At 47.0% G+C, this 140,886-nt stretch overlaps 5 protein-coding genes and 1 long non-coding RNA gene across 8 annotated transcripts in view; 3 read left to right on the top strand and 3 right to left on the bottom strand.

Moving 5' to 3' along the window:
* FOXI3 (forkhead box I3) overlaps window positions 1-1,075 on the bottom strand; it is a 4,265-nt gene extending 3,190 nt beyond the window's left edge. Inside the window, exon 1 of the mRNA XM_066995549.1 lies at window positions 1-1,075. This exon is cut by the window's left edge and continues 3 nt beyond it. Within this exon, the coding sequence (XP_066851650.1) occupies window positions 1-964 (964 nt within the window). The 5' untranslated portion in view covers window positions 965-1,075.
* Window positions 1,076-19,153: 18,078 nt separating this feature from the next.
* Window positions 19,154-27,643, top strand: LOC106033904 (uncharacterized). Of its 2 annotated transcripts, XM_048048408.2 has the most exons (8): window positions 19,154-19,343; window positions 19,542-19,591; window positions 20,865-20,957; window positions 23,285-23,663; window positions 24,634-24,771; window positions 25,961-26,090; window positions 26,877-27,036; window positions 27,407-27,643. In XM_048048408.2, exons 1-7 carry the CDS (start codon window positions 19,157-19,159, stop codon window positions 27,028-27,030), a joined length of 1,131 nt encoding a protein of 376 aa, XP_047904365.2. In that variant the 5' UTR covers window positions 19,154-19,156; the 3' UTR covers window positions 27,031-27,036; window positions 27,407-27,643. The 2 variants fall into 2 exon arrangements, with proteins under 2 accessions (XP_047904365.2, XP_066851649.1); XM_066995548.1 differs by having other exon boundaries at window positions 19,156-19,591.
* Window positions 27,644-49,262: 21,619 nt separating this feature from the next.
* Window positions 49,263-60,856, top strand: LOC106033900 (histamine H2 receptor-like). 2 transcript variants are annotated; one of them, XM_048048115.2, is made up of 6 exons: window positions 49,263-50,314; window positions 50,979-51,144; window positions 54,615-54,745; window positions 54,842-55,130; window positions 58,249-58,425; window positions 59,060-60,856. In XM_048048115.2, exons 3-6 carry the CDS (start codon window positions 54,727-54,729, stop codon window positions 59,736-59,738), a joined length of 1,164 nt encoding a protein of 387 aa, XP_047904072.1. In that variant the 5' UTR covers window positions 49,263-50,314; window positions 50,979-51,144; window positions 54,615-54,726; the 3' UTR covers window positions 59,739-60,856. The 2 variants fall into 2 exon arrangements, with proteins under 2 accessions (XP_047904072.1, XP_066851648.1); XM_066995547.1 differs by lacking the exon at window positions 49,263-50,314 and having other exon boundaries at window positions 50,640-51,144.
* Window positions 60,857-61,499: 643 nt separating this feature from the next.
* EIF2AK3 (eukaryotic translation initiation factor 2 alpha kinase 3) lies at window positions 61,500-105,495 on the bottom strand. Its single transcript, XM_066995546.1, has 17 exons — window positions 105,245-105,495; window positions 99,758-99,887; window positions 85,263-85,457; window positions 83,190-83,320; window positions 80,927-81,161; window positions 80,504-80,666; window positions 79,125-79,262; window positions 78,481-78,603; window positions 78,110-78,330; window positions 77,655-77,767; window positions 76,556-76,678; window positions 75,191-75,340; window positions 73,087-73,876; window positions 68,268-68,435; window positions 67,572-67,673; window positions 65,238-65,300; window positions 61,500-64,147 (listed from the first exon to the last, which is right to left on the bottom strand). The coding sequence occupies exons 1-17, from the start codon at window positions 105,415-105,417 to the stop codon at window positions 63,971-63,973; spliced, it is 3,195 nt and encodes a 1,064-aa protein (XP_066851647.1). The 5' UTR covers window positions 105,418-105,495; the 3' UTR covers window positions 61,500-63,970.
* A 3,552-nt stretch (window positions 105,496-109,047) lies between these two features.
* On the bottom strand, window positions 109,048-113,919 carry LOC136790626 (uncharacterized). Its single transcript, XR_010830917.1, has 2 exons — window positions 112,992-113,919; window positions 109,048-111,624 (listed from the first exon to the last, which is right to left on the bottom strand). It is a non-coding gene; the product is annotated as an uncharacterized lncRNA (long non-coding RNA).
* RPIA (ribose 5-phosphate isomerase A) lies at window positions 112,281-127,270 on the top strand. Its single transcript, XM_048046145.2, has 9 exons — window positions 112,281-112,615; window positions 116,414-116,474; window positions 118,127-118,182; window positions 121,151-121,210; window positions 121,640-121,704; window positions 121,815-121,883; window positions 122,390-122,531; window positions 123,860-123,959; window positions 126,028-127,270. The coding sequence occupies exons 1-9, from the start codon at window positions 112,364-112,366 to the stop codon at window positions 126,123-126,125; spliced, it is 903 nt and encodes a 300-aa protein (XP_047902102.2). The 5' UTR covers window positions 112,281-112,363; the 3' UTR covers window positions 126,126-127,270.
* Window positions 127,271-140,886: the final 13,616 nt, after the last annotated feature.

Below are 140,886 nucleotides of genomic sequence, written 5' to 3'. Positions count from 1 at the left end.
GGTCGTCCTCGTCGCGGGGCACCTTGCGGAAGCAGTCGTTGAGGCTGAGGTTGTGGCGGATGCTGTTCTGCCAGCCCGCCTTGCTGCGCTTGTAGAAGGGGAAGTTCTCGGCCACGTACTGGTAGATGTGGCTGAGGGTGAGCTTCCTCTCGGGGGCGCTCTGGATGGCCATGGCGATGAGCGCCGAGTAGGAATACGGCGGCCGCACCAGCTTCAGCAGCTCCTCCTGGCTGGCCAGGCTCAGCCAGCTCAGCTCCGCGCCGCCCGCCGACGGCGAGCCGGGGGCCGGGGGGGAGCCCACCAGCTGCCCGCCCCGCGAGCAGCCGTACGAGCCCGGCGGCAAGAAGGGGGCCGCGGCGGCTGCTGCTGCCGCCGCGGAGCCCGGCGGGCCCTGCAGGTAGGGCGCGGGGCTGTTCATGCCCCACAGGTAGCCGGCGTTGGCGGGCGCCCCGTAGTCCCCCAGCCCGTAGCCGCCCGCCCGCTGCCCCGACGAGGCGGCGGCGGCGGCGGCGGCGGCCGCGGCGGCGGCGGCGGCGGCGGCGGCGCCGGGCGGGTGGAGGCTGGGCTGGGGGTAGACGCTGAAGTTCTCGCCGCAGTACACCGCCATCTCGGGGGCTTCCTGAGCGCTGCGGGGCTGAGGGGGCACCGGGGCGGCTGCCGGCGCCGAGGGTCTGGGCTGCGCCTGCTGCAACTCACCGGCGCTCATAATCCCTGGCCATGCAGGGCCGGCCGGAGCTTCCCCCCGGCTCCCCTTCTTCTGGCCCAGACCCACCCACCTCGACAAAAAATAAAATAAAATAAAATTAAAAAAATAAAAAATAAAAATCCCAAGGGGGGTTGCGGAGCGGCTTGCCTTATAGGCGCTGCCCGTGTGCCCGGCCTCCCCGCCCGCGGCCGCGGGGCGCAGCCAGTAGCGCGGCTCCGGAGGCGGAGGGGGGCAAGGCCGGGCCCCAAAAGCGGCCATGGGGGAGGGACCCGGCTGGGCTGGGAGGCCGGCAGGGGTGGGGGGAGCTCCGGGGTTTGGCCCCCGGAGGGATCCCTCCCCTCCCAGCCCCGCCGCCCCCTCCCCGGGGTCTCCGCGCCGAGCCCCCGCACCCCCCCGGCTGCGATCGTCCTCGGTCCCTCCGGCCCCAAAACGGGGGGGGGGGGGGGGGGTTCGGGGGAGATCGGCACCGCTGGGGGTGCCCCGACGGGTGTGGGAAGGGTGAAATTCGCTTAAAATCCTAATTTAGCCGGCGCTGAGATCGCGCCTAATGAGCTTTGGAGAAGGAATTGCCCGAAATTAAGCAAACAAACAAACAAACAGCATCCATCCCTCGTACCGCGGGAGGAAAGGGCTAATAAAAGTTGATCTTCGCCTTCTGCATGCGGGGGGATTTTTAGGGAAAGCGGGTCCTTTTGAAGAGAGAAGCCCTCGGGATTCACGGGGTCCGGCACCGCGGGGTTTATAGGGGAACCTGCGGGGATGCAAAACCCCCCTCGTCCGGGACAAACACCAGAAGCACACGGAGAGGTGGAAAAATACGGCTGGTGGTGCAGGAGAATGTACAGAGTCTTTGTCGGTCCCTTTGGAGATGTAAATCCCCGGGTCTTAAATATGATTGTTATTCAGTTCCGTTTTCTGCTGATAGAAATGGGTAAAAATCCCCTTCCCAGGTACAACTGCGAAGCCCCCCGGCTGCCAGCACCGGGTGCCTTGATGTGGCATCGGGGCTTGGGGGAGAGAAGACCGTTTGGAGAAAGTCTCCTCTTTATTTCTTTGATAAAATAGTTTAAAAAACACATGTAAAGCCCTGAAGCTGGACCGGGGCAGCTTTCCCGGTCTCGCTCAAATCACGAATATTCATTCCTTGAGTGATCTAAGCAGGGATGTAACGTTTGGAGGGTTTTTGTCATTATATTTCGTTTTAAAACAAGTGGACAAGTTTGGGGATGGAGAAACATTTAGTTTCACTTAGAAAGCGAGCGTGACAAAAAAGTATGATTTTGGTTTTCCTCCTTTAATCACAAAGGGAGGGTTTTTGTTGTTGTTTTTTCTCTTGTTACTTAGTTTCTTTCTGTCTTCAACCATTACTGACAATTTTATTTTGTATCTGTTTAGGAAAGACGTTGCCATCCGTATGTGTGTGCGTGTATCTGGATAGTGAGAGCAGCAGGAGAAAATGTCACATTGTGTTTTGCAAGGTGTCTTTTCCCTTCTCTGCTTCCTTGCCTGTAAACATGTATTATTTCCAACAGCTCCGCAGCGTGTTGGAGAAGGGTCGTGCTGGAAAATGCTCATTTGCAGTTTGACCGGACAGCGGGCATCCAAAGCAAGAAGTTTGTTGGCAACTCAGAGCTAGAAAGGGCATCTGAAGGACAAGAAGCAGGTAGATCTTTAAACACGACTTTCCTCTCAGAGGAAAGAAGTGCGAAGCTGAAAACATTGTTCTCTAAAATTACAAAAAAATCAGTGTTTATCAGTTCACTTAAAAAGCCTGCGATCGGTGAAGGAGGGAGAGGAGCCGGAGCAGTATCGCTGTATCACTCGAAATTGGGGTTTTTGCTTCAGGGATTTGATGGATTTGGGCAAAGGCAGAGCCATCTAGAGGAGCAGCCTGGCTATTGCGAGGCGGGGAGGCAGTTTCCCTCAGAGGCATGGTATGCTGCCTTCGAGTTTTCTTTAGTTGATTCCTCTGCTTCCAACAAAGGAAATGGGTGAGAAAATAATGCTGAATTAGCTCTAATAAAAATGCGTGTCCTCAGAAAACTCCAGCATGCTTTCCCAAACACTAGGGAATATGAAACAAAAATAGCTTTAGAGAGGTTATTACATAGCCAGGATGGCATGGATATGCAAACCAACACTTAATTTTAACAAGTGGAGCTTTGATGGTGTGATGGTTTTGAAAATGTTTAATTTTCTTAATGCGTTTATCCTGTGAGTAGCACACAGCCTTGCCTCAATACATTGCCGGCTCTCAGTACAAACCTGTTGCTGTTCCCTTTTGCCAAGGCACGAGGAGAGCAATGTTAGGAGAGTTCTGCCTCTGTGCTTTCCAAACAGTGCTTTTTTCCAGAGAGGTCTGCCTTTTAGAGACACACGGAGAAGCCAGCAAGTGAGGTGCCGAAACACAAAACTGAAATCATTTTCAAGGTAAGAGTCTGAGGCTACTGTCCATCACTGCGAGCAGACTCGGAGCCGGGCTTGAGCAATGCTGTGAAATTCCTCTGTTATTACTGACTCACTGGGACATTTGTTAGCGTCGGCATTACGAGCATGGCAGCAAGGTCCGCCGGGCCGAGGAGCCCATGGCATGTGGGAGTCGGGGCTGGAGCATATCCCCAGCCAGCTGCGATTACGTGCGAACCTCCCCAGCGAGCTGCCTTTGAAAGCGTTTCAAGACTTCCTGAGGAAAAGTGCTGCAGGAGAGCGAGGTCCTGCCCGTCCTGGCGTTGTGCTGGTGTCACCGCCAGCTCTGGTGGTGTGCTGGTCCTTTTCGTTCATGCGGCTAACGCTTTTCTCCCTGGTGTAAGACATTGTCTTTGCCTCTAAGGCCCTATCCTCTGAACCTGTCCTCTGAACATGTAGGTACAGGCTTAGCAGTACTGCCGTGAATCTCAGGTGCGTACAGCTGAACGCGGAAACCTGAAAATGCTTCAGACCTGAGCACCCAGCCTCGCAGCAGGAACGGATACCTGCACCCACCGGGGTTTCTCTCCATTTTTCAAGGATGCTGAGGTCTAGCCACAGTGATGGTGTTAGAGGATTGAGACCCAACAGCCCATATTGGTGCTGTTGGCTTTTGTTGGATTTTCTTGTAGGAGAGACCAGAATCTCTTCAATGGCTCCGAATTGCTGCAGTGAAGCAGGAACCACAGGTTTGGTTTGTTTTGGCTGCATTTGCAATATAAGTCTCACTTTCTCCCTAGGGCTGACAAGAGGCAAGGCAGTAGCTCTGTGGCCCACATATAAAAGAATCCTTGATGTGCAGATTGTATCTCTCTCCAGAGACACCAGCAAAATTGGGAATATGGGAACAACATGGGAGAATTATCTTTTCTCTTGCAGTGATCCAGGACCATGGCTCCACTCTCTTTCTTCAAGAATATCAGCAAGGGGTTGACTGAGTACAACTCAAATTAAATTTAAGGCCACGAATAGTACCACTCCCTTATTTACAGCTAAGCCTGTCCCTTCCCGGGCTTTGTACTTTACATCCATTAATCTGCTCTATGAAAATCTCTTTTTTTCACTCACCCTCTGATTTGTTCCATAAATGGGGAAGAGAGAGAGAATATGTGATGGTGGGCAATAGATGTTTCGCTGCAATGATTCTGGGAAGGGTGTTCTGTGTACGTGTATACAGGCTGGAGTAATTTTTATCCCTTACCTAAGGAGAATAATGCATATTCCTCCCTCCCTGTATCTAGTCATCTATTGGACTGAAGTTCTGGCGATCAAATTTTGCCAACTTACCTTACGATAAGATCAGAGGCTTTCAACCTTTCTTGATTTTTCAGACCCTACAACATTTCCCGGGGAGGTGTCCTCATTCCATGATTTTCAGGCTACCGACAACAGGCTCGGTTGGGTTTTGTTTCTGGTTGCTGCTCACGGTCTCCTTAAAAGCAGTGCAGGCTGCAGACTGAGAACCGGTGAGATGGTTGGCATTTCGGAACAGCGAATATTTTCCCGGTGTGTTTATATGGCCCTGAGTGTGATGGAGCCCGCGGAGTCTGCCATAAAGCAAGGGATAAATCGTAATTTATTGCAAGCTGCAGTTACTCAAGCTCTTTAGGCTGTCTTGGGTGAACCCCATCGCTGAAAGAAGCAGTTCTGCTCTGCGTCCACTCCCGGCTGCTGCTTCTGCCTGCTGAGCGCGCAGAAGTGTTTCTGTGAGGAACAGAAACTGATCCAGGTCGAAAAGGAACACCTTTTCCCAGATTTCTTTTCCCTTTTTCACCCCTCCCATGTTCGTTTTAGCCGGGGCCAGTGCCCTGATGCAGTTCACTGCTTGGCCAGAGAAATTCAGCACAAGGAGAAGTGGAATTGCATCCCCTGGCACTGGGGTTGCTTCAACCCATTCGTGGCACCAAAGCCTGGGGGTGAGCCCTCCCGACCCTAAAAGCCAGGCAGAAACCTGGCTTTCTGCCTCCCCTGTGACTTTCTTCCCTCTCTGCAGTCAGTGGGTGACTTTCAGATTCAAATCAACCTAGCCCCTTTCTGAATAGGAGCTTGTTAGCGACTGATTAGCCAAAGTTTTGATAAAAGCTTCTTTGTTTGTAACCTCTGTAAGCTAGTGGTAGCTGTACTCATAATAAAAGTGGGATTAAATAGACACCTTGGGAGCGAGGCAAGCGGGAATCGCAGGGTTTGGGGGAACAAGGGGACGGGGTCAGGTTTCAGTAGCTCTGTGTGTCACAAGCCAGGCTGGGAGCAAAGCCTGACTTTTTGGGCTTGGGTTTGTGAGAGGAGAAGGAGAGGAGGTGGGAGACAGCGGGAAGTCAGCTGCTTGCAGCTGGACCAAGCACACGCTTCAGGTATTAGGAACATGTCTGCAGAAGCTCTCAGCACTCCGAATTCCTCCTGCCGGCTCGAAGAGCAGCCTCTTTTCGGGCTGAAGAGTCATAAAAAGTATTTAAAGATCCCCACTCCGATCCCACAAACAATCCCTCCTCGTTTTATTTTTGCAACAATGAAAGATCTTCCTGACAGCGAGGTGTGACTAACTTGGCAGTATCAGATAGTGTCTCTTCTGGGAGCAGTGGATCCTGTTTAAAGCTGGAACCTGACCTGGACTGAAATAAAGCAATGTATTTGTATTTTCTATTTTCTTGTTCTTAATAATATGGGATATCGTAATGGGATATTTGAAATGGAGCGTGGTGCTCTGTGCCGGTTGCTCTGTACTGATGACTCTTGTACAGTAAGGTGAAGGCCAACGTTTTTCGTCCTAATCCATCTGAACAGGCCACCTCTGCCCTGGAATGAGTAATGGAAGCAGAAGAAAGTAAAGATAAATTTATGGTCAGCTAAGGTAAAAATAATCGAAACTGTTAGTAGATAAAGGCAGTAGCCACCACCACCAGCACCACAAGGAAATGGAGGAGTATTAAATTAATATTTCTTTTCCATGTTTGTTTGGGGGAGAAAATCAGATAGTGTATTAGTATCAGGTTCTGGTGAAAGAACATTTTGGGCTCCATTAATAACTAGAGATGATGTTAAAAAGCAACCGCAGAAGTGAAATATTTTATAATTAGCCAGTCCAGGTAATTTATAGCCCAGAGTTTCATAACTCTTGGAACCAGGAACATGTTTGGACATAAATGCTGATTTTTCATTATGTGACAGTGGAAAGATTTTAGAGGACTAAGAAGACTGGTATCTGCTTGTTATTTAAAAGGACTGGGAAAATGATGTGGGTAGTACTAAGACTGTTAGCTTGTCACAGGCAAGAAATAGTGGACACATCACTTGGTGAATGATTTATTAAAAGGAAGGCGTAAAATTGATGCAAATGAGTGTGCATATATAAAAAACAAGCCTTGTCAAATCAAATTGCTGTTGTTCTCCAGTAAGAGTAAGCAACTCTTGATGTCACTGATTTTCGGAAGTGTTTGGTTGATACTACATTGGAGGTGGATTAGAAAAAAAAAAATAATTAAGTGCAAATTAAGTGGCGCTAACTGGTTAAAGAGGTATCTCAGAACGTCACTGTGAAAAATGAATCCTTGAGTCTCTCTGAAGGGAAATCCTGTGGAAAATGGGTTTGGGGGGGAAAGTAAAGAATCATTGTCAACTGAATGTGTAGGAATCTAAAACTGGGACTATGTGTATACGTGCAAATGATGAAGAGGACACAAGTCTACCACCGTCTCCACATGGGAACTGGGAGCAGATGGGTAGGATGTATTTTGATATGGAAAAGCAAAAGGGTGGAACGAAGAACAAAATCTGAGACTGATGAAGTGATGGAGACTATCCTGGAAATTAATTATTTTTCTTAAAGTAGTTGTGGTTCTCGTGAAAAATCAGCTGCTCCTTGTTGTGGCCTTGGGGTGAATGCAGCATAGGAATAAGGAAACAATTTGATATTGGTGCTGTGTTGAATTATGATAATGCCTTTAAAAACATGAGTAGCAGGGGAAAGGGATAGGGATGAAATTCTTTACAATTTAGTCAAATACAGAGGCAGGAAACTTTCGAATGTGTCAGACATTGCAGATGTCTCAGATACCCTAGGGAACCTCAGTTCTAAACACCCTCACATGTGACCAGCTTAAGTCCAAGGCATCCATTTTTACTATGGTGCATAATTGTTAGAACAAGTCAGTAGGGATTATTGTGAATTCTCCACCACTTTTAAAATCAAGGCGGGACATTTTTTTCTAATACATACTTGAAAAAAGTCGGCTTCTAAGAGAAAACTTAGCCTGAGTCCTTCATGCATGTGAACTCTCCACAGTGATCTCCAAGCTTCCCATTTTCCCAGCGTCAGTTGTACGTTGAACATTGCACCATACTTGGTCACTTTGCTGTTTCCAGCCCCAGACTCAGAGCTTCCCTCGGATGGTTTGCTGTCTTTGCACTGTGCTTAATTTTGCCTGGTGCAGACACATTCAGTGATATTTCTGTCTGGGTTTTAGTGCCCAGCGAGGCAGGTGATTTTGGTAATCTGGATACGGCTATGATGCCTGAACAGGAATTGTCCTCTCTTGAAAGTGTGGCTCTTAGGAGAAGGGCTGAGCACCATGTTATCACCTAAGCCAAAAACTCACTCGTGAGGAGTGTTCAAAAGATGCACACAACATGTGCTGAGACCTGCAGGCCATGTCTGCCATGAAGGCTACTGACAAAAAACACTCTGAGCTCTGTCCAGTCTTCTTGGCCATGTAGATGCTATCTGACATCTGTAATAGGTTGGTGTTGGATCACACAATCATGGAATGATAGAATATCCTGAGTTGTTAGGGACCCACTAAGATCACGGTGTCCAACTTGTGACTCCGCACAGGACAACTCAAAACCAAACCATCTGTCTGAGAGTGTTGTCCAAATGCTCTTTGAACTCCGGCAGCTCGGTGCCATGACCACTTCCCTGGGCAGCCTGTCCCAGTGCCCGACCACCCTCTGGGTGCAGAACCTTTCCCTCACACCCAGCCTGACCCTCCCCTGTCCCAGCTCCATGCCGTTCCCTCGGGTCCTGTCGCTGTCCCCAGAGAGCAGAGCTCAGCGCCTGCCCCTCCGCTCCCCTCGTGAGGGAGCTGCAGGCCGCCATGAGGCCTCCCCTCGGCCTGCTCTGCTCTGGGCTGAACAAAACAAGGCACCTCAGCTGCTCCTCATACATTAGAGATATACCAGGATAATACTGTGTGCCTTTTGAAAATCAGATGGACAGTCAAGGCAGTAATGTCACATAGGAGAACTTTGTTTTAAGGCAATGACGCAAAACACAAAAGAAGCATTAGCAGGAGTCACAACAGTCAAGATTAAATGATCCTGGTCAACTCAAGGTTTGTAACCTTTCAGAAACCAGCCCTTTGGTTTCACCGGGATATAGGGCTGTGGAACAGGTGCTGTAATACTTATAGACATTTGGGCTCCTATGACAAACGCCAAGGAAGAATTTCCTTGATTTCTTCAAATAATTTCAGGCAATTTTCCACCAGTCAAGGCATGCCTAAACCATACCTCGGAGTGAACCATTCATGTACTCAGTGAGGTACGTGACTGATTGGCACATGCCAAAGATTGGCAATGAAAGTACTAACCAAGAGCAAATAAGGCAAAGCCTGCAGGCTTTCGTGAAGCTCTACAGACTCTACATATGCAAAAGGGGGTGTAAGTGCAAACTATACAGGAAGCAGAGCTGGAAAATGACTGGCATTTAGGAGACCAAAACTGGCAAGTAAAGGAAGAGCATCTACTGGATATCCCCTAGAGCAGAGGGCTTTTGCGGTCGTACCTTCATCTATTTAACATGGCTTGGTTAGAAATGTGAATTGATAAGGCTGGTCAGCATATGGTTGGTAGAATCAGCTACAAAATGGTTGAGCTAGAAGGACCAAACATACAAAGGAGTAAGGGAGATTCACTCAGCCAAGAGCTCAACTCAGAAGCTGCCACTGAGAACCAGCTACAGAAAATTCATCAAGCCTTGATGTTGATCGCCTTAAAGCCAAGAAGGTAGGCAGCCACTGAGTCTGTAGGAGGACATTCTCCATCTGGCCAGTGATAAGCAGAATGGATAGGTGAAAACAAATATATCTTCAGCAAGCATACCCAGAGCTGGGTAAAAGTCAAAAAGTAAGGGCAGTGAAAGAAAATAGGTTTAAAAAGTAAGCAGCATTAAAACGTTCTTGTGAAAGTCCAGATCAAGATAGCCTTTTTTAATAAATGTAAAGGAAGAAGAACCAGTGTGTTCTCCACAACATTAAGGATAAGGCCAGCCCCCCACATTCAAAAAAGGAGAGGCTGAGGAGATGGGTGAAATATTACCAGACTCTACACAGATGACCGATCAAGAGATGAAGAGATTTGCAGTGTTTGGGAGATTATAACGCTTCAGGAGCTGGGTGACAAGACGTATTTTGCTGGCAGACGTTGCAAAGAAGGGTCAGGAGGCTGAAGAAATCTGAGGGGCTGAGAATGGATTGGTGGAGCTGGGTCATTGACCCAGCGAGGCAACTGTATGTTATCAAGAAGGAGAAGATCCCCTAAACAGGGAAAAGTGGATCTTAGTAAGCAAATTCCCACAGTGGTGACCTTCCAAATTCTGTGCATTTCCTGATGCCTGAGAAAACTCCTCAACGTGTTCCTTGCTGAGGATTCAGAAGGTGGATTCAGGGACAGTACAGCAAAACCAGTGCAAGAGGCTGATCACTGGCAAGTTCAGAGATATCAAGAACATGAACCTCAGTTGCACAATTTCAAGAAGTCATTTGACCCAGTGTGTTGCAATAGCTGCGTGGAGTGTCCTAGGGCTATATGATATGTGTAAGAAGCTGCTGAAAAACATTATGAAGAGGTGAGGTCAGCAGTCCTGGTCAAGAGCAAGCTGAACAACTGGTTCAACACAATGACTGGTAGCAGACAGGGTGACCAGATAATTCACAGCAACTTCTGGAGCTGCCTGTAGAAAGTGAAGGATGGAGTTACAGTCACCAAAGATTTTGGGCAAAGTCAGACAAGAAGATCAAGAGCCTCAGGATAACCACATCTTCAGTGGTGGTGCCAGTTCATCAGATGTGCCAAGTCAGGTTGCTGTGTCCCACGATGAGCGATGTAGATCAAACATTGGCGTGGGCCAGACAAGGACCAGGAGGAAAGGCAGAAAGGATGAGAACTACACAAGCAGGTAGCAGCAGGGTGGACAAGATGGACAGCCCCATTTATCTGAGAAATTTCGCCACACGGGACAGCAACAGATCCCTCTACAGAGATCGGAAGGAGGATGTAGCTGGTGCGTGTGGGTGTAGAGCACCTGAAACAGTCACGAAAAGACAAGAGTCATGGATACATAAATCATACTACCTGGTAGGATCCTTTCCTTGCTCTGTGTGCAGAGAAATGGACTTTCAGGAAGGCAAAGCAAAACAAACAAAAAAAAAAGACAGCTGGTCTTTGCAACAAAATATTACAGGCTGTGACACCATGTCAGAAATAGGACAGCAATAGGATTTACAAAAGTGGCAGTCATCTGTGAGAGGAAGCTCCCACGATCTGGCTGCTGGCTGGCTGGATAATCACTTTCTAGGTACACTGTTGTGCTAAGGGGAAGAGAATTAAGATGATGATGGTAGGAGAAACAAGAGTGTTATTATTATTTTTTTTTCTTTACAACTTTCTCAACAGAGGTGGGGACCACTGCGCACTGAATTTATACCTTCCTCTGTGAGCTGCTGCTTCTCACTCATCCTTCACAGACCCTCTGGGTCTGCAGTCTGTGGACCTGAAGGAGAATAGACAACATAAGAAAATGAGTCCATATTTGCTGGACGTGGTGGAGCACTTGAGAATGACTTATAACTGTATTCTTTGGCCATTAGTCTGTGTGACAAAAAGTAAAATGAAATAAATGGAAGATCTCTCTAAAAATATAGATGGCACAGACAGGGGAACCAAGAGGGAAACACAAGATTTTTGTATGCAGGAGTTTCAAGTTCATCCTTGAGCAATGAAGCCACCTTTGGTTTCCAAACCGTGGACGTATGACGCCAGACCACCCTGATGGGCCAGATGGAAAGAGCTCTGCCAGACAGGAACCAGCACAAAGCAAAGAAGAGGCAAAACCAAACTCGAATTTCCACCCTCTCCTCTTGACGAACCGGGGGTAATTGGGTTCTTTGCAAGTCAGGAGGTCTCTGCTGAGCAGTGAATTCACATTACATAGTCCCAAAGTTTTGGATGGGATCCCTACAAAACAAATCAAATGTGCAGGACAGAGAGAACCAGATGATTTAATCTGGGTTGTAGGAAGGGTGAGTGAGATAGAGGTGATTGAGCAGCATCAAAGGGTGACAATCAATTTGAATTTCCTTAGAAGTGATGTTGATGCCCGTGTTGCTTCTCCCTGTGCTTTTTCTTTAATTAAATACCGAATGTTCCGTTAGTAGTTGGAATAACACACTGTTCTTGGGGAAAAGAAAATGCAAGTAATCCCTTTATCTGCTAAAATAGATGATTTCTAGTAGATTAAACAATGGCCTTTCAGCTACCAGAGCATAGTTCAGGCCATAATTGAAGTCCTCTCCTTGGCCTCTCCTCGGTCCCTCGCAGCCAGTAGCCCGTAGAGCCCCATCATCAGAGATAACCTCAGTGACTCTTGTCTGCAGTGAGTGTTTCTCCAGATGAGGAGATTAGGCAGAGATAAAGCATATTACCTGAAAATAATAAGTGATTACGGTCCCGGACTGTCTCTCCACATTCATTTCATGCTGGTTAACCCTTGCAAAACTGGCTGCTGCCAGGGTTGTAGGTCTTGAAAGAAGTGGGGGAGGTGAGGGAGGGCTTCTCATGTCTGAGCAGAAATAAAAAGGAGATTTTTTTCCCTTTGTTTCCTTTTTTTTTTTTTTCTCTGGGTGGGAGTTCCTGGGCATGGCAGGAGGCACTCGCTGTGCCATGCAGTGTGTGTGTGTGGTGCCATCGTCCTCTGCCTCCCCGTGCTGCTCAGCTTCAAGCCGTGAGGTCTTAAAACTCCCCTGCAAGCCAGCTGCCATTTCCTTGGTAGCAGAGTAGAAAAATACTTTTTTGGATACCCGCACACGAGGACTGTATTTACTCTGCTGCATCAAACAGGAGCAGGCCGTGGGCTCCGCCAGTGACCTGCAGTAGTCCATGCTGTTAAATTATTAGCGTGGGCCAGGCTTGTTTTGGGGTTAGCAGTACTCTCCCCTGCCCTGGCAGGGCTCACAGGCTGTTATTTTCTCGGTGGGCAGTTTCCACGGGACCAGTCTGCCATGGGCAGTGCTGGCTGGGGTGTGTGGATGTGAGCTCAGGGCCCTTCAGTTGGGTTCAGGCCAAAGAACAGCCCCTGATGATTTTTCTACCATAGATGTTGTCATGACTTGACAGTGTGAAACCATTTATGATTTCTGTATTCATTCATCAACAGGAGATCCAGAGAAATAGAAAAAAAAAAAAAAATAAAAACAAACAAACAAACAAAAAGGTTTTAATAGCAAATTGGCTTAATGTCTAGGAGGGAAATAAAAAAAAAAGAGAATATTGTGGTTTTCTAGAAATTCAGGTTGCTTGCCCAGGCAGTGGAGAGAAGAAATGTAAAAGGAAACTCAGATTGCAGAAATGCCTTGAAATCTGCCTATGGGGCATTGCTATTGTTGTCACTGCTGGGAGTAAGCCCCTGCGCTGCGGAAAATAAACATCCTGATGGGAAGATCTTTTCCTTGGTCCCCTTGCAAATATTAGAGGTGAAGTCCTGGCCTTGTTCAAGTCACTGGGAATATTATTAATGCCTTCACGAGGGCCACCGCCGCCTCCTGTGTTTCTTTCACAAGAGGCGCCTTCCCAGCTCGCGTGCCATTACAGCATCCTCCGTCTGTCATCGGGCTGGACCCTGTGAGTGAGGGACGAGCGGCTTCATCCTTCTTCCTCGAAACGCTTCATCAGCCGCTCCCTTGAAAACTGTAAATAAAGGCCGCTGGGGATAGCTTTTCTGCTTGACCCCTCACCTGAAATGAAAATAAAGGTGGCTGGATTTCATCCTGACGCGCAGCTCCTTCCCAGGCTGGCTCTTTCCCGTCGCTGTTGACAGTTCCCTGCCAAGCCCCACGGTTACCTTTGATTTTGCCGTAATGACATCTCGGTACTTAGGATGGCTCTGGGCTCGTAATCCTCTCTGCAGCCTTAACCAATTTATGGGGTAACCTGAGCCCAGGCTCTCGCTTCCTCATGATTTCGCCCCTTGTTAACAATCACCGAAGGTATCAACAAACTAGAGCCCGTTGCAGTAACGTGGAAACTCCCTCCCAAATGCAAGGGGTTTGCTTTTTTTCAATGCCCAGAACGGGCAAATATTCACATGCACATCTGCTGTTAACTCTACTCTTAAGCTGCGTGTGCTTGCCACATTAAAACTGCACTACCTTTTATTTTCCCAGCATGTGACACTAAAACAAATGCTGGGTTAGCCATCAGCAGGCAGCTCTCCGAGGAGAGCATAGAGCAGAAGTGAGGATTGAACCAAGCAGGAATTATCTGCAGTTTTGCCACAGATTTGCTTTGTCTCTGAGTGCTTTGTCTTTAAAATCCTTCAAGTCAAAGTCCTTTATCTGCCTGGTGTGTTTAGTGTTAAGGTCTGCTGGGCCATTTTTTTTTTGTTTGTTTGCATAACACCCTTTATAAAAACTCTCTATCTGATTTCTGGAGCACCTACCTGTGCGTGTATAATACAGTTATAAAAGAGCAGCCTCAGCTTCATTGCTGTGAACAACCCTGGAATTAGAGGAGGACACGAGCCCCGGTTCCCCAGCATGTATTAATTGGCTTTTCTAAAGGAAATCTTTGGGGAGATGGTTTACACCGGGGCGGAAGTAGGAGGAGGATCCCCGAGGAAAGCAAACACTTGAGACTTCAAGGTGGGGTGAGTTTGGTGGCACACTTCTCTAATGACCGCCTGATCCAGGAGGTGCCCGCTTCCTAAGCGCAGATCAAAGGCAAAAGGTGACTTCTGAAATGACATGCAACCACCTCTCGCATTGCTTAAATTCTCTCCTCCTGCTAGCGTTTGATCTCACTTTACTTCTCCTGTCACTGGAAGCAGGTGGTTGCTTTATTCTCCCCGACAAGCTTGGCTCAGCTGAACGGCTAATGGACGCAGTGGGAAAGTCTCTGGTTGTGGACCTGGCCCAAACCTTGGTGCACTCAGTGGAAAGGCTCCTCTCAATGTTCTTACTTTTGGACGAGGTCTGGGTTTGGAGGGGTTGTTTTGCCAAACATTAAGAAGTAGATGTGCTTGTACTGCAAGGTGAGACTTGAGAAAAGTCCAGCCAGCTGAAAACCTTCAGCTCCTCCATGCACACGGGCTTACAGGTCGAGAATTTTCCACGACACGCTATGAATGCACAACCCCCTCGTATTTCCTGCTGGCAAGGGCCGGTGCTCGCTATGCTGGGCTCTCTCTGGTGGCTCCACTGCTTGCTGGTGAAAACGTCAGAGCCTTGGCCACAGCGAGGTGACGAACGCGACTGCAGGTGATGGGTGTAAGTCAAGCCAATGTCATATTGTTGGGTTAGATCAGGAGCCTTCCCCAGACTCTGACTTGGCCAGCTATTCCTACGGGCCCGTAACACTCATGTGAGCCTATCTCTAATTTTAACCTTCTCCTTCCAAGGAGAATGAGTAGCAGAATTTACCTAACAGGCAAGCTCTTAACAAAGCCTCGGATATCTGATACACATAATGGTCCCAGAGGCATGTTTACTTTGGACTGAGTGAGTGAGTGAAAACCATTTTGGAAGGGCTTTTTCACCTCCAGCGACTTAACCTAACGAGGAGAAAAGTGATGTGGTTAAAGGGCTATTTAAACAACGGCATTAGCGAGCAGATTTAGGTGCTCCGACAATACATGCGTGTATTTGCCTTACACAGGTGCATAAATATGCATTGATTTCTATCACAGGACACAGAATGCTCCCACATAGCCAGGGAGGAGATTTTAGCAGTCCTCTGCTGATGGATGCTTTTTTTGGGGGGGACCGTGAGCAAGAGGCCGATTGTTTTAGGAAGCTCCAGCAGAATGGCCCCAAGATTTGGGACATCATCAGCGAGTTCACCAGCTGCCCTCGCCTGCTGGGGAGGGGAGCATCTGTGCAATGAGGAATTTGACATTCAGGGCTCATCCTGTAAGAGATTTATGTGATTTCAGTGGCTGGAAGACAGCTACAGGTGCCTTACATTTAGGCAGAAGGGCACTGTTTGTTTCTGGTCACTTGGTGCCATAAATACCTCCAACAATTTATCCGGAAAACCGGAGAGAAGCATGAAATAAACTCCCTGGGAACCCCTCCTGTGCTGGGCTTGCTGCACCGTGACAAAAGTTCATGTTTTCAGACCCAAATGCATGACTGCCCTCATGCTGACAGAACGGGCTGTCAGCACTCATCCCTTGAAGAAGAGTCTCCCCTTTGCACTTTATCTCCTCGCGGTGATAACGCGAATGGAGATGCGCAGATTACGCCCTGCCTCTTTCACGCGATGGGGGTCCTTGCTTGCTGATCGCTTCCCGCTTTCAACATCCTCACGGGGGCAATGAATCTTCTTCCCAGCCCAAAGGGCACCTGTCAAGAGCCGGGCTGACAGGAGGTACGTCCTCCTTGCCACGTCGTCGTCTCGCAGTAAGTTGTCAATAGCTGAGGTGGTTGACCTGAACCTTGCTGGTACCCAGCTCAGCACCTTGCACAACAGCGACACGGGCTTAGCTAGCACTCTTGCCATCTCACGGGTGGAAAAAGACAGCGGGTGGGGGAAGTTAGGGCCGAACTGAGGTGAAATGCATCTCTCTGCTGAGTCCTAGATGTACCTACAGTCCTACCAGGGCCATGAGGCTGAATTTCTGGGGGTACGTAGGTACCTCTGAGCACAGGGAAATGTCCAGCAAGATGCTGGGAAGGAGCTGCATGGATCAGGTACACAAATCTTGCTGCTTTATATTCCAGCTAAGGTCCTTGACTCTAATTTAAACTCCTCTCAGCGAAATTTAAAGGACCTGAGCTCAGCTATCACACACTTGGGCCCTCTGGAGAGCTCACCCAAGGTGCTGTTGGAACATATAATTGCTGCCTTTGACAATCTGGTCCTGGCTGGTGCATTGGCCTTGCTGCAATTTCTTAATATCCACACACATAGCATGATGTGGAGGGGTCAAAAGCACCAACACCCTCTGGAAACCTCCCTGGATTTTTGGGGTGATGAGCGCCTTGAGAAACAGGGGCGCTTCCAGTCAGTTGCCTCCTTTTGGTATCTAGTCCTGGAAATCTCAGATGTCACCTTTATGGAGTACGGTGAAAATAAATCCCTTATTTAACAGCAGTTTTCTCCTGCAGGTGTTTATAAGGCAGTGCTGGTCCTCTGCTGAGCTGGGCAGCCAGATGTACAGCCAGCACCCATGCAGGGTCCAACAAACCCTCCTCAATGGGCTGCTCTTAGGGCAGGGAAGCTTTCGAAAGCATATCGAAAATGTTCATCTGGGGAAAGGTGGGGAGGAAAAGGCAAAAGCTGCCTGCTCAAACAGCTGCTGGCCAAGCGCCCCCATGGCAGTGATCCCCACTGCTTCGTGTGTGCATGAGCTCGTGGTGGTTAATGCAGCAGGGAAGGCACAACTCCAGCGTGTGTGAAGCCAGCACGATATTCCCAAGTCCTGCGGTCGGACCTGTCCCTCCTGGTGCATCTTGTGTGCTGAGATGTGTGTGGGGGGTGCCGGGGGAAGGATGCGATGTGGGAGCATCCTTCTGCCAAGTGCCTTTGTACTGGGGTCATGGAGACATCTGGGGCCACTTCAGGGAACTGGTATTGTGGGAGGAGTAATGGCACTACAGCCCACAGGCATCTGTGAAAGAAGTTAAAAAAGAAGTCTGTTATGTGTAAAAACACTTTAAAAAAAATGCATATGGCTGGTTTACTTTTTCTCCATATCTGAATTAGCAACCAGGAGGCAGATAAGCTCGCTCAGAGGTAGGGGAAGATGAGAGCTGGGAGTTTGGTTCCCACCCACTTCTAATTGGGATCCTGTTGGTAATTATCAGCCCCATCGTTTGGTATTAGGGAAGAAGAAATGGGAAGCTGAACAGCAATAGCGGGCTGCTCCTGCATGACCTATGCTGGCAAAATGCCTTTTAATTTCATGTGAACTGTGCCTGCGAGAAGGCGGAAGGATCAAGCCATCATCAAGGAAGATTAGGGTTTGGAGCCAGCTTTTGGAAATTGTCTCCTATCTCAGTAATGAATCAGACACCTTAGGTGAAATTTGGATCCTACTGAATAAGCATTTTGGGTTTTTGAGTTTAGCAGGGCCAGGATTTTGCTAATGACTTCAAATATATCCAAACACCGGCGTGCCTGGAGCTTGGAGCTGGTTGCTAATGTTATATCCTAAAATTGTATCTCATTTATATGAGTCAGGTTGGACCTGACTCCGCTCCCCCTGTAACCCATGGGAGTTCGGCTGCTGAGTTAAAGATGATGGGGCTGCCCCTCCTTTACCATCAGACTTTGCAGAATGCTGAAATTTTAAAAGTGACTCATTTAATTTATGTCGTTCCTGATAATTTAGAGTGCAGATTTGGTTTTATTTACATCAGAAACAGGATTCGTTTTCCCTGCCTTGGAAGGAAGACACTCTCGAGAGCTTACTGATAGTTGTGTGTTTGACTTTAAGGCAGAAGTTTGTTCCTAATTAATTGAATAAGTGCTTTAATCCCTGGCCTGAGGGCTTCCCATAGAGCATTAGCTGTATTAAGAAGGAAATGGAGTGTAATCCCTTTAATATAAGCACAGGAGCATACGAGAGTTTCACATTTCTAGAAATAAATTATTTCCTTGTCGTGTTGTTTATTCTAATATTAATTAGCATAAAATACAGTGGGGACAGGGGACAAAGAGCTTCTCCTTCTGACACCAGCGCCGAGGGGCTGGCAGCGCATGACCCTTGCCAGCGCGTTAGCATCCCTCGGCTCCAGTTACGCACTGGTGCATAACAGGTTGCAAAAAGAAACAGCTCTGGAATTCAGCTCATTCCGATGCTGCCTGCAAACCCAGGTCCGTGACCGGCTTTCCTCTGTAGCCAGTGCAGCACAAGCACAGAACAAAAAGGGAATTTCTCTCCCAGTTTCGAGACTTGGGAACCCCTCGGAAATAAGCTCCTGTAGAGCAGGTCCCTCTCTACATCCTTCAGAAGAAATTGTCAGCCAAGGAGCTTTGTTCTCTTTGCTCTCAGCAAATTCAGCCCGGGATCCCGGGGCCGAGATGTCATATTTCTGACTCATGCATCATTGCTGGCACTTACCACTATTTGCATTACTGTGGTGCCAGAGAATCTTGTTCCTGATCTGATAGCCGGGCTCGTGTGTGGCTACAGAAATTGGACTCTTGGATGAGATTCAGCCGAGCAAACCCAGGCTTTCCGAGAAAGCAGCTCATTTCTTCCAAAAGTACACATCCCCACTGGTCACACAAATCAGGCTACAGGAGCCAGGAGGCCAGGAAGGCTCGGCTCAGAGGGAGACATCCTCTTTGTAGACGTCTAAAATTAGTTGAGATTAGTCTTGGATGAGATGGATCAAAGCCTGGTTAATGTTTGACATTTTTAAGAGAGTAATTGGTGCTTTGTGGATGTGGTCTGGTGTTCCTGTCCATCTACAGGATCTCCTGGCCACAAAGTGGGTCCCTTTCTCCCTCCTTTCATCATCTTTACCTCCCACCTGTGCCTTTAGCAGACATGGAGGCCTCAAGGGCTTGCGAAGGGCTTTGCCCCTCTCCTGGCCATGTGTCCCCAGCAGCTGGCTGCAGCTGTAGGAGCAGCTTCCCAGCTTCGACTGTGGGGTGGCTTCTCCTCCAAGGAGCCCTCGCCCCACACGTCATGGGGAACCCAGTCCCACCAAGACCTCCAGAGTTCTGGAGTGTGGGTGCCTCACAAAAGACAGGTTTCCCTTGTCCATGGAAACACTGCAGCCACCAAACGCTGGGGTATCCCATCGTGCATGTACCAAGGCTCCTGTCCTGGGAGGGGACAACCAGCTCCCATCTGGCTGTTGGCTGCTGGTGGTGGGCTGTCGTCATCTCCAGCCTGCATGGTCCCACCAAGCTGAGGGGTCTGGCTCTGTCCCTACTCGTTGCTGGATGGGTACACTTGGCACTGCTGAAGCTGGATGAAGTCAATCGTAGTCTAACTGCCAGTTTGGGGTGTCCTAGAGCCCCAACTGGATCCCCTTGCTCCTGCCAGACCCCACGCCAGGCCCCCAGATATATCCCTCACCCCTTGGGGCGGTGTGGGGGAGAAGATCTGGGACGCTGGTTGTTAACTGAGTGAATTCTGGTCCAGGTGCCTGGGTCACCATGGCGGACGCGATGAGGAAACCCGTGCACTCGAAGGTGAAAAAAGAAAGGGGGTCCCTCCCTCCCTCCCTGCGGTTTGAGTAATGGATTTGCAGTCGGCCAGGCTGGGAGGATAAGAGGAGCTGGTGACAACAGGCTTCTGGGTCCTGGCCCCTGGCAGCCACTTGTCTGGGAAGCCCGGAGAGGGAAACGAGTGAAATGTTGAAAAGAGTAATGAGGATATAAAATAGATTCTTGTACATAATGGATGGCATTGCTGGCAAGGCACGAGGAACCTTCTCTAAGAAGCTGCGTGCTGGTGCAGTTATCGATTCCTTTTTATCGCAGGAGGTGCCTTAAGTATTTCAAGGTTGTCCGAAAACTTCGAAGTTGTACATTTTCCTTTGAAAGCATTTGGCCAGGAAGAGCTGAGGCTCTGGCAGCGTGAGCTGCGGCGCCTGGCTGGTTTTCAGGCAGCTGTGCCCTGCTGCCCCGCAGAGCTCCCCGGTCACAGCCCCAACACGAGGCATGGGAGTGCGGGCCCCGTGGCCAAGCCGCCCCTGCGTGGTGGACGTGCTGGTGTGGCAGTGGGGCTGGCAGTGACCCTTCAGTTACTCCTTTCAATTAGGGCTCATCTCCCCCAGCCCTCTGCCGTGCATTTGTAAATTAGCCCGTTTAATCCTTTAACATAAAAGCAGCTCTGTTGGATCAGCCCGAAGGCCTGTCTCCCCCGCTGCCCTGTCTCCAGCCCATGGTGGATGCCAAGAGAGGAGCACGGGAAGCAGGACGAGCACAGGGTCCTTCTTCCCTAAAACCCTCTCTGTGGTGATTTCTGGTCTTGGGGCTGGTGTTTTCCTCCATAATTTCTCCAATTGCTTCGCAAAATATGTATTGACGTTAGCCAGAGCTTGACTTTAAATCTGTGACGAGCACATGGGAAATGTTACTGAAACATGAGACGGAAACACGTGCTTACTTAACCTGAGTGCCACTGGGGCCCCAGCACTGATCAAAGTATTTCAGCAGCTTTGTATTAGTGCTCTGCCCAGGGGTGAGCGTCCGAGCAGTCAGAGGAGGCTTGAGAAAGGCAGGGGGAAGGTGTTCACTGTGAGGGACCCCCTGGGGCTAGAAGAACCCCAAAGCTCATTGCCAAAAGAGCACAGGGCCTTCCTGGCCACCCTGCTCAGGGCTTGACCAAGCAAGGGGACAGAGGTTGCGCCTAGAAGATCAGCTCCTGAGCTACCAGGAGGCATTTTATGTTTGCGTCACTGCCTTCGAAGACATCCCCCAAATCCTAGCAGCTCCTTGTGTTTGCCTCCTCTCCTTTCAGCCTCCGGTGTCGCTGGGCATGTACAGGAGTTCGTACAAGAGGGACTACAGGTGGTGCGAGGAGAACCAGCCGACCTCCGAGGTGTACACGCAGGTACCGTGGGCTTCTCCTTGCTTCACTCTTCGGCCCCTGGTGCCAGGGACAGCCAGGGGGGCACTGGGTGCCTTCTGCACCAGCAGGGTGCTGGGGCCACATCGGTCCCCACCACCGCGACCCACCGGGTCCCATCAGGCCCCAAAGCCCTTGGCTCCTGTCCCCAGCCCTTCTGTGGGAAATCCCCCTCCAGTAAAAGCATTTGGGGCGGGCTGTGCTAATTACACTCATTAAGTCAGGGCACTAACGACTGCTCGCTGAACCGCACCTAAGCCTTGGACTCCTATTGCTCCCTGTGGGGCTGGTGGAGTGAGTCAGGATCAGACCCATCCCGGTACCGCCCTGAGGAGGGGGGCCTGCATTCGGGACGGAGATGTCTCCGTGCCCTGACACAGGCCTGAGAAGGCTTCTTGGGGGGAAGCTTACGTTGTTCTCCGTCTAACCTCTGCGCGGTGCGAGCGACCCCCTGAGCCATTTAATCTGATTTTCCGCGCTTCGCCTGCCCCGGCCTAATTGCTTGTGGCAGCCCTGTGGGGACAGCTGCGCCTCGCGCCGCGCCGCTGCCGGGAAGTGGCGGGGGGCATGCTCGCCTGCGAACGCGCTTTGGGCTCCTACGCTCGCAGGAGAGGAAGGAAAAGTTCAGGCTGGGGAGGGAGAGTGGGCAACAACAGAGAAATCATTGTGCGAGGGAGCCCTCCAGGGCCGTCTGTGCAGGAGGGTGGTGGTGGTAGGCCTCATCCCGCACGGCAGGACCCAGGCTCCCGGCCACCGCTGCTGTCCTCGTCCCCGCACGGGGGACAGCCTGGGCAGCCCTCTCCTCTCCTCCTTTCTTCCCTGGCTGCCAGCTCCCCTCCTCCTGCCCTCGGGGAGCGCTCTGGCTGCCAGCAGCCTTCATTAGCGGTGTTCTGCTCTTCTCGGGGCTGGCGAGCGCTTCCCAGGGAGCCCAAGCCCCTGGTGGCCCCCAGGAGCTGGGTTAATCCCTGGGGGGGCTGGAGCATGGCGAGAGGTGGTCATGGTTCCCAGTCCATGCACCTCAACTTCTTTACTTTCCCATTTTTTTTATTTTATTACCTTTTGCTTTCTGTGGAGGTCCTGTCAGAGTTGAAAGGAGGAAGCACCTGAGATGTGACCATTTTCATTGGGTTACAGCTCCTTTTGACTCTTCATTGCCCCTCTATTAACTCCCCAGGCCCCCAGAGGAAAGCTGTCCCATGGGGCCATGTGCTGGTGAGGTCCCCGGGAGGCCCAGGTTTCCCTCTTGGACCTGCTCATTAAGTGGATAAAACAATTCTGGATTTTTTTTTTTTTTTTTGTGTATCTGTGAAATTTTGGACGGTTCCCAAGAGAAAGCTGGGGTCCTCCTTGGGTTAAGGCAGAGCACTATCTGGGGTGCCATCTCCACCATGGGCCCCTGGAGGCTCTTATCCCTCTGGAGATGCCTCAGAAGGAGCTTTTGCCGTCTTTGGAGGAGGAAGCCCCCAAATTCAGATGGTTCCCATGGCTCAGCAATCCCCTGCTGCCCTGCTGTCTGCATGATGAAGTCACCATGGGGTGAGTGGTGACAGGGAGAGCCCAAGGGACATTTGGGGCTGAGGGCCAAACAGAACCCTATGGAGGTCCAAAACAAGGGGTCACAGAGGAGCTGGCGGACAAAGGATGGTCCTAGCAGGCCCCAGCAGCCTGGCAGAGCTCACAGCAGGAGTGCCTTTTGCTGAGCCCTTAGGAAGGAGCAGTTGGCTCTGGACAGAGCTGCAGCATGCGGCTGCAAAGACACTGAAGCCAGCAGATCCCCCTGAGCAGCCTCAGCAGCCTTTCCCCACCACGAATCCCCGAGCCATTCCCTCTGCCAGGCCTGGCTCTGTCCCTTCTGCTGGCGAGATCAGTAGGCTTGTAGCCTTCAGCCTCCCCTTCACGGGTCAGGTTCTCCTTGCCAGTGGTTGAGGTGCCGAGACCCCGCAGTCAAGTCATGGGAGCTTCTCCACGATGGGAGGACATGGAGATGTAAAAAAATGGACTACGCTGGTGCCACGAGCCAGAAAATCCTGGTGTGGGATCAGCTGTGGGCTAAGAGCACAACCAGCGAGCTGTGGGCTTGCTGCTGGGCTGTTGCAGGTGATCTCGATGTCCACTTGGGGCCCAGCAAGTCCCAAGCCATAAAAAGGGCAGAAGGAGGCAGCCTGATGTCCTGTGCATTTTTAATGACAGTTGTGGAGCTACTTTGTGTCTGTGCTGTCCCCCAAAGCTGGGGGCAGGTAGCGCTGTTTGACGATGCTTTAGAAATCGTCCCGCTCGCTGGGTCTCCGCTCACATGCCACTTTTCCCTGCAGAAGCTGAAGTTTGCCGATTCCCAGCTGAAAGCCAAGGAGTTCTCTGTGCCTGAGGAACCACGGGTGATGACATACTGCGACAACGTCGGCGGGGAAGGAAGAGGAGTCACCCCTGGGCCTGTGGCTGTGCGAGCGGGGAAGCAAGAAGGCAGTGCCTCCAGTCCCCGAGCATTTCAGCAGGCTCAAGAAGAGCAGCGAAAGCGCTTCGGTTCAGCCCTTCCCCTTGCAGAAAGCTACCTCCCGAGGCCCTACCCCGCCGCCGAGCTGACAGCAACCCGGGCGGAGAGATTGGAGAGGCTGCAGGCTCTCAGCGAGCTGGAAAACGAGCTGCCTTCTTCCCAGCACCTTCTGGCTGCTGCTCGAGCCCCCGGAGCAGCAGGTAATCCCCGCTCGGCTGGCGCCAGCTCTGGCAAGCAGCTGACCGGCCGGATCCAGGCACCCGAGGGGCTGTCTGCGTGCTGCTCTGCCAGCTCAGCTCCCCCTGCCCCTGGGCTGCGCTGGCTGGCCGTGAGGCTTGCAGGCTCCCGAGGAAGCAGGGTTGGGTTAGCAGGGTACCCGAGGCATCAGCACCGCAAAGTCTTCAGGGGTTTTGTCTTTTCTCTCCTTTGGGAGGGAGGGGGATGCGGTTAACCCTGCGATGCAGGTGGTGAGCAAAAGGATTTGGTGAGGCAAAAGGACTTCACGATGAGCAGGGTTCAGGTGGTTCTGCTCCAGGTGCCTGTCTGGCAGCAGACGCAGCAAAGGGGCTGATGATAGCCAGTCCTCGGCACCCCAGTTCATGGCTTGCTTGCGTGGCTTAAAATGCTGATGGAAATCAGTGCTAAGACATCAGGAAAAGAGAATCAGTGCCCACCATCCCTGCCCAACCTTCCCAAAGCAGCAGAGATTTCCTCTGAGCTCCTAGGGCAGCACTGCTTGGTGATGCTCCAGCACCAGACAGAAGCAGGGAAGTCCTTGCTGCACCCTGAGCTCTCCTCCCCCACTGTGGGATCTCTCTGGATCAGCCCAGTGGTGCAGTATTCCCTGCAAAGTCCTTCCCTTTCGTGCCCTGACCTTCTGCAAAGGGTCTCAGCTCCTTTTAGCACTCCAGAGCGCCGTGGAGACAGCACGGCTCCTTCCACTTGCTTCACGTCACCATAAATCTTTTCCCCACTGGCATTATGAACCAAATCAATTCCAAACTGATGCAACGCAGCAAAGCCCTGCTGAAGCGAACGAGTCTCCCCTGATTTATGCCAGCTGAGGCTCCAACTTGCCGTTGTTTGTTTGCCTGCTCCCACCCAAGGGTAGGGTTTGGGTAATTGATGCTGCTTCCATCTAATGCACCGTCTTCTTCTCCCGTCTCTCAGGGATGTTGCGGCGCAGGCAGAAGCTGGATCCGGGCTGGGGCACCTACCAGCACTTCATGCTGGAAACGGGCCGGGCAAAGCAACTCGAGGCTCAGCAGAACAAGAACATGCTCCTGGGCTCCTCTGTTTTGGTGGAAGGTCAGCTGGGGCAGCTGCTCCTCGTGGGTGTCTTGTGGCCTCCAGCCTGGTTTTGGGTTCTTTTAATTTCATGCAGAAAGAGACTGAGGAAGGTGAAGGGAAGGTGAATAAGATGGGAAGTGCCTGCAGAGTTCCCATAACCATCCACCTGTTGGTGGGGAGAGGCAGGGCAAGGAAAAACAGTTTTCTTCCAGAAAAGGCTGGGGCATTGGAAACATCACCTCTCTCATCCCCCTCTCCATATGGGCCACGCCAGAAATGTCTGGGGTCGGTAGCAATTTGTGCATCCTCCCTGCCTAGCTGTGAGAGGTGGGCAGTGGATTTTCTGCAGGTGGATCTGCTTGGTCAGAAAGACACATACAGCAGATAGGAGATGACACCCTTCAAACCAGCTCCTGCATGGATATTGGGGGTGAGAGCAGAGCAGATGTGATGGTCCTCACTTGGGGGCTGCCCTCCCTGGCTACCTCCCCTCTGCCTGCTGTGCTCTGGCAAGGGGCTGAGCTGCTGCCCCTTTTCCAAGTTCCTGTGGTTTCTGCACAAATGGTGACCCTCCAGCAGCAGGCCTGCAGCCCGGGAGCACAGGATTTCCACAAACCTCTTTTATTTGGGGTCACTCACACATGTATTTCCACGCACACAACCAAAGACACAAGTGAGGGAACAGAGCCCTGCGTGACTGCCCAGAGTTCAGCCTAAAATCAGTGTCTGTGCATCCTCTTGTGGTAATGCTGCACAGGAGGGGCTGTGCATTTATTTATTCTGCAGAGGTTAAGCAGACCTCTTCCTTGGTTTAATCCTGATTAAATAAAACAGGGATGCATTGCTCTGGCTTGATAAAAGAGGAAAATCTAGACAGTAGGAGAAAATATATAGATGCTGACCAGTCGGTGTCCAGATGAAAGCAGGATATCATTTCTAGATCTGCCTTGCATACTCTCCATTGTGCTCAAGAGGCCATAGGAAATGAGGGCTTGATAATCTCATGGGCCCTTGGCTTCTCAGGGAGGCAATTCTTGTGTTTCCCCTTGACTAACCCTTGTTCCTCATCAGTCGTGGGAGCCCTAGGGGGAGCACCAAGAGCATGAAGTGACGATGAAGCTGAGAAGGAAGGGGAACAGGCAGGCTGCAGGGTACAAAGAGATAGAGATCCCCAAATCTTTCAATTATTTGGACTCTCCTTCACTAGAGTGCTTTGACCTTGACCGGAGAAGTACCTACACCACGGACTTCCAGCGCTGGCCTGCAGCCCGCGATGGATGTTGCAAAGCAAATAAGAATCTGTCGCACGTTTTCCCTGAAGACGAGCACTTCCAGCAGTAAGGGGCACCCGGGTGGGAGCAGCGGGTGACCAGGGGGACTGGGGACAGGGTAAGAGTAGGGAAGGGAGATTCTGGAGCCGGACGGGGTTGGAAGGTGTTTCTCAAGCGTATTTCTCCGTGTCCACGTTATGCAATGAGTTCAAATTAATTCCCTCGGGGCCGAAGCCTTCCCCAAGGCTCAGCATTTTCTTGAAAAGTTTTGTAAGTACGAGCTGGGAAACTCCTCCAGGGACAACCTCAGACACGTCCCCTTGGGAAGAAGGAGCCGAGACCCCTGTGGGACAGGGGCAGGGAGGCACAAATCAACATTTCAGCACCTGGGCTTCCCCTGGGAAAGCGCGCTCTCAAATCAGACAGGGCAGGAGCTGTTTGCGACGTGACTCATCTGCGCACTATGAACAAACAGGCAGAAACTGCTCCTGAGCTCTCATTTCTCACCAGAACGGCAATTCCTCCCCGCTGCCTCATCCCCCCGCCTCCCCCTAGCAAACACGTTTCAGCTTCGTGTTGAAGCCTCGATTTTGATCTGCGGTCCTGGTGTTAGGTGTGGGCTGGAGCCCGAGCTTGTGCAACGGTTGATCGAGGTGGGCGACTGGTCCCAACGACAGCCGGTCCCGATGGACACAGGCTGTTCTTCTCCCCGTGCCATCGGCACGTGCTTTCTGGTGCTCCAAATGGTTTTAACGCTGGGTGGCCAAGCAGAAAGGGAGGCAGGACCCTGTCTGGGTGCACAAGGCAAAGGACGGAAACCCACTTCTCACCCTTTCTCCATCTTCTCCGCAGGAACCACTGGGTATCCGAGTACAAGGACAACTACAGCATTTTCTTGCATAGGCTGAACCGGGCGGCTCAAGAGCCCACCACGGGGCTGTGCTCTGCCTTGAAGCCCCGCAGGCTGTCCTCCCAGACTGGAATTGCACTGGGCACAGCCCCGTAAGCCACAGTGAGTGCCAGGATTACCACGTTTGCAGGGAAAGCTGGGAGTAATTGTGGGATTTCGGGGGCTGAGGCAGTGGGAAAAAGCATCAACAGTCGTAAAGCCTGAGACAAAATGGTAAGTGCTTTACTGCTGGAATGTTCTTCTGAGCAGCAGCTTTTTCTGGGCTCCTGAAAAGCGATTTTCAAACCAGTCGCCTTAATAGGATCTTACTAGGAGACTTTTTTACACGAGGGTGGTCAGACACTGGAGATGATAACGCAAGGCCTCATCTAGCTGGCCCTGCTCTCAGCAGGCTGGACCAGGACACGTACGTTATTTTATGATTTTCTGAATGATTTTAGGATGTGTCACCTATGCTATTCTGTGATTGCAGCTCCTTGGCTCTCCAAACTCTGTGATACTGTCCACCGGAGACCCTGGAAGCCTGGAAACCTCTCTTCCAAAACCCCCATTACTGCATACTTTTTAAGGGTTCAGCAGAAACTTTTTTACACAAATATCTTCACTGAAATCTCACAAGAAACCTGAGCTTTTATTGTTGTCAGAAAAAGGGATTTTTTGAACGATGCAGGTTACAGAGCTAAAGCCACCCAGCCAGTTTCCATTCATATACTCTAAATAAAAATTGCCAGTAAACTTTGCCTTACTGCAAGAAGTTATTTTAAAACCACTGTGTTATTATAGTCTTAAAAGTCTTGTGTATATTATCCAGGGCAGCCAGTGCTGATTTTTACCGTGCTTTTTTTGGGTTTAGGGAGATTTCTAGGGTTTCTGGACGGAGCAGGGCTGCTGCCAGCCTGAAGGTGGCATTGCAGAGCTGCGGATCCCCTGGAAGCTGCAGGAAAGGGCAGGTGGCCCTGGACAGGACCGATCCTGCCCATCAGTGTCACCTTGGTGCTCTGCCTTGGGGTCTTCTGCACTGCCACCAAAACTGGCCTGCAGTGGATGGTGTAGAGACCTCCCTCCCCAGTACCTAAAACGTGCTGCTTTTAATGAGACATCCTTATGGTGCTCAGGGATAAGCAAGTCATTCCTAACGGATGCTGCCAAAATATCAAAAGAGAGCGATAATGCCAGCCAAAAACCTCTCTTACGGTAATATTGAGCATACCTGGACCAGGAGCTGGTGGTGATGGACTATGCAGACACAGCAGCACGCTGCTCCCTGCCCCAAGGGGTTTATCAGCATAGGGAATCACCTCTCCTGGATACCTTACATCGCCTTATCAGCATAAGGAATCACATTTTCCTCGTACTCCGCAGGTGTTTCACCCCATCACCACTCCCTGGCGACAAATTTTGCCATTACCTTGCCGCAGGACCCTAGGAGAGCCACGTGCATGGCTGCAGGAGGAGAAGCTTTGGGGGATGCTCAGCCGTGGGATGTTCCTGACCCTGTCAGTGCAGCGCTGGGTATCGTAGGGCTTTCCACAGCAGCTGTGTATGGTGGGCGGAATTTGGAGGGCAGAAGCAATGAAACTGCCTTTAAAAGGGGGAGAAATAATATTTGCCTACATCAGGCTGCAGAGGAGACAGCTGTCCAGCTTCCCTGGGGAACGGGACCCTGCGAATAGAAGTGCTCTTAGTGGGCCGTGCACTTTTGCACCAGTTAAAACAAATCCCACAGTCTCACTGATTTGTTTCTCTTATGAAAGAAATGCCATTTTCCTGCCCCCCCAAGCTGGAGTCAGGCTCCTCAGACCCGCTGACATTGCTCCACTGCGACGCTCTGTTAGGCGGAGGGGCTGTGGTGCGGCGAATGATGTATATAAGGTAATTTCAAGTCATCTTCATGAGGAACAAATATGCTGCTAATTGCTGATCAGCATGGGCAGCCACGGTGGAAACAAATGGCCGAGACGTAAGATATGTTTGCAGTACGGCCATCCGAGCACTAACGGAGATGTTCCATCAGGCAGAGGGATGCCGGATTTGCTGATGTGGTCCTTAACGGTGTGCTTGTCTGCAGCAAAGGTGAGAAAGGGCACCAGCCCGCACCAGGGCATCCTGCAAGGTCTTCTTCTGGGTCTTCTGGTGCGTGGCACCTTCCCTCCGCAGGTTATTCCTCCTCTCCTGGGAGCTGGGGGACAGGCAGGCAAATCACTCCTCGGGAGAGAAATACAGAACCGCTGCTCCGGCCACGAAGGATCCTGCCCATTTGTCTCCCTAGAACCACATTTATTTCCTTTCCTACCTTTGTTTCTCATCACCCCTTCCCAATATTGTCCCGTCTGATGTTGGCAGCTGTTCCTCTTAATGATTTATTTATTTTTCTCCCACTCCCTGCTATGGAAACAGATGGCTCCGAGCCAGCGCCAGCACACGAGTAGGTAGGCAGCAGTCAGCACAGTGCAAAGCATGGCTCCAGCAAACCCTCGCACTGCTCTGGGAGGTCACGGCTGCTTTGTGGCGGTGACAATCGGGCTGCATGCAAATATATTCAAAGTACAGAAGGGAGCAGCCACAGGGACTGCTTCCCTGTCTCCCTGGTGCCCCAGTGATGATGCTTCCATCAGCCTTGTGGATGGAGCCACTTCATGTGAGTGACACAGGCTTAAAATGGAAGAGTGCTGGGGCTGAAAAGAGGTGAGCAGCTGCAGTGAATGCCGGAATTACCTCAGCACCAGCCCTTTTCAGTCCTTTTCTGCACAGCCCTGAATTAGCTGCAGAGAACAGCACCAGATAACACTGGCCGTGAGCTCCACGGGATTCAAAGAGGGATGAAGTGTTTGTATGGGAAGTGTTCCCTCTTAGGACGCTTCGTTGATCCTACCACAGGCTGCACAACCCAGTGAGTGCAATTTGCAGGTTTTCTCCCCGGTGCATGCCTAACTTCAGAGAAAATAAGTTTCCAGGAGGGCTGCGGTGATGCTTTTTGCACGAGTGCCTTAGTGCCATCTCCTGGGTGGAAGGGGAAATTCTCCCTTAGGAGGTGCGACCCGTGCCCCAAACACCTGCTGGGGCCGGGCTGTGCAGGTTGTAGGTAGTGGGGTGTGAGAGCGTGGCATCGGGGTGCCACACGGCGCCCCATCCCCTTAAATGCTCGGTACGTTTCTTCCCTAAGCTGCGTAACGGGGATGGCTGCGCAGGGAAAAGGATGCCCTGGGTCCTTCCCTTCTCATCACCACGAACTGCCACGTAGCGTTTTTAATTTTGTCTTTTATGTTTCCAAGCATACAAGAACAAACCGAAGGTTGAACTTTGTTCATCCTTTATGAGAGAATCCATTCAAAATGATCAGAGGGTAGCCCGGTAATTACTGTTTCCCTACTTGTAATCTTTCTAGACCTCACTGCAGATTCCCTCCCTGGTCATTAGAGGTGTAAAATGTGCTCGTTGAACAGTTCAATGAATTACACAGTGCTGAAAGCCTGCCTAAAATCTGTCTGTGGCCGTGCTGGTCCCTACTACAGAACATCTCCTTCACCATGGGGTGATCAAATCCCCCGGTGCATTCGGTGGTGTCTGAAGCTTACAGGGGAGCAGCAGGAATCCCACTGCAGCAGCCTCACCAAAGCTTCCTGGGAAGAGCGTGGTTAGGAAGAGCTAATGGTCGGTGACAGAACAGGCATAAAATTTCAGAGGTGTTTGTACAAACAGAATTAGGAGCAGAAGCGAACCCAGCAGAGCTAAACCAGTGTTCGGGATCTCGCACGGCTTTGGTGGTCGTGCCCTGGATCGCCGAGCAGAAGTGCGTCCCCGAAGGGGACTCCTCCAACACAGCATCTCTTCATTGCAAGATTAAGGCTTGCTGTGTGCTTATAGCTAATGGGTGTTTGAGAGTGGTGTTGGAACAGGTTCTTCACGTCTTGTTTTACAACGTAGTGGTCACGGAGCAGCTGGGAAATGCCCTCCTGCAGCGGGGGCTGAAATGCTGCAACCAGGTCTGCACCTGTCCGGGGCTCGGCCACCAACCCCAGGAGCTATGGGCAAAGGGAAGGAGCCAACGTGCCCAGTAACACATTTCAGCAAAGCAGGACTTCCATCAAAGCTTTGGGAGTAGCGCAGTTTTAATAAATCTTTCTTGAGCCAATGATGGAGCTTGAAAGAGATGGAGAGATGAGAAAGAAGAGAGAAAGGCTTGTTGTGAAGATACCAATGACATGGCAGCTGAGAACAAAAGCCGCTCCTCCCAGTTTTCTCAAAATCAAGTCTTTTCCCTTCCAACCAGCCTCAGCTGGCCTCCTGCCTGTTTTCATGCTGCTTCTCCATGTGGCAGCCCGGTGGTGTCTGCTGGGCCTGGATGCGGGACTCAACTCACAGAAAATCACAAGCACCTGAGTTGTCTTCACTGCCTTTATTTGAGCTCGCCTAAATGAAGAGAGGTTCTTTTAAATGAAGAGAGGTTCTTCACTTGGGTTAAAAACCAAATGAATCATCCAGCAGAAACCGAAAGAGAATGCGTTATCGAGCAGGAGTGACGCCGTTTATTGTGTACACATCGCCCTGACGCAGCCACAAGGTAAAATAAAAATGAGTTTACGGTTATAAATAGCTACGTGATGATCACCGGCACTGCAAACGCAACTGCTTGGCCTGTGCTTGGCTCAGGGGCAGGGACCAAACCCTTTGCCTCGTTTTTGTGTTCTCTCTCCTTTGGAAGACCACGCACACGGCTGCGTTGGGCTTGGCACCGTGGCGTTGCGGTCGGGTTGGGCGCTGCTCGCTGGATTTGCTGACCGTGCCTCCATCAGATATCAGCTCCCGGAATTTTCCATTGATTTTTTTTTTTTAAATTGGAAACTGCATTTTCTGTGATATTAAAGTTTTGATTTTTCCAGTATTTTTTTTTTCAATTCTCCTTTGATGACATCAAAATTAAGCATTTCACCCCAGATCGTGCAGCCTTTGTAAGACATAAGCCATGCTCCCAGTGAGCAGTGGTGCCATCCAGCCGGGTCTATCAGACCTAATCTTATATTCCAATTTTATATCGACTTAGTCTTATATTCCGATTTTATATCAAACCAAGCCTATATGCACCATTTCCTTTTTTTTTTCTTCTTCTTTTTTTTTTTTTTTTTCTTTTAAACAGTGTCAAATTGAAACACACTATCATAGTTCCTAATTCGGTTTTCATCCTTCCACGTCCAGCTGGGGACACACAGCTCAACAGTCAAAATGAGATGCCAAAGCCATAGGAAAAAAGAAATAGATTTTATTTCTCAGTAAGCTGCATATCTGAGGAAAATATTCCAGCAGATGAGACACGGCTCCTGGCCAGGTTGCTTATAATGAGGCAATTAATTGAATAGGTCAGCGGGGCAAATGGTCACGTCAGAAAGCTCCTGATCTATCCAACATTTGAGAGTCTTTGAGCCTGGCTGTGCTAACTGCTCGTGCTTTCAGCCTCGGTGCATGGTATGAGATTTCCCCGTGTTTACCCAAGGAGCGCACGTATAAAAGATGTGAACAAATACAAAAAGAGAAAACAAGTGCTTAAGAATTTTAATCGAGCCGTCTTGAGTGTCGCGTAGAAGAGCAGACGGGCTGAGATTTGCTGCTGTGTATAATCACCTACATCCTCTCGAATTCAGCTGTGACACCTTCTGGTGCGAAACTAATTTACCTGGAAGGGCAGATTGCACCGTACGTGCCAGAGAGTCTCCCAAAATCATGGCATTTCTCACTACGGCATGACCGCCGTTGTGTATCCCTGCAGGGACAGGTGGGCTCACAGACCCTGAAAGCTCCATCCAAAGGCAAGTGAATTCCCAGGAAAGATTTCTTCTTGTTTTGAGAGGATCAGGCTTTAGAGCACTTGAAAAAATAAAATAAAATGAGGTTTTAAGTTAACTGTGCCTTATGATAGCTTTGCAAGACCTGTGCTGAGTTAGGCTCCTTTACAGGATCATGCTGAATGGACTGGTGCTGGGAACCAGGTATGATGAGGTGTTACAGATGGGATAAGAGCAGAGCCCTTAAAAATAGGGACGCTGGCTGAAATCAGCCCCTGAGAGACAAGCAACCCCCGAGGACACAGGAGAAGTATAGCCGTGAGAACTGGGAAAAGTTGCTTCGAGCCTAGAAAGAAAAAAAAAAAGAAAAAAAGGAAAAAAAAGAAAAAGAAAGAATGGGTGAAATAAAGGATAAACAGCTGAGCAGCAACTGATGTGCCTGGGGAATATGATGACCATGCAGCACGTAGGGATGGGGCAGAGGTCGATGGCTGGAGGCTGCATCTTATAAAAGCCCAGACCTTGGTGTTAGGAGATGAAGACCTCATAGCAGGGGATGAAGGGCCCCGTGGGGTCCCTGGAGCAGCAAGCATGCTGCCAGCCCCAATGCCCCTGGGGTTTCAAGGACCTTACGACGTGCAGGAGGAGGATGGAGGGCTCTGTGCAACAATACGTGTGCCTGAGCCAGATGCTGGGGATGAAACTTTGTTGTATCGGCGTATGTGTGCCTGCTCGGTGCTGTCTTGAACCCCAGCCAGCGAGCATGCGAGGAATGATAGGTATTTAGCAGTCGTGTTGTTTGCATCACTTTTCTCTTTGCCTAATAGGAAGTAAGTGGGTTTTGTTCCAAGTGGGGCTGTGCAGCCAGCTTGAGAAATGCCAGCTCTTAGCTCTGGTGCTCTGGCTTTACATACAGCTGTTTCTCAAGCAGGCTGTGGGCACAGCGCTGTGTTTGCAGGAAAACATCGAAGCGGCACTTCTGCTGTGGTTTAGAAGAAGTTTGGGACTGGTTTTCGAACTGGAATCACGCCTCCTTTCCTTGACACAGTTCTAGCTTTCCAGGGGGAGGGCAGGAAAGCAGAAAGACTTGAGAAAAGACAATACTTGGTCTTTTAGAAAATTATCATGGTCTTTTGCCATTTCTTTTTGACCTAATCTAACCACCCACCTATCTCAGGGCAGAGTCAGCCATCCCTGCAGTTAGCAGCATCCCAACAATGCAAGCACAGGGTAAAATCCGATTGAGTTTGTAAATAGCTTTGTGGCCAAAAAAGAGTTTGTTTGTTTTCCGAATGAGCTCTGCATTGAGGGAACCCCTCTTTCCCCCAGCTCCATCCCTGGGGATGAAGGAGGGGGAAAGTGCCTGAATGTGAGCTCCAGGCTCCCAGCCCTGCTGGGGAAGGAAGGGCTGGGCGGACTGGGGGTGCTCCTGGGGACAGGGCTTGCACTTCAGGACAGAAACCAGAGGCTGGGGATGCCAATCCTGCCCTGAGTCACTTCAGCTCTGCAATGCAGGTGCCTTCCGCGGCTGCTCCGACCACCCTTGTGGGATGACCGATGCCTGAGTCACTGCCTCACAAAGCTGCTCCTGGATTCATGTTTTCCACAGTAACTGCTCATCCTGTAATGGATGCTTTCCCATTCAAGCACTGTTGTTTTTTTTTTTTTCCCTTGGAAATGGCAGGGACTCTCTCCTTTTAAGCTGGCCCCTATGAATAACTGATGATCTGATCTGGGGGTGGCAGTGAAAAATGACCTTTATTTTGGTTCCAATATTTAAACAAATCATGGAGAATGGGGTAGAAAGTAATCCTGAGGGCACACCTATAATGGTAAATCAAAGGGCCAGGCAGTCACCTGAAGCACAGGACCACCGTGGTCCACCTAACCGAGCGGCAGCTTGCTCCGTGGCTCCCCAAGACAACCTGCTAACGAGGGTCAGCCTTAATTAGTGCGGATGAAAGCCAGCTCAGGATGCTCAGCCTTGTGGCCGGGGCTTCTTCTTGACCATTTTCCATTTAGTGTGTGTATATATGTGTATGGACGAGTATTTCTGTGTGTGTGTCTCAACCCAATGACTGGCACAACACTAGATTTGCAGGAAAACAGTGTGCACCCTGCACCCAGGTGCCCAGGACCTGAAATGCCCACATTGCAGCTCCTCTTAATCCATCCCGTGTGCATCACAGCGTGCTGCCTGCTCCCCGTCACCACCTGCCACTTCTCTACCACAACCCTTTCATGAGCAGAAGTCTTTCATCCGCTTGCTAAGCACCCGGGCGAGCTCCAGTAATTAGCAGCTTTGCAAACTCAATTCACAAAACAGAGCTTTAAACCTGGCTGCACACCCTCCTCCGTGCAGCACCACGTCCGTGGCTCAAACTTTGCTCATCCCGTGGTACCCTACAGGCATTTATTAAGGGCTACACGACGACGTCCAACTTTCCTCTCTTCTTGCCTGCATCAAGTTTAGCTTTTCTGGCTGCAAAGATTGCGGAGATGTGAAAATGGATGACTAAATAGCTGATGTGGCATGGGAAGGAAGTGTATTTAACAGCCAGATCCCAACCAGTTAGTGGTGATATCCTGAAATGCCAGCAGCATCGCAGTGGTCCCTGCGTGCCCTTCACCCCCAGGTTAGCACTGATTGCATTGCCGGGCTTGGCCCCGCAGCACCACACGCAGCGACAACTGAAATCCCTTTTCTTGTGACAAAAGCTCAGAGACATTAATCAGCCGAATTTAAACCTCCACTGGCAACTCATGAAATCTGCATTTTCCCTCCCATTCTGTGACACACACATTGCTGAAGCCTATTATGGTTCAGCAGGCATTTTGCAATTATAAAGTAGGGTTATTAATTATAAAGCACCTGTTTCAGGCAATTTATTGTGCCAAGGACAAGGCGAAACCTCAGTCTTTCACGTTGAGAACACAACATTAAGCTCGCCGGGTTTCAGTTTGTTTCAGGAGGACGCCACGTGGCAGTGGGTAACAAAAGAATCGATTTGGTCTAACGCTTAGCTGGGAGCTTCAGCTAAGACAATATCACCACAGCTCTCACTGGGGCCTTCAGCTTATTTCAGGAATCCCAGGAGCATCTTCAGGACAAGCAGTAGCACTGTAAGTAAGTTTAGGTCCTTCGTGTGTTCCTGTTGAGACCCATGACTTGTTTTCCTCCAGGTTTTTCTAAGCTGTAGTGAGCGCCTTGGCCATGGCTTGTAGGGCTGAGGACAGGATGTTACGTAGGACACTAAAAAGTTAAAACTATGTTGAAAATGTGCTTTCCAATGTGGGTCGTTTCTCAAAGCGTCCACATGACTTAGGGGTCAATGGCTGTGCCATGGAATCACAGAATCCAGCCCCCTGCCATGGGCAGGGACACCTCCCACCAGCCCAGGCTGCCCAAAGCCCCAACCAACCTGGCCTTGGGCACCTCCAGGGCTGGGGCAGCCACAGCTCCTCTGGGCAGCCTGTGCCAGTTTCTAAAACATGAAGAATTTCTTCCTTTTATGTAATCTAAATCTGACCTCTTCTGGTTTAAAGCCATTACCCTTCATCCTATCACTACACGCCCTGGAAAGAAAAGAGATTAAAGGGTTGGTAAAGAAAAGCCATGCAGGGATTTAGGTACACAAGTCCAAATGGTGGCTTTGAAAGCAGTACCCAGTCAGTACTGGAAGTCCATGCATTCCCAGGGCTTGGGTGGCAAGGGTCTTGAGGGAGTTGTCCGCATGCCAAAACAAGCAAACAAAACCCCATCACCACTAAGCATTTGTTTCTCAGTTCAGAAATACAAATTCTCTGGGTTTCCCTTTTCCTGGTGTTTTTTTTTTTTTTGTGAACTCAAAAAAACTACTGATGAGTCCCACTTAAAGGGATAAAAACGATGAATAACGGGATGTTAAATCTTTAAAAATCAAACGGGCTTTTCCTCAAGCACAGATTGGGAAGGGTAGAGTCAGAACACTGGGTTAAAGCCAGCTATTTTTCATGTGTCAATGTTTTAAGGGAAAAAATATAGATTGGACCCAGTCCCAGTTTTTCATACCGCGTTTATCACTGGTGGGGATGAGGGTGAAACACGGGAGAAGGATGTGGCTTCAGAAGGAACAGCGAGTGTGACAGTACCGCCGGTAGCCTGTAAATTACACACGGACAACTGCAGCCCCTTTAATCTTATACTCAAAGCCAATTGATAGATTTTCTGGTCTGCGCTGGTGGAAAGCCACAGGCTCTCCCGGGTACCTCGGGAGCACGTTTCGGGGGAGCGTTGCCTCCGCTGCTAATCCCTGCCTCCAATGACCCACTTCTACCTCCGCGATGAATTTCTGCATCGTCGTGATAATGTATTTTCAGTATTTTCTGTTGCACTGTGAGCCAACGGAGGGGGACTGCTGGGTAGATCTCTACCGGGGAGTTCAGCACATCTTCACAGACTGCTATTTTTCTTCTTCAAAAAGATGCGAGCACTGGGTTTTCCCCTTATTACTTTCCCATGGATTCATTCTTACAGAAAAGCAATTTCACCTGAGATTAACTTATCCTTATAAAATGCCTGCATTTTTGCTTTCGAGCTAGTTATTTTTCATCATAGATTATATAGTTTTCAACCAAACTAAAAGGATTTTTGCATTCTAATGGGATTTTTCATTTTATAACTAGCTTATAATGTTCTGCACGTTCAATTTCTGGCATCAGCAGCCTTCCTGCGAACAACTTGATGAAGGCTCAGAAATACTTTTTTCCCCTTTCCCTGTTAAAGCACGAAAGGTTGGGTTTCATACTCATCCTGCTGCCAGCAAGGCTTTTGGCAACCCGCTGTCCCATTGGTATGGGATTTTCGTGCAATAATTAGAGGCAACAAGCCATTTTTTTGCAATCAGCCTCATCAACAACCTCCATGGACACCAAATATCTAAACACCCTCTCAAGAAGATGCACAGAGGAGCCTCTGTAACACAGCCTTTTAACACGTCTTTCTGTTTCGGAGCACTTCAGGCATTTTTGGTGGGGGTCATCCTAGTTTTCCAGCCCAATCTTTTAAGTATATCTATTAACATTCAAGTGGAGGAGGATGCCGGTGCAGATCAATTACTCAACACGCTCTTGCTTTAACAGCCGAGCTGGCGAATTGCATATATTGGCTTGGCGAGCCACAGAAGCACAGTGCCCACGAATGAAATGCTGCTTACTTTTTAAATGACAGCCTTGCTATCAGAGGAACCTGGGGAATACGATCAATACATCAAGCAACATCCTGGGGAAAAAAAAAAAAAGAAATAGAGTTGCGGGTTTCTGCTCCGAGATCTTCAATTTTGTGACTCATGCAATTTACAAGCGAACGTTAAAAGAGTTCTCGGGCTTTAACTTATTGCAGTGCAGGGACTGCCAAACTTTACTGATTGCTACGCCTGTTAAAAAAAGATATGAAGAAATTTCATATGCAAGGTTCCCCTCCTAATGCATGTTTAATTAAAAACTTAATTGGCTTGAGCTAAATAATTCTGAACCCTGCTAAAGCAAATGAACATTTAAAGCTCCCTCGAGGCCATTATAACAAGCGCTAGCCAGAAAAATAGGATTTAGTTTCACCAAGAAATAAAGGCTTTACCACAACACAAAGGAAAACCGAGACCTGTCCAACAGCCAAGAGGGCAGCGGGCAGGAAAGCTTGGTCTGAGTGGTGGGGACCCTGCCCTAAGTCACGATTTTCTTCTGTTGCCAGAAACTCTTCTGGCTTCTGTTCCCCAAGAGATTTTTCTTGTCTATATTTCTGTAATGTCTTTTCTTCTTTTTAATGGAGTAGCATTTCCCAAGCAGTCATCTCGCTGCAAAGAGCTTGAACCGCTCTAATTAGTGCAGCCTTTGAGGACATCTTGTGTTTGCACTAAAGAGGAGCAGCACACAGTGCTTCCCATTAATGTCCTGTGCAACATGAACTTTATAAAGAAAGAAGAAAAAAAAAAACAACAATGATCGGAAATGCCATTTTGATATCCGTCTCATTTTTTTCTAGATTATTTCAGATTACCTGGTAGGCTGACATCTGACGACGCTTCGAAGGGACCCGTTCCCCAGAATGCAGCTCTGGGACTTGCAGCATTCTGTATCTGGGGACCTGACTTCCAGCTAAATCTCTGCTGACCCTCCCCGCTGGGGACAGACAGAAGCCAGCAGGGACCAGGCACAAGTGCTTTCAATTCAACCTCTTGAACGAGAACCATTCAGCTCCTCCCTGTGCTGTTTCATGGACCTGTGGATCTCTTAGAGCTGATGCTGGCAGCCTCCTACCTCTGCTGGTACACTTGTGGAGGTCTTGGCTGTCCCAGCGATGGCTTCAGCTGAGGTTATTTCCCTCCTTTTGCTCTTGGTGCAACGTGGGATTCCCACTTCAGCACCAAAGCACTCTTCTTCAGCCACGGTCTGAGTTTTAAGGGATGAGCACTAATTATTGACCACAAGTTTCTGCACAAGACAGCCAGTTCCAACCAGTTCATGTCAGATTGCCCCAAATTGCTCTCGGTTGATAGAGGACAGGGAAGGTCCCCCCACACCTGCCCAGCCACCCAGCCCTCACCTCCTGCTCCTCAGACACTTTCCCAGGTAGTTTAGCTCCTGTTAGCTGCTGATGTCGAAAAGATGCTTAGCAGAACATCTAGAAAAATACACTCCTACTCTGGATGAACTCTCATCTTGCTGCTGACAGAGATACTACGGATCTCTGATCTGAATCTGTATCTCTGCATTAGCACGTGTCCCCGCCTGTGTGCACAGATGTCCCTGCTGAGCAGACCATGCAGAAGGAAATCTGAGAAGAGCACGCATTTCTGTTTTTGTCTGGCTTCTATTTCTCCACAAAAAGATTGTTTTTCTATTGATTTGGAGAGAGAACCAAGTCGGAGACCAAAACCCCATCAGGACAGCTGGCTGCATGCTCTCCATTTAGATAGGTTCTTGGTGTGAGGTGGTAATAAGTGAAAAGAACATCAGGCCTGTTGTGAAGATACAGGTAATAAAAGTCATGTTTCACTCCTCAGATAGAAAAGAAAGTCTTCCTCAAACTGCCTAATGCTGGGCTGCATCCTGCCCATGGGTTTGCTGTGGCAAGGGCAGAGGTGCCCGCCTGGTCCCCTGCAAGAGGATGCAGATGGACGATGCAAATGTACAATAACTAAAAGTTGTATTGTGCAAGTACAAAATGTGCAAAGTACAAAATCAACCCAGCTTGGCTTGTCTTTAAGAAGGAATACTGCCCCTGTCTTGCACTGCCCAACTGGATAAAAGGCCTTGAGGGTGCAGAGAGAGATGAACTCTGCACCCACCTTTGTAAACAGAAGAGGGCTATTACTTTTGTGTAATAATCTAATGTAAAAGACGTTTTACAGGGAGAAGCGGGTTTGTGGTGGAAGTAATACCTCTCTCAGCCCCAGGAAGGTGCCCCTCTTCACTCGCCAGACTCATGGGACTCCTTGGGCTCCTCTTGACCTGGACTGTGCGGCAGCCAAAAAGGCAAATTTCAAAGGCCTAGAAAGAAACGAAGCAAGCAGCTTTGTAGCTAGGTAGCTAGGTGCCTAGGGAACTCAGTTATTAAATGGGGAAAGCCTTAGAGACTGGTATTTTAGTACTGATGAATTTTCCAATAGATAATCACTGAATAGAGCCCAGAAAGACTGCGAAAGTCTTGGAGCTGGACTCTCCTTCTGTCCAGAAGCTGCTCTGGTCACTACAGAGAAAAGTCTTTCCAAAGGTGCTGCACTGTGAGAACTGCTCCTGAAGCTGGGTGCCTTCTTTTTCGGTACTGAGAATTAGGCGTTTATGAGAATTTCAGCCCTTGCCCCCTGTGTTTGTAGCTGGTGGGAAGCTTTCTGTTGAGTGCAGACAACGGGAGTTGAGTGCAGTGCAACCATAGACCCAACACAGACTCTAAATCATACAGGTTTTTACTCCATCCCTGCTCTCCCAAGGATGGGAGTAAAATTCATGGAAGAAAGCAGAGGAGGAAGAATATTGCTCCATTTATCATAGAAACTGTAGCTTTGGCTCTGTAATGGTGAAGCCTGATTTCCCCTGAAAGCAGTCTTTTGACTGAAAAATATAAGGTAGCCACCCTACTGTTATTAAATACGTGTGATTTTTTGGCACATACATAAATATATATTTATAAGTATATATATATATCATATCTCAGTATGCTCCTTCTCTGATATGTCTGTGATAGAAGCTCAAACACCAAAAGCATGTAAAATGGAAGAAAAATGTGTATTCTCTCATTGAGATGACCAAGGCATTCAGCAGAATTAAAGGTTTCCAAACTCCGTTGAGATCAGATTGCTGGAGCCAGGGCCAGCCATGAAAACAGAATAACTAAAAAGAAGGTAAGTTTATGTTTTAATATTCCAGATCAGGCAGTGGAAAGCAGGGAGACGGTGTGAAAGGAGGACTTTTGGGATCCTTTGGGCACAGCCTGACACAGAAGTCAACAGCAAACCATTTCTGGTCTTTGTTCATAAGTTATGAGAAAGTAACAGAGAAAGAAATTCAGGCTATGGTTTTTCATTCCCTTCCCCACTTGCTTTGCATTTGCTTCTGGAAAGGATGACAAGATGGATTTTTGTACTGTTCCTAAAAAGCCATGAATTCCTGCTCATGGTAGTTCATCGCCCTCCATTCAGCCTCTTCCAAGGAACAACCTACAAACCCAGGCTTTCCTCCCTCCTGCTCCTTCTGAGGCCCAGCAGCCGTGACAATCTCTTCATCTCTTAGCTTTCTTCACTGACTTCGCATTTATATGCCATTCCTTCTCTCACCACCCAGGTTTTATGACCTAGTAAGATTCACACATGGAACAATAAAAAAAAAAAAAGTCCTTGGAGTATAACATCTAATTTCCAACACATGCTCCTTCCATCTCCCCAAGGCTTGCCTGCCTCTGGAGCAACATACCACGGCCAGAGTTTGATTTCCCATCAAAGTGAAGCAGCATGTTTCTCATTCTGCTAGTTTAAACACATCCCCGTTTTCGACAAACGCTTTCATAGATATTCAGATCAGGTGTGTATTCTCAGCACAACGCTGGGCAATTATCCCACACTTTCCGGTGAAACAGCAATGCTGGGACTGCTCCGCTCAGCCTTCCACCCATGGAGCTGCGAGGCATGGTATGGCATTAGTTAAGCTTAAGACAAGTGATGTTGGTTTTCGTATGTGAATACTCTACGGATTTAGCATCACAAAGTTACCAAAGTTAGTGAATTTTTTTTTTTCCTATGTTGGCAAGGGAATTAAGTTATAAAGCTCTAAAATATTTTGTAACTGTGCTTGTGATTTTATGGAGAGGTACTGGGGGGAAAAAAAAATCATGTTCTCAATAAAATAAGGTTATTTGCTTCAAAGGAAGTGTGTGTAGGTCAGGCTTTATGATTTGTAAACATTTTGAGATCCTCAGGTGAAAATACATATTCAGATGTGAAATATCAGCCTTGCCAGACAACTTTTTATTCTTCAGCTATGAATCACATCAGTAAACAAGTCCCTGGTCTCTCCTGGATTTGGGATGAAATGCCTTGGAAAAAAGAAATATCGATTTGCTGTTGCTGTGTTCTTCAGCATGATGTAGCCCGCTACGCTTGTATTTATGTCTAATTCGCTTGATCTGGGTGGGCAGTGATAAGATTTGAAGGGAGATATTTGATTAAAGCTAAAAATAAACCACATTTATATTTGCTGAATGACAAAAACGTAATGCAGTTTTTTGCAGAGAAGAGCATGATATATCAACGTAGCACAGGCAGCTCTGAGATTTTATAGTCTAATGCCACAAAAGCCTACTTCTTTTACTTCCCCCAATTTCCCTGTCCACCTGAGTACCTTTTCTTGATCAGTAATTTTCTACCGTGAGTCCTTACTGAAGATCAGGCACCACCGTCCTGACGTCACCAAGAGATAAAACCCTTGCTCCAGGCACATCGGAAGGAGCCGGCGGAGCGAAAAGGCACATTTCACAGCTCAGCAGCCGGTCTTGGCTCGAGCCGCGCTGGAAATGCTGTGCATGTGAATGAGGCTGGGCTCCGCCGATGGGAAATTACACAGCGAGAGGGTGCATTGGCAAATAGGACTGTAAAATGGAAATGGTGATGGTTATTCTTGGAGCAGACGGGTCCTGGCCCCAGAGTTGTCAGGAAATGTGTGCCATGTCGGTTTAGGAAAAGCATTTTAGGAAAAATTGTGTTTCAGAAATACTCTGCCCACCCCACCCCACTCTGGAGACACTTCAAAGTCTTCCAGGTTTTCAGAGGTACCTTTGATTTTTGGGGGGTGAAGCTTGTCTGTAGGAAATTCATAGAATGATAGCATCATTCAGGTTGGAAAAGACCCCTACAATCATCTAGTCCAGCCTTTAACCTAGTACTGAATCCACCACTAAACCATGCTACTAAATTCTACATCTACTCATTTCGTGAAGACCTCCAGGGATGGAGACTCAACCACTTCCCTGGGCAGCCTATTTCAATGCCTCACAACCCCTTCAGTAAAGAAATTTCTCCTAATATCCAATTTATTGGATATTATATATTTATATTCGTTGGATCTGAGACTTAATCTTTTGGCTCCATCTTCTGCTCAGCCCAACGTGCTTCGCTTTGGCACTGGGCTGCCCTGACACGTGTGGTCCCAGGACAGAGAAGAAGCTGCGCTGTGCTTCTTGCAAGACGCTGCTCTTCCAGTGGGGGCTGTGAGGACTTAAAATTTGCCTTTGCTGCACCATCTGCAGCTGTGTGAGGAGCTGAGGCCTGGTGAGGACATCGGGGTCTTGCTGTAAGCACACTTGAAGCCCTCCTCCCCACCCGCTTGGTCCAGAGCAGGGCTTCCAGGCATCAGCCTCACTCCTGCACAGGAGGTGCCTGTGAAGATGTAATCCAGAGAGGGCTCCACTTTTGATTTGAAAGCAGGAGGCCTAACGTATGGTTTCACTGTCCTTTATTTTGGCTGCAAAGGCAGGAGGCCAGAGGTATGGTTTGACCATCCTTTATTTCGGATGCAAAGCTAAATTTGACATCCTGTGTTAGAACTGCACAGCCTGGTTAAGGCAGGGCAGCCCCAGAGGAGTGCTCGGCTTGTATTTGTGATACAAGTAGAGCTCGTGGTCCCATTCAACTTGCTTCCCAAGGTCCATTCAGGGCAAGAAGTTCAAATTATGATAGCAGAGGCTTGGCAGGAGCAGGCCTGGGGTTTGGTCTCAGCGGCTGCTGCAGCTATAGGATGTGCAATGGTATAGGAGAAGAAAACCATGCCCATGGAATGGTTGTGTTCAAGACATCGTTGCTCTTAGCTGTTGCCAATGTGGGTGTCTCCTCTTCCACTTGGACAATGCTTTGTTTCCTCATGTCTTCTGGGTTGCAGAAACCATAACACCCTGCTATGGGTGTTGCCATTGAATGCATTGGCCCGTCTTTTAGTGGCTTCTCTTCTGCAATGTTTACAGCACACAACAATCCCCGATGTCCAGTGAAATCTTCCTCCCATCTCCTCTCAATTACTCAGCCTAATCCTTGTCAGCCTGTAATCAAGCCAAGCAGCCTTGTGAGACACTAATGTGTTTCGTGGTTGTAGTTTGCTTGCCAGCACTGATGACATTTGGAAAGACAGTGGTGAGTCATGCGAGACAAATGGTTAGTGCCTTCTATTTTTTTATGTATGTATATAATTAGATTTTTCAGCACAAGAGAAAACAGCCCTTGTCCAGCTTGTCAGCAAAATAATAAAAAGGGAAAAGAAAATCTTCTTTGGCAACCTATTTCAGCCCAAGAAGTGGTTTTCATGATAAGTGTCTTTAGATGACTTTTTTTCCCAAAGATTTATAAAATAATTTCACTGTTGTTGCTAGAAATGAATAATAGAGCCACGAAACAGAATTGTTGGAAGCAGGTAAAAATCCTGCAGCTATTTAAATAGGTACTGCACGGGTCTAAGTTACACAGCTCTGCTGCAAACCCAGCCTAGGTATCCCAGTCCGGGCGCTTAGGATCAGAGGGCACTTTGGGGAACGTCGGTCTTACTCACCGGGTCCTGGTTTATTGCTCATTAACGTACGGGTAAAAACACCAAGCCTCCTTCTTGACAATGGGCTTTTGTTTGCAAAACATGGTGACCCGCAGGTGAAAGCGCAGTGGTGTAACCAAGGGAAAGGAGCGTGCCCACGTTGAAAAGCTGACCATCTGATAACTGGGACGTGCCCTTTTACAGGCAGGAACGTTTTGCTCAGAAGTACCATCAAATTTCTGGAGAAGTCTCCCGCATGAATACAAGGCAGCAGCTACACAGAGATAAACAAGCCACTTCAGAGATGTGAGTGAGCAGTTTGGTGAGAGTACACGGCAGCTGCACGCACGCTTCGTTGCAGGCTAACCAAAGTTCCCAGAAAGCCTCCTGACAGGTAACAGCTGGTCCTACTGCACGAATCGCGATTGCTTTCATGTAAAATCAGGGATATTTTCCTACCAGCCTTAGATACCTCTACTTGAATCACAGGATATCTCAGGAATAACTATGTGCAAGGACAGTCAATGTGCAAGGACCGTAATCTGACAGCATTAGATCTTTGCAGGATATTATTAGATCTCTACAGGACACAACATCCAGGGTCGCCTCAAGGTGTCAGAAGAAGACTCAGCTGGTGCTGCTCACTTCCATGCAGAGTGATGTGTGTGGCTGAGCTGAAACGAAGCTACAACAAACAATTCAAACACTAAGAGAAGAGAGTTCAGGAACCGTCACTGTTACAAGTCACAGGCAGTGCTATGCCTTTTCTGTTTCCAGATAAGCTTCTGCAGCTTACAAGCCTCAAAATCTTCCATAGCTCAAGGGAGAATCCATAATAGAGCAAGATTTAGATATATAACCCCATATATTAATTAATTTGTACCTACAGCCCTGCAGTTGAGAGGTTGTGAGCAGAGGTGTGGGGAGAACAAGTACAGGTCCACCTGGAGAACACACTTTGCTTGTTCGTACCAATGAGAAACCCACAGGTAGAATACCAGAATAAGGGTATTAAAACTCATTTTCATGAACAACAAGCTACCAAGGATACCCTGTCCTTTGAACATGAGTCACACAGACTGTGCTTCAGGAGTTCCCCCACCAAATCGCCCTCATCTTTGCAGCTGTCCACTCCTGCTCTTTGTCAAAGAGTAGTTTGCATCCCCAACACCACCAAAGACTGGGGTGGAACAGCACTTGGATGGGAGACACCTACTATATTTTCAGATTTGGGTTTGGAAGTTTTGAAATGAAAAGTGGCCTTTCTCCTCTCCAAGTGGGATTCTTCCAATGACCCAAAATTGCCCTATAGGTTGAAAAATGTTGGGCACTTCCATAAAAATATCCTGATGCTTATAAACGCTTGCTGTTACTAGTTTTTTTTTTTTTTCTGGGTATAATTCCTTAACTCTATTTTCTTCTTCCTGACTTGAAATAATGGGTGCTGAGATAATAAATGTAATCTGTCCTAGGTTCCAGTAATTCCCATGGGTTTCACTGGGAATGTTTAGGGAATTTCCAATTTCCTCGAAAACCAGGAGGATCTTGATTTTTCAGTAGAACGACATGGGCTACATGTCATTCCACGCTATTTACTTCAAGAACATAAATTAGATACAACTGAGACTGCAAAAATTAGGAGTGTGTATCCCCTACACAGCCTTTGGAGAAGAGTGGGTGACTTCTGGGAGCAGAGAAGCAGAACAGAGCAGCTGAGCTGAACGCCTGCAGTGTGGATGAGTGGCAACAGGAGTCGTCCCTCGGTGTTCATCTTAGGGGTGAATGTGTCCAACTAAAAGGTTTACCAATCCCACCTGAAAGAGAAAACATAAATATACAGGGAGGGGATGATGAGGGAAAGAAGGAAAGGAAACTGTCAGGGAGAATTCTTCGAGAGCAAGAAATGTCTCAGCCACAACAGCACATAAGGTCTTAAAAAGCGCAGCCAGGGAGCACAGCAGGCATCGTGTGCCAAAGGAACTCGTGCTGGAGCCGACGGGTAGCACCACTTCCACAGAAATCAAGCCCAGCACACCAACGCGAGCTGGCAGAGAGCACACCCCAGAGGCAGCTGCCTCTGGCCTGGAGTGCTGCTAGGAAAACAGTGCTTAGCAAGAGTCTTCGGTGGCTTCTGCTCAGAAGCGCTGTCAATCAGCCAAGTTATTAAAGAGTTAGTCTATAATGGAGAGGAACTGTTTGCACAGCTTTACACCTGGCTATATCAAGACAGACAGGAAAGCAAATGCTCGTTTCTTCCTTCTGTAGCTGCCCCAAGAACGATGCTGATCAAGGGGCTGCACCATCATGCCAGGCTCGCCCTGAAAAGACAAAGGAAGAGAAAACACACAAAAAAAATCTGACATTCCTCCGGGCCTATTTATCCAGTCTGATGTGATTTAGCTTTTTTTTTTTTAATATTATTATTTGTTACTTTCTATACTTTTGGCAGATCTCCTTGCGTGATAGGCTTATCATATGCCATAGCAATATCCTCACCACCAAAACCTTGATGTCTAAAACCCACCCAGCAAAGCATTTCCTTGCATCCTGCCGCTTGGCAACTTAACATATTCATCAGAGATCCTTCTTCAGAACAGCTTGCTTTTTGCAGGGACTCCACTTTCCAGGTTGGTATTAAGGGCAAATAAAGCCTCTAATTATTCCTGGGTCTTCCACACCCAGTACCTCTTATTTGGCAATTTAAGGCGATTTGTTGCGTTCTACCTTCAGTTTTACCTCGGTGTCTGCATGAACACTGCTCTACCACTGTTAAGATTTTCTGAGGTCAGGCTGCTTTTGATATGCAAAAGACTGTGGGGTGTACGCTTCCTATTTCTCTTCTTATTGCCAAGATGAGAAAGTCAATTAAATTCTATTTTTCCTGACTCCTCCCTTTCCAGATAGCTTGGCATATAAAGTAAAAACAAAACCCCCAACAACCCGTATGAGCATTTTCCTGCTTTACAGTATTCTAGAAATTACAATATATGCTAAATTGTGCCGTGTTTTTTGATGGCTTGTGACTTGCCAGCAGGTGGTATCGATCGCAAATGACATTACTCCAGGCTGTTGACACAGCATCTGCAGCACGTTGCCCAAACCGCTTTCCTCACCTTCTCACCGTTATCTATCTTTTTTGTCAGTTTTTGGGATCAGTGCTATTACGCTTGAAGAACTGCAAGCCTTTATTACTACTCTCTACTCCTTCAAAACTCTATTATTTGAGTCTGACAGTCTTCCTAGATTACACGAAGATAAAGCCACTGTGAGAGGAAAATGATGATAGCTGGCTGAAGTGAGCCAGAACCCAGATGAGTTGCAGACCTCTGGGTACCGCAGACAGTAACGGGAGCTGCCGTGAGCCCAAGTCACAGGCGTTTACTGCTCCCATCCAACCAAGCACACTTAAATATAACCCATGATAATGATCAATAAACTGTAATTTACTGACAGAGGCAGGTTCTTTCAGGTTTTCGGAACTGCTTTCGCACTATAAATTCAAGTGACATTGAGAAGAAGAAAAAGCAAGCTTTAGGAAGGGGCTGTCAAAAAGATAAAGTAGCTGTTACTTTTAAAAACCAATTTTTTTCTTATTTATTTATTACATATACCCATGGCAGGAGGGTTGGAATTAGATGATTCTTAAGGTCCCTTCCAACCCAAACTATTCTATGATGCTATGATGCATATAATATCATTCTATGTGTTGATGTTTGGTTGTCAGCACCAGCTAAATAACAGGATTTGGTATATGCTTTTTTAAATAAAACCCTCAATCCTTACATTATTTTTATTACAACTCCTTCCCCTTTGCCTGTCTTCCCCAGCTTGGCTCAGTGGCACTGATGGCAGGAGGTGGGAAGACAGAATGTAGCTTCAAGAGCTCGCTGGCAAACCGTACCCTACAACTTTCCTCCAGGTTTGAAAATTGTTATATTGACCTGAAACAAAATATTTTGCTTGGATTTCAAGCTTTCTAAAAGCCCTTTTTAAATACAAGGAAAACTGAAAGATAACTTTAAACACAATGGCATTATTTTCCATAGATGTCAAAACGGATTTTTTTTTTTAGAAACGCACATAAATTTTTGTTGATTAAAGCAATGAAATTAATCCAGAAATCAATCATGAAATATTCTGATCCATGCACGTCTTATTTCCCCACTTTTATACAAAGTATTTTGTCCAGTCTTATTAAAGGAAAATACAGAGATTAGATGGGTTTTAGGTGTGATACAACTTGTTTTGCATTTCTTTCTTTTCCTATTTTATTTCATTGCTGCACTGGAAAAGCATCATTTAAAGTAGACTTTATTACTTTTACAGGGTAATCTCCTATTTCTGAAGGAATAAATACGATGGAAAATGTTCCAAACTTGCTCATCCATCCCAGTTTGATTACTAACGTCAAGCAGAAGCTTGAAACGTGAAAGGTCAGTGTCCAGCCCAAGAGCTGAGCTATGCTAGGGAGAGGACAGTGCATGTGGGTTTCTTCAGTTTTCACCAACCCTGCTGAAGACGTTTCCTCTCCGGACTCTTTGAGAAAATTCTCCAAGGATGTTCTCTGTGATAGGTGAAGCCATGGTCTTAATAATCAAATTGGTGGGAGAGGTGAGCCAGCTTTTGGTGATGGTCAACCAGCGTGAAGGTGAGCTGGTGTGCCTGGCTGTGAGACCTGGGGCTTGGCTCAGGACAGGAGCGCACACACCAGCCTTGTGTTCCTGACACCCAGGCTCTCCAAGAACCACGTTTTTTAACCTTTCCTTGCCAAGTTCGTTTTCTACCGGAGCATGGAGCTGAAATCGGGAACTGAGAGGTGCCAGCCACTGCTCCACGCCCAGACGTGAGCTGGGAGGAGGAGACCTGCCTTCAGAGCCCATTGAGGAGCATCTCCCCTGAGGACATGGCACCTCCACAGGCTGCTGTCGGCTTCCAGGCACCTCGCGGGAGGTGAGGGAAGCGAGTGGGCTCACCTCACAACGCTCCCGATTCTCCCCCTAAAACCTGGTATTTTTACACAACGGTGACAAAAAAAAAAAGACTCCACAGCAGGGGCAAAACCCTACTGTTTTTACATATAAGGGGCCCAAACCCACTTTTTTACACAGTAGGATGCAAAAAAAGACAAACCAACCAACCAACCAAACAAAAAACCAACCCAAAACCCTGCTGTTTTTCCAAAACAGGGGCCAAAACTGCTGTTATATCACAGCTAGGGTCAAAACCCCCTCTTCTTTTTTACACAACAGGGGCCAAAACCCCGCTCTTTCCACGCAGCGCAGGCAGAAACCCGCTATTTTTACCCAACGCGGCCCCCCAAAATACACTTTTTTTTACACATCGAAAGCAAAAAAAAACCACAAAAAACCCCAAACCCGCCGTATTTTCACACAGCAGGTGCCACAGCGAGGCGGTGCGGCCCTGCAGGCCGCGGGGCCCGGAGGGGGAGCCCCGGCCCCTGAGCCCGGCCCGCGGGGCGGCGGCTGAGGGAGGCGGGGAGAGGCGGGGCGGCTGCCCCGGCCCCGGGCTCCGGAGCCGGGCTGAGGCTCCAGCTGCTGCCGGTAAGAACCGCCGACGGTCCCCCGGGCTGGGGCATGGCGATTTGACCGCCCCCGGCACCGTCCATGGAGGGCTGGCCGTGCCCCGGGGCGCCGCCCGGAGCGCTCGGTGCTGGGGGCTTTTCACGGGGGTTGGGGTTTTGCACCTCGGGGGTTGGGGTTTTGCACCTCAGGGTTGGGGTTTTGCACCCTGGAATTGGGGTTTTGCATGCTGAGGGTTGGGGATTTGCACCCCAGGGGCTGGCGGTTCGCCCCCATGGCATGGGGTTCGCACCCCAGGGCTTGGGGATTCACCCCCCTGTTGCATGGGATTCGCAACAAGGGGGCTTGGGGTTTTACATCCCAGGGACCGGGGATTTGCGTCCTGGGGCTTGGAGGTTTGCAGCCCCCTGGGTTGGGGTTTTGCACCCCCACGGGTTGTGGATTTGCATCCCCGGAGGCTGCTGCTTGCACCCCAGGGTTTGGGGTTTCGCAGCCCGGCTCATCGGCTCCCTGCGTTCGCATCGCGGGTTTAACTTTGCCTTGAGTTGTAGTGTACGATCGTGCTCCTGCCTGTGCCTGCTCCTCGGAGAAGTGCTACAGACTCGCTTTTACCGCAGAAAAAGTGCATGCTGCTTCTGTAGGGGAGATGTCGAATGGGAAAGGGCTGCGCTGTTTAATGATGCAGGTTCGACGCGCGGCCGTGGAGCGGGGACGATGCTCGCACGCAGCCTGGCTGGGAGCGCCTGGTGGGAAGGGACCGGGGCATCCTGAAAGCTGCACCCCGCTGCTGCTCCGAGATGCTGCTGGGATGCTTCGAGCCAGCCGGCTGCCCGTAATGGCCAGGCTTGAAGGTAAGGATTACACTTGCTTCTGGTGGGCTTCCAGACGCAGGTCTGGTTAGGTGTTGGAGAGGTAGCTGGCGTTCCCCTGTGCTGATTTGGGGATGGAAATAAACCGCCTGTGCCTGAGAAATGCTGTTCTTCAGATGGAACAGGGAGAGAGAGAAGGAAAGTCAAGGCAGAGGCACATTTGCGTGGCCTCTTCGAATGCATGTTTTACAGGTGGGAGCACCCACAGGGACTTTCCTCCTCCTTTATCGCCAGCCTTGCACAGTAACTCGCTGTTCAACACGCTGCTGTCCTGCTGTGGTCTCAGCTCCCACAGAGGTCCTGGGGCAACTGTGTGTTGCCCTATGCCGACTCGTACTCAGTTTAGCAGAGGTGCAGAGTGGCAGCAAATGTATTTCCAGTTTTCACGATTCCTGTAAGATTTTGGAGTGCAGTCAGCTTTGAGATTGCAGGGTGTTTTTCCTCCCTTTCCATCAAAATATACGTGTTAGTGATGAAATTAACCTTTTACCTGGGATTTGTTTGATGAATAAATTAGGTCAGACTTTCTGTATATTCAAGGAAAGCTGCTGAAATGATGGAGTTGCTTCTAGACTTCTCTCGGGCGGACTGAGAACAGAATCCATCCAATGAATTTTTGGAGGGAAGCATAACTGTTACATCCAAATAGGAGCAACACAAACCCCGAGGAACCTGAGGTCCCCATTCTTCCTGGGCTGATCTCATAGCATTGTTTGATGGGACATTTATCCCACTGATTTCAGGGGGCTCCTTACAGGAAAGCTTGAAAGAGTGATGTTAAAGACACTGTGCTACGTCAGCAGCATAGCCACATGAGCTGCTGCAGCTCATACAAGAATTTAAGTACCTATTATTCCAATACTTTGTGAAAGTACATCCCTTGGGAGGGTGGCGCATCCTGTTTTGTCCCAAAGATTTCCACAGAGATTTCAAGATTGTATCATCCCCTGCTTTCCTGTATTAACAAGGCTCCAGGTGGTTCAGGAGTAAGTAGCACTTCCTAGTAAGAAAGAAATAAGTTGCTGGTTGCCCAGCCAGAGGCAAATTAAAAAAAAACCAAGCAAACAAATAAACAAAAGGATGCTTGGCTGTAACATAAAGAGCAGATGCGCTGCGGATGCACTTCCAGGAGCTTTATATGGGGATGCTTGAAATGGAGCCCGCAGCAGCAGGACCCTGTCGTCTGCACCTTGAATCCAAACCTGAAGTTTCAAGCATCCATCATCCCTTCTTTTTTTTGCTGAATATTTGTTGTCGCAGAAGTGGCGTAGGTGGTCAAATAAGTGTGATTTCCAGCTGCTCGGTCTGTCCTTGCGTCACGACCGAAAATAATACGAGAGTGTTTCTTTGATGTTTTGTGAGCGTGGACACATTTGTCACTTGTGAGGATCGTGTTGTGCTCCAGGAGATATCCTGCATTAAGCAGCTCGCTGTTGGTTTCCCACTTGGAAAGACCTAACCCGGGCTGTACTGGTGGCCAAGGTGGTACTCGGGTATCACAGAGAGCTTGCAAAAATGAACTCTAAGAGCTGTGTTCCTCTTCTGCTTGAAGATCGAGAGCAGCGTGTGCTCGCGGATCAGTACCAGAGCAGCTGTGTGTAGGTGACGATCTGCTTTAATTGTTCGTAGGAACACTTGCACGTCCTGAACCATGGGCACAGCCCGCAGGAGAAGGAAGATGTAACTTCTAAGCTCTTTTGTTTCGGCGTTACATCTGAAAACCTCAGACAACAAACCCAGCATTCTCATCAAGAGTTATTCAAAGCCAGAGGAAAAAAAGGAGAACGTTTTGAAATGAAGTAAAGCTGATTTGCCCTCTTAATGTCTTAAGAGCCCATCTTAACGCTGCTTGCTCTGTAGGGCTGGCTGTGGGGTGGCTGTGTGCTTAGTCTGGTTAGGAACCAACTTCAGGCGGGCGCCAGAGGACTGCTTCCAGACCCCCAGCATCCCTGGAGGTGTGGGGACACCAGCACCTCCCAGGAGGTGTGGGAGATGGGGGCAGACCCCCAGATGAGCTGGAGGGCAGATGGTGACCCTGTAAGCCCTGGGGATTTGTCAGCCAGCCGTCACCGTGCTGGCTGCGTGGAGGTGTCAGGAGGAGAGCACGCTGAGCAGCTTTTCTGCCAAAAAATGGGGCTGCATCGAAATCAAACTGTTCTCGGCAGCCCATCCATTTCGATGACCTCCTCAAAGGGACTGTCAGGGTGAACGTCCTAGGCTCTCCTCTCCTGTTAACAATGGGAGAGCTGGAGGTAGGATTTTTGTATTTTTTATTTGTATGTGGTGCTATCAGGGTGTGAAATGTTGCCCAAGGCGCGTTTTCCTTGTGACTGCTTTACTTCAGGCACCCCGCAGCCTTTTAGCTGCACCTGCCTGGGGCTCGATGCCCAGCAAAGCCGCTTGTTCTCAGCGCTGGTGGGGCAGGAGAGCTTCAGGTCCCGGGCAGTAAGTCCCAGCTCGGGAGAGTTGGAGCTTTCCTTCCCTTATGTGTGGCAGACAGATCAGCAACGCTCTTGACAAGGATGCGGAGTGCAACAAATCCCTAACAAACTGGATAAATTGCTGACTAGTGATGTGGTGATACTCGCGGGTGAAACCAAGTTTAATCAGGGTACAGAGGACAAGGCCTGACCTAAAGACCTGCAGAAAAGCTTTTATGAGGCTCAGTGTCTGAGTGTTAAAATGGAAGAAGAAATTCAGCTGTGAAGTGACGGACTTCGAGGATGATGAAAAGGGGGGGAACCTAATTTCCTGATTTCATCCTACCTTTGTATCCGCAGCAGTGGGCTCTGAGCTGACCATTACCGTTCAGGAAGGAGATCTTTGGATTGTGGAAAGGTCAGCTCGGTGCTAAGTGCCAATCAAAAGCAGCAAACAACATTAGGAATTGCAGTGAAAAGGAGTCAGGGACAAAACAGAGAACATCGTTACACTGTTATATAAATCCACGGAGCTTTTACTTCTTGGAAATTGTTTGCAGTTTTGGTCCCTCACAGACTTAGAAGAGCTGCAGAGGTGTCCAGGAGCCTCAGATTGCTTCCGTGCGAGCAAGTTGCTGAAGGCTCTTCATCCTGACCGAGAGATGACGAGGGTGCTGGGGAACGTGACAGACATTAAAGAGCCCATCGGAGGCACGCTGAACTGTGGGGACATTTGTCCTGACCCACGGAAGAGCGGGGAGCATCCTCTCCCACCGAGACCTGCCGTGGCCAGGCCACTGAACTGTGGGTTATGACGGCAACCAGGCGGGGCAAGCAGCCTCAGCTGGTCTGTGAACAGCAAAAATGTTAATGAGAATATATTTTGGGGGGATGGTGTGCTGCTAAGCGGGGTTTAGCAGAGCTGCTTTCAGTTTGGATTTCAACTCCTTGCTTGTCTTCGCTCTCAGAGCTTTAGTTTGATTTTTTTTCCCTTGTATCTGCTTCCCCTGATAACACACTTGTCATCCACAGGGGAGCTTTTAGGTGCCGTGAAGCACTTCAGCCAGCACCGCGCGTTTACCCTGCCACGTATCAGACACTTCGGGACTGATAACCACGATGGCCTGATAACCATGGGGCAGTGATGGCACAGACGCAGCAGGGTGTGTGGAGTTTTCAACGGAGCATAACTATGCTTGCTGTACTCCCTTTCATCGCGTGTGGAAGTTTTAATTTGTTTCCCCTTCTCTGTCATCCAGATTTTAACAGTGGGAGGATGCTGATGGACAAAAACGAGTCCTGGCTCTCTAATTTCTCCTCTGCTGCATCATCCCTTGTGAAAGGAGGTGGCAGCCGGGCGGGGGTCGGCCTCCAGGAGGTGGTCATCGGGTTAATACTCACCCTCATCGACTTGGTCACGCTCCTGGGAAATACAGTAGTCTTTATCTGCCCGGTGGTGGAAAAGAGGCTGCGGACCGTCACCTACATGTTCATCATGTCCTTGGCCACGGCAGACTTCCTCGTAGCATGCCTGGTCATGCCGTTCAGGTGAGAAGTGCTCCCCTGAGCTTTGAACTCGGGGTCAGTGATGACACAGGCTTCCGTGCCTCAGTTTCCCAACAGAAACCTGTTGGCGAGGTTCCCTGTGCAACAGGCTGCCAGCTTTCCAGACGGCTCCAGGACGACGGAGCTTGTCTTCGTCCAGCACATGCAAAGATGTTATTCTTCACGCACGTGGTGAAACACGGGACTGTGATTGTTCCTTCTGGCTCGGAAGGCGACACGCCAGTGGAATCTGTGGGGAAGGCTGGCAGCCTCGCAAAATAGATCATTTGCCTGCACGAACAGAAACGTTGCAGCCTGCAGTAGGGTATCAAACGTGATTCACCGCATGTGGGGGAATTGTTTTGCCCCTATTACCATTGCAGATTAGTGACTGTCATGTTGGCATGGGGACGAAGGCCATCTCCCCTCTCCCTGCGTAAAAGTAAGGATTTTAATCATATATTATTTTTATTTTAGGATTTTATTTCTAGGGTAGTTTACGTTCTCTCTATATTTAAGTGCCTCTTCAGGCCCTCAGAGGATGATTCTCCCTGCACGAGGTGTATATTATCAGGGCCTTCACCACCTGGCTACAACTGTGGTCTAGATGATTCTATGGAAACAAATCCCCAGACGTGCTGGGTCTGTCTGTCTCGTGCTGCAAAGCGGCCGTAAGTTGGTGTAAGGTGGGTGGCTGAGCTGCCTTTAGTGCTCTTGGAGCACCACAAAGGAGCTGAAGGCTATTTTCCCATTTCGAGCCGCAGCTCTCATGGGGCTGCCTACGCTTTCGAGTTTGGCACCGAAAGGTATTTTCCCAAAACAAAATGACAACCTGAGTTAGTGGTTTCTACTGTCAGGTGGGAATAAAGCACTTAATGGTGCCCTATAAACAGCACTACTGCCAGCTTCAATTCTGAACTGAGTAAATTTTAAAATTCCGTTTCTCGAGTCATCCGTCTGTGCTCACCTGTCCTCCCCACTGCAAATATCTGTGCCGGGGGCTTTTAGTGCAGCTTGGTTGGAACCTGCTCCTACCCTACTGAAGTTGGTGGGAATGGGGGTCTTCACGGGGAGGTTTGCACTGTTGGTGGGGGGGGTTTCTCCCTGGGGTCGGAGGAAGCTGGGGCGGTGGAAGTGCCACAAGAGGATGGTGGAGGAACGCGACTGCTGCTGGAGCAGGACAGCCAGCAGCTCTGCTTCTGGTCTGCGCCCCTCAAATGTTGCAGGTTTCCTGATGCGAGGTCTGGCAGGCTCTCGGGCAGGGCTGGTGGGTCACATCTTACCCAGCTTCTCAGCTTCGTGCCCGTGCTGCTCTTCTGAAGCACAGTTTGCTCCTCGGTGTGCGTGGTAGGTAGCACATGGCAAAGAGGAGGCAAAGAAATGACCCTAGGAGGCAGTTTGGCTCAGCACAAAGAGGTTTTGTGATAGAAAGAAAGGAAAAATGTGGTTGCCACCTGATGCATTAATGTCGTAGGAGCAAGACTTCTGCTTTGTTCGTGGTTTGGCTCGCTGGAAGGAGCAGCTCGGCTGTGCTCAGCTCGTTGTCTGGATCCTCCAACCAGCCCATCTGTTTCCAGGCTGAGCGTTTCGAGCTGTACAAGCAAAAATGAAACACCGAGGTGACTTCATTTCTGCTCGTGGGGTGCGCTTCTTTGGGCTTTTATCAGTCCTTTTTAACCTGCTGCATTCCTGGGCCTTCAGAGGGAATGCACCAGAGAAAGTGGAGTGGGTGTCCCCTGCCTTGCACTCTGAGAACATCGCTAGGTCAGGGGGGGTCCCAGGAGAAGCGTGGTGGTGGCCGTTCGGTGCGGGATCTGTGTGCAGGGACGTTCAGGACAGCGGCATGGTCAGCCTCCGGACGGCCAAGGTGCTCACACCCCAGCCTTCACCGCATCTCTGGGGGTAAGGAGGACTTCCGAGGAGTGCCACCAAGCCACCCGAGACCTGTAGTTTGACTTCTGTCTTCTCATTTCTCCATCTAAAAAAGAGCCACAAAACCTTTCCGCGCTGTACAACGGGACCCTCCGCTCGGCCCAAGCGAAGGCCACCAGGTCGTAGGGACAGATTCTGCTGGGGACTTTTGAGCAGCAGCCCACATCAAACGCTGCCCGCAGCTGGAGCCCTTCAACAACACTTCCAGCAATGCACTTACCGTGCTCGTTGTGCTCTAAAACAACCTTTACAAGTGGTTTTAATGAATGGTTGCTAATTAAATGCGGAGCAGGTGTTGGCTTCTAGCTCCTGATAGCAAGTTGGCTCTTTCTGCCCCTGCCAGACAGCCGAGCCCACCTAAGGGCCCCGCTGCAGCTCTGCTTTCCCCGTGCTCGGCCATAAAGCTGAAGCTACAGGATAATTAAAGCTTTGCAGCATTAGGTGGGTACTCAGCCTTCCACACCAAATTCACACACAATGGTTGTTTCAGCAGCACCCCAGGAGTTACAGAGAGCTGGTGAAAGAAAGGGGAAGCAAATTGCAGCTGATGGAGTGCTGTAGGAACATGCATCAGCCTTCCTACAGCTGCCATATGTTCCTTCCTTCGCTGCTCACTTCTTACAGCCCCCCTGACTTTGTTGGGAATAATTTTGGCATAACGTCTGCTTTTTGCTGTTGTGCTTCCCTCGCTGAGGCATTTGTGAGCTATGTACAAGCCACTCAGGCTTCCTCTGAGAATATATATATATATATATTCCTTTTTTTAACCAAAGAGTTGAAATCCTTCAGTTTTGAAGCATGAGACCAGATGAAAAGTGAGCTTCTTGGCAGAGGCAGCATCTTCCACACCTTAGAAACTGGGGAGGATTCGTAAAACACTGTGCTTCATATGGCATGGGAAAAAGCTGGGATAAACAAGGCTGCACAGATGTGTATTTTGGGAGCTTTTGGAGCAAAGCACCTCGATCAAAGCACCTGCAGGCAAGAAGCTTGGGTTTGGTCTTCTTCAGCCATGCCCCACCGGTGGGTTAATGCCTTGGATTGCACTTTGAGGGTGAATCTCTGGTGTCCAAGCTTCACTATGCTGTATGCTCATCTCCATGTTAAAATACGATGTTTCTTCAGTGGAATCTCGAAATACATTAAATCAGCCTCTCTAGCTTTGGTCTCTACCCGTTTTCTCTCGCAGCATCATTTACGAGGTGACGGGGATGTGGCTGTTCGGGAAACTGTTCTGCAAAGTCTGGATCTCCTTCGACGTCATGTTCTGCACCGCGTCCATCGTCACTCTGTGCTTCATCAGCCTGGACAGATACTGCTCCGTGGTGACGCCCTACCACTACTCGAGAAGGATGTCCCGTGGCAGGTGAGTGTAGTTGCTTCTCATTCCAGGTCCCTCCAAATTTTCGTTTCGCCGTGGCCTATAATGAAAAGGGACCAAGTGAGCCATTGGCTTTTTCTGCCCCAAATCAGAACAGAAGGAGCTTTGCACCATTTAAAAGTTTTGCAGAACTTTGCTCCTGCCAAGGCTTCACGTGAAACATTGAAATGAGGACTGCAGGGTGGGGAAGGTTGTCTGAGGGGGGGCAGAGAGGACGCTGCAGGCAGGATCCTCGGGCAGGTAAAATAATGGCTGGATATTAACGCTGAAACCATTTGGAAAGATCTACCTGCTGTTGCTTTAAATATTAACAAAAATCCTCTATAAAACCTTTCTTCCTGTTTTTTTTTTTTTTATTATTTTCTGCCACCTCTGAGCATCCCTTACGCTGACCCCAATTCTGTAAGCCACGGATCCAAGCACCCAGTCATTAGAGTTGTTGATGTATGGACGTGTTGTACCCCAGTTTTTTCCCAGCTCAGCGCCTTCTCAAAGCCCTTTGGGAATACCGAGCGGTGATATCCCCCACGGGTCACCATGGGGATTGGGTTGTACTGGATGTTCTCAACTCAGAATAACTCAGACCCTCTCCCCCCTCCCCATCTCTCTCCTTCGGCAGATGCATTGTGATGACCTGCACGGTCTGGGTGTACTCCTCCCTCATCTCCTTCCTTCCTGTCATGCAAGGCTGGAACGAGATCCCCGGGGTGGATTTTGATGCAGGCACAGAGTGCATCTTCGTCACCAACTGGATTTTCGCCATTGTGGCTTCCGCTCTTGCGTTTTTCGTCCCCTTCATGGTCATGTGCAGCATGTACTTCTTCATCTACCGCGCGTCGCGGCTCAAGGCCAACCGTATCATGTCTCAGACCCTGGAGCTCCACTACCACCCCAACAGCAAGCGGCAGAACCACCTGCAGCTGGAGAACAAGGCCACGCGGACCATTAGCATCATCATTTCTGTCTTCGTGCTCTGCTGGCTGCCGTACTTTGTCCTGAACGTCTGGCTGGCTGCCCGGGGCACCGACTCCGCTAGCACGGTCCTGGTGGACACCTTCAAGGTCATCACTTGGTTAGGGTATTGCAACTCCACCATCAACCCGATGCTCTATGCCTTCCTCAACAGGGACTTCCAGCGGGCCCTGAAGAAGCTGCTCATTTGCAGGCCCAGGTCTCAGGTGGACATCGGGGAGGACATGGTTTCCATAGCCACCTTTTCCAGGACTGCTCCCGACCTGGAATATAGCATCACCGTGCCGGTGCCCAACGGGGTCCTGAAGGGCAAGCCCAAGCAGTAGGGGCTCAGAGTTGGTTGCTAAAGGTGGTGGTGTAGAAGGTGCAAGAGCACGTCCTCGTGGAAAAGTACATGGCTGGAAAATAGGGGATGGAGGGGCTGAAATATTACAGCTGGGGGCATATGACAACGATGCATTTCTTTCTCTTCCACCGTTTTATGAACAAAGAGGAATTTGTTATAGCTAACGGAGCTCATTCTTTCCTGGGTAATTATTTTTTTAATGAGTATTTCCTAATACGAATCCAATCTTCATGCTGGGGAAAAGAAATCAGTAGAATAGTGTGACTTTGTCTTACTGTATGCACATCCTGGTGATCTACAGCTCAGGTTGTGACAGTATTTCTTCCTGATCGAGCCCCTGTAGCTCCCATCTTGCGGTTTACCTTATAAATGTGACCAGGTGTAGTAAGTACACTGTTGTTCTGTGAACGGGAGGTGGCAGGAAGGATCTGGTCAAGCTGCTCACACTCTCCACAGCCAGGGCTGTCTGCACAGGTTTCAGCTTGCTCACTCACTTCTGAAATACAGCTTTAGGGCTTTCCCATTTTGGCCTCGGTGGCTGACAGGCTGGGATTGGTTCAGCAGCAGGCAGAAAGAAATACTCGCTGTGCATCGCCTCTGTGGCTACTGTTTGTAAGATCTGAGACCAGGGGCTTTCTTCAGGGGCTTTACTGTGAATTATCTGCAAGTCTCCTTATTAATTCTGGAAGGGAACATCCCTCGTGTCAGATGCCAGGAGATGGTGGCATCTTCAGACCCTTTCTCCCCTCACCATCTCTCTCGCTTGCAGCTGAGAAAGCCAACCGTGTCCTGGGTGCACCAAAAGCAGCATGGCAGCAGGGTGAGGGAGGGGACTGTCCCCCTCTGCTCTGATCTCATGAGACCTCACCTGGAGCCCGCATTCAGCTCTGGGGCCCCAGCACAAGAAGAACATGGATCTAGAACAAGTCCAGAGGAGGCCAAGAAGATGATCAGCAGGCTGGAGCACCTCTCCTATGGAGCCAGGCTGAGGAAGGTGGGGTTGTTCAGCCTGGAGAAGGCCCCGGGGAGACCTCACAGCAGCCTTCCAGGACCTAAAGCGGGCTGCAGGAAAGCTGGGGAGGGACTCTTTGTCAGGGGGTGTGGTGATAGGACAAGGGGGAATGGTTTTAAACTGAAAGAGGGGAGATGTAGGTTAGATATAAGGAAGAAATTCTTTACCGTGAGGGTGGTGAGGCACTGAACAGGCTACCCAGAGGAGCTATGGATAATACCCCATCCCTGGAGGTGTTCAAGGCCAGGCTGGATGGGGCTCTGGGGAACCTGGGCTGGTGGGAGGTGTCCCTGCCCATGGCAGGGGGGCTGGAATTAGATTGTCTTTAAGGTCCCTTCCAACCCAAACGATTCTCTGATTCTATGGTTGTTCTTACTGCTCTGAGCGCTTCTCTGGCCTTCAGACAACACTGGCGCCCTGCAGGAGGGCCACGGAGAACCTCATTGAAGGAGGACCCTGGAAAGGCAGACCTGCACCTGAGTGTCACTGTAGGATCATAAATAACATTGGGTAAAATAGGAGCCAACCCTCCCACGAACAGAGATACAGTGAAGTCCCACGAGCACTAGTGACTGCTCAGATAACAGCCATTTCTCTCCCCACCCTGTTTCTGGTGTGGTCTTACACTGGTTTATGTGAGAGTCACTGCACTGCGAGGCTGCTCTTGGACCCCTCTTCTGTGGACATGAAACTCTGCAGGGATGGTTTCCAGGCGGCTTTTTCTGAGCACTGGTACAGGTGAGGCTTCTGCATCTTGGGAAGCTGTGCACACAGCAGAGACGCACAGGCTGGTACAAGGCTTGCCACCAGGACTGCAGCTTGACTTGCGTAGCCTGGGATCTCAGGAAGGGTTGGAAAGCTGCTGCTATTGTCTGTAGGTAGCTGAGAAGAAGCCGGCCTTCACTGCTTTCTGTTCCCTTTCCGTTCCAGTATGCAAGCACAGAGGGATACGCACATCAGACCCCAGGCCTTTGTTCTTTCAGTCACTGCTGACCCTTTGGTCTGAAGAAGAGCATCCTGCAGGACAGGGAAGGAACAGAGAAGCACAGCGTAGTTAAGAGGTCTGACAAAAATAGAAAACAGCATTGGAAGTCTGCGTAGCCTGGTTCTGAAGAGCTGGTGAAATAGTCCCAGTGCTTATGGGAGTTCTGAAGCCCAGGTAGGCGTTTTATAGCACAGCTATGAAGGTGTCCTTTTACCCCACAGTGGTGGGGCTCAGCAAGCAGAGCTGCCAGAGGCAGGGCAATGAGGGCTCGCTTCAATACCCAAGTTCAGAAACACTTTGGTCATGGAAAAGATTTTCTTGGTCAAAGCATTGAGGAACGCTGGAACAAGCAACTACTTAAATCCAGCAGAGGTACAGCAAGTAAAAAGATAGCTCATTCCTTACCTTCTGCTCTCCATTGGTATTCACTGACCTGGTGGAGAAAAGGTACAGAAGCACCCAGAGCTTCACCCAGTTAAATGTGGACACTTAACTGTGCAACTATAACTGACATTAAAAACTTGGCAATACAAGGGAAGATGACAGTTTTCTGTTTTGAAGCAGCTAAACTCGATAAAATCCTAGTTTTGACCAAATATTCACTACAGCATTCTGGCTTCAACTGGACAAGCCAGCATCCAGGACAGAAGCATCAGAGAGCACAGTGGAGAAAATCTTTGCAAGCCACTCTTGGCTTACCCCAAGTGTCACCTGGCTTAATTCTAGTCGCAGCATCATACCACAGTACAGTGATCCCCAGAAGGAGCCGAAGTAGCTGAAGTAAAATTTAAGAAACTGATTTCAAGAACTACAACTTCAAAACTAAACCTGAAAACTAGTGTAGAACCAGAAAAATGCATTTAGGCAAAAATTGTTCTAATAGTGTAGGAGTTATCCCACTGTTAACACTTGAGAGATTACCTCCAGGACTCCATAATCCACACCTCTCCGTTTAGGACAACTCCGTTCCCTTCTCCAGCCAGCATCTCACTTCCAAGCACCATATACATCTTTATACATCATCACATGCACTGTGGCAAGTACAGGACTGGAGAGCAAAGCCAGTTACAGGAACCAACAGCCTGTCCCTGTTCCAACTGCACGAGGCTGCCACCTGCAGCAGGCACAATGCAGGTTTTCAACAGAAGCAACTACTGTGTTGTTGGTTTTTTTTAAATAAAAAGTTTATTAAATCATTTAGACTTGAAAGAAGTCACAATAATTAATGCACTCAACAATTATAGCAAGTGCATTCTGTACACCACCAACCCAAATGGATTGATTCTGTATTTTATAAATAAAATTTAACATATTTACAATGAGAAATAAAAGCATGGCATTAGGCAGTTAAATTAGCAGATTACACAAATGCCTACCAGTTGATTTTTTTAAAAAGTACAAATCTACAAGATTACATACGACACGTATGACTTCATTAGGTTTAAATTGTCAGAATCACAACATTTTCGTACATAATTTTTACTATGGCTCTTCCAACCATTGCCTATAAGCCCTCTTTTAATGGCTAAAAGCTCCTTTTCCTTCCCTACCGTTTTATCTGTATAAAATGCATTCCCTAAGACCTACTATAGTGCAGAAACATGAGAAAAGTTTCCTCTAATGACTGGCTATGGAAAGTGACAGTATGTACAGCTGTGGTCATTTTTTTTGCTTTAAAAATAGTGCAGATTCCTAGTTTACCCACCAGGGACAAAAATGGAGTCATTTTTTTCCTCCAAAATCATCTTCATTTCACTGAAGAGCAAGTGATTCGGATATACACTCACTAGGCTTAGAGACTGTAATTTGCTATATAAAAATACAGTATTTTAATTCTATTTACATGTTACAGATCTCTCACTTACCCAGCAAGCTGACATTTACAAGCTTCAAAAAAACAAAATACACGAAAACCCCCCAAAAAAACCCAACAACCCCCCCAAAAAAGATAATGGAGTACAACATTGGTAAGCGCAGTAGCTGGACCCATCCACCTAGGAGAGTTAAGGTAAAAAAATGGAATGTGAGAAGTGTGGTTACTGGCTTTTGTTGGCTGTCAAAGTAAACAAAAAATCTGTCCAACATGTCTTGAACATTAATCATGGCAAAAAAAGTTAAGTAAACGTTTCCAAGATAGACATTCTGCATCATAGGATCCTTTTGCTGAACAATCCCTTTAAAACCTGCTGAGTGGAAGAAGCGATCCTGAGGATAATTATTTGCTTGGTTGTCTCGAGTGCTTATTTCCTGATAAACTCATTGTCCGTGACCTCTGCCTAAGCACTGGTTTTGCTGGGAGTTCCAAGTCTTCAAATACAGGATTCTCTATGATTGCTGCAGCCTCTGGTCTTTCAGTGGGACTTGGAGAGAGCATGTCCTTCACCATGGTGTACTGAAAGAAAACATTAGATGTGTGTGTTTCAATTCATAAATTCACCCTTATTTAATGTTCTGACTTCAGCTGTTTGTATGAACAACTAGAAAGTGTTCCCAGTTGCTTTCTTAGTAATTTGGGTATTAGTATCTTGGCACAGTAATTAGAAACACATTAAATGTTTGAAAACGTATCACTGTGCATTCCTGAAATTGCCTTCACTATCAAGGACTACAATCTATTTGTCAAATCAAATCTGACCCAAGATTCGATAGTTATAAAGCCTTTACATTATTTGGAATCATAAGGATTTTAAAACAAATGAAATGTAATTCATGAGTAGTTTTCAGCTTTATGCTTAAGCCTGCCGTGATTAAAGCCATGCAAGTAATTTTTCATGATGAGTTAGAAGTTTTCCTTTAAATATACAGGTAGTTTGAAAATCTGTCTTAAAGTCAGAATTACTTAACAAAGCATCTTTCAGAGCAGAAAACAAAATGTCCTGTTCCAGCTGAGTACAGCACCTTGAATTCCTCCAGACAGCCTGCAGCTGTAAAGCAAAAAAGGCTCGTCTCATTTAGCTAGTGGTGTGAAGCTACCGAGAAAACCCAAAAACACTTCAGCTTTCTACTGGGGAGGTTTTGTACATCACCTCCTCTTTTTATCTGAAACCGTATCGTTTCGAGGATTTGACTAATTTGGTTTTCTACTCGAGGATCCAGTTCCTGGAGCTAAATCCCACACAGCCATGATGCTACTGTGATATCTCCACTTTCTGTCTAGAACTCTGCACCTTCTCTTTGTGAATATGGATTTGTTGCAAGAACTCACAGCAAGATGTATGCAACACCAGTAACATCAAGCAACAAGAGAAAACAAGTAATATTGTGTATTACTGGAGATAAACTTTGTGACAGAAGCATCAGCATCCACACTACTATAATGTTCTGTAATGTTAGAATTTTGGAAGACAGTAAAGTTCACAGGCAGAGAAATGTGTCTTAAACAAAAGCTGGTGTTTTGGGTGTTTTTTCCCTTCTATTTTTACTTGCAAAACAGTTGGAAAGCAAAGAAAAAGGCTACGATTACCAGCACGAGACATACTTACTTCTTGTGCATATTTCTGAGTGAACAGTGGTGGAAAGTTCAAGTTTCTAACATCACTCAGGGTCTGCAAAAATGTTAAAAAAAATGTTAATTTTCCAAAATATCACTCTTCAACATAGTTATTATTTTTGAAAAATATGCCACTTCTGCAAAGAAATCAGCCTGATGGAGAAAAACTTTGTTTACAGGTCTTGCTTTAGTGGTTAAAATCTCAACACGCTTAACCAGGCAAGTTGCTGCTTCCCAGGCATACAGCCTGAACCCGAAATCACGTTACATAAATTGTCATGTTACAAGAACTGTGATCTCTGCAGCTTTAAATCATCCAAATACATACATTTGTACTTCCTGTTCTGGCTCAATAAAGTACTCTGCAGCATCTGTAACCCCCAAGATCACCTACACCAGTATTAAGACACGATATGACTGGCTCTGTCTTAATAACGTAAGCACAGTCTTTGCTTAATATTTACGGACTAATATTTATCAGCAATTTTGAAAGAAGTTGCGTATTTATATGTCCTTGCAATGTAGCTAATCCCTGTCAGTCAGTCTGTCTTGCATAGACAGCACGTTGGCTCCATCTAGTGACAGGATTTTCTCCACACTGAGCCACAAAATATTTGCAGCTGGCTGTCTCACGAATTGAAATTGTGATTTCCAGAAACCCACAGCCTACTTTAGCATCTTGTCAGTGCAGAAGGGCAGCACTTAGCACTTATTTTGATGAAGATCTCCTTTTGCACAATTTCGAGCACACAATATGTGAACTCTGAAGTTAAATTAAATCTACTATTACTCACTGAAAGTACAAACTGATCAGTTAATAGTGATGGGCAACAGTCAATCTCCTGTTCAAGTGAACTGAGTTTTATGACAAACTATTTCAAAAACACTTCTTTACTTTACCAAGTCACTCTGCATTTAGTGATCTGTTCTCAACATCTGATCTGGAAATAAACTGCACTGCCAGAGACTTAACTGCTGACAGTCTGAGACAGAGGCAGGTCTCGCACTCCTCCTCTGGGGGTTTTTCAGCTCTTTGTCCCAGACTACTAGGATTTGCTGGGCTCCCTGGGCAGGCAGAGCATTCTTCGCTTCAGCTAACAGTGGTAAAACTTGGCTGATGCCAAGGAAAAGTTCAGTGTAACAACTTGGAAGCAACTATTAAAGAAGCTAATCTCCAGGACTATAGACTGACAAGAAATGTCTGGAGGTTCTTTTTATCAAAAAGTGAAAATCTAGGCAAGTTAGGGCAATCTTCTTACTCTGTTAAGAAGCAAAATTCATGGGGTCTTGCATACAATTTAGAAATCATTCTGATTACTTGCTTTGCTTCTATAGTCAGGACATAGACTGAAAGGGCAAAGCTTGTAGTCATTCCTGCAGGACATCTTAAGAATCCAGGATAGCTCCCTATTGGGTATTTGTCTCAGGAAAATTGATTTAGGGAAACTCAAATTGGTTTTAGCACAAGGAGTTCAAGTTAAGTGCTGTCATTCCTTCTCTGGACTTTGCTCCTCTGTATCAAAAAGCCAGAAAATTTTAAGGAAGAGAAAGCAACACCAGCATAGGTGAAGCATGTGGTCAGGCTGCATTCATAGTGTGCTTCTCAGCTCTCTGCTAAAACCAGTCCATCTTCACATAAGCATTTAAAAACCAAACACATTAACAATGAATACATATTATAACAATTCTTTCTTTCCCGTAGAGGTCATTGGTCACCACATACAAGAGGAAAAACCTTTCTGGCTGTAGCTTTCTTCTCTATGAAGCTGTTCCTCTGAAAGATGGATCTCACGTGCATCTTAGCAGCAAGGAAGTCAAACCTCCCAAATTCACATTTGATCCAATAAAAGTCATCTATTACTGCTTTAAGCGGAGCAATGAGATAGACTTACCGCTAAGACTTTATCAGAAAAGGAATAATTTTTCCACGTTTTGGGTAAAAAAGCTCTGGAGATGCAAAAAGAAGAAGTGGTAGAAACACACAGCATGACTCCAATTCTTGAACAAAAAATGAGCTGGTAGGCTTGAAGTTACAACCTTTGCCATTTGAGATCCTGGATATCCTAGTTCAAAGGTTTCTCTTACTTGAGATAACAGAGGAGCTTTGTAAAAAAGTTACAGCCTCAATCTGACTGCACAAATTAGGAAAACTGCAATTCATTTCCAATGATTCAGGGGTATGTGCAAGGCTGATAAAGATACTGTGTTCCTAGTTCCAACACTGTTTCAAAGCTGTGAGGAACAGCTTGCAAGTGTTTCGCAGAGCAAACACCTCTTAAAGAAACGATCAAACTGAAGATAATCCTTGGTGCTGTACCATACGTACCTTGACTCTCTCCATCTGTGTGCTGAAAGGGTAAAGCAGCTCGAAGAGAATCAGTCCCAGAGAAAAGATATCCACCTTGTGCGAATAGGTGTTCCCACAGATCTGAGAATTCAGAATTAAGGTCAGGTCAGTCAATCTAGTCACTGCATGGAGTTACATACAACGTAATCAGCCCCCTTTCAACACAGGGAAGTGACTAAGGCTGTGCAGAGCTGAAAACAGGACAGGTACTGTAACAGCCTCTGGGCACATGAAACTTTATCAAGTGAGTATGACTGAGCAAGCTCCTGATCATCAGGCCTCCTGATCATCAGACCCATCTGCAAGGCAAAATGTTTCAACTTAAACCTCATGTACAATACTGCAACCTTAATTAACTTGAGGTATCACAGTTATCTTTTTAATATATTAAAAGCAACATAAATCAATCCATCAAGTAGAAATCATTAGCCACTTTTTTTACTATTATATATAAAAATTACATATATGTATGTCTTACATGTTTTTTATATACATGTATGTTAAAAGTACTAACTTTGAAATTCAGTTTAGCTCAAAGCTCTATTTTGATAAGAAATAATTTAAGTATCTCAATTGCAACAACTTTCTAGGAGGAGTGCCTGATCTTTGAACTCCCAGGAATTCAGGTGTCTCCCAGGTCGTGCTGGAAATAGCTTCAGAGTAGAGAACACAAACCTGTTCTGGGCTCATGTAGAGTTTGGTCCCTACTTGTCCTGTGTGCCTGGCATAAGCTGGCATGGGGGTGAGTACCGACTCCTCCTCCTCATCTTGATCCATTGCAGTTACCAGCCCAAAATCCCCAACCTTTACTACGTCATCCATTGTGAAAAATATATTGGAAGGCTGAGAAAACAAATAGGAGAAAAGAAAATAAGTTATAAACAAGAACGTGTTTTGCCAGGTACAACGCTTGGTAGATACTCATATAATTCATGCTGTCAGGGCTAAAAATGCCCCTTAAACATCACATGAGCAGAACTAGCTAAGAACCTCAGCTATGCAGGAAAAGAGAATTACCCCTGCGTTAACCAGGCTCCCTTCTTGAAACCCAGGCTGCTCATTTCTCGTCTTCCAGTAGAGGTCCACTAACACTACAGAGATCTAATGGGTGACATGCAGAAAAGTCAACAGCTGTGGGGAACAGCACAGATAAGTTATCCCAACTTTCCAAACACATGGCAAATTCACATCATGTGCTAGAGTTCTGACTTAGGTGTTTTTTTATTCCAATCTGCAAGTGCTGAACTCATTTGCAGCATTAAGACAATGTGCTGCGTGCTGGTTATCATCTTACAGATAGACTGGAAGTCCGGGAACAAGGCGTGCTTTTCAGCTGGTACTGCTTAGTTTAACTGAGGGAATAACCATTTGTGTAACGGAATTAATTTATTATTTGAAGCTTAAGTACTTCACAAGAGCAACAACAGCAACGATTTGCCTTGTCTTGCTTTTAACCCCCTGATAAAGGGAATCAGAACTGAAAAATCCCCATGGGTGCCTCACTTGCTAATGGTACCCATCTCAGATCATTTCTTCCAGAGCTTTGCATTCTGGCTGATCATAGGATCACTGAATGGGTTGGGTTGGAAGGGACCTTACAGATCGCCCAGTTCCAGCCCCCTGCCATGGGCAGGGACACCTTCCTCCAGCCCAGGCTGCCCCCATCCCCATCCAGCCTGGCCTTGGGCACCTTCAAAGATGGGGCATCCACAGCTCCTCTGGGCAGCCTGCTCAGTGCCTCACCACCCTCACAGTAAAATGACACAACACATGCCAAATGAGTGATTTCTTCTTTGAAAGCTGACTGCTCCACCTGGCTCACAGATAGAGACAGACACGATTCTGGAGAAAGAACAGACTGCTTCTGCCAAGGGAAGCAGCAGCACTTCAGGGTTATGGACAGGGAAAGCTACGTATGGAAAAAGCAGCAGGTGGTGCTGGGCACGCTGCTCTTATCGCTCCTGGACCTTCAAGGCTGGGAGGGCCTGGTCCAAGCTTTGTTGGCATAAACCCTGGAACAGGAGAAGGCAGGCAGACACAGGGCAATATTTTTCTGCCCAACTAAAGGACTACAAAGCTGACCTGTTTCAAAGTCCATCCGACTTCCTCAGTTAAAAACAAACCCGCTCCATGCGAAGAAGACAGAAGAAAAGGCTTCTTGTTTTTCTAAGCAAGTAAAACACCCGGGCAGCTTGGTGATAAGCAAGTAGTTATACCTAACTTGTTATTTCCACAGCACCCACATCCTGCCTCTAGAACTGCCATCTGAGCCAGGTCTTATCTCTCGCTGCTTTTTCCAGTGATGAATGTCCTGCCCGTTGGTGTCCCAGCTCCTTTAGTGCACAAAAGCTGCCGCCCTGTAAACCCAGAGCATCTTTAGGCTCTCTGAAGCACCGTGGGTCCCTTCCAACTCAGGATATCCTATGGTTTACACAATACCCACCCTCAGACTGGGTACACGTGTTATCTAAACTCTTTTTAGAATCTTAATGCTCAAGGCACAAGCTTCCCATTGGGGTTTGAGTCCCATCGCCTGGATCTCCATTCTCCTCCGACAAACAGACAAGAAGTCAACAAGATCTGTCTTGCTCCACAGGGAAGAACCTTTCTTAACAAAAAGCTTTATTTATTACACTTCTCTGGCTGAAAACAGATCATCTCCGAATGGCCAGGCATATCGTTTCTACAAATTTAGGAGAATGGACTGTTATTGGAAACTGCCAGCAAAAAAAGAGCCATCAGGACCACATTCTGAAAGAGGACATTTAAGGGAACTATACACAATTTTGACTTCAATGAGAAGAATACAGCCACTCTCTAGTTTAGTTATCTTGCCACCCCTCCAAAGAAATTTCTTTTCGGATTCTTCAGTCAGAACAAGAATCCCCATCCTTTCGACAAACACGAATAAGCTACATCTGGAGGACTACTGTTTCATTCAATTAATGCTGCAAAACATGTCTAAAACTATTTCATTTCTGTGACACCCTGTTTGACAGGACCCATTATTGCTTCTGAGCTGTCAAAGCACGGCCGAGAGCTTAATCTGGGAGTAGCAACAAACTCACTGGACAGACTTCTGTTCCTGTACTTTTTCTTCAAAAGAATTGGAATTGTGACCTGTTCACCTGCCTGCCTAACCTCTTACCATCTTGTCATGACGATCTCTCTCAGCAGTAGGAGCCTACATAATATACTTCAATGTACACTGTTAGTATTTAAAATATTTTCCAGATCTCTGCTACACAGAGCTAACTATTAGCAGAAGCAAAACAGCTGTGCAGCTTGTTCCCTTATTAGCGCTTACAAAGCTGGGGTTGCACGCCCAATCTCCTGGACAAATTGCAAGAACTGTTCCAAGAAGCTTCTGAGAACTACGGAGTGATAAATGTGGCTGTTGTTTTGACCAAGTGAACAACTAACGCCTAAGTGGACTTCCAGGCTGCAAGCATAATGTTAGACACGCAGGGCAGGTTTTCTGAAGCACCGAAGTTGTTTGTTCAAGGAGTCTTTTCAAGTTTTTTATGCCAAGTAAACACAACACAATCTCTTGTTCAAGCAGCTGCCAACACTGAACTTTTCAGATGTCCCAACAGAACTCTACACAGCAATTAAGAGTGAAACAGCTTTATGAAGATCTACCTAAGCTTTACTGAACAGCGATCTCAGCGAGGAGTCTGCGGAGAGTTCCAACTGCAAGTATTGTTAAGAAACGTTACTGATTAACATGTCTAGCAACACATTAATACAGGAATTAAATTACTTCTTTGGTCACTTTCTCCAGCACTAAAGATTTTTCAGATAATTGGCTTAAGGTAACTGCTTAATGCCGATGGGGAAAGAAAATACTCGAATAGGTTTGTGAGTTTTACGAGTTTTTTTTGACTTACTTTTGTGTTACTTAATTTGAATCCCCTGTTACAACCTTGTATGAGATGGTATCTTCTCCTTTGTTTATAGTGATCTCAGATGATTACCATCTGAGGGGCTACAAGAATGGTTGTAATCATTTCAGAACATACTCTACTGTATCAATGCCTCCTCAAACAAGCGCAGGGGAACAGGAGCTGCCTCTCCACCATTCAGCAAAAGCAAAGGACTCCATTTCTTGTGGCTTACAGGGATAAGACTAACTTCATCCAGGCTCTTTAACCAAGTTCTGGCATCTGGTAACAAACGCTGACACCTCCAGTGCTAAAAGCTCCAGCAAGATTAGGCACCAACTAACACAGGATCAGAAGCAAAATGAAAGAGGCACAAAAAGTTACTCCTGACTTCAGTCACCTGCAGCATCAGGGGTAACAACCACCGCTGCCTTCCAGTCTCACCAGGCTGGGTGTTATCAGACATTAAAAGGTTATGAATCCTTCAGAAGGCTGCTGTAACACAGCCAGCACTGACTCAGAATTTGACTCCAGAACAGTCTGCGTTTCAATCCTAGAGCAGCAATATTTAACTTTTATTGTCCCTAACCAGGAGTAACGCTGCTGCTGTTCAGAAAGAATAATAGCAGAATTGTTTCATTTCAAAAGGCAGAAAAAAATTCAAAATAGCTTTTTCTGTTTTGTTTGAGCCACACCACTCAGCAACAAGTGAACCTGCATCAAAGTTCCTGACCTAAAAATGCCATAAAACCAATGCCACCGACCTGTGCCAGGCACAAGAAGTCTTGCTTTAAGGCAGACTTTGACTGTAGTAACGAACGATCAGTTTACTTCCTGGAGCACTACACCTCCAAATTATTACACAGACATTAACTCAGCTTTTGTAACGCCGATTCTGAGGTCACTGATAAGTAGTCAGCTATCTTAGCAGGATTCTGCTGTGAGGAGGCTGGGAGAGCTGGGGATGCTCAGCCTGGGGAAGGGGAGGCTCAGGGGGCGCCGTCCATGTCCATAAGCACCCGAGGGGAGGCTGCAGAGAGCAGGGACCAAGCCCTCGTCATGGTGCCCCTGTGAGCACCAGGCAGCCCTGCTGGGCTGGGCGGGGATGGAGCCTGGCACAGGCTGCCCAGAGCCTGGGGGGCTCCTCCTGGGGGGCTCCAGGAGCCGCCTGGACGTGGGGCTGGGCCCCCAGCTCGGGCTGACCCTGTTGGGGCAGGGGTGGGACCAGATGGCCCCTAGGGGTCCCTTCCCACCTCATCCTTTGTGTGGTTTGTTTTCCAATGCCGCGCTACTCCACACACACACAAAAGTTACCTGTAACCACACACTCCTGATCTGTCACTTTACAGCAGAACTTGACACAGGTAAACAGTGGATGGAGTCAGTCCACATGTTTCAGGAATTTTATAATACTAGAGACTTTTGTGTGGCAGTTTGGGCACAGATAATTCAAGTTATGATAGATCCTAAGAATCTCACAGTAGCGAACTAGGAAATATCTGTATACAGACACAGCCAGTGAGACAACTAGTTAAAAGCAGAATCTGGAAAGTTCATTCAGTGATGACTATGACAATAAACATTTCCTATAGTGCCCTATGAATACAAACCTTGAGATCCCTGTGCATTAATCCTTTACTATGCAGGAAGTCAACTGCTTCAGCTATCTGCAGAAATATCTGCAGACACTCTGTCCTCTCCCTCTCCTCTATCATACATCTTCTGCTCATCCAGTCTTTAAGGTTCTCTTTCCTGCAGAGCTGCATTTGGATGTAAAGATACACCTTTGGAGAGGTGGGCTTGACTTTTTCCACAGTATTTTTAGAAAGGTCCAGGCTTAAGCTTGTTGGCCTTGGTGGAGAAACAGAGAGGGGACTTCCTGAAGCAGATTTCTTGTTACCAGGTTCCTTTGTACTTGTTGGCTTATCCTCGGAAAGATTTCCATCTTGGGAAACGTCAATTTTATCTTCCTTACTAGAAGCATTTCCACAACCAGAATCTTCAAACACAATGGAAGAGGAGGTCCCTTCTCTCAGGTTTACAACAGGGATAGGCAGAGGACAGATTTCCAAGGAGTGATCCAACTTGCAGTGACCCATCTCACTACTGTTGATAGTGCTGTCTTCTACATCGCAGCCTGTAAGGACGCTGTCCTGAAGGTTTAACAGTGGATCTTCTGACTGCTGCAAGTCCCTGTTGTCTGTAGCATAAAATTCCAGAGGAGAAAACTCACTTTCAGATGAATCAGACTGACCACAAGGTATTCCCATGGAGAAAGACTGTCCCCTCTCTGATGAAGTGGCAATAACCTCTATGTGGTCCTTTGTAGAAAACGCCTCTGTTCTGATCTTAAATGATGGGACGTCCATTGGACTGGGAGAACTGAGAGGCCAATCAGTGCTAGGAAAAAAAAAAATCAAGAGATCAGAGCTTCATCCCACTAGAAACGTATTTTCAGAAGACCAAGTTTAAACAAATACTTCCTCTGAAATAAAAAGCATTGAACTGTAACAGGAAATAACTACCCATGTATGGGAATCACTAATAACCAGGATATGACACCCATTTTTCTTAGTGGGCACAACGTCTCCTCATTGTGGTGGTTTTACTCAGCTGGGCAGCTGAGCTGCACCACAACTGCTTTCTCGCTCCCCCTCCTCGAAGGGAAAGGGGGAGAAAATACAACAGAAAGGGCTCAAGTGTTGAGATAAGGACAGGGAGATCACTCACCAACTACTGTCACAGGCAAAACAGACTCAAAAGAAGGAGATTAATATAACGTATTACCTATTACTAACAAGCTAGAGCTGTGAGAAACTAAAAGCTAAAAACATCTTCCCCCTATCCACCCTCTTCTACGTCCTCCCCCTGAGCAGCGCAGGGGAACAGGGAATGGGGGCGGTGGTCAGAAATAAAAAAAAACATCAGCAAACTCTACTGCCTACGTTTCTAGCATGCAATCAGGCTCATCTTTAGCTCAAGAAAACTCATCCCTTTAGAACATGCACTGCAATGACTATTTAAAGTCCTTTGGAAAAATTACAGCTGTGAAATGTTAATTTGGTGCCTGAAATATAAAAGTCGCTGTATTCTAAAAATTGTCAGGCATGTTAAGATGTTATCATGAGACTGCTAAATAGTCGGTCAGAGGAATATTAGGCCTCCTTCTTCCCTTGCCACCTTCAAATGTTGCTAACGTACACCCACTTTTTCCTTATTCCTAACATCCTCTATGTCCTTTACATAATTTTTCATTTTTAGCCTATTTCTACAAAGCTTTATGAATCAGTCTGACCATCCGTCACAAATTCATGCCAAAATGTATTAATTGAACTACTGAAGTACTGAATCAGAGATATCAAAACCAAACCAAAGAGGAGGACAGCTGTGGAAAGGAACAAAGACGACAGAGATGCCCAAGTTTAAAACCAAATTCCAGTAGCAAACAATGCCCCAACCTTCCTAAAACCCCTGATTACGGAAGTTAACTTAAGAATTACAAGACCTAAGCTGAAAGAAGGATCTTAACACAAAAATTGATAAAGGCCATGCACAAGTGTGATATTTGTACCTTGTTAAACTGAGAATTTGGCAAAAGTGAGTAACAATTTCTTTCTTACATAGTCTCTGCATCTTCCTGGATCATCTACCAGTTCTCCTGTTCTGTTGGTATACCACCTCAAATTCAACTGAGTAAAAACACCCACGAGTTACCTTTCGTCTTTCAACCACTGTTCATCCATCTTTTCCTGCCATCTCTCAGGTGGAGCTTCCAGCCAGGCGTTGAAGTACCGAACAATACCTGGATGTTCGAGTTTAGCTAACGCCTTGACTTCCCGCATCACCTTTTCACGAGCCAGCTCCCTAGGATTTGGGTGAGAAGAGAAACAGAGACACGGTCACATAAAGCAACAGCACAGCAGAGACATTTCTGCAAAAGAAAATTTAACCGAAGTTAGCCCAGTATAAGCCAGGCTAGTAGAATTGCTCTTCTCATGAAAAGTCCTATCTGTTTCAAATTCCCCTGAAGAACTCCTTCAGGTTAGGAGCACGGGGAGGCAGTATGTACTCATAATAGTTAAGCATTTAGTCACCTCTTTTCAAATAGTTACAGGCAGCAAAATTGAGAAGAAAAGGTTCATCTTGCTCTCAGCTATTTACGAGGGCAGAAAAGTCCACTAAACAGCTATTCTACAGGGATGTAGAAGACACTGGCACAAAAGACAGACAGAAATAGCTTAGTGTTTCTTTTTTAATTGGCAAAACGTAAAGACTATCTCCATTCTACAGATAGAAAACAGGTAGCCTGCTATCTACTGAAGTACATAAACTCTCTTCATAAGAGCGTAACTCCGTCAAATGAATTCTGATGGTTTTATTTAATGGATTTAGGTATGCTTGGAAAATAATTCAGGCTACCTTAAGTCTCCAACCAAAACCCTTAATCTTAAATAGTCACGCTTATTTAACACATTCGAAAATAAGTAACTCTAGATTTCATTGCTTTACCCCCTCCCTCTACTGGCCTGCCTGTTGCTGTTCTAACTTGAGATTTCCAGAAGCAGTGTCTCCCATCTCCCACTAAAAGGAAGTGCTGCAAGTTCTGTGTAGGGTAATTCAGCAGCAAGGCTTGACCACCTATGACTGAAAGAAAAGGTAGGGGTTGTGGGACCAGAAAACGAAACAAATGGACAAACGGAGTCAAAAAGGCCGGAGAGGGAAAAAGAGAAAGGGTGGAATAGGAAAGGTAAGGAGAGGAAGGAGAAAAGCAAATTAACAGTGCTACAAATAACTAGTGCTGTTATCAAAGGCTCATTTCATCAAGGAAATCAAAGGAGTTCCCATGTAGCTGCAGCACCCTCGCAAGGGCCCTGCTATGTTACTAGTTTAGCCAAGCAGGTCACCCTTCTGCTGTGAGGACGTGCCAAATTCTCAATGCCAAAATTAAGTCAGCCCCCCATTAAAAAAAATATGTCATTCATCCTGATGCAGTATCTGGGAAGTCAGTTCAGGAGCAGATGGTTCAGCATAGGATCCCACCATTCATGTCTTTTTCTGTATCTCACACTCATTCAGTACCTGTTAGGTAAACGGATCCTCTTGATAGCATAGTTGCAGTCATCCACTTTATTTCTGGCTTCAAAAACAACTCCAAAGCCTCCACGACCCAGACACTGAATTGGCTCAAAATCTGTCAGGTATCTGGGAGGAAAGGTGTGAGAAAGGGAGAGAAGAATAGATGGAGGATAAAGGAGAAAAATGCATTAGCACAGATAGTTAAAAAAAAATCATTTGTGAAAGCGTAAGTAACTTTGGTGCAGGCAATACATGCTGAATGACTTCAAGCATTTCCCCCCTTTTTTCCCTCTGTTTACCCATTCACTGAGGCAATCAGACGGTTACCTACTTAGGAAACAGACAGGTGTTATTAACCTTGGCAAGACCCCTTACACATGCACATGAAAAACTGAAGAAGTTTCAGAGTATCAGGTTCGATGTACACTGGATCACAGATATTTAACTTAAGTTCCTATGCCCAAATGAGGCAGTGACAGCCAAGTATTTTCTAAATCATGATTTGCCTTTAACCCCAATTAAGTATTTTTGTGACTAGTCCTTCCAAGCATCTATTCTGAAACACAGTTCTTAAATCTCACCTTTCTTATTCTTCCTCATCTTAAATGTTCCAGTTCCTATTTTCAGTGGGCTACATTCACATTTTTTTCCAGAATACCAGTGATATGCCCCTATACACCCTTCAGTTTTAACTAACTCCTTCATAATAACAAAGGTTTGTTCCAAATAAACTCCTATTCTGTAGAGTATATAAAACATGCTTCCATTCACAATTCCCTTACTCTACTTTAAACCACAAGCACAGAATCAGAGGGAGTGAACACAGATTAAGAACCTTAAAAATCAATCCTCTATTTCATATATCCACAGTAAATAGATGACCAACAATCCCAAGCACAGGTACCACGTAGGCTCTCAGGGATTGCTTAGACTAATCGTAAGAGCAGTCTGCCATCAATAAAGGGATGACAGGATTCTTTCTGATTATCCCGAGTGGTCTGAGGATAGGTAAGAGCTAGTGAACACCAACTCTTTTCTCCACACAATATCAAATGTCATACCGATTAACAACTCCGTACATGTTGCATAGAGCTGAGCTCACCTGGATACGTATCCAGAGCTCTTGACATCACTCCAGCTGGTGTCCTTAACATCTCCGCAAGCGGGCTCGTACTTACTATCAGTCTGGCACTGTGTTTCAGATTCCTTCCGCAGCTAACATGGGTGACCAAAAGAAGAAAGAACAACAAAAAAAACAGTTCAAGTCCTAGCACTTGAGACCAGTTTGTACCCTTAGATATAGCATTAAGTAATTCCAGTGTGAACATCTCTGAAGACATCAGATGTGGCTGAAGCAATCTAATTTGTTTGCTGAAGCAGTTAAGTAAGTTGCACGCTGCAGCTGACAGCCTTCACAGATTGATTAAATAACACATTTAGGCTATGTTATCTTGTAAGGTATTAACTTATTAACACTACTCACTGCAGACTCGAAACCAAAAGAAAAGGCTAGAATAATACTTTCTGTATTTAGGATTCAGCAAAAAGAATACTTACTCGGCTGTAAGGATGGGGATGGAAGAGTTTGCGTACAATGAAAGTTGTGGCCACAATGCAAAATATGATGGTGCCAACAATTTCTTTCCACCAGTGAAGTAGAAGGACAGGATCTTTTTTGCGAATGTTCTTGTAATTCATATCATCAAAAAATCTGACGGTGATCTGGGTGCTCCGTTTACTCCTTTCTCTTTTGTAGTAGGGTAAATAATAACCATTATCTGTGTATAAAAGACAAAGAGGGCACGCTTCGTAGTTGCTTACGAATAAATGTAACCGTCTTCTCATTAATAGGTTCGTTCAACAGACACCGGGTGGTTTCATTCACACACTTTGTTTTGAAACACTTCAAAACTTGGAACTCCACCTACCATATGGATACTGTAGAACCGAAAGTGCTCCATTACTGTATTCTTCATGAGAGTACTTGTCATTGCTCAGACACTTGTCAAATTCGTCAGACCCCACCAACACTGGAGTCCTGGATGGAGAATCTAAGCACAGAAGAGACAACTTTGAGCTGAACTATTATAAATCAGTCTACTCATAGATGACTGTCATGAGAACTCCAACTGTATTATCTTAGAAAATATCAGATTGTTGGACCAGACTGTAACAACCAAAACTAACACAAACATTCACAAGGTAATCGTTAAGAGGTAACCATTACTTAACACCATTCACCAGCCAAAATACTATTTTTGACAAGCCTATTAACTCATTTGGGTCACTAAAATAACAAGCTTCCTCTTTTAGTAGGAAAAAATGGTTTAGAAGACCAAAATTTCATCACTTAAAATGACCCAATGAAGTTCAAAAGTAAAAGTTAAAAAGTAAAAGCCATTTGCAATTTAAACATGTAATTAAAAAAATACAGAACTAAGAGCACAACGGTGTTTCCAGCTGTAAACTAGTTCAGGAGCTATTAGACTAGTTTGGTACATAATATAAATCAGAAAGATGCTCTGTCTTTTCAGAGCTAAGACAATAAATGAAACTCTGGATTGTTACTTACGGATTAAAGGTTTCCATTTGATTTTGGGAAGGGGAATAATTGCATTATCATTCCTGGATCCCAGAGCCTTTGGGTTGGTTGGGAATTTTTCAGAAATTCTGACTGATGACTGAAGATACAGCTGGCCTCTGTACATACCTGTGTAACAAATCAGAGAGCATATTAAACTTAGTTTTCTTCATCCCCAGCCTAAAATCATCCAGGTAAGATGTACGACTGAAAACATTTTGGAAAATACTTTATATTCTGAGAATCTGAGATATTGACTCTGACTGAATTCAAGTAGTATATGCTCTTTTTTCCTCTGGAAAAGCAAGAGACTAGAACGCCTGGGTAGCTGGGGCTTCATAAAAATACCACAAATTCTGAAGAGTTATAAAGCACCTTGGGCTTTGCATAAGTAAGGCTTCCTTCAAACATCTTACAGCTGCATGCTGGTACACACAACTCTTCAGCAGCTGTTAACAAGAAGGGTAGAAAAAAATCTGTGTAACCACTAACAGGAAAGGTGTAAAGACTTAGAGAAAAACGCTAAGGGCTTAGAAAAAAACAAAGCACATCTGCCTCCCAGAGACAGACAGCTGAGAGGAAGGACCTGGGGACACTATTTCTAGTTGTCAGAATTCACATCATATGAATACTGGCAGCTGGATGAGAACTCAGTCACAGAAAACCTTAACTGAAATTTCTTCATAGTAAGTTACCGTAATCACTGCAGAGGAAGAAATGAATGTGACAAATTAGGGGGCTAGAAGGAGGTATTTCTTACTGCTTTCTGAGCAACAAGGCTGCCTTGTTAATTATGAGCTTATCTTTGAAAGTTTCAAGAACTGCAGTCATCCCCATAGTATTACACCTATAAAAGTAGTGAACATTTCAGAATCAAAATGGAAAAGATTTGATTTTAGAACGTTTTTCTTTTTCAAAACCAAAACACCATTTAGCTACCACTTTAGGCCAGAGAGTCATAGAAATGGATTCTACCAGAGCCAAAGCTATACCACACCTTCTGGTACACCTTACCTTCTACAGAAGGTAACGTATGCCTTCCGTAACTGACAGAATTTATAGGATGGGTACACAGAAATCTGACTTCAAATGACAACAGTAAAGGTGATCAGAGCAGGTTAGGAAGGGCTGAGAACAGAGATCTGTTTTTTGAAGCTTTTTAAATCAAGAGAAGTTGTTTTTCTGGGATATATACATTAGTAAAACCTCTATTTTGGGGCTTTATAAACAGTACTTTATATTAGAGTACCAGACTGCACACGTTATAGCTCCTCTTGAGTGTACTCTACCAATATGGAAAGATCTGCTTTGCTAAAAGCAGAAAGAAAAGGATAATGTTTACAACAAAATGCTCAGAGTCAGTGTCTCACCCAAATATACACTGGATTCTGTGGCCCCTCTTGCGGCTTCCACAAGGTCCTCTTCATCTTCTAGCACTTCATTGTTCGTGGTGTAACTTGTGTCATCAAACAGACTGATTGGAATCACCTTGCCATCTTTAACCAGCCACGCAGAAGCGATTGGAGTGCAAAACTGAAGAAGAGAGAGGTAACTGGAAAATTAATGTTATATTAACTAGGTGTTATTATAATGTGCTTAAATTCCTTGGTTTAGTTTTTGTAACAGATGTAACAGCTCAAAGACAGAGCTTCACTTAAACAAGTTACAAACAGATGTGTGCTTTCTTTTTTTTTTTAAGACAACAGCACCTGGAACTCAAGATGAAAGACATCATCTATGATGCCATAAAGCCTCTATGTTTCTAACATTTAATATTCCATCTTTTCCCCTACCTGGTATTCCCATTCCAGATGTCCTCCTTGTTTGTTAAAAGCCATAACCTTCCAGTCAGCTACTGAGACTTTTATCACTGTATCTTTCATCATAGCCTCCTGCTCATCCACGTCTGAAATTATTTTTGTTTCTTCTTTGTTCAGATGTAATTTAAAATTGCTCTCAATGTATCCTGCTCTGTTTTCCATATCTGGGACGTAGTGCAGCTCAAAGTGGCCAACACTGAAATTCCACCTAAAAGAAAGAAAAAACACTTTGTAGAAACTATATTATATATTCCAAGTAAATCCCAAAGCCCTCCATCCAGAAGATTATGCTGAATTACCTAAATTTGGCCCATATTTTCATAGTAAACCCTCAGATTGCCAGATGACCACAGGTTTACCAAGAGAGGAAGCACTAGATCTCTAGCTATATCCAGAATACAAAGCAGAGAAATCTTATTTTCCAACACGATGTCGAGTTGAGAAAACAGCTGGGGAAGTAGGGGCAATGGCATTAAAAGTTTAGCATATGGAGAGGGCAGTTAAAAAAAAAAAAACATCAAGGAATACAGCTAGGTCTGTTTAGGTAGGAAAACATTACATAGCTGATGAAAGCAACAAGCATTTAGGAAGCAGCATTCTACATAAGACACGCTTCATTAATAAAGCATATTTTGAGGTTTATGGCTTTTGAGCTGGTAGAAGGATGATGATTTGTTGTTGTTGTTCTTTTCTTTTAATCCCCCACACAAGACTTAACAGAGGATTTCTTTGACAGGCACTTCAATGAAACCAGGATTCCTCATGTCCCAGGTTAACATACTCTCAAACAAGTATGACTGTATAAAGAACAGTTGTCTTGCATAGCCAAAGGCTCTTTAACTTCTATAAACCAAAAAATCAGGGCAGAAACTGAATTATTTTGATGAATTCTTATTTCCACCATACAGCCCAATGCTGTAGAAAGATACAGAGGGGAAACAACAGTAAATTTGTGTCTTGAACAGCAACAAGAGGGAATATACTTCTTAACAATATGCTTAGGTACCCAAAGTTTCCTAGGACCAACCAGGAGTCAAAATGTCTCCTTAAAAAATTACACCACTATGGTAAAAGTTGAGCATATTTCATATAATCAGTTGAACTTTGTTTATTAAAAGCTTCTCTTTCTTTGGATTAAAAATACAGAGCTATCCTGTGAACTCCACAGCAGCAATACTGTGTCACCAGGAAAGCATCTCTATTTCTGCCTGTAGAGAAGAATTCAGGTACACAAAGTATCATGGCATGTTTTCAAGACTTGGAGGAAAGAAAAGCATGTTTTTGTGACATACCCCTTCCCACCAATATCAGTCCCCAAGAATCACAGAATCCAAGATCTTTTAACTCTTTTAAGACTTCTCACCTGCTAATCTATTTGAGTTCTAATTAGCTTATCTAAGTCTACAGACATGTGTCAAATCCTGCTGCAAACAGAAGAGGGAGCAGGTGAACAGAGAATGACTAGTCTTCCTCTGAATGGTTGGGCAGTTATTTTATCTATGGATATATAACCAGCCTTTTAAACCTGTACTTAAGGAAGGTGGGTTTTTGTTGTTGGCTTTTGTTGCCGTTTTTGTCCAATGCGTGTCTATTTTTATAGAAATGCTAACGTATAAAAACCTGTGTGACGGCATTAGGGAAGTCAGAGACTGAACCACTTCTTACAGCTTGCAGAGATCAGAACACCTATGTTACGAAATTAAAGGAGACTTAAGAATAAGGCTTTTTAAAATGTCTTTAGTCTTTTTTTAATCAACTTAAAAAGAAACCTAAATACATCAAATACAACAAAAAAGCAAGAGTTACTACGAGTAGGTAAAGAACTGAAGCGAACCAGTAAGTCACAGAAGGCTTGTAAGCTGTCTCCTGCTGTACCAATCAACAAACACCTTGGAACAAACCTAAGTGACATTTGCCGTGCACAGTAGAGCAGTGAGACTCTTTTGATGTACACAAGGACAATAAAAGTCACTTTCATTTGATTTAGGGGGAATAAGTATGTGCAAGTATTTTTTCTAAGGATCCATAACACTGAAGTTAAAGAGATTTTTCAAAAGCATTGAGGAGCAAAGGGGTTAGGTGCTAAGTAAGCCTGTTGCGTTCCCTCGGTTAACAGTCCAAACTCCCTTACGCAATTCCTATTCCAATGAGAGTAAAAACAAGTTTTTAATATGTAATGCTTTAAGGATTTGACCTTATCTCTGTCAGACTGTTTCTGAGCAATGATCACACTTACTTCTCATTGCCACTGCGCGGTCCAACAGCACGGACTGTTTTCTGGGTTCGGCGTAAGAGGAGTGTGTCTTCCTGGTCTGCTTCATCGTCATCCCACTGGCGACAGCCCATAGTCGAGCAGATGTACTTCACCTAAGGGACAAGGCAAGAGACTCACATGCTTGGAAATCTGTAGAACTTCAATTGAAAAGAAGTAATAAACAGGAATGTTCAAAGCTAACAATTCTTATGAAAAGCTTTCAGCTCACAGGGGATTTGGAGCTCAGGTTTTAGATGCTCAACCTGATACGTCTGGTTTAACCTAAGTGCTTTTCAGAACTATAACCTTCAAAAAAAATCTAGGAATTCTACAGTTTGGGCCATCTTTAGTCAGTCTGGGATACCCTTGAAAAATATGTATTTCATATCATAAATTATAATTACATAGTTACATATTTGACTGTTCTTTGTATGTTCTTCTACTTGCAAGAGAAAATGTAGTTCTCTTTTCCCACTGTGTCTACGGACATAAATAATTTCTACAAGTAGGCTCCTGGCATAATTCTGCGTTCATGCCATATTTGCCTCAGCGTAACTCTATTATAAACTTCAAATCAAGTACTATTGATTTATATAAAATATAAACTTTATCTTTCAGTTAATAAAAGGGGATGAGGACCTTATTAACTCACAGTCACCTTGCAATAGTCCCAGTCTCACAACAGAATTTGGATTATATGGGCATTTGTATATTGAAAAAAGTTGGACGCACTTTCAGGAAATCTGAATTGACATATTGCCAAAGACAACATACCACCCAAACTCTCAATGAGGAAAAGTAAGGCACTATTTCCTGCATGCAGCACCTCTGCTACTGTAAGCATAAGCCTGGAATCAAAGCAAAAACCGAAATTTCCACTTCCTGAACAGTGGGGGGACGAGCAGTCTGTTGGTACAGTGCCTGTGCTATCAGCGTGCAAATCAAAATGATTTCATAAACTCTTGCTTTGGATCTAGACTCTTTATCATTAGTGATCACTATACACAACACAATAAAAGTCTTCTGCACGACAATATCTGATCAAAATGCACAAGCTGATTTTGTTTAAAGCAAACGCTGGAAGTTTTAAAATTTTAAAAACATCATTTTTATTTTTACACATTTTAAAAGTGCACTTTTTCTGATTTAGCAAATATCTGTTCTTTACTACATAAAGTATCTACAAACGTTTTAATAATATTTCACATAAAAGGTGGAAGAGAAGAAAGTCAAAGTCCAGAACTCAAATGTAATAAGCTCCTGCGCTTTTAGCTTTTTTTTAAATATACAACCAGTGGATTTCAGAGGAAAATACTTTCTGAACCAGTCAGATAGCAAGTAGTTTTCACATTAAGTTTTAAACTCATATGCCGAAGTTAAGGGGAACTTCTAGGAGGGAGCACACTTACTGGCAGCAACTACAAACCTCAAATGCTCATGTATGTTGAATGTTTTCAACCAGATACCCCTTGTTAGTTGTGAAAAGATTAAAATCTAGAAGTGTTAAAAAAACATGCATCATCTAAAACTCTTTGATACTCACTAAGCTGAACTGCAAAGTCTACTTCAGGCACAGCTATAGATATATAATAAAGCTGAACTCTTCCATTTCAGCAGCAAAGGGTCATTTTCTCTCTTTTTCCCCTCCTCCTCACTCACCTCCACTCACAACCCCCCTGTTCCTTTGTGCTGGTTCTGGCACTCTCCCAACCCCTCGCTGAGCTGACTAGATTTGCTAACCTAGCAGAAGAGCGTTCACTTTTTATCAGGTTAGTTTTGTGCTGGGTTAACTGGTTAGTTGGATCGGCCCAGCCAGGGGCAAGCGTTAAAGCACAAGGGACAGAGCAGAAGCTCACAGACAAGGACACTGCAGTGATGCTCTCAGCCATATCACCACCACTCCAGCCTGCTGCGTCTGTTTCCCAAGAAATTCAGCTTCTACTTTTTTGTGCTGTGCAGTTGTACACTAGAACCATAGTGCAGTTTAAAGCTTAAGGGCAGCCTTTGACAACACAGTGCTAGAAACGACGACAAGGCAACTTTTCAGGCTCTTACCTTCCCTGTGTATGAGCTCAGCCCATAGCTTGTTAAAGACTTTCCCCCAACTAAGACAACATCCTCGCCCAGCTTGTACGAAGACTCGAGAAGAGATTCCACTGTGAAAGGAACTGCCTCCATGCTCTCTCGATCCCGATCCCACTGGAAAAGGTCCCCATCCAAGGAAGGAATTATCATCTTATTCCCAAATACCTAGAAGAATTCAAGAGAACGTTAGCTACCATCTAAACACATTTTTAGCAAAACATATACAGATGGCAAATACAAAAGGAAGCATTGCATGAGCAAGTACAGTACTTTATATTCCAACGTCTTACTTCACAGTTGCGTATCCCTGTTCAAGGCCAGGCTGGATGGGGCTTTGGGCAGCCTGCACTAGTGGGAGGTGTCCCTGACCATCATAGGGGGCTGGAATTAGATGGGCTTTAAAGGTCCCTTCCAACCCAAACCGTTCTGTGACTCTACGGCAATCCCAACTGCAGCAAATATAAAGGGAGAAACATTCTTGAAGAGACTGAACAGTCACTAGTTGAGAAGCAGGCACTGCACGTTATTTGTGATGGTGGTAAGTTTAAAGACAGTGGCATTTTAGGTGAAGTTCTACCTTTTTCCACCCCTCACCGCAGCTGATTTACTTCTAAACACACAACCAACCATTCTCTCCAAGTCGGAAGACTGAATTTTGTTGTAAAATAAAAGCTGAGGCTGTATGTGTACTTTTTTGCAGTTAATGGCTACACCAGAATATCCACCCTCCTTTAAAGTTGACAGAGCAATTATCACTGACATCAGAGCTCACATTTCATTTTTGCCTTTTCAGACAGCTCAATCAAGCTTCTCCCCAGATTATTTTTTATTTTGTTTATATACAGTTCCTTTAATACTCTCTGGCTTTTCCTTAAAAGGCACAATAGGTCAAGATTTTTTCACCAGGATACAGTTTCATCCATTACACAGATTTTTCAAGGAGATCCTCGCTCGGAAGGATGAGTCATTGTCAATGAGTACTAAGGGACTTATTAAGGAACTCATTATCAGCATCATAGACCATAACTAATACCGTGGAGCCACGGTGGCGGTGTCCATCATGAACAGTGAGAAACTATAATCCATATGATCTTGGCTTTTGAGGATATGGATTAACATGGAAGATGTTAATGCTTTTTCAGACCCTCTGTCCATTTGGGCAATACCTTACAACATAATTACATTAAATCCAGATCCCTTACACATTATAAGTTGAAGTCTGTTCTTGTAAATATGTATTAGTCACTTCAAAAAAAAAAACGTATTCCTGCCAGACTGCAAGGCACAGGTTTGTATTGCACAGCCACACAAAAGATCCAGAAGATCTTTTATCAGCCATACAAAAGATCTTCTTGTTATGTGACGATCTGAAACCACATCTTCTGCATGACTGAAGTCTCCAGCATGAGACTTGTTATTTTCACTGGGTCACAGAAGAGCAAATGGCATGAGCAATATTGAGATTCACACAAACAGGGAGAGAAAGTCAGGTCTTGTAAGTGTGTGCATGTCATGACTAATCTCTTACACTGTTTGGTACACCTGATTCAGGGAGAAACTTCAGGTGAATTACCTGATAATGCTGGTGACTGTATCTAGGGTCCCTAAAGGATCCAAGACCAATGCTTTCTGGTTTTGGAAAGCCTCACGATGACTGACAGTAAACAATTATTCTCAGGATCACAACACGTAACTGAAGAGATAACAAAAGCAACCCCCTGAGTAGCCACGAAGTTCTTTACAAAGCTAAATGAAGTGTTCTTTCCTTCCCAGATATTTACCTTACAACAAAAGAAGCCAAAACATGTAGGAAAAGACATTGTAATGCAGCATTTCTTGCGCATCACAGCTCTCACAGCCTCCCACGTGGGGGTGGAGGGGTTATACACCTACATACACATGGCTCTATGCACACACTTCCAGAAATAAAACAACAAAAGCAAACATTTGTGCAGAGGGTCATTTGTAGAAATCACATGATTAGTGGAAAAATAAAGCAAACAAGGTTTACATAAACGTTCACGTTCAAGAGCAGCCTTGTGATCTTCAGAACAAAGACGTACAGATCATGGAAAATAGTTCAACAACAAAAGAAGTTGGCGCCAAACTTGCAGCCTTAACCAAGCTGGAGTATTTAGTTAAAACATTCAACACAGAGCAATATGATAGTGTTTTTTTGTAATACATTCTATCAGAAATGCATAATAGTTACAGTCAGAGCTCAGAGGCTGTGCAGATTACTTTGCGTTAATAAATCCTCTGTAAGGCTTCTTCCTGCAGGTGGTTCGGCAAGGACCTGAGCCCGACCTCCAGCTGGATCCAGAAGAAATTCTGCCGGGCTACCAGCCAGCTGAATTCATACAGCATGGGCAAGCTACGTGGGTGCTGCTGGGAGCCAGACAGCTACTTGTGGGTTCTGGCTTTTAGAAAAGCTTTCTGGAAGCCACAACAGCAAGGGCTGAGCACGCTCTGAGCACCACACTCCTTAGCATGCATTTGAGCAGGCTCCTTGCTGCCCAGGCTGCGGTGCAGACCCGAGTAGTGGGTGCTGAGCAAGGGAGGCTCTCAGGTAGCAATGAGCTCTGGTCACAGTGTGACACACACCACTGGAGATGTTTCCCTCGTCCCAAAGCTTTCTCTGCAAGGCCTGACCACTAAATCTTTGGGAAAACTTACAGAATATGGCAAAATGTTGGCCCTTTCTGGGAACACCACACCCAAATTCCCCCCACGGAAGTACGCTCCCAAAATGTGAGTCAAACAGGGTCACGCCTTGTACATCTTCAAGGATTTCCCAGGAGCAGGGCACTAACTGCTCATCTGATACAGCCTCCGCCCCATCAGCTGCAGGCGACAGATGAGACGGCTCTGGTTAGCTCTGCTGATCACCTGCCCCTGCTCCCAGCCTTGGGAGCAGCACATCCTGCATGACATTGGGAAGGCTGAGAAAAAACTGCTGTTGGAGAACACATCAGGAAGGCAAGCACAGGCAGCAGGAAGGGCTGTAGCGCTGAAGGACAATGCTGGGGGAGGAATGGATGGGGCTAAACTGAAAACAGATTAAGTGTAAGCTAGGCATTTCAGTTAGTAACCACCACAAGTGGGGTATTTCACATCAACTGGAGGAACAGAGGCAAAACCAAATTCCCCTTCTAAGATGAACCTACCTGTAAATGGGATTACAGGACGTGGCTCTGGCAGGGGACTGTACCTAATTGCCACAAAGCTCCTCTCTAACTAAAGTAGCTCTATTGTAGTTGAAGAATGGGGCAGGCATGCAGATGTGCCTACTTCAGGTGCACACAGGTAACAAAAAGGCATTTGTGGACACACGCCATTTATTGCCTTTTACAAGTGTGGTTTTCGGCGCTTTAAAGCACAGCAACAACATCAATTCCTATCAGAGTCCGGCAGCTCCAGCACCTGAGAAGCAGCAAAGGGACTTTCCTTGAAAGTAGCAGCGAGCAGCATCGGCATGCAGCTCAGGTAGAGGAATGACATCACCCCGTATCTCTACAGCATTACCTCATCTGCTAATCCGAGGAGTGAGTCACCCAGGCAGTCAGCTGCAAATCTCTTGGCACAGAAAATGTAGGTTACCACGATGCACTTACACATTCCTCTGATCTGTCAATGTAAATAGCTATTTGTTCAGCTTCACCGGTCAGCAATATGGCACATAATTGTTAAGTGGCTTGTCTTTCAGAAGTAACACTTAAAAAAAAAAAGCCCTACATTAACTAGCGAGCCCTAAATGAGACGCTGCTCTTTTTTGCTCATTAAAGAGTTTGAAGCTGAAGTTCTCCATTGGCTCGGCGCAGGGTGCTGCAGGCCTATCAGCGGCGCTGGCTGCTCAATCTCCAGGCCGACGGGTGAGGTAATGCAGTTTCTAAAAAGCCTTGACAAAAAAGCAAAAAGGCGTAACGATCCGAAATGGCATACGCTACCAGGGAATTTGCTGTCTAGACTCTTTGCTGGAAAGGAGGGCACCGCACGAGAGGGTCCACGACAGGTTGCTTCGGTGCAGGAAGAAAGCTGCTGATTTGTTGTAGGGGGAGGAAAAAAAGCATCGTGCGAACAGAGATCAAAAAGCTCCCCTGAGCTGTTTAACAGTAAGCCTAACATTCGTTTCCCATACCTACCGATCCTTACCATACGAAATATCAAGCATGCCCACGTGCAGACAGCTGAAAAAGATATGATGCCACAACAGTTAATATTGTTTTCAGCTGCGCTGGACTTTCCAGTAACTCCAAGGAAATAACTAAGCAGAAATAAAATACTTTCCTTAGAATAGGAAGCGTTAGGTCTTTGTTTTTCTAACACTTCAGCTTGTGGTTTTTAAAACTTACTCTTATCATAAGATATCACTCCTGTAAAAGCTTTATTCCAGTTACTAATTAGCTAAGACTAACCTATATGATCTTATGTGATAAGGGTACCTTTTTTGTCTGTTACAGTAATCTTATTGTAGATGCAATCACAAACAAGATCAAAGCCCGCATCGGGTATGCTCTTAAAGCTGCTTCCCAGGGAGAACTGTCTCTAAGCCCCTTTAAGATTTGTCTAGGCAACATTAGGAGCCAATTATAGCAGCTTCACTATAAAGGGTGGAAACAAGAGTTTGCACAAACGAATCAGGGAAAGAGCACGTAATCACTTTGTTCCACGTTAAAAAAAAAATTGCAGCAGTATAGAGATATCCCTACCATAAACTTTTAGAGGTTCTTCAGGTCACACACACACGGGAAGGCTACTAGTTTAGGTGTCTGAACTGATTTATTGTCTGCCTGTTTTCAATATGTATGCAGGAAAGTATCTGCACAGCTGCACTGGTTTATGACTTTCTTCCATTATAAGTGGCTATTTCTCTGCCTCAGTTTGGATTTCAGGATGCTTAATTCTGTTTTCCCTTCAGGTTCCTGCAGAAGTTCTGAAGCACAGGGTACTACACTGCAAGGATGACAACGTAGTATTTACCAACAGGAAAACCTTATTCAAAAGAAAAACACACTAGCAAGAAGGGATCAGCTAGAGTATAAGGACATACTTCTCTGCAAACTTTTTGCAAGGTCCACACCACTGACACTTCCTTAAGAAGAAAACAAAGACCCTAGCACAATATTCTGGGAAACAAAGGCTGCCCAGTTAAATTATTCCACTGCCTAAAGCATTGGTAAAAGAGCAGAGAGTTCTCCAGAGCACACACTGCTGTTTAACTAGCCAAGGAAGCATACAATTGACTGAAACGGAGTCCATGATTCACATCAGTCATATGTCAACTGACCTTCTGAGATGTACTCAAGGGCGATGAGGAAGCTGAAGCTGGAAATACCTACAGACAGGCTGTCGTCAGTGTCTTGTCATGAAAAACTTACTTTCTTGTAAATACCTCCACTTCTGATTCAGCATGACAGTTGTTTATCAGGTACATACCTGCTCCTACCTGCATCCTGTTTGTTAGCAAGTGTACGTGCTGAAAACATCTTCGAGATCAGGACTGAGAGAAGTGTTCCCTTGAACTTCTGGTGCACTGGTATTTGCTTCGCAGTTTACCGAAGCAGAACATGGCCTGCCTTCTCTGACAGGAAGGGACAGCCTGGGCCAGGCTGGCATGGCAGAGAAGCCAAGGCAATAGGTTTTTATCTCAGCCAGATTGTGATAAAGTGAAAAGGCATCCCAGCCTTCCAAGGAATAGTCACTGCATGAGATTCTAGAACCTCAGGATGACTTACCCAGAAACAGGAATTCACAGGATTTTTTTTTTTTTTTTTTAGTGTCCTAGCCTGGCCCCTACTCCTGTCCATGCCAAGATCCGTATGAAAGAAGTTTCTCTCTTTGCTCTTCTTTCACCATCCCACCATACTCCACTACCTGGTAGTTTCTACTTCATTTTTCATTGGCTAGAAGAGACTGGGACAAGTCATGAATTTAACTTTTGTGGCTGTGTTTATCATGAATGGTGAGTGCAAGGCACAGCCATGGAGCTGAAGCGATGTAATCCTGTGCCTAGGCAAGCACTAGAGAACCTGTTTGAAAACTCCTTTTTCCTGTTTCCTCAAAGCAACACCTGCAACACTTCTAAACTTCACTGAACAACTGCAGTCGGCATCTCTGGCACAATTCTACACTGCAGACCTTAAAACCTGATCAAGTGTCAGGACCCTGGTTGCCTTTTACACTACGCACCACAACAGCTCGAGAATGAAAGTCCCCTTGCCAGCGTCAGGGGCACGGTATCATGTTAGGCTCACGTTTGCCATTAGAAGAATTAGCCTTACCCTGTCCTCTGCCCTTCCTTGAGCAGCCACGTGGTGAAACAGAGGAACTAGAGCAACCGCAGCGTGTTAACCAGCCTGCCCCAGCTTCAAAAGGGATCAGTTCCCCAACGCCGTTCGCTGTGCGATCAAAACAGCCCCTTCTGAAGAAGGCCAGCGAACTAAAATACCACTGTTACTTTAATCACAGTCAAACAAGACTCGGGATTTTGACTACAGAGATGCCAGCCTGCCTCGCTGCCATGGCAACAGACTTTTTAAAACTGTTCTCCTTAATAATCAAAAACGCATGGTGCTTTAAGAACGACTTTATTTTGACATTATTCCATCCCCCTCTTTAACGTAGCAAGTTTTGTTCAAAAGAAAAAGACTTCAGTCTTCTGGAAGTGAAGAGCAGTCCTTTCCAAGGCATGCTGGAGCTGCTGCTACTGAGCCCAGCACTGAGGTCACTGAAACCAAGGGCACATTTGGGAAAAGATCAGTAAGGAAAGTGAAAATTACCCCAAAGCTCACTCCTACGGAAACAGGCACTGTACAGAAGCTCATTAGCTACCATGTTTTAAGATGTTTTAACTCCCCCTCGGCCCAAATCTATCTTGCAGGACTACACAAGCTCCTACAGGACCACTAGGAAGAACCTAAGTGAGATGCTTCTCTTAAGAGATGGGGAAAATGGGCAAAAACACCAACCCACATCACTTCGGGGGTTTAGGATTTAAGTCTATCTTTGCCAGGCCCTGTGCATTTCTTCCCCAAACCTGCCTGCACAGGGTTTTTTTTTTTTTTTTTTAAAGGTAAGGACGCAAAGTCCCTGTGTCTTGAAAAATGCAGTCACAGAGCAAGTCCTACAAGAAAAGAGAGCCCGATACAGGAGGATAAGAGAAGATGGCAAATGCAGTATCCTCGTTCAAGGATGCAGAGACCACAGAGAGGTTAGAGGACAGAAAGCACGAAACACGCAGTGACTCTGACAGAAAGATTAATAGGGTTACCTGTGGATAGAGGGTAAAGTCCAAATGAAAATCAGAAATGAGATGTCAGCAGCCGTGCTGCTAGAGGAATGATTTGCTAAACTGTCTAAAATGCTTAGTGCTTGAAACAAGCCCTTTCTTGTACAGGCAGAGATACAGGCTGCAAGTTCAAAACGGGTTTAGGGCAGAATAAATCGCTGTGTTGTATTTTGGGCAGCTAAGCTCCACATATCTAAGTCATCCATTCTCTGTTCTGCAATGGGTATTTGTCTAGGCATTACTAGAGCCGATCCACTTCCAACTCTGTAAACACCAGAAGCATTTAACAGACAACACAAAACATGCAGCGTACCATGTGTAATTAAATTACCAGCTACCATCAAGGCAACTAAACAACACGGACAGCAAGCTGATGATGAACGACGTTTCCAAGCTCTGCTCCAATGCATTTTGACCACGTCTGCCAGCGTGGCAGATGAAAGTCGGCCACAACCATTAGCCCGGAGTGCCTCTGTCAGAGAAAACTTTGCTGGCATTGTTTGAGGAAGAGCATCGCCGGTGATGCTCCGGGCTGAGCGCTCCGCTATCACACAAGCCACACACTTGTTATTCTAGCTCCCCACGTGCCCTGTAACGGAAGCTGTCCCCCCCCCCCCCCCCCCCCCCCCCCCGACATCGTTACAGAATGAGTTAGAGGACACGTGTCAGCACTTTATCAGAGCTTCATCAGTGCTAACTGCATTAAGTGTCAGCAAGAAAGCCACCGAGCTGCAGTTATAGGAAGCTGTTTGGTTTTTTTTTTAATTGAACGAGTCATTAAACTCCGATGATTGTCTTTGAAAACGGGCATTTTGATAAATGCATGCAGCCACTTGTCTAAGCAACAGATTTATTTGTCACCCTGCAAAAAACACGATGCTGCATCACATTAACCCCCCAACTCAGCTCAGGTATCCACCACCGAGTCCTCCTCCCCATAGACTTACCACTCCACATTAAAAAGTTCAGCTGGATTTTCTACAAAAGCACAACTTCAAGCTATCCAGATACTTAAAACCAATTACTCCCTTGCCAATGATATTCTGATCACTGCTTCTGGCCTTATTAAAAAGGTATTTTCAGGATAACTATAAATCATTTTTTTAATCTCACCCAGAAAGCAGAGGTTTATACTCAGAAATGCACGGGTAGCCAAGTTCTCAAAGCATGGCCCCTCTTCATCGCCAAGCTCACCTCGCATGTTTCCAGCAACAGAAAGAAAAAACTGTTTGAGTCATCAGCAATCATAATACATCTGTGTAGTTAAAGAGCAGTCGCGTCCATTCTCTTCTTGTAAAACACAGGCTCCGCTCCCCTTGATAGCCCTAATAAGCCTTCTCTGCCTCAATTGCAATTAGAATTTATCTTCCTTTGAAGTACAATTCTGGACACTCACTCCTTATTCATTATGAGCTTTTCCAGGACCATTTAAGACTCTTAATCTCTCTCTCTCTGCCCTCAGGCAGCGTGGGATCACATTTCCTTCCCCTGCAGAGGAATTGAGATGGCAGCTGATAACCTGTCACAGGATCTCTTAGCACACAGGATTCTCAGTTTTAAATTGATCACCTCCGACCTTCAACAAAACTGTTATCAGGCCCTGCATCTTGTATTTCATTTAGTACAGTTTAATTCCATTTCTATTACAGAGAACTTCTGTGATGGAGAACTGGCTTACGCCCCAGCCCTCCTTTAGAGGAACGATACCTCCCGCTCTCAGAGCATCTGGTGGTCCTACATCTGTCCCAGCAGCGCACAAAAGTAAAGATGAGCTACAGGACACAAGGAACTCTACTAATAAACTCTTCCAAACAACTAAAATTATACTGTTTCACTTGCAAGGAAATAGGTTTTTGCCAAATTAGTCATCTCGATACCAAGTCCATTGATTTAAATACTCTGCCTGCTTGAACTAAGTGAAGATTTGGGGATTTGCAACTGGTTGCAACACAGTAGGGATGCAAAACAATTTTGCAGCATCACTAGAAACTTAAAACATTTACATTCTTTGCTTTCTGGAGTAAAATTTTGCTGTAGTTTTGCATACTAAGGCACAGAGAACCAACTTCTTATTCCATGCTTATGGGAGTCTGACCCCACCACCCAGCATTTGCTCCTGCAAGCGCTCTTCCAAGTGCTAAGCAGAACAGGCTGCTTCTGCTGCTGCGTCCCCATGCCAGCTGTTTTAAGATGCATAAATACATATAAAGTTACAATTAACCCTAGTGAGAGAGGCAGACCCATTTGTTTGTAAGCAAAAAGCCAGGAAGTACAGAGAAAGGCATCTTCTCAGTGTGTGTGTAGTTTGAGATGCACCTCCAGTTGTTTTCACCAGTGACTGCTGGGAGAGCCAGAACGGATTTGTACAGGTTTGCTAGAAATTCCTAATATTCAGCACCGTAGTCAAAAGCTGCTGTAATAACCCTTGAAGTGAAAGCACTTGAACAAGTATGACTGACAGTCCTAAGTACTCCCCACCCATGCCGCAAGCAACCACATCTCAGCTTGTCATTGGATGGTATTTACAGGCAATGACTTAATTGAAAAAATAACCAAAGTAGAAAACCACGGGCCAAACAAAAACCTCGTTTTTATTCAGGCTAAAGTGCTGCTGCAGGGGTGCCTTAAGTGGTGGGTGTGATTTTCCTGAAGCTGATGTCACAAGATTTCTCTTTCAATGAGACAAATTATCTGCCCGCCCCTAACCTCTGGGAGGGCACATAAAAGAGAACCCAGAAATCACAAGTCAACATCCCCAGAGGGCATGTTGACCTCCTGTAGTGTGGGTTTTGCTATTTCTTCTGCCCTGAAATATAAGAGGCCAAAGAATGAGAGTTGTTGAATTCCTTCCTGTGTTCCCAAAGCAACCCAGGACACCTTTTGACCCTTCTCTGGCCACAACTGGGTGCAGCAGTTGCTTTATCCAATGCACAGTGAAGTCCAGGCAGATAATGCCTTAAAGGGATTCCCAGATGTTTGGACGCTTCACTGCAGAAATTCCTATTTCTTTTGGAGAATCAAAACATTGAAAAATTTAAAGTGTTTATGATGCAGATGAAGAAAAACAAAACATTTATATTGTGAACTAAAGCCTGTAACTAGTAGAGCTTTGGAGACTTTGAAGTCTTCCCCAGTCGTCTGCCCTAAGCATCACCCTGTCCTCTCCAAAGGACAAAAAAAGGAACAAACGGCTTGAGATATCTATGGATTCTTTGCCTACAGTGCAATTAGTTCTCAGCTGACTTCAGTATAAAACTTCTCTGCATCTCCACGTTTCTCTGGAAGAAAATAATAATCCTGGGCTATCCCACAAAGAACTGCCACTTCGGTCCAAAAACAGATCTCCCAGATTCCTAAGACTGTAGAAAAGCTTATTTTGAGCTGCTACGCTAAGAGCTTTTAGAGCAATAAGGATGCTGATGAATTTTACAATATATAACTCAATTATTTCATTTTTTCCAGTATACTGTGGCATGTTGACTATGACTCCTACAGATATCAGGCTGGTGGACCTGACATCTCATTTTGTCTCATGTCCCCAAACCCCTCAAATAAGGAAATGAGGTTCTTACTCAGGGATTAGTCTGTAACAAGAGACTTATGAGCCAAGGCAGTTCCTTTTACCCAGTACATATGATTTGAGCCACCCTGCCAGGCTGAACTCCCTGCAGCGTCCCTGACAGCGCACAAAAAAGTGTCAGCCATGGATGTATTTTTAAGCTGTTACTCTCACATCATCACCGTCAAGTATCCTACTTGTTTTTCTCCAGTCTCATCACACAGGAGAAAACAAGCTACCAGCTTTTTCACAGCAGTGTCTTTACAGATTATCCATCTTGCAGCAGGCTTTTTTCTGTCTATCATTTCTTCTCCAGCCTCCCACTGATCATGCACACCTCTTCTGGCCAGTGATTTCAATATAGGGGCAAGCTTACACCTAAACTTCTTTCATATGGTAGTATACAGAAAAAAGAAGCCCGTTAAGCAATTTAGTATTAAGCTATGCAGGTAAAAGAACACATCACCCTTGTTAGGAAGTGACAGCAGTCTCAACGATGTGTATAAACCCCTTCTGCCGCTTGAGAGGCAGCCCTCTATTTTAACAGGCTGATTCTCCCAGATGTATTCACTTCTAAGTACAGACAGTATACTGTATATTCAGTACTAAGTTTAAATTTAAAGAGTAAACAAGTGTGTTTGCATTAAAAGTGCACTTTTGGAAAAGGTGAGAGTCAAAAGACTTTACCCTAAACTTCAGGGAGCAATCTTTATGTGCAAGTAGCAATAAATCTTGAAGTTACACAGGGAAATAGTTTTTAAATTTTAATGCACAAGACTGAAATGTGGTCTCATACATTTGCAGCATTGGCACCCTGACCATGCTTGTACACATTGGAGCTTAGAGCCAAAGAAAATTTTACTATTGCAGTTACCCAAACAATTAGTCGTTCAGCAGACTTCCCTTTCTCATTGATCTGTTCGCATAACAAATGATGAACATCTCTCTTGTCAGCATCTTAAGCAGCAGTTTCAAGATCTGAAGTGTTTGACAGAGCTGCTGGAACATTTGAAATTTTACTACCTCACTTTTCTAATTAACACATGAGCTTCAGACAGTCAAGTTGACATTTTACAGTTAAGCAGAGGAAGTAACTATAGCTCTATTAAACACTCAAGTTTGAACTCCCAATGCCTTTTCTTAAAAGGCATTCGGAAATTGATTTCATGCTTTTGCACCAAGACTCTGAATTAGAGTTCATTGCACTCTCACCCAAAATAGTTTAAATAAAAAAAATCCAAAGGATTAAGACAGAGCAGCAAACACTTCCCTCATTCTGAAGAAACACAACACGACTCCAAGTGTAATGCAGAAGGAATTTCTCACCTGCCATTTCTTGCAAGATGTAGGTTAACAGCTTACATAATGATGCTCTTTTATGCAGAATATAATATTGTGGTTGCAAGCGCAGAGAACTCTTCTACCTCAAAAATGTTGGAAGAGGAAGAAAAAGCCTCAATAGTTACTTTGAGAGAGTAAAATATACCACATGCCCAAATCAGAAAGGAAACACTGAACTGGAGACAGACTTTGAGACCTTAATGAATTGAATATATTGACCCAAAAGAGTAGTCCCAACAAATTTAATGAGGCCAGCTGGTACCTCAAGAAGCCTCTAGATTCACTGCAGTATCTTTCAGGTGATGCTGACTGCAGATTAAACACATATATTGAAATGTATTAGTGTAGAATAATTGGAGTATTCATTACTTACATTTTTCTAAGCTTTATTTCTTCACTTAAACAAACGCTGTTTGTTTTCGTGATGGTAAATCTAAAAGACCTATGTTCACAACTCTTAACATCTTCCAGAAGGCCAGAATAGATTACTCGTAATTCACAAGTTCTCTCCTAAGGTCTGCATCTTAACTGACAAAACCTTGAGCCTTTGGCCACAGTCATCGAAATGCAGCAATTTGAAAGCCCATCTGAAAACGTCTCATACGTTTAACAACGCTCTTTAAAAGCGATGAGTCCCATAGCCTACTAACTTGTAGCCACAGAAGGGAACCGTATATTGCATGGACAAAGGACAATTTCTGCTGTTCCGGCACCAACCTTCAGTTTCTAAAGTCACATCACACTGCAAAAAGATCAAAACGCTGGCCAGATCAGTTCAGTCACAGAAATCTGGATTTGCAAGATGCAAGAACACTTCCGTAATAATAAATGCTTGAATTCTTGAAATCTTTGAATTTGAATCTAGGATCACGTCTTCGTTTTTAACGAACAATGAAGTTTGTATTTGCATAGATTTCTAGTGTTTGTTTTATACATGGCTGTTTTATTTTCACTGACCTCATCTCAAACTGTTCAGAGCAACAGGTAACAGACAAGTATTTCAAGTTACTAGTATTGAAAATATTTGGGAAGGACAGCAGTTCCAAGCAGACACTTTCCCCTTTACGGAGCTCTTTACAATTTTTGTAGTCCTTTCAATTCTGCCCTAGAATATAGTTTTACGAAAATTCTTCAGTTTTTTTCTTTAACAAAGAAATTTAAACAAAGCATATCTGAACAAGTATCAAAAAGTTGCATCCATAAATAAAACTCTCTCTCAGAAACAACAGAAGTCAACATTCGCATTAGTTTTGCAATCGGTCTCAGCGATGGTTATTAATAGTTCTCACCCTTTTGTTACCAAAGCAAACTAAATCTTTCATTAGACTGTTTCAGTGAAAAGAAGAGGTCACAAGAAGTAGACAGCACCACAGGCAAGATGCTCATGCAGTCTGAATGGCCCTTCAACTTCCATTCTCTGTTGTTCGTCAAGTAGAAGCAGGATATAGGACTGGTTATCAAACCCAACCATCCTTGACGGTGAAGGACCACGCGCTCTGCCAACATCACAAACTACCTCAGAGTTGGTGTATTTATTCTTCCTAATTGTAGGAGTGAATGAGTCATGGATATCACTTCAAGGCAGGAAGTAAAAAAGAACAGAAAACCACCTTCCTTCTAATTTCTAGCTTATGTTTACTCAAGACTGGTGGAAATACAACCAGTGATGGTGGAAATGGCACCAAACAAGGAATTTTACCATCTGAATTTCCTCATTACAGCTCATCCGCAAGAAATGATGCAACCCTTCCCCACTCCATACTTCACGGTGACCTTCAGTACTCTATTTCATTGCAAACATTTTATTTTATAGGCAGCCTGCTTATCTAGTATAAGAAATAATCTTTTGTTCGTTTGCTAAGTCACAAGGACTTCTGCTTTTGTTGAAGAGGAAAAAAAAGATGTCAGCACTTGCCAAAACACACTGTAGTAACACAAAGCAGATGATCCTGCTGTTTGCTCCAATTTACAAGCAACTTGTTTCCAATCAGCAACTGCACACAATTCTCAAACCTGGTTACATCACCTAGTTCGATGTTAGTTCATCTAGTTCTGTCACGTATGTCAATGCCAGCACTACAATGCTGACCCACTCCAGTTCGAAACGGAAACTGGATGTAAGCACCCCAAAGAAAGTTTGAAAACAGTTGTCAAACTTTGTCCATTCTGAGTTTGCTGCAGTATCTAACATCTGTTAAACATGGGAGAAACAGCAGTCATTTTACTATAGCAAATACATTGTTAAAAGATTTAGTTAGGAGAGATATGAAGCCTTACCTCCGGTTTACTGAGACTGGATGACACCAGAGAACCCGATCCGACATCTAGATCCCACTGTTTCCTCCCGCTGTTTTCTGGATCCAGCGCAGCAATCCGTCCATCCAAAGTGCTGATAATTACTAGAGATCTGCAAGGGGAAACATTCACAGTAAGAGCTCCAGCAATATATCATTTATCAGTTAAATGTTTTCTAAAGTTGGAAACCCACTGCATTAAATACAAAGTCAAGTCAATATATGCCACAAAACAGGATTTGATCGTTCCACCCTGACCAACAAGGGAGAATAGAAAAATTGAAGCCTGGGGCTGGATACCAAACAAGTTCACATGCTGCAAGACGCCTTCAGAGTTCAGTTCCAGAGCTGATTTCTTGTTCTCTCTTGCTCTCAGTGTTGCCACTGCAACATTGGATGAGATCTTCCTCTTTTTAGGTATTTTAGGAACAGCACAGACCCTATTCATTCCACAGGGATCTTTAACATGCCCGTGCAAACAACCCAAACCTGAAACGATTAACCAAGCAAGTACATAAAGATTAAGTCACACCTAAGTAAGTTTTCATTGCTTCTGGATGAAACACTGATATCCTTGAAGGCATTTAACGGCATCTCATAATAAAACAAGTCTTACCCAAGAAACACTCAGGACACTACAAACAACATCCAGCCACTACGGACAGCAAAGCAAGCAAATTGCCTTATGCACTTCTTTAAGGAGCCTGTGCAGGAACACGTGGCAACAGCAAGCTAGCTCTTGGTTTCTGCAGAACCCGAAGCTTATCAATTTTCTGACACAGCAATACAATCAGAACAAGCATTTCTGATCGGGCTAGAATTCAAGCATTATTTAAAAAAAACCACACACTTCACACACAATGAATGACCAGTGAAAAAACACTGACAAGGCACTTTTGAAGGGCCTTTTTTCCCTTGAAAGTTGTTTCGCTCTGACCCGAAAAAGCAGGGGACGTGCAGGCAGCTGGGGCTTGCTGCAAGCTCACCAAGTTTCAGAGGCTATAGGAGCAGAGCTCGATTGCTTTACAGACTGCTTGCACCGAGGGGGGCTGGATTTACTGACCCAGAAGGACTTTTTATAGACAGCGCTTTCAATGAGAATAAGGAGCTGTGCAAATAAGCCTGATGAGCAGATTGCAGGGGAGGAGGGGACTGTAGCGCTCACTCAGATAAGCAAAAGAATTGGGAAACAATAAGGGTCACCAAATTACTGTGCAGAACTCCAACCAGATATATTCACTTGTCCAAGGTTATCAGTGCAGTAAGCTGAAGTTTAGAGAGGAAATCATGGGGGCTATCGTTTTTCTTTAAAGAAGAAGAGCTAAAATCATCATCTTAAAAACACATTCAAGGGCAGCAACTCACATCACCTACAAGGGTCATCTAAAACATTCTGGTTTTACATGTAAAAGTAACCCATGCATTTTTTAGAGAACCCTATCCTGTACTATATGCATTGTATTATTAACAGATAGAAAATTAAATGCACCTTCAACCTGTACCAACAACAGTGCTGCGGCCCTCCTTTCTGGAGGCAGCCAAGCATCACATTCCTCCAAGCTGCTTAGTTTAAGGAACTCTTCGAAGAGTGCCACTTGTGCAAACACTTGAACAGAACACGTGAGTTTTTATGAACCGAGTACACTTAATTATTCCACCCGTGCAGAAACCACGACCGGGTTAATAACCAACCCGACTGCAGCAGACTCGCTGTTCCCAAGCACTGTCAACACGGGCTCGCACACCAGCAGCCTCGGACACACGTTTAACAGGGCCTGTTTGCGTTATGCTACAACAATTTATCCAAAGCCCTCTGGCACTGCAGAAAAATATTATTCCAAGTGGATCTACCTCAGTTTTATGTTGATCCAGCTGACAACTTGGTTATAAAAAAGGTAGAAACGCAGCTAGAACGGAGGGAATCTTGGCAGCGCCGCCGTAGAGAAGACAAACCCTAACGTCATGTGGTGAAATGTTTCCTACCTACCTTCTCCCATTGGTTTCCTTCTTGTTTTATCCCTCAAGTACGGAATATTTTATGCCCTTGTGCCTCACCTTTTCATATCAGCTTTCCTCACCAGATGCAAACCGCAGCCTTCCCTGGGAGTTCTCATTACTGAAGCCCTGCCACCCAAAAGGCAGGCTTCTGAATGACCTCGAGTCTCTCAAATCACGGTGCAACTGCTCCTAATTTTTAAGTTTAGCTGCTTTAGAATGGTAAAACCAGCAAACGGGCCTTTGGAGGGAGCTTTTGTACCAACAGCACACACTCCCGGTAAACTGGGTGACCAGCCCCTGCTGTGTACCTGGAAAATCCCCTGGGCACTTGGGGCAGCAGCACTGGGATGCTGGACTTCGTTTCACCACCTTTACCTACAGAGCAAACGCTTGGGTGAGACACAGGGCCAGGACCAAGCCAGCCAGACCCTCCGGGCTAAATCTTGCACCTGGCTACCTTTAGTCCTGCGTCTAGGTGCAAGGAAAATGTGTTTCTGCTTTTTTTTTTTTAAAATGAGTAACTCATTTTAAACAAAATAGTCATGTTTCTGGTCCAATCTTGGTCTTGCTCTTCAACAATATTCCTGCCTGTCACAAAAAAATGTGAGACTCCTTGTTCTTGTAAGAAAATCCTTGGTTACTTACTCTGTTTCTTTGTAAATTAAAACCTAAATAGGTTCTCCCCATCTCTGACCAACTTCAGCAGCTTAAAACCCTGTCACTTGAACACTAATTGGTTTAATTTCTGTAATTTCTCTACCTGTGCCCTACTCAGACTGATGCTTGCATTGTATTTTCTCACTAGCACGTCTGCTAAATTTCTCCCCTCTCTCTGTGCAATTCCATTGCTTGTTGCTTTGAGCACCGACAATAGGAAGCAATGACAGGAAAAAAAGGTTTTCCCATCTTTTGGACATTCTGATCAATCACTAGACTAATGGATTCTGATAAACCCAATTTAGATGGCTTCAAGAAGCTACTGCAGTTGAAAAAGGGGGAAAGCCGCTTGCTTTTTGTCACCCCATTGTGCAATCTTAGGGTAACCGTAACTTGTAACACCAAATTCTTACACACGCCAGCAGCATATGGCTGTGTGAAAAGTTATTCGGGAATAAAGACCCATCCTTTAGGAACTGTTACTGGTTCCAGACATCAGGACTGTAACTGCAATTACAGACATCAAAATCAAATAGCGATATTCTTGATGCATCTTCGGGACACAATCATCGAACTGCAAGGAAAGGAATTTCCTCATCAGCGAAAATGGTTAAGCCTGATGAACTTTATTATTCTCTGCAAAACCATACCTTATCACCGGCGGTATCAGCACCACCTCCTGCCTGAGGCAGCACTCACAGACTACAAGAAGCCTAACGCAGCAACCTAAGAGTTTCCTGAGACTTCCACCAAGGCAGACCTCAATTTTGCATACCGCCCCACACAAGACACCAACTGCCCGACCTAAGGTCAAAGGTAAAAAGGCCAAAACCCACAACCAGGATGTTAAGGAAGCGAGGGAGACAAACAGCAATAAGGTTGCAAGTACAGCAAGGTATTTGGTGAAAATAAACCACGAACCACTAGTGAGTGAATCACGTCCCATACTGCTAGGTAAGGGGACAAAAACACAAACACACACCAGCATTACAATAGTCTCCACAAGCCTGGATGAGGCGGAAAAAAATGCAACGAAATCACTCCTAACTCCAAACCAGGCAATGAGCCGAACTTCAGGATGCGTGGAGCAGGCACCTGGTAAGCAAACGCCGGTAAATACACACACATCTTCACCTTGTCTCCAGCTGGTGCTCCAGAACACGTGAGGAACCTGTGATGGGGGGGCTGAAAATCCCTTCTGGGCTCTTACAGGTGGCCCCAGCAGCAGGATTAAAGCAAGGGAGCAGCGCAGCACAGCACATACAGAGAGCTGTTATCACAGCTGCCGACAGACTGTGCTAATGCTATACAGCCACGTTTTATTTGTGCTTTGTCAATATGAAAAAGCATCTGGGTGTACTTTTTCTTCCCCCACACAGCATCTATAAATAACCTCCACGGTTGAATGAAAGTCTGTTTTCTAACCATTTCCTAGCCTCTGTCACTCACAACACGAGGTTGTTATGGAAGCACATTTATAAAGTTCCCTCCCAGAACTCAAAGAACCTGCTACAAACTTCTACCTCCACTTACAAAAGGCCAGCCCTGGGACTTCAAATCACTGAGTACAACCCATCACGAATACACCAGGTTTGGAGAACAGGTGCCCTGAACACAGCCCTGTTCTGCTTTACAGAAGCTCAGCACTCTTATTTACCTACGGACAGAGGAAAAGGGCCACACTAACACGGGAAGACGGAAACAGGACAGGAGGAACTCTTAACTGGCTTGTCCACCCGTCTCATTGTACAGAAGATTTGCATCTATTCAAATGAGTTCTTTTGGTTAGAAAGAGAAAGCAGAACTCATCATCGTTTAGGTACAATATGTACCACAGTTCTCGCTTCAGTTAGGAACAAACAACCCTAATATTGGCCTCAAAGTACACTTGGGGTATTACAAATGCAGCCACTTGTCAAATCTGAACTATAAACAGCTATGCCAACTTCACACCCTGAACGTTTGTAAGGGGTAAGCACGGTAACTCGCTAAGCACCACGCTTATTTTATTCTAGGGAAGAGAAATTCCTCAAAATGATGATCACATTTATTTGCCTACAGCAAAAACAGGTGGTGTTATTTTTTTTCCAGATTGCACTGAACCCATTATACTACGTGGATATTCTGTAGCTGCAGAACAGTTGGCTGGGGTGGGTAAAGACCTCACAAATACTGATGGAAAGAAAATCCAGGCAGGCATGCAGGTAAATACTACGGAGCTGGTGATATTCTATTTTCATCTGATGACAGCAAGTCTACCCCAAAGCAGCGATCAATGGGAGAACGGCTACATTTAATCTCAGGCTTAAGTTATTTGACTGAACATCTTGAGTGTCCTCATTTGATTCTAGTCATAAAACAGAAAGGTTCAGGCTTCAGTTATTTGACTGAACACCTTTAGCGTCCTTATTTAACCTTAATTATAGGGCAGAAATTTAATTTTTTTACGGATTTTCTGAGGCTAAATAAGTTTAAAAATCGAAAACGGCACAGAACGGGCAGGGTTGAAAGGAACCTGTGGAGATGACCCAGTCCAACCCCCCCCCCCCCCCCGCTGGGCGGGACCACCTAGGGCACGTCACGCAGGATGACACCCAGGTGGGCTTGAATAACTGAAGAGAAGGAGCCAACACAACCTCTTTGGGCAGCCTTTCCAGCGCCCCGTCACCTCACAAGACGAAAATTTCCCCTCACGTTCACCCAGAGCTCCTGGTGCTGCACTCTGTGCCTGCTGCCTCTCGTCCTGTCACCGCAGAGCCCCCCCCCGCCCCCTTGACACCCCCTCAGCCCCCCTTTCCCCCCCCTCACCGCCCACCTGCCGCCGCTCCGGGCTTCTCCGCCGCTCCCCTCGGCCTCCTGCTCATCGTCCTCCACCGTCACCTCCCCGCCGGCCGCCGGCAGAGCGGCTCCGGCCGCCCCCAGCGACAGGAGGAGCAGGAGGAGCAGCGTGAGGGCGGCCAGGGCGCTGCGGGCCCGCGGGCCCCGCATGGAGGGGCCGCGCCTCGCCCAGCCGCACGCAGCCCCCCCCCCACCCCGGCCCGTCCCGCTCCCCGCCGCCGCCGCCGCGAAATGGGCGCCCGCCGCTGGCCCGCCCGCCCCGCCACGTCCCGAGGCCCCGCCCCGCCAGGGAAGGAGGGTGGTGATTGGGCGGGAGGAGCGTCGCTCAGCGCGCCTCTCGGTTGTTATTGGTGGAGAGGGTGGAGGGGGAGGGAGGGAGGGGGGTGTTTGTCAACACGGCCGCAGGGCCAATCGGTGGCGCGGCGCGCTGGCCAATCAGAAGAGCATGATTCACCGAGCCGCTCGCTGATTGGCGAAGCCGCGTCGCCACGTGTGTTGCTGAGTGGAGGAGCCGGGCCGCGCGGCCCCGCCCCTTCCCGGCCGGGCCGGTGACGTGGCTGTTGCTGCCGTGGGCCGGCAGGGCGGGGCCAGCGGCGCGTACCAAGCGGCGAGCGGGACGGGGGGGAGCGGGACGGGGAGAGGCTGAGAGGGGGCTCCCCCCGGGCGGAGCGGAATGGGCGCGTCCGGCGGGAGGGCGGGGCTGGGCCCGGGGCGGGGGGGGGGGCGAGGGGGCACTGAGGGTGTCTGGGGGGGGGGTGAGGGGAGGTTGGGGGGGGGTTTGGGGCATCTGGGGAGCACTGGGGGGGTCTGGGGAGGGTCTGAGGGGGTCTGGGGGGGTCTGAGGGGGTCTAGGGGGGTTCTGAGGGGGTCTAGGGGGGGTCTGAGGGGTCTAGGGGGTGCTGGGGGGGGTCTGGGGGGTATTGGAGGAGTACTGGGGGTACTGAGGGGGAGCTGAGGGGGCCTGGTGGCCTTGGGGGGGTACTGAGGGGGTAGTCTGGGGGGATAATGAGGGGTACTGAGGGGGTCCGGGGGGGTACTGAGGGGGTCCGGGGGTATTGGAGGAGTACTGGGGGTGTTGAGGGTGTCTGGGGTGTACTGGGTGGTACTGGGGGGGTCTGGGGGGTACTGAAGGGGCCTGGGACGCCCCTGCTGTGGGGAGAGACTGGGAGAGCTGGGGCTGCTCTGCCTGGGGAAGGGGAGGCCCAGGGGGTCCCGTCCACGTCCATAAGCACCCGAGGGGAGGCTGCAGAGAGCACGGGGCCAGGCCAGGAGGCACCGGGCAGAGCCTGGATGTGGCAGACCTTTTATCATCTTTGTAATAAACGAAGTTAGATACGAACCTCTTTGTTTCTTACTGTAAGGCCGTCTCGCCCAGCCCTTAAAAGACACTTTGTCACCCCTCGCCTTTTCCGTTTTTTCAGAGCGCAGCGTTTCAGAGCAGGGTGCCACGTTTCATCCGTATCCAGGGATAGGAAAGGCTCTAGCATGGCCCTAGGTGTGCTTCCCCTTTGTGTAGAGGAAAAGGCTGAATGTAGGCCGTTTGTGATCGTACAGCCGTGAGCTTTTCTTCCCGTAAGCCTGCGGTCCCAGCCAGCCACCGCCGCCACACCACGGTCCCCGTGGCTCTGTACAGGTGTGTACCTGAGATGCACGGCTTTGTGTCTGGCTGCCTTACCATAAAGTCACTTTATCTGGACCCAGCTTACCACATCGTGAAAGCGGCTCTCATCGTCCTGGTTGTACCGCCTGCCAATGTGGATGTCAACCGCAAATTGTATTAGGAGTGATTTTAAATTTACTTCCAAGTGACTAATGGAAATATTGACTATGTACGTGTGTAGGACTGATCTGGGAGGGACCCCATTAGAAGTGGCCTTAACTCATTGTTTTATAACCAATTCTAAAAAAGATCCATGTGCCCAGTGTTTGATATATGCTTAATTGATGTTGTATTACACTGTTTTTTTCACTAACACATGGTGCAGTTCCAAGTAAAAATTATTTGAAAAGTTTATTACACCTCCCAGAAGAAATATTTTTTTTTTCTTTTTGTCGTCTTGAAGCATGAAATGAGATTTCTATTAGGCCTCTGGCTGCTATTACTACTTCCTTAATAACTGAGTCGCATACCAGTTTTTTTTGGTACTTAGCCAGGAAGTGTTTTTGCATCTACATTTACCACATATTGTGCAGCTGCCCTTTCTGAAGACACATACCATTCTGGCACTTTTTTAGCTTTCTAGAATTTCCCCTGGTACATCTAGGTTTACTGAAGAGGAACATAACAGGCAAGGGATCTCCACAGCCAGCTGGTTTAGAGCTCCTCGGCCACAGTTACCACCAGAAGAGCTTTGTTGGTTACTAATGGACTGAAATTTATCACATCACTCTTAAGTAATTCACCCGCGGATCTTCCTGGTTCTTGACAAGCATAGATCATAAATGTTCAATGAACACTTCTGCATCGTTATTGACATTTTAATCATGTCCATCTACTAATGGGCCTGTACCATTACTAGAGTTTTTTGGGATTTTTGCTGTGCACAACCCTGCCAGCTATGGATTTCCTTTGATGTGCTTCACTTCCAATAATTACTCTGCTTCTCATAACTTCTCATTTATACCAACACTTTTTTTTTCCTGTTTTCCCCATTTGGGCTATTTATTTCTTCATTTTTCATCACTCTCTCTCTGGTCTGCTAGTAAGACAGGAACGGCCAAAGTATTTTCTTTCTTGATTTTGGAATCATTTCTCCTCGACCATCATTCTTTTGACTCAGTGAACTCTTTCTGAAGAGCTTATAATTGTCATTTGTAAACTCCTACCTAATTTTTTCTTCCTGCGTGCACTCTGATGAGCTGAAAAAATAGCTCTATTAAAGCACCAGATGTATGCAAAGTCAGGTCACGAACGTTCCTTTCCAGACAACCGCTGACTTGGAATCCAGAGAATTTTTTTTTTTTTCTGGCATCATTCATTACACTCTAGTCCAAAAGAGTTTACCTTGTGCCGCGTGCCAAGCAGCTCGTGTTAGAATATTGTCATTTTTAGTAACTCAAATGACACTTTATTATTACATCCATATGGTCTTTTGCTAATATTTTCTTTATTTAGATAACTCTTCTTTCTTGAGTGTCTACCCCTTCATATGTTTGTAAAGAGTAATCAAATTCCTTCTGTTTCGCTAGGCAAACCAAGCCAAAGGCTTTTATTCTTCCCTTACACTTTTGGCTCTCTGTTCCCCCGTTCATCTCACCAGCCCTCCCCTGCACCTGTTCCCATTTAAATTAACATTTCTTGCATAGCAGTGCTTTCAACAGTCACGATGAAGGGTAACTCGAACGTATTTGAATTTAAAACTCCATTGTATTTATAGATTGTCCCCCAAATCTTAGCATTGTGTTACGCTTTTTGCAGGAAACTCTATTTTCCCACCAGTTATTCTAGCGGCTTAGAAACAAATACTCAATAACCACAGACACCAGCACATTTCAGGGGATCTGAATGCTGCCTTCACAACAAGGCTTGCACTTCTACCTTTGCGCTGATTCACTGATTACACTTGAGGCAAAACAGTAACAGCCTTGTGCAAGTGTCCCTATCACACCCACCAGCATTAACTCATTTTCTCATGTTACTTTCCACCCCTGTCCCACCCAGATCAGAAGCCTGCCACTTGCTGCTTTTTGTTTTAAGGGGTCCAATAGTTTTCAGGTGAGTCTATGTTTTTCTTCTAGACACCTTACCACTGCAGCATAAGGAATAGTGATCGTAACCCGTTCTCACTTTTCTGTTTTGGAAATTTATTTCTCTATTACATTGGCAACGCTATTCAGAAATCCTTAAGCCAAACATTGCAATACGACAGTATAATTTTCTCTCTGTATTAAATTCTTGTGCCAGCAAAACCAAACTTCCTGCTTTTTGCAAAGCATGACTCACATGCTCCATTCTGTTTTGACTGAGTGACATAAGAGATCTATTTCAATCATATGACAATAACTTAAGATCCAACCAGACATTTATCGGGAAATCAAAGCCTGTACTTGCAGGACGGATGGATGTTAATAGGAACGGTGCTTTACAGAACTCCACCTAAGAACTCGCCTGCTTTTCTTGAATAACTTGCTCGCAGAGCAGCCAGGCACAGCAGTGAAAGCCCAGCGTGCCACCTTGTGGCTGCCCTGTACCAAGGGCCATTAGTAGTCCCCTGAAAAATGATTTATTTATAGCCTACTTTTTTCCTCCAGGAAAAGTCAGGCTCTCAAAATACTGCATATATTGGAATTAGTATACCAGCACCCTTGCTGATATCTTTTCATAAGCAGCATAAAGTCAAGCACCAGATCAAACCAGAGACGGGAAGCGAAGCAGGTGTTATCCAGGAGAAATGCCACCGAACTGGAGTTTGCAGGATAAAAAATTAGGTAGCAAGAACGTAATTGCTGGGATGTGACTGGAAGAACCGGCTTGGAGAGCCACTGCCAAACAGCAAAAGAGTTTGCCTGGAAAGATGAGTGCTTTAAAATGCTTCCACTTGCTGTCTCCTGTGTGTCGGTGAAGTTTTACCTTCGTAGGTTTTATCTTTTTGGCTGTTTCACACCACTTAGGAAATGAATGAGACAGACAGTTGGATAAACACGTCTGACACCCTGGGACTGCCGTGCCTTCGCTAGGATTTCATTCAGGTTAGCACACACTTCTGCAATAGGTTTAAGCTGGGCGGTCTTACAGCCTTCCCACTGCCAACTGGTTGCTCTTGCTGCCTTCCTCATACAGGCACAAATTCAGGAAAACTGACTCTGATTTTGCCAGTTGTTTTGACGGCAAAATCTGTAAAAATCTGAAAAGCTGAAAAATCAGCTCCTCGCCCACGTATGGAAGTAGCAGGAAAAGTTGGCAAATGGATGGTTCCCCACCATAGGGAGGGAAAGCTCCTTTTTGGGGACAGTGCTTAGACCAGAGCAGCTTAAATAAACTAGCTATACAATTCCCTTTCAGGGAGGTGTTACAGGCTAAGTTTGTCTGAGCCGGTTCAACCTCACACACCTGGCAGGAAGCTGCTCTTTTCACCTGTGTGGCAATCGGTTCAGCACAGGGGCTGAGCAATGGCAGAGCCAGCGCGATCTGTGGACCCAGGACCAGAATGGATGGTGGGTGACGAGAGTAAAGAGCACAATCTTCCCTTTTGTCAACAGCAAGCTGTTCTCTCTGCTACCCTGTGATTTCCTAACGTGTAATTTCAGCCTCAGACGAAAAATCAGCACCCAGAATCACGCAGCCGCCCTCCCCAGCCCGACGGTCCACGCTTCCCTGCTCATCAGTGTGGCATTTTGCTAGGGTTAACATCTTGCAGTTGCCACCCTGTTCGACAAGGAAAACATCTATTCAAAGCAGGTTCAAACGCCTCCCTCTGTACTGAAGCAGAGAGGATGAGTGTTGGCTCCCAGAGCGGCTTTGACAAGGGGCAAACACAGGCTTGTACAGAATGACTTTGAGCCATTTGCAAACAGAGGTGGCTGTCACTGAAACTTAGGGAAAACGCATTTCTAAAAGGTCCAGTGCCCTCTTTTTGTGCACAGGCAAGTCTCGGCGCACCAGAAATTGAATATTCTGGGAAAGATCTTCCTGCGTTCACTGGAACTGTACCTCACCGACTGATTCAGAGAAAACGCTAACGGAAAGCAGCATTATCTGTAAGTGGAAATGTTTGCATTCCTCCAGGCACGTGCACTGCGGGATGCGCTTCAAGCCAAAGCCACCGGCAGTTGCTTTGAGGCTACAAACATGTTTATCACCTCGGCTCGAACTTCAGCACCAACGCTCCTCACTCAGGCGGGATTCGAGAGACTCCCGCATGTAAAGGTGGGTTTGCTGAATCAGTGTAAAAAAAAACAAAAAAAAACAGGACTGGTTTTTATTTCAAGCAGAAGTCAAACGTTTAGGATGCCGAACGGAGTGGCACCCAAGCCCAGTCAGCTTCTCCTTCAAAATTAATGCATTGTGGCACTTAGGAGGGATTTCTTTCTGAAATCTAGATTCCACTAACCGTGCGTTTTTGGACTTTAAACGTGTATCTCGTGGAAAAATCATTGCCAGCAAACAAAACTCCAGGCTCCTCTGTATAGCAGTCACATGCTCTTAATAGCAAGTCACCTGCTCTGTACAGAAAGGTAAGGCCTTAGCTCACTCCGATAAGCCTGGGTGATGATAATAGAGCCATTGTTCAAATAACGCCCCATTGTTCAAAGGCTGGCGTGCCTGCCCAGGGAAAACAAAAGGAAACGTTTCTAGCCTTAAAAAATCACAGCGGAATTGCAGAGGTTGGCAGCAGAACAAGCCAGTCATGTGCAGAACTAAAAAAAAAAAATAAAAAATAGAGTCAACAGCAGCTTTTCTGTTGTGCAAATAAAAAAAAAAAAAAGATTCTCCACTCGTGGTGGTGTGACCTTGTACCTGCAAATCCCAGCTGCCTACGTGGGACGAAGCCCGGAGAGGGCTTTTTTATTTTGTACCAGTGCCTGGTCTCAGCCTGGCTGCCGGGTTTGGGCTTGACCCGCGTCCCCGGGATTGTCTCGGGGCACGGTGTCAGCAGCGACAGAGGGGAAAATATGTATAAAAAGTAAAAAAAGAAAAGGTTTTATGCGCTCCCTGATGGAAAACCCCGTTGTGCTTTATGCTGGGAGAAGCAGCAGCGGGTGCCGGCCGCCCCAGGGGCCAGCACCTCCTGTCCCGTCCGTGTCCCCCCTTGTCCCAGGGGTGACGCTGCCTCTGTGGGGGCAGCTCCCCTGCTGCCAGGCGGGGAACAGGGGCTGTGAAGGGCTCCGGGCAGCCCCAGGGGAGCGGCCCAGCTCGGCCCCGACCCCACGGCACCACAGCCCGGCCGGGAGCCGCTCCCCCAAGGGGGCACTGTGGGAGCTGTAGTCCTCGGCTGGCCGCACTACAAGTCCCAGCCTCCCGCGGCAGCAGGAGGAGGAGGAGGAGGACGGGAGGGAGGAAGGAAGGAGGGAGGGAGGTGGGAGGGAGGCAGGCAGCCGGCTCGGCCCAGGCCCGCAGCCCGGCCGGGAGAGCCCCCCGGGGGCGGGCCGCGGCGGCATGCGGCTCCCCGGCAGGCTCGGCCCGCTCCGCAGCACCGCCCTGGCTGCCCGGCCGCCGGGGAGGGACAGGGGCAGGGGCAGGGGCAGGGACAGGCACACGGACAGGGACAGGAGCAGGGACAGGGACAGGCACAGGGACGGGGACGCGGCCGGGGCCGCGGCAGCCTTCTCCCGCGGGCGGCCGGGCGGCACCATGGCCGAGGAAGCCAAGCGGCTGGCAGCCTGCGCGGCGGTGGACAGGCACGTCCAGGTGAGGGACCCCGCCTGCTTGCCCCGTCCCGTCCCGGTCCCCAGGCTCGTCCCCGAGCCCCCCCCGGGTGGGACACCCCCAGCTTTTCCCTCCTCTCCCTCCCTGCGAGCTGGGCTCGCCCCCAGGCTCGTCGCCCCCCAGCCCAGCGAGCCCTGGGGGGGGGACAGGGGGTGGCAGCCCCCTGCCAGGGGGGAGAGGGGGCGAAGGGCTTCGGTCACCCCCTCGAGGGTTAGATAGGAGCAGAAGTGTCCCAGCTTTGGGACAGGCTGGTGGGCAACACTTGGAGGGTCGGTGGCTGTCGTCGAGCAGTGGGTTATTGCCGAGCAGTGGGTTATTGCCGAGCAGTGGGTTATTGCCGAGCAGTGGGTTATCTCACCATCTCTTCAACAGCACTGAAGAAGGGGGTGTAGGGCTCCACGTCCATATTAGCACTCTCGGGGAGGAAAAAAATCCCTTTTTCCACCCTGCTTGCCCCCAGGCCCGGTTGTCAGCGGGTTCCCCGGTGTCCCGTAAGTGGCTTGCTTCTTTTACAGCCGCTCTGCCCTCCCCCAGCCCACTGCAGAGCTGACAGTGGGGCAGGGGGAGCCCAGTTCTCGGTGGCGTCAGCTCCTTCCCTTGCCGAAAGCAAGCCCCGAGTTGCACGGTGTGTGGGTCTGTGAAGGGTTTGTGTCGCCAGGAGCGGGGCTGCTCAGTGCGTGGCGCTGCTGGGTGTCGTGCGGCGGGTGCACCTCAGCCTTTGGGGCACAACGTGACTCCTGAGTCCTGACTTTTGCACTGTTTTATGGTCGGGCGGACTTAACGGTGACGTCTGGCCCCGTCCCAACCGGTTGAAGTTCAGGGCCTGGCTAATAATGAAAGAGGCAGCGGTGGGGGTAGTATTGCAGTGTTTGCTCTGCAAGCTGGCTTGAAGCGATGGTGGCGAAGCAAGTCAGAGTCCCCCCAGAGCTGGATGGTCTCAGCTATTGCAGAAAACGCGTCTCCCCTTCAGCTTGTATCGGGAGGGAGCAGCTGCTTTGCCTAACAGTTTTGCTTTTGGCCGTTGCTGCTATCACTGCTAGCAGAGGGAGCAGTAGGATCCCCCCAAAATGCAGCTGCAGATCGCCTCCCGTGTGCGCCAGGCACGTGTGGTAGGTGCTGCTGGGTTTGGGTTTGGGTTTGGGGCTGGGCTGTGCAGGACACAGCTCTCCTGCCTGACTCTGCTGCAGGCTCACGGCACTGGGGCCGTCCTCCCTAACATCAGCTCCTTGGGCAGCCTGCAGCAGCTGCGTTAGGTGGAGATTAGCAGGGGATACCTTTTTTTTTTTTCTTTTTCCTCTTCTTTCTCATTTAATTAAAGCCAGGTCAGTGTTTTTACCCCCAGCGCTTGTCCCTGGGCAGTTTTGAGAGCAGAACCCATGGAACCGGAGCAGGAGCCCTTCAAGCAGACACCGGGATGGAGGAGCTCAAACAGGAGCAGCACAGGTAGCATGGACCCCTAAACTGCCCGGGGACAGCTAGCTCTGCCTTTATACAGCTCCTCCAGCGCCGCTGTAGGCACACCTGCCACAGAGGGCTGAAGATGCCCGTGAGGAAACTTCGGCCTTTGTGCTGTTTATCTCCAGCTCTTTGCTCATGTAAATCCGAATCTTGGAAGCTTGTGTTGGACCGGCCATGCCTGTGAGGTGTTGCTGGTGCACTTGCTGTGCTGTGCCCTGTCTGTAACTCAAGGCAGGCTTGCTATGCACCCGTTTTTAAAATTGGGTGGGTTTGGGCTGGTTTTGCCCCTGCTCTGGCTGGGGTTGGAGCTGAGACGGAAGAGGTGGGAGCCGCAGTAGGGCCAGGGTTGTGACAGCACTGGTTTAGAACGGCTTAAACTGAATTTTGGGAAACCCACTGAGCCCAAAGTCTTGCCACCTCCTACAGGAGGGTGCTTTGCCTCTTGTCACCGATAAACACCTTCAGGTTTATTGCTGTTGATGAGCCTGGTGAGCTCTTCCCACTTCATTACAATGGGGTGGCTGATGCTGAGGCTTTCACCATTGCTTTAGGGTTTCCAAAAAGTTGTCCCAGCCTGTAGAGGTGAGGTCAAGGAGATGAAACTGCCCCTTGCATGGCCAAAACGAGCCTTGCTCGCCCCTTGCAGCTGCTCTGCTGGGCTCTGCCAGCCAGGCAGGTGAAACTGAGAAGCCCTGGTTGCTGCTAGGCTTCTCCCATGTCGTAGCTCTGCTGGCAGTGTCGCAAGCACGCGGTGGTGATCTGTTGCTTTCCCCTTCTTTTGCAGAGTCACGGTGGTTAGGAAGAGCTGGAGCTGTTTGTGTGCTGGGTTTCAAAGAACTTTTTATTTTTTTTAAGCTTTTAAGCTGCAGAAGCAAGGGAAGTCATTAATCGTAGGGGAGTGTGACCTGCCTTGAGCTCTGCCTTTCCAGGCAGGCTCACGTCCCAGTAACGTTTCAGCTGGTTGAAATGCTGCAGATGTGGCTTTTTCCACATCTGCTGAGCTCCGACTTGTAGCTCACGGAGGAAGAGCTGCCTGACATCCAAGAAGTAACACCCAGCAGCTCTGTGCTTGCACCTCTGGCTGGTTGGAAGTCTTTAGCGTCTGAAATCTCTGTAGTGATATCGTGCCCTCTTAAGTCAATTTAAGCTTTGGATCCCGTCCAAACCAGGGGCAAGTACACCGAAAATTAGTGTGCGAGATGCCACAGGTAGTTCTTGGTGGGTGGGAGGCTGAGTTGATAATAAAACACAGGTTTACACGGCAGAGCATCCTCTGGGGCAGGCAGCACGACTGCGCCCAACCAGCCTCAGCCTGCGGCGTGCTTTAGAAACGTGTCTGTGTTGTGGGTGAGACCGCAGTGATCCTCGAGCTGGACCACGAGCAGAGAAAAGTCCAGGGCTGAGTTGTGTTTAAAGCGTGATCCTCTGCAGCACACGCTGCCAGGCTCACTCATCCTTCAGGGGTGTCGCTGGAGCCTCCTGCAGCCAGCTCCGTGCCCTGTGTTAGGGGACGGTGTTCGTATCTTCTAGGAACTGCTTTGCCTTGGCTGCTGGTGCATGCCCAGTATTTACTAACAACACCGTTGGCAGCAGCCCGCTGCTGTTACTGTGCGGCTTCTCTGGGAGATGTTATCTGGAGGCCGTTTCACCTTCTTCCTCTGTGGTGTTGGGGGAAGCGCCCAGCTTTCCGGCAGGAGAAGGGCTGCCGTTGCCTGCCGAGAGCTCACCTTCCCCTTCGCCTGCTCTCGGGAGGAAAAGACTCGTCCTGTGTCGGGGCTGGGGCTTGCAAACCAGGCTGCTTATTTTTGAGGAGACGTGCCGCTGGCTGGGAGTGCCAGGAGGCTGAGCTGTGAGGTCCTGTGCAAGTGTTTCTCAGGCTTCCTTCCTGCTCTGCGCCGGGCTGTTGCGGGGGAGGACAAACCCTGTTGTTTTGGCTGCCCTCTTCACAGTCCCTCAAGGATTAGTTGGAATTCAAGCCCCTACGTGCTGCTGCTGAGGCTGCCTCTGGCGCTGCCAGCAACCAGTAGCGAGCGTGCATTGAGCACCCCGAGAGTCAGGCGCAGCGGTACTTAGCGAGCTCAGGTCCTGTGAGAAGTGGGTGAGTTGCTTCAAATCCCTCAGGCACCCTCATGGAGAGCAGGCAGCGGTCCTGCCGTGCTGGAGCGAGCTCCTCTCCTTGTCTGAAGCACGCTGTCAGCGTGTCAGCGGGCAGCTCTGTGCAAGGTTCCCCTTGCACGTGCCCAAAATACGGAGTCTGCTGGAAAAGCGGAGGCCTTGCACCGTGCCCCACTAACAGCTCTCCCGTCTCTCTTTGATTTGCAGAACAACCAAGTTCTTGGCATCGGGAGCGGTTCCACGATTGTCCACGCGGTGCATCGATTAGGTAGGGTGCTCCCCTTCACGTTGCTCCCGCTCCAGAAAGTCCTCTTGCCCAGCTGCCCCAACTAATTGATAACCAGGCGTACGTAGAGCTCATGCTCATACATTGGGTGTATTCACCCGCTGCCGCGTCCTTCTCGAAGCCGGAGGTTGCAGCCGGGTCTTGTGCTCCAAACTTTTTGCACAGAGAGCCCCGAGGAGGGACTGATTCCCTCGGCTTTGCTCAGCAGGGCGGTGCTTTCCACCTGTTCTCCCCGGAGAGCCAGGCGATGCGCTTTACTGGCACCCGCCGCAAACTGGAGCGAAAAACCTTCCAGCTCTGCCCAAACCGGAGCCAAAAACCTTCCAGCTCTGCCCGGTCCTGACTTGCTTTGTGGCTTCGGGCCATGCAGCTGCTGTGCTGCCATTAACCCGTTTGCATGCAGCTCACGCTGCTTGCTCGCACGCACGGCATTCACGCCGAGGGTCCTGCTGAGGTGTAAGCAGGGCAAGGAATGAAATCCTGCCGCGCCTTTTTTTTTTATACCCTACAGCTAGGTCGATCTGCTTGCCTTGAGGTGCAAATTTGCTCAGGGTGTGATTCAGAAATTTTCAGCCTCTTTGCAAAATTCTCAAGTGAAGCAAACGCATTTTTGCAGAGTGAGTGTGAGGGTAATTATCCTCGTGCTTCATTACGGTGGGCACCGAGGTTTAAAGTTCCCTTTCGGCCTTGGGACTCGGATTTGGAAGCAGAGCTCGGGGTGTCTCCGGCTGCTGTGGCTGCAAAGTCCCCTGGTGACTCCTAGCTCCTCGGGCAGGGGACAGGAGGGATCGTGGTGTGATCTGCCTGTCACCCCCACGTCACCCCACACCACGTCTCCTGCACACGGTGGTCTGGGAGGTGGCTTGGGAGCTGCGATTCAGCTGCCTGGCTTTGCCTCAGTGTTAGAACCACTTCCAAATTTAACACGGGATCGATCTCAAAAGAAATGTGAGATGTGAGTTGTAGCAGCACGTGGCCCCGTGTATTTCATCCTCCACCCCTGCAGGGCTGCGTTGCCTTGAAGCCTGTGGCCCACGTGCTTGTTCTGATGAGATGGCTGTTGCACTGTATTTACTAAAATCACATTTTGTCCACAGTAATATCGTACCGATAGATTTTCGTAATTTGAAATTAACCCGAGGGAAGAAATCTTTCCTTCCGTTTAACGGAATACCGTGTTTCATTAATCCTCTCCCTGCCGTATATTTAAATGTTTTATAAGAAATGGACGCGAAGTCCCCGAGGCAACAAGCCAGAAAACCTCTCAGGCAGCTGCTGCGGCTCTGTTTACAAGGAGCACAGCAAAGCCCGTCTAATGGAGCGAGAGAGGGGAGCGGGGCCGATGTCCCGGGAGCTGCTGATGAGGCACAACCCTCGCGCCTCCGCTGCTGGAGACCCAAAGGTTAACGGCTCGTGGTGTCCGGGATGCTCAAACGCTGCTGCAGAGACAGAGCCTGAGCCCCTGCAGGGTGGCTCCTGTTGGCGTTTTGAGCGTGACCGAGTTATTTGCAAGCCAAGCAAGTAATTGCGGTGATTCAGAGGGGCTTTTCTGAGCTGATTCCTTACAGCGAGAGTTGGTGCGCGGTGTTCCCTTCTGCAACGAACAAACCAAGGCTTCTGCTTTCTTCCTCCAGCCGAGCGGGTTAAAGAAGAGAACCTGACAATTGTCTGCATCCCTACGTCCTTTCAGGTAAGCGCTTCCCTCCTTTGTTTTCTTCTCGTCCACGTGCTCACAAACATCTTTCCTTTGGCTGTGGTGACGCAGGCTCATAATGCAAAACACGTTGGAGATGCTGAGTCTCCTTCCCTGATTCTGTATCAGGCCCTGAAAGCTGTAAAAATCACGGCGCGAGCTCCTGTGTTTTCAGGAGGAGCTTGACAGCGTGTGTCAGCTGGGTTTTACAAGAGATTGCGGGAGAGAAATCAGCTTAGTTTTTCCCTTGCAGTGCAGCTTTTGCAGGGATCAGCTCATACCAACCTAGCTGTCGAGAAGCTGACGGGGAGAGGGAGAATTGTGGCTCCGTGGTAAAACTCAGAGCTGCTCAGGAAGCTTTTGAGCTGCTTCTGTGCCTTCAGGGAAATGCCTTTGGTCTCTCTGCCTCTGTTCCCTGAGGTGGAAACTTGCTGCAGAGGAGCAGCTGTGCACCTTGTCCCCTTAGGGTGGGGAGAGGAGACGGTGCCAGCCTGTGGGACGGGGGCCACCCGCAGGGTTTTCAAGGCTGGGTGGCAACACTCTGGTCTGGGAATTGGACATTTGTCCTTTTCTCAGTCCTGGTGTGGATTCCGGGATTGTACTTTTGTCACAACTTTGTCACCGTGAGGCCGATCCTGCGGTGAGGCAGGCTGCCCGGAGAGGCTGTGCACAGTTTCAGAGGTTTGTGTAGCAAAGCCCTGAGCAGCCTGGTCGCTGGCCCTGCTGTGAGCTGGAGGTTGGATGGAGACCAACCTAAATCATCCTAAAACCTTATGAAAACTTAACACCCTTGTGCCCTGCAGATGTTCTTTCAACGTGAGGCTCTCTCTTCTCAGCAGTTGCAAACAACCAGTGGCAAACTGCTGCAAAAAGCAAAGAGTAAAAAAATAAATTATATTTTAGCCTATATCAGTACTTCTGTTTCATGCATACACTGTGGTGATGGCCTCTCTTTGATCTGTGTAAACTGATCCCCATCCTGAGATGCCACGTGCTGTCAGAACCTAGAAAAACTCCTCTGAGTTACGTCGTTAGGTCTTAGAGGGAATGTTGATAAAAGTTTCATGGTGAGTGTGAGCTGGAGCCTGCCCTGCCTTGAAGTGCTGGGATCGTGCATGTAACATCAGAGTTCCTTCCCAGTAAAACACCCAGGTTGCTGGTAAAGGGAGGAGATAGGTCACACACCTGCACGAGCCCAAATCCCCCAAATGTGGGGCTGCCTCGTATCTCGTGCAGTCTCTTAGACCTCAACCAATTCGCAGGGAAACGTTCCCAGGTCAGCAAAACAGCCTCTTATTTTCGCTACGTACAGGTGTAAATGGCTGCCTGAGGTCACTGGCAAGGAAGAATTGCTTTCAGTGGGCTTTTATTCTTCTCCCTTCCCTGTTGTAAGGTTGGGTTATTCCGTCACCATCAGTAAAGCTAGTGCCGGGGTAAGTATCCGTCCCTTGGCTTTTGCATTGTCTCTTCTTTGCACCCGGACGCGTGCCGAGAGCACGGAGCCAGACCCTTGTTGGCAGCGACCCGTCACTCGTCTAATCCCCGAAGGACCCGTCCTCCAGCCAGCTAACGCAGTGCTCCGGACTGCATGTTGGATCCCCGGGGCTGGGCAAGGAAACGGGGTTAACCCGCTCATTTCGGGGCGTGCAAGCGCTGCGCGGGTCCTGCCACTTTGCCCCCCGTTGTGGGAGCTCTGCTGCTGATTTCTGCCGGCCTGCTCTCATCGCCTTGCAAGCAGAGGGCCCGAGGAGAGCCACCTCGTCTCCACGCCGCTCGCTCTGAGCCTGTCCAGGATCTGGCCTGCATGTGCAGCACAGTGTTTTCCAATGCTTTCAATTCCCAGATCCCTGAAATCTCCGTACACGAACACCACGAATGTACGCCCACTGACGGGGGTCTTTTTGTACTTGGTGAGCCCTCGGGGCAATCCCAGTGCACAGTTTGGTCGAGAGCCCGCAGCCCATGGGTGTTAAAACTGCATGCTGTAAAATGATAGAGAAATGGAAAAGATACAAGTTGTTTCTCATTGCCAGGACTATCTAATTCTTCTTAATGTTTCTGGAATGCCCCTACGTGTGACTGGTGCGCTTTGTAAGTGGGTAAAACTGCTGGGAATGAATTAATCCAGGCTGCGACACGGGTTTCTTGGAATAGCCACAGCACAATCAGAAGTTCAGACTCAGGCAGAATTCATGCAAGAAGGGACTCTCACTCAAACAGTGATTTGCAACAGAAAATTCAACCCGTTTAAGGTTCTGTAAGGTCCGTCTTACATTTAAACAGGTGGACAAAGGGGAGAGTGGCTCCAGGTGCTCTGTGTCGTGTTGCCACTAGAGGGAAATGCACGGCTACTTCAGTAAAAGCCGGTCGGGGCCACCAAACTGCTGTTTCAGGAGGCTTCCCACACTTTTGCCATGAGTTGTGCGTTTCCTTTTTGCTTTCTCGATTGTTGTTTGTTCCTTTCCGATATGAATAACGCTTTTATCGTTAGCCCCATGTCGCTACGGTGCAAATAATTCATTTTCCTGCTCCCGCTTTTTCAGCCAAGGGAAATCGGAGGGGCTAGATGGGTGCAGGGGAATATAATGTCCAAGCTGAAATGGAAAATACAGGACTCAAAAATCCCATATGTGTCTTCAGGCTTAGACACAGGTGTCTCCCACCAAGCTGATGGGGCTTCCTGCTGTTTAGGATGGAGAGACCTGCACTCAGGCCATTCCCTTTGCACCGTCTGAGCGTTTGAGTTCAAATCGTAATTATTTGGATAAAAGAATCCGGTGCGGAAGCAGCGTTTTCTCCTTGCCGTGCCTTTGTGCTGGCCACAGCCTCTCTGTGAGCTCGGGACGGAGTCCTGCAGGCCTCCCAGGGAGCCTCCATCCTCGCTGCGGCGGGGGGAACGACCCCACAAGGCTGTTTTCCTTCCCTGCCCCTGGTAAATGGTGTTCGCTGTGTTCTTGGTGCGCAGGCCCGGCAGCTGATCCTGCAGAACGGCTTAACGCTGAGTGACCTGGACCGACATCCAGAGGTAAGCGGGACCGAGACCTCACCTGCCCTGCCTTTAGCCTGGTCCTTCCTAAAGCACCAGGCTCGTCTGTCCTCCCTGGGGAGAAAAGCTGCAGGAAGGGAGAGAACCAGCTTAATTTATTTTTTCCCTGGGCTTTTTAGTTTGCTCAAAGCAGCGGTCTGGCTGAGAGGCTGGGTTTTTAGGGTGACTCGGGCAGGGATTGCAGGGCCAGGAGGCTGTCTCTGTCTGCTGAACCGGGCTCCTCCACTTCACAAAACCCACAAATGCCCTCAAATCCCAACCGCCGACACCACGACGTGACCAAGAAGAGCAGGGCTTCTCTCCGGGTGGTCCCCTGAGACGGCAAGTTCACCTCCCGTCTTCACCGAGAGCAGCGCCTTGAGGCCGTGTGGGTGAGGTTTCCACACCAAATTTCTTCTCTCCCTACAGCTTGACGTTGCCATCGATGGAGCGGATGAGGTGGACTCAAACCTCAACCTTATCAAAGGTGGCGGGTGAGCTTTGCTGTCCGTGCATCTGCGTGGGGCGCCGGCGGTGGGCGGCTTCGGGGCTCCGCCGAGGAGCAGTCCGATGTTTTCTGACGTTTTCTTTTTTTCCCTTGCAGTGGCTGCTTGACGCAGGAGAAGATAGTTGCAGGATATGCCAAATGCTTCATTGTTATTGCCGATTACAGGTAAATATTAAGATTTGTTACGCCTCTGTCTTGTGGGAGGATTTGGATGGTCCCGTGTTAGGTCAGGGGAGCAGGGATGAGTGGAGGTGAGCCTGGATCCCAGTGCTTCACCAACTGAATCTGGCCTTTTTTCCTTAATTTTCAACTCAGCAGGGCTGCTTCCGAGTCAGCAGAGCTTGTGGGGAAATGGCTGCTCCGTTCTTTCTGAGCTCAGTGATTGTCGGCACGGAATAAATTTCCCCTTCTGTGCATGCAGCCTCGAGGCTGTAGAGGAGCCAACCTCTGTCCTGTTTGTCCAAAGTGTGTAAAAACGGGGCTTATCAGCAGAGCTTTCCGCATTAAACCTGTTCTTCCTGCACATGTGCATGTGCAAACGGAGTGCTCTGCTCTCTAGAGCCTTACACCTGAGGGATAGGCAAGAGGGAACGCGATAAGTGTCTTATGTTAGCTAATTGTGGTAGCAATGTGATGTCTGACACTAATCCCGCCTCAAACCGTGTCCTCAGGAAAAAATCAGAGAGTCTCGGGGAACAGTGGAAGAAGGGAATCCCCATTGAAGTCATCCCCATGGCTTACGTCCCTGTCACCAGAGCCCTGACCAGAAACTTTGGGGGTGCCGCAGAGCTGCGGATGGCTGTCAGCAAAGCGGTGAGTGGCCCTGATCGGCCCCGGGATTGCCCAAAGGAGCCACCTGAACGTGACCAAACGGAGGACCTTTCGTCTGATTAGATCTGGCCCCTTGTGTAATTCCTCCCCAGTCATACTTCGGTTAATGAACTGCGTGTTTAGATGTTGGGGTTGCTCACGGAAGGCCTCTCTGGCCTCCCTCTCAAAGCAAGCAGCCCTGAACAAGAAGAGGGGTTGCCAAGCCCACGTCTGAGGGCTGCTCTGGGTCTCTCTGTTCAGAGCCCGGGTCACTGTATTTGTGGGAACCCTCTCTGTCCTGCCAGGTCCTGCATCACACCCACAAATACTTGACCAGCTGCTCCGCAGGGATGTTTGGGGGTTGGAGGGCAGTCTGTGCTGCCAATGTATCTTCAGTTGGGTGGGCAGCTCCTGGTGATATTGGGCTCCTGTGTGCCACATGGAGCAAGAGCTGGACTAAATTAAAACCGAAGCTGCTTTGTCTCCACTGCCACTGTCCTGTCCTGGCTGGGACAGTGGGACTTAGCCAGGGAAAAAGAGAGCTGTCTGCAGGAACAGCTGGAGCTAACGCCTAAAGGCTGAGTACTTGGTTTTGGTGCATTTCATCCCTTGGCCAGAGGTTGAGGGGCTGTGTTTAGGAGCCTGAGAAGAGCAAACCAGTTGTTCTCCGTGTATTGAGACCAGCCTTTCTTGGGGAATGCACATTGGTGCTGCTCCAGCACGAGCCATGACCTTGGAGGATGCTTTTTTCCTGCCGTGGTCCTTGCTGGAGTGTGTGGTCACAAACCCTGCTCCTAGCTGCTGAGACACCTTGTTCTCAGCCCCAGTTTTTTTGGCTTTATTGAAAGGACCCAACTGTTGGGCTTGAGAGAGTGCAGAGCACGTCTGGGACACTGAAGGCCAGCAGTCCTTCAGCTCCAAAACCTCCCCATGGCATCCAGCAGTGTGTGGCACACCTTTATCTTTGGGGTAGGGGGTCTTATTTTGGCTTCAGCTGTATATGGTAGCTTTTTTAGGACATTCATCGGGTTTTACTCTTGCGAAAAGGATCCTCTACCGCAGTGATGAAATCGCATCATTATTTCCAGCTTCTGCGTTATTATCTGTGACCTGTATGCAGAAGAATGCAGGAGGCACAGTTGCCTTGGGTGATGGTTTTTCTTACAGGCTTATTGTTCTTGTGGAGCAGGGCACTGCCCTCCTTTACTTGAATGATGACTTTCTCTAAACTGTTGCAGCGGGGACAGCTCCTGGTGCGAGACTGTGATGGTCCCTTGCTGCGCTTGCTAGGAAAAGAGCTCGTGGTGCTGACAGATGGGTTTGCTTCCCAGGGCCCCGTGGTGACGGACAACGGGAACTTCATCCTGGATTGGAAGTTTGATAAGGTTCATGAATGGAGCGAAGTGAACACTGCCATCAAAATGATACCAGGTAATGTCTGTAAATAAAAAACAAACATTGGCTAAGGCTTGGTCCATGCTAGAAAGCCCTGACCTTGGGATTGTGTATGTGTGTGTGTGTACACCATTTTGCATTTTAGACACGCCAGTCTTATTCTCTTCCTTACTCTCCTTGTGTCCATTTAGCAAGGAGCTTTTAGTGGAAACGCTGGTGGACTCAGGAACGAGGGGTTTGCACTGGGCTGTGTTATTTTTGTTTTTGCACTGGGCTGTGTTATCCAGAAACTGCTTACAGCTCCGTCTCAGTACTGTTGTGTAGCCCTGGGGGCTCCCCTTGCTGTAAGGTTGCAGTGTGTCATACCTATTGTTTTAGCTATTTATGTGCAAAAGAGAAGCAGTGGCCAATGACACTGTGCAAATGGAACAGCTTCTCTGCAAGGACTCCTGAGCAGATGAAGCCTGGCTCAGCCTCATCTGGCTATCTTGGCTGGAGGTCTTAGCAAAAGTCTGCCCTTGAATCTGGCCAGCTTTTGAATACATAGTGTTGTATCTTTTATCTTTGAGTTCATCCCAGATAACTTCCTGCCCCTGCAGTGCACAGCAGGACTGCCTTTAGCTTCACTGCTGCTGGTGTATTGCCAGAACGCATAGGAACAGGCTGGGATCCTGTTGCAAAGTGGCAAAGTATTGTCCTGGCACCACGATCAAAGCACACGACCAGCCAGAGGCCATGAATTTAGGCTTGGTGAAGGGTTCCCAGTAACTTAAAGCTGCTTCTGTTTAGTGGCTTTGCTTCCCTCAATGCCTATTAGAAGGCTGACTTGCTGAAAACAAACCCATTTTCTTTTTCCCAACTCTCGGAGCAAGCTGCTAGGGTGTTACCTCTGCCCTGGCTTGTCCTGGTGTCTGTGGTCTGAATAATTACCTGGCACTTGCTTGCAGCCAACAGTAGATGGCGGGTTCAGACCTTTGGCAGGAGCAGATCTAAACAAACCAGTGGCTGATGTAAATGAACCAGTGAGCGCTGCTGGGCTGGGCTGTCCCCGTGCAGTGCTCCATATCCTAGCCAGCTCGCGTGGGCTCACCCAGCAGTCTCACTGCTGGCTCTGAGTATTGGTGGCCTCTGTCTTTGGGTCCGTTACGGGACCAGGGTTTTGGCATGCTGAGTGCCACGTGCACCAGCAAGCTGCTGCCTTGGGGGCTGCTGTGCATCGCTACAAATGCCAGCGTTAAAGATGCTTGAGGTTTTCATGTGCCTCAAAACAGAGCTAATGGTATCCCTGGGCTTTTCTTTTGTCTGTATAAGGAAGGACCAACTGGATGAGCATCGCTCTGGTGCTATTTTTTTTTTCTTCCTCCTTGATCTTTGGCCTCAAATCCATTTTGCCCTTAATTCCCCTTAGACAGGGCGATTAACTTCTCATGGACCTTTCTGCGGCCGTAATCCCTGTGGTATCAAAGATTTAAGCAATGTGAAAAGCTGGCTTTTCTCCCCTGTCCCGGAGGAAGTTTCGGTTTGATTCCTAGAGGAGTCTCTTGCTGGCTAGGAGAAAAGCCTGGAGGCTCTGTTTGAACCCATGGCACTGGCTTGCATCCTCCACCTGCCTGGTTTGGAAACCACTAGCCTGGGTGTTTATGGGCTCTGGCTGCGGCTCAGTGACCACTGTGAAGTTAAGAGCACCCCATAATTACCTAATTAAATGCAACCAGAAGCACACCTGTTAATGGGCTACAAATTGCAGAGGCAGCAGCAGATCTGCTGTCTTAACATCTGGAAAAGTGTTATCCAGGTGTACTCTAAGAAGATAATTTTTCAGACATGTTTAAAAGCTAAAGTGGGTAAGTTTATGGCTGTGTGGCTTCCTCTGATTCCTGTGGGTCATCAGACAGCTGAAAATGCCATGTTTGTGATTGTATTAGTGTAAACGTGTGGCTGGGGTGGTGTGAACGTCAGGGGGAGCTCTGGGAGCTGTTTCTTACTCTGTAGAGAATTTCCTCGGTCTGGCTGCGTGGTAAAGGCTCCTGGTGTGGCTGATGCAAGTCACCCAGGCTGGACACATTTCTGTAAACCTCTCTGGCATTAATGCTCTCGTTCCCAGGTGTGGTGGAGACGGGGCTGTTCATCAACATGGCAGAGGTGGTGTACTTCGGCATGGAGGACGGCTCGGTCAGCGTGCGGGAGAAGCAGCCCCGCTGACGCCGGCGCGCTGCCCCCTCTGCTTTGCCTTGGGCCACTTGGATTCAGCTGTCGTAACGGTGCCAGCCTGACGTTTTGCCTTAACGAGCAGCGGGTATCGCAGGAGGCGGACGGGGAGTTGACCAGAATCCGCTGATGTGATACTGAATGTCTTTTTTTAAAAAAAAAAAAAAAAAAACACAAAAGAAATTATATTCTATTTCTAGATATATATATATTTTTACTTTATAGGAGTGTTGTCTTTTTTTAAAGAATCATTTAAACAAATTGCTTTAACATTTTGATTTTCTAAGAAATATTTACCAAAAAGAATACTTCTTGTTTTGTGTTTTTTTTTTTGTTTTGTTTTTCTTTTTTTTTTTTTTTTTTTTTGGAACAGAACTTGAACCCTTCGGGCTGCTCTTAGCGCTCAACGATTGAGGTCAGAAATACAGCCCTAATGCGTCATTCTTAGCCACCTTGGCTGGGAGGATGATGTGCATAACGGGAGCACACCCAGTTGGGACCTGCTGATGCCTTATTTGGAACCTTTTTGGTTCGGTATTTTATGCCTTTTATTTTTTCTACACCACTGTTTTTTAATAGTTGGGATGTCTAATTAATCCTGTGTGCATATGACAAATCTCTGAGCCTAGGGGCACTGTGGTCTCTGCGTCCCTGTGTCTGGGATGTTAATGAGGGCCTTTTTTGGGCCTCTGTATGGAGAAGACATTCATCCTTTGAGCCAAAATCTGTTCTTGTACAACTGCATTACCGCAGTACCTCTGTTAAAGCCTGTTCCAGTAGCTGGAGATGTTCAGAACTTCATCCTTGTAAAAGGAGAGCAGAACCTGAGCGTCCTTGAGGATGTTTACGGAAGCATTTATGAGCAGCTTGGGGCAGTGCAGAATACTGTTCTGTGGCAAATTACTGGTTTGGAATGAAGGTTAATTATCACCTCTCGCAGCTGGTTGATTTGTGGAAGGATAGAGCAGAATGCGAAGGAAAACCGAGTCTTCCTGCCTAAATTTACCGTATGTAGCAGGAGGGAGACACTCATTTGATATATTGTTCTCTGTGTACAGGTGCTTTGCATGGTTCTGATGTCAAAATGCAAGCCCTCTTTTTGTGTTAGAGACACTGAAATAAAGAACTGTTATACCAGGTCTGGTGGTGATTTCATTCTTAAGGTAACTACTCCATGGACAGGTTGTTGTGAGACAGATTTATGCTCTAGTTCCTTTAAAAGTTTGTCTGCACTTTTCCCTTAAAACAGCACTTCACCCAAGCTAAATTCACCCTGATGTTGCATTTGATTTCCTTTTGCTTAAGGTAAATACACTACATTATTTTCAATTAACCCTTCTCTAATCATCACGTGTTAGCTGCAACACTTACCACGTGCCTGTCTTAAATCCGCATGTCTGAAACTTGGGCATGGAAAACACAGCTCCTTTTTCACAAAAAGGAGCTATTTTTATGCCTTTAAATCTTCCCCTTTCTGCACATCTATTCTGTGAATTCTGAACCTCTTTGTACTGAGCACGCTGGCTGCCACCCAGTCACCAACTTGCTGGAAAGGCTGGAGCATCTCTTCTCGCAAATCTGATGCTGCAGAAGCCGTTCCCAAAATCATAGCTCTGTTCCGACTGCCACGGGCTGCTTTCAGATAGTCTCGGGCTCCTAATGCAATCCTAGATAAACAGAGAGCAATCAAGCAAAGCTTTGTGAGGAAGCTGCTTCTCACACAGCACGCTTCTGAAAATGAGATTAGCGGGAGCCAACGTTGCTGTTGACTCTCTGAAGTAGAACAGCTCCTTCTGAAAAAGCCAATAAAACCATTACTGCACCATTACTTCCTGGCCCCGGACCAGACGTGATCTCATTCAGCTCTGTGCTTAGCAGGGGCTTGTTAAATCGGAGCCTGAACGTGGCAAGTCTAATTCTCCAGCTTCTCAGGGTGCTTGGGATGCTCGTGGCACAGCCTGGTGCTTTGTTGGCAGCTGTCCCTGCCGGGGGGACTTCGAGCAGGTCTTGGGCTATGGGCTATGCACGCAGACTTCGATGTACTGCAGGGATGGAATTAAAATCTGCAGGGATGGAGGAAAAATTGGGGTCTGAACCAGGTCTGGAGGCTTTGTGCCGATTTTTATGCAGGTTTTGTGCAAAGTTCTCCAGCTCAGATTTTTGGTCAGTGGATATGTTCTGGGTTAGGGCACCTTGACTCAAAATCCACCTAATGGAGAAGGGTCTGGTGCTTCCCCACAGCTAGTGGAGAGGCTCCTGGGCTCCCTGACACGCTGTGACCATCCAGGGAGGAGACAGTTCACCTGTGAGCACACCGGACGGCTTCTCCCAACAGCTCCCGGGCCTGAGTTTGTGTTTGTTACATTTGATTTTAACACCCTGGGCGGTTCGTAGTGTGGCATTTGCTTTTTGACTTCTATTTTTTAAGGTGCAGTCTAAAATAGCCTTAAGAAGCCTTTAGTAGCAGGGCTGCCACCTCTATCCCACCCTGCTCAGGAAGAAGAGCAGGGATGCATTTTTAGAAGATGGCATTAAAAAAAAATAATAAAAATTTAAAAGCAGATGGAAGAAGCTGTCCTTTTAACGTCCAAGGCAGAGTAGCTGTGACAATTTAGGGTGCGATATCACTGCAGTACCTGAACCTTACCGTGATGAGAGGGTGCGATCCATCTCCTGCACGCCAACCCTGGCCTCGCTTTTAGCACTGAGCGCAGCGGGTAACGCACAGCCGATTTACCATTAGCGCTGAATTATGGATTAACTTGGCCCTGGAGAAAACAAACGTTTCAAGAGAGATCAACAGCAGCACTAAAATTAATGAGGATGAGAGGTAATAAAACACGAGGCTCATTCCAAAAAGAAACCCCAACCGATATAAATATAATAATAGAGTGCTTAAGATCCAATCAAATTAACCTTTGGTTAGCAGGTTAAATAATTAAGCTGAATTAATTAAACTAAGGGGAAAGAAATTGAGTGTTTAGTTAAAGTGAACCACCTTGCTCCATGTTACAAACCAACTCTTTCTGTCAGGTTCCTGCTATTGCCACTGTAGGACTAGTTTTACGAGCTGGCATAATTATTGCTCTGAGAAACTTGACAAAGAGATGGAAATAATTAAGCAGGCAGCACAGAGGCTGTTTGCTCTGTGTATTAAACCAAACCAAGTGATAAGGAGAAAACGATCACAAGCAGTGAGCAAAACGAGCTGTAATGACTATTAGCAAGCTGTAATGGGTATTGATACCTTTTAAACATAGAGCCAGGTCCATCTTGCAACCCGGGAAAGCCTTCTCCTTGCTTATCTGGATAAGTTGGTAAGTCTGGAGGAACATGTCAGTCGGGTGGCTTTAACCAGATACCTCCTGGTGGCTTCGGCTTTGGTCCAGCTGCTCCAGGAAGAAATGAGGAAGAAGTGACTTTTTTTTCCAAGGGACTTTTCAAACGTATCAAGCCTTGTGAATTCCCCCAAACCTCTTTGCAGTTCTATTTTACCCAATACAATAGCGAAAATGTTCTGTATCTCAGGTTAAAAAGAGGAACTTTAGAATGCCATTTATGCTTTTTTTTTTTTTTCTAACCTCAAACTACTTTTAACCTACAAACTACCGCATTTCCCTTTCCAATAACTTCAGTGGGTTTTGTATCATCCCCGTATCTCTGTAACCCACCAAGAGCAGACCTGTCGGAAAGCCCCAGTACAATTACAGCACTCCACAGGTCAGCTTTAAATGTCCCGGTCTCCTGACTGGGCACCATAAATTGCCATCAAGATCCCTAGTGATTTAGTGTCGGAGAGTCCTTGTAAGGTCATCTCTGTAGGAAAACTGCTACCAAATGTATATAATTTTCAGTTCAATAGACTTTCCTGTTTGCATTTTTACAGGCAGTCACACACACATCTTCCAAATTCCCTTAATTACAATTACAGCCTTGTGAGGTAACGTCAGATCATCACGGTAAACGTGGTGAGCTAAAGAGTGAAGGATCAGTGACTTAGCTTCTTCTAAGCAACTACATAAATATGAGAAACTACTTAAACTACTAAGGAAGAAAAGAAAAAGTTTGTACAAAAATTTCTTGGTGTAAGTTAGTTTTGTAACCAATAGTCGTGGTTTCATACAGATCTCGTGCTGGAAAATTATAAAGTGATGATGATGTATATTATTTATTACTCAGTATTTATTACTCAGTATTTATTACTCAGTATTTATTACTCAGCATTTAGCACCAAAAAGAAGCCAGCAGCACGGTGCTAACTTTAAACAATCATTTTAGGCCTGTAAACATCCCTGCACATTAATATCCAAGTTAACTTGGGAGGTTGAACTAGGGATATTCTTGGATCACTCTAAATTCAAAGTTCGTCTAATGCTGTAATGTTAAAAGGATGAGAGATAAATTTGATCATGCAAACAAACAAAAAAAAATCACAGAAGGTGAAGTTCCTCCTAACTGGGACAGTCCTTTTTTTTGCACACCAATCTCCTCGTTCCCTCGTGGTGCTGTTCCAGTGCAAGGCTGATTATAAAACCAGCAACATCACATATCCTTTCTGCTTACAATGTCTGGCAGGTTTCTGTAATCTCTTAGTGAAGCTATTACTGGAAGGCCTTAAAAATCAAAATCATTAATTAAACATTAATTCCCTTAAAACATTTTCAAAGCTGTAATTTCAGTAACTTGTGAGTTATTTGCCTGCTACAGTGCACTGGCTTCTGGTAATCAGGATTTAATAACCTGTACAGTTTAATCCCAATGCAATGTATTTGGCACTGTCAAATTAAATTGAAAAACCCCACTGTAAATCTAGACGGTATGACACTTGTCTTACTATCTTAATTCCTTGCTTAAAAAACTAATCTTGTCTTCCTCTTGTCCTTACATGAGCATTGGTTTTCAAAAAGGAGCTCACCATTCCCTTCTTTAATTTTAAATATAGCTTAGTGAGGATGGGGCCAGGTCAGCGAGGAATCCAAATCCAACGGCTCATGACTAATATAGCAAAATCTTATATAATTGAAGAACAAGCTGCTATTTAAATGCTTTTCTCTGCGGAGATGATAGCAGGTACAAATCGCTTTTAGTTCAGACCCGTACGAGAACAGGCAGCTATCATTAACAGAAATTATTTCGTTGTTGTCTTTGTCGAGGCTACTCGTAGAACCTCCCTGTTGTCCTCCAACAAACCTCTTCCTCCTGAATGTTCTCTTATGTTTCAGGTTGTACGGCAGCACAAAAATAAAATAAAATAAAATGAAATAAAATAAAATAAAATAAAATAAAAATGTAACAGCTATAGGGACAAAGCTCTGAATTTTTTAAACTGTATTTTAATGCAAGCAGTTAAGAACATCTTTTCCATTCAACAATAAAAATAATGTCTGGTAAGATCTGGCTAAAATTGTTCCCTGCTGACTTCGTTTGTGGGGTTTCAACACATTTGGATATACTTTGGAAAAAAAGGACATTAAAAATATTGTTGCTCAGACTTCCTAGCCTTAAGCACAAATCTACCAGGTCCAAATGCCCATGTTATCACAAATACGAAGTCAGTCACATCGGTGTCACTGAAAAGCAGCCAAAAAATTAAGAGTGCTACTGGTTCCCTTTTAAACAGCCGTTTAGTAGAAGAAATTGTAAATCTGTCTGGTTTATCCTTACTAAATTATGAGTGGGCATTCACGGTTACCTTCAGTTTTATGTTCATATGAAGGCATCACAGTCATGAAATGAAACGCAGAAACTCATTCTTGGCAGTTACTGATCCGTCTGGGATAACAGCACCCTCAGCACGCCGTCACCATCCAGTGCACCCGATATAAGCAGTGATAGTAATTCAATCTTTTAAGTCAAGTATTCCCTGCCTGTTTTATTAGGCCATAAACTATAGGGTATTTCTGGTGATAACGTTTTCTACCTCCGGTATGAAATGAAACTTTTTGATCTTCCAAGGTTTGACAGGCATGCCTGGGCTGGAAGGATTCACCCCTGAACTGTATCCCCTTCTCTGCTCTCCTGCAATGACCTGGAGAAATGTCCACCAGAGGTGTCCACCAAGAGTCCACCACATGGCACGAGCTTCTCTAGGGCTTTTTTATATAGCCTATAGTTAAAAGTTTCTCCGTACATGGCTGTGAAGTCAAATTGGTATTGGCTTCCCCAAAAAGTACAAAGTCCCTGAGGATGGGGTATTTTTACTTGGGTTGGTCTTCTGTAACCAATGGATATTTGTCATCCATTTATTTATGTATTTATTTAATAGACTCTATTTCTTCCCAAAGTAACTTGATTTTGGCAGTGTTGCTTGTAGGCATCTGGATATCACAACTATATCCATCTCCACGAGCTCTGTTCCTACCGGAGGGCAACTGGTGGGTTAATGGAAGTGACCAGCATCCGCAAACCCTTTAGAGGTATTAATATCGCATCAGCAGTGATCTTTTTTTTCTGGGTTTTAAATAAAGATAATTTTATACTGCAAAATGAATTGGGGAAACAGAATTCTTCCTAACACTGGGACAGAAAATTAATACAATTGTAGAATGGTTTGGTTTGGAAGGGACCTTAAAGATCATTTAATTCCAGCCCTCCTGCCATGGGGTGTGTTGTCTCTCTTGATAATATACATATATATAATATATAATATATTGTTTCTCTATATAATTGTCTCTGTAGCTATTGCTTAACTGATTTAGAAGTACTTTTAATGGGGAAGGACAGCCAGATTGTGTTACAGTAACATCAGTGGGTATCTGCAGAGTCCTCTTCAGTTTTACTTTACTGCAATATTTGAAATTTGAGGCAACATTTGGGCATTTGTATTAGCTATTATTGTATATAACAGCTATTACCGTATTATTTGTATTAGGGAAGGCAATGCAGTATAGTCAGTGCAAGCAGTGCTCTGCAAGTCAGTTTGTTTTGAATATTGTGTAATAAAACTACTTAATCCCTTTTTAGTTTAGCCAGAACTCATGAATTAAAGCAAGTCAGTGCGAAACTTAACAGCTGAAGCTGTTGCAGAAGAATCATTGTAAAAACCTCCGCTCTCAGGATTGTGCATCTGGAGGTGCCAGCAATGGTTTGCCACATTTCAATCAAAATCTTATCAAATGCTATTCACAGGTTTGGTATTTTTTTAGCTAGGTGTGTAATGCAGCTTCCTGTAGCTGCTTTGAATCCTCCAGATTTGCAACGTTTTGGTTATAAAGGGGCTAATAAACCTTGTTCGGTCAATGGTTGCTCAGAAAACTTGCACATTTCTGGATTAAATAATAAAAGTTCCAAACTGAATATGCAGTAAATAAGAGGGGAAAAAAGTGGGATACCTTTCTAGCCTTCATTTGGCTAATGGAAGAGAAATAAATAAGATGGGAGAGAGTCCCCATTCGGTAGCTGCTCTGCAGTGGATGGCTGCCTCTCCCGAGCAAAATTCATCCTGTGGAGACATCCATGCCCCGAGGCCTGTACTTACTGCTTGAAGAATAAGTTAGGTATCTTAGGGATGTCACTATTTACAGGATCAATACTGCTATTTAGCCAGACAGCTGGCTAAGCGTGGACAAATCCTGTCTGCTGTAATACATTTCTCTGTCTATCGATCTATCTCTGCACCCATTTTGCTGATCAAACAGACGGAGATAGCAGGACCAGGAGCAACTTATTCCCACTTTTGCTGCATCAGTAATAGGATTTGTCTCATGTAAGATGCCCCTCAAAGGCTACATGAGCAGTTAGCTTGAGCAAATGTGGAGCCCTCTGGAAAGAGCCAAGTGGATTCATCTGATCTAATTTAGACAGGACCTGTCCCCTCCTGGCAGCACCTACCCAAGTCCCAGAGCCTGGTCCTTCTAACATTGCTTTTCAGGATGAAGGACGTCTTTAAAGCTCCTGCTGCTGTTTGAATGGGTCGGTAGCGATGCTTTGGTTTCCTCCTGCAATGTTGATGTCCATTGAAAATCCGTTCAGCAGAAGTTTCTTGTGATGATTAGCCCTCAGCCTAAGCAGCTGGAGGCAGGGAACTGCTCGTTTTGGAACTGGAGACTGTGCTGCAGCTGTTTCTTTTGGAAAGATGTAATTGGGATAAAGCAAGATGTAAAGAACAACCGACAAAACAAACAAACAAAAATTCACCCCCCTCAGCTTATCCTGTACCTATGGAGTTCTGAACACGTGAAAGGTCCCATTCAAAATATGTCTCATTTTTAAAGAAAAAAAAAATGAATAGATTTTACTCAATTTGCATAAAATATTTTGAAACAGTATTGACCTTTATTTTTTCCCTCATAGGGAATATTTGTTGTTTCTAACAGAGTTTATATGTGCAGTGGTGACATTTTACCAGTCAGTGCTGCTGCTGCCAATCCCTGCAGCTACAGATGGGAGAGATCTTCAAAGACAGAGGTGTTGAAAACTCTTTTTCTGTCCCTCCCCAGCAGTTACACTGATCCTATGAAGATCCAAGCACATTGTTTGCCCTTTTTTATGGCATTGAGAGCTTATTTCTAACACTCCCATTGATTTTAGCTAAGTCCTTCAGGGCTCTCTCTCACAGCAGTGATGCTCCAAGTCTATATTCAGGTTAAAATCCCGGTGCTGTTGCACTCAGCAGCAAAACTTCTAATGATTTTTAGGGGATGGTTTTCCCCCATCGTTTGCCCTATGCACAGCAGCATCCTTTCATAACAAGGATTGGCCTCCTGCATTTGAGAAGCCTCAGCTATGCCCATCTGCTCAGCAGAGTGTGTAAGCACGAGCAGATCTCTTGGCCTCAGCTGTTTTTCACCTGCGTTTGAAGTCAGGTGCACAGACGGACAAAATAAGCACTGCTTTATAGTGCAGGAGAGGAGTTTGACTAAAGGCTCTGTAAAAAATAACCTTGTGACAGGTGAGTTGGGGAATGTGGGCCAACAGGGTGGGAGCCATCTGGCCAAGCTTTGAGGTCGGGGAGTGAGCAGGAGGTGGCCTCGGGGAATCCAGAGACAAGGAGAACGCAGGGGTCTCCCCAGCCTGTGGAGATCAAGGTGTTGAGCAGAAATCCAGTGCTGGGGTGTCTCAGTCCCTTGGTGGCTTCAGCTTCTGCAGCAGGGGCAGCACATGCAGGGGGCTAACTCCATCCCGTATCCTCACCCCGCGTCATCCAAAGGCTTTTGGGATTCGGTGTATGACTGGCAATGATGCCTAGAGGAGCTGGGGAAAACAGCAAGTATCCAACACGACATGCGTGAGGACTGCAAAGCAATCTGCTCGCTGTAAAATGGAAGACTTAACTTCCTCATAGCTCCCCTCTTGTAAGTACTTACTTATAATTGACTTGTCATCTTCGACTAATTAAGATTTATTAAGATGACAGCTCTCTGAGATGGGATTATATCCCTTGCTCTCCTTTACGCAATATTTCCTTAATTTGCTTGTTCCTCCCATTAAGATGATGCATAGGTCTGCACATCAGCTATTTATTTTAGCTCTTGTTTAGCTATGCATCAGGTATTATTTTAATCAGGTACTTTAAAACACAGTTAATGAATGTCCTATTTTTCTATCACCTAGCATTAAAAGCTAGATCCAAAAGACCATAAACTCAACTCAGTTACTCCATTCTAACCAAGCAGGAATAATAAGTAATATATAAAAGAATAAAAAGTGCAAACCGGGGCACTTCTACCCATTGCAGTTCCTATGGGTATTGTGGATGGTACATGCTATGCACCTGCTGTTAAAAATGACGAGCAACTTTGTGCATATCCCTGCAGAAGGTGTGACTTTCCTACTGCTGCATGAGCATATTAAACCAAAATCATATTTTGTTGTTTGGAGACATGACTGGGGACGTATGATGGGCAGTGTTTCGCAGTGACCCTCCTCCGTACTTGGGCTTGTGAAGCTGCGAGTAATCCCATCGATTTTGAACTGAACTGCAGATATTGCCGCGTGATGGTGAGCGGCTCTGGGTGTTTCAGTGGAGCAGCGATCTGTGAGCAGAGTTAAGGGAAGGGAGGAATGCTCATTTGCTCTCCAGCTTGATTACAAAAGTTCATCCTGATTCCAGCTCGCCCCGTGCCTCTATGGTTGCTGCAGCTTGCACATCGCATGCGACGCAAGGTTTCCTCTGCTACCCACAATCCGAAGCTCATTCGGGTATAAAAGAACCATTTACTTCTGTGGGATGTTTCATCTTTTTCCTGTTAAATGCACTCAACCACTAGAAAAGGCCACTCAGGATGTAAATTAATTTATATGACGAATGCAAGTGGTGGGACACAAAGTTCCTGCACTTTTTAGGGGTGGAATTAAAATGGATTTTCCATTGGTTTAATTCCTGCCTTGAAGACAGAGAGAAGCAGCCTGATGAGCCTGCGAGACAGTCCTGCTGTGTGTGGAGGCTCGGTGCTGGCAGACAGCGTGTGAGAAGTGACGAGGACAGCTCAGAGCAGCCGGGGGGTGGTGTGGGGCTGTGCAGGTGTGAGCCATGCGCATCTGGCTTGTGGGACATCATCGCACGGGCTGGGAATGAAATGGCGGCACGTTATTCCTGCGGGCAGGTGGGAGCTTCCCTGCCCTGTGCAGAAAGAGAATGAGAAATAGCACTCAAATGTTAAATGTCTACAATGAAGACAATAAGAAGCAGCTGGCTGCTGTGAAGCGATACGTGCAGCGGCACGGGGAAGGGATGCGAGGCTCAGGTCGGAGTTTGGTGAGAAAGAGATCGGATGCTGTGGAAATGATGGAAGTTTGAGGCCGTGAAAGGCTGGGGATGCAGTGAAAGATCATTTTGTGGGGCAGCGTTTTGTTTGATCTTGCTCTGGGCTGAGCAGGTTGCGAGCTACGTGGATTTAGCACATCAGTGCTCGTTGATATGAGTCGTTCCTTGTGTCTAGCCACAAAACCTCACCTACGGCTCGTGTCGGAAGGGCAGGCCCCAGAATCACAGAGCCTGGCCCAACGGCTGTGGCTGGCATGTGGGGCCTTCTGCTCTGAGCCCTGCCCCAGCAGGGCCATCCTGAGCAGGGGGCCCAGCCCCACGTCCAGGCAGCTCCTGGAGACCCCGAAGGAGTCCCCACAACCTCTCTGGGCAACCTACAGTCCTGAGGCATCACCTGTTGGGAGAGAACCCACACGTGAGCATGGCCACGGCAGCTTCCTCCTGGGCCGAATTCCCATTGCCATAAGAAGCCAGCGCAAGCTCGTCGGGGAAAATGAGTTTGTTTCTTTTTAGGGAAAATAAAAGATGGCTGAAATGAACCCCAAATTATCAAATCCTGTGGGTGTTTTGGTGAAAAACTCTTGGCTTCTTGCAGCCACCTCTTTAAAGACTCCTTGTGCTGCGCTCTCGGATCTGGCACCTGGGGAGGGAGGCAGCCTTTCTGCTTTATCTGCACGCTCAGAGCTGGATTTACACTCACATTTAAATGTGTGCTTTGTAGTCTGGTTTTAGACATTCCTTTGAATGGCATTTGAATGGAACTGGTTCACCTGCGCTGCTGAAAGGTGCTCAGAGCTTTTTCCCAGCGCACCTTCCCACCACTGATTTCTCCCTCCTTCTTTTTTAAGCATCCCTCAGCGAAGGGGATCTGCTGAACAGAAGAGCGGCAGTGCAGCAGGAGGGGACTTTACATTGGCAGGAATGTTCTCCATCATCTTTATCTCAAACACCGCTGACTGTGAGAGCAAAATCCATGGCAGAGACAGCACTGCTTGTAGGATGGGGCTGGAGAGGAGGGATCGCTGTTGATTCAATGTTTTCTCTATCAGTTTTGCCATGGCCTTGCTTTCATGTGTAAATGGGGAACCTTACTGCAATCTTTTGTTGTAGATTATGATGCCAATCCTCTGGCTATGGATTTCCATGGGAAGACAAGAGCAGTTCCCTTGAAGCCCACAAAGCCTGTGGCACCATGCCAAGTCCTGAATCCAGAAAACTCATCTAACCTTTTGGGGCAAAAAGCAAGAAACTGAGGCTTCCTTGATACAGGTGTCAAGGGTTTGTACTGCGTGGAAGTTAGGTGGTCCTGTAACTGCAGATGAATTAAGGAATTGATATTTGTATTGCTGCAGTTGTGTGGGAGCAAATGGGAAGCCTTCAGCAAAAGCTGATGGAAAAGTTATTTCTTAGTACCAAGGAGGGATGAACACTGACTTGAGTTTCAAAGCTCAAATTTAGAGGCTGCTTTTGTGGAAAATCATGTCCTGCCAGATGCTGCTCTGCTCCAGGGGACAGGGACCCCATATTCAGTGATGCCAGGTGAGTTTTCCATGGGTGATGGGTCCTGCAATAGCAGCAGCCTGGAACCAGCCTCCTGCAATACAGGAGACTTACACCCAAGACGTTTGGGGCAAGGTTAAAAAAAATAATACACAGCAACAGAAGGTAGGAAAATTGACTCCATTTGGAGATTGTTTTTAGCTACTTCCTGATTTGCACTTGGCTTCTCTTAAAATTTCTCGTAAGAAGCGCATTAAGGGAATGTTTTAATAGCAATTTCACAGGAATTCAGTTCTGGTTTTGTTTGTAGCATAAGTGTTGTCATTGGAGTGAAAAAGAAATCCACAGCAGCAATTACCGGTCATGCCAGAGTGAATAAATGAATTAATTATCTTCAGCTTTGTTATTACTTCCATGTGCATAATGATGACACAGGCTGCTGCACTAACTGCCGTGTCTTTAGAAGAGGAAGACAAATCCTCAGAAGGCTCGTGGGAGATAATTAGTTTGAACCTCCCTCCAGAAAAGGTGTATCCTTTCTGGTAACCTCAGAGCTAAATGAAGAGGTTCCTACGGGTGACACGAGACGAGACAGAAATGAGACTGCCCTGAGAAGGGAGGAAGAATATTCTTCCCCTGACCTTCATGTGGCCCGAAGAAACAGCGCTCGCTCCTTCGCACTGCAATTATTTGCCTCTCTGCCACAAATAGAGCAGAGATGCAGCCAATCTCTGTAGCTGTTTGGCACTTGAATTAGCTCCCTTTGAGAGAAAATGCCCCGACTTTGACCTAATTGCGTTTGGTTGATATTTTTGTTATTCCTTAACTATTTCAGCAGGAGGAAGCAGGCATTCCTGAGATCCATCCAGCAGGCATTGATAACCACAGCACCAGGGCAAATGCCATTTGTTAACTCTAGAGAAGGTGTAGGGAAGCTTCTTTCTTCCAACACTGAAATTAGTAGCACAGAGGAAGAAGGCAGCCCCTACTCCACCCCGATTTTCTGCTGCTGCTTCCAATGACCAGGGAGGTCCTGCAGCTCTGATAGTTTCCTTCAGCCCAAACAACCTGCGGGCTTCTTCTTCCTCCCCAGTCCAGCCAGAGGACTTCAGAAGGGCATGAAACATTTGCTAAAGAAAAAGCATCCCTGAAGCATCTTTCAGCTGGAGCCTGGGGACAGAAGCGTGGTTCAGCTCAGCGGCACAGCCCTCGCTTTTGCTCTTCAGGCTGTAGCAGCCCTTCTCCAGTGAAGGCTGCTCAGAGCAGCCCTGGGAGAAGGTCAAACAGCGAAGCAGCTGTGACATCTAGTGGTACTCGTGGCTATTTCAGCACAGACAAAAATGCTCACTGTAAATATGACCGTACGTATATATGACCACCATGCCTTCATGACCAACCTGTAATTTTCCTCTGTGACGGAGCTACAGGAAAAACGGAAATAATTTTAGTGAAGCAGAGACTGCACTTTCCATGGAGGAGTAGGTCTCTTCAGCCACCCACTGCTTTTCACTGCTGCAGCTGGTTGTGAAAGGTTTCCCAGAAGATGAAACTGGAAGAAACTGCTGTAAAGGAGAGATGTGAGTGTCATTCTGTGGGTTTTCGCCACTCCGAGGCAACTTGAGGAATGTATACAGAAATATATATTAAACAACGTTAAGTATGGAAGAACAGACACATTTAATGAATGCTGATTTTGAGTGTGTTTGGTGTAACAGGTGGAGAACTGACTGCAGCTTTTAAGGATATGGAGCCAGAGGACTCTTAGGAGGCCACAAGGTCTGAAGTGCTGCCATGGGAGTAACTTCCCTACTGGTGCTCTGCATTCAACTGTAAGGATATGAAATGAAGATCAGACTCTGCATTTAGTTTACACACGTTTCCTAAACATTCATTTTCAAGGACCGATCCTTAAGCAAAGAGTTTTGGTGGAACATTAACTTGGTCCTGCAGAACTCTGCACACTGCTGAGGCAGCAAGATCGGAGCGAAAGAGAAACCTCAGAGAAAAATCTTCACTTTACAAAGAAGCACTTTTAAAATTGTCAGTTTTGTTAGTTGTATTTTGGAAGTAGAAAGATGACTTCAGCACAAAAACCCTCCAACTTGCACAAAATACTTCTTTATTTAGGTGAAAGACAAATTCTTCCATGGGATAAATCTTAATTTATATTTTATTCTGGGGTTGTTAAGCCTCCAGAAAATAAAAAAAAAAATAAGTACAGAACTTCTGCTCTCTATCAACCTTACAAAGCCTGACAAGAAAAGCAATTTTAGTATGAAAAAGTTCAACAGATGCATTTATGACATTGCTCTAGCCAACACTGGGATTTCCAGGCAGTGCAGGTGACTTGTCTCACTATTGCAAATGATCTGATCACATCCAGAAAAGGATAGTAAGAAGGTATAGTTTGGCAGCCCAGCACTTCTTAAGGCTTCAATGTATATTCAGAATAAAACAAGAGTTTCAGCTGAGCTTTGCTTTGTGCTTTCATGCTGAAAATGTGTCCCCTGGGAGGAAGGCATAGCTCCCTCAAACTACAGGAATAGCCCC

This window comes from Anser cygnoides, chromosome 4, assembly GCF_040182565.1.
Source record: "Anser cygnoides isolate HZ-2024a breed goose chromosome 4, Taihu_goose_T2T_genome, whole genome shotgun sequence".
Taxonomy (NCBI): Eukaryota; Metazoa; Chordata; class Aves; order Anseriformes; family Anatidae; genus Anser; species Anser cygnoides.
Note: the sequence above shows the minus strand (reverse complement) of the source record. Positions and strands in the feature narration are given on the sequence as shown.

Bases quoted from the DNA above. Each gene is read 5' to 3' on its own strand.
- EIF2AK3 (XM_066995546.1), bottom strand. From the start codon at position 105,417: ATGCGGGGCCCGCGGGCCCGCAGCGCCCTGGCCGCCCTCACGCTGCTC. The intron at 85,458-99,757 runs GTAAGGCTTCAT...GAATTCTTCTAG, and splicing joins CCAGTCTCAGTAAACCGGAG to GTATTTGGGAATAAGATGAT. The intron at 80,667-80,926 runs GTAGGGGAAAAG...TCTCTTCTTCAG, and splicing joins ATCTGGAATGGGAATACCAG to TTTTGCACTCCAATCGCTTC.
- LOC106033904 (XM_048048408.2), top strand. From the start codon at position 19,157: ATGGAAACACTGCAGCCACCAAACGCTGGGGTATCCCATCGTGCATGT. The intron at 24,772-25,960 runs GTCAGCTGGGGC...CTCCTTCACTAG, and splicing joins CTCCTCTGTTTTGGTGGAAG to AGTGCTTTGACCTTGACCGG. The intron at 26,091-26,876 runs GTAAGGGGCACC...TCTTCTCCGCAG, and splicing joins GAAGACGAGCACTTCCAGCA to GAACCACTGGGTATCCGAGT.
- RPIA (XM_048046145.2), top strand. From the start codon at position 112,364: ATGCGGCTCCCCGGCAGGCTCGGCCCGCTCCGCAGCACCGCCCTGGCT. The intron at 118,183-121,150 runs GTAAGCGCTTCC...CTTGGTGCGCAG, and splicing joins GCATCCCTACGTCCTTTCAG to GCCCGGCAGCTGATCCTGCA. The intron at 123,960-126,027 runs GTAATGTCTGTA...TCTCGTTCCCAG, and splicing joins TGCCATCAAAATGATACCAG to GTGTGGTGGAGACGGGGCTG.
- LOC106033900 (XM_048048115.2), top strand. The intron at 55,131-58,248 runs GTGAGAAGTGCT...TTTCTCTCGCAG, and splicing joins TGCCTGGTCATGCCGTTCAG to CATCATTTACGAGGTGACGG. The intron at 58,426-59,059 runs GTGAGTGTAGTT...CTCCTTCGGCAG, and splicing joins AGAAGGATGTCCCGTGGCAG to ATGCATTGTGATGACCTGCA.